Raw genomic sequence first — 112,604 nt, 5'->3', positions numbered from 1 at the left:
ATGGTTCTGAATACAAATATAACTATTATTAACAAAAATGTCGAATGTTCTGTAATGTAGTAACTAGTGTTTAATAGGTTTGTAGCATTTTCTTGTTTTGATAGTGATAAATAAGAGCATTAAAGCTTCTCAGTTAAAAAAATCATGTTACCTCAAACGAATCGCCTAAAAGACCACTAACAATGTCTTAATTGAAGAATGATCATCTGTTCGGTTTGAAATCCAGAAATTGTCGAAATTGTTTGGTGAACTAAAAAAAGACAATATATATTTAACAGATATCAATGGTGAATTTAACTAGAGCTATTTATGATAATTTTCTTGCAGGAAAATGGGTAGCGTTTTAGGTGTCTTCTTTTAATCCAATTGAAGAATTAGCATTTTTCAGTTGCCTATGTACATGTAGAGATTTTCTTCAACAGAAAGTCCCTTTTTGCAGAAAATCTAGTTTAAGCGGAAAGTGTCGTCCCTGATTAGCCTGTTCGGACTGCACAGGCTAATCTGGGACGACAATCTACGCACATGCATTTTGCCCAGTTTTCTCAGAATACGACTCATATACAGAACAACTGTCATGGATGGTTGGTGAGGAAGTCTCTGCGCCATGTAATCAGTGGCCCATCAATACCACAACTGACAAGCGTACATTGTAGTTTCCCGCGTGGGACGGTGTCTAATGCCTTGAGAAATCGACAAGTCTATATGGTTTTCCTCGTCGTAGGATGAAAGGAAATCTTGTATGGTTGTTATTAATTGCGTTTCGCAGAAATAGCCAGGCCTGAATCACTGGTTGATTGAAGTAAGTATTTTTCTGTTCAAACTGGTTAAGCATGTTTTTTCAAATGTAATGTTCATATAATTTACATGGTATAGATGTTAAAAGTACAGATCTATAGTCCTCTGGTAGGTGAATATTTCCTATCTTGAAGACAAGAGGGAAGTTTGCATTCCGCCCGTCGACTGGTAGTTTTCGGTTGTAAAAATTATTTCATGTTTAATGGCTAAGTTCTGCTGCACAATGTTTGGGATACTGTTTGGGCATTGGAAACGTTCAAATCAGAAAGTAGTTTCTTAACGCCTTCCTCGGGTATATAGACTGCGGATATTGATCTTGCTTTTCTACTCAGGTTGGGTAAGGGCGTATCTGTATCTTCATTCATGAAAACAGAACTGTTCTACTAGTATATAAGTCTGGTTCCGCAGATATTCACAAGGTGTAAAGTCCATTCTGGGGGGGGGGGGGTAATGTTTATGCGCTCTATTTCAGCGTTTTGCATTCTTTCTGGTACCGCTTGTACGTGTCCCATTGGTTGGCTATCTTAGCTATCGTGTGAAGCCTCGTTTCATCCTATGCAGGTCTTTCTTGAACCAGGGATTTCCGCTTATTATACATGTTTGAAGGAACACGATGTTGTGGATTCCAGTCTTTAGTGTATTCCGTCCTTTTTTAAGTATTGTAGCTTGGTATTAGGTAGGTAAAATCGCTCTGGAATATTGGTATACTTTCCGATACTGTTGCTTAATCATATGCGGAATAATATTTAGGTCTGTAACTAACAAGGCATGGCCGCTTTTACCTGGTACTGATGTGGATGTCTTAACAAGTGGTTGTATTGGAAACACAATGCCTAAGATGTTGAAATACCGTTCTGGTTGCCCGGGTACCTGTGTGAGACGATGCTCAATGGCGAAGTCAATAAGTGTCTGTTGAACTTTGCAGTTTGGTTCGTCTTTCGTTACCGTCTGTATAAAGCTGCTATGCCTAGATAATGAATAACTGTTAACTTTAATTTGTGTTTTAATTGTGATCAAGATAAATCATTAAGTTCCGGCTCAGTTTGGTGACGTAATGGTTGACGCAGTGGTTGATTCGGCAGCAGAGGTCTGTTTTATCTCAGATTGGATCTATAAGTCCATGAAGCAGCTCCGGTTAGATTAAAGATTGGTAACTGCTAGGAGCAGTTGCATGTAGCTCCGACAGATGTCGATATGCTACTGGATTTTGATGTTTGGTTAAATCCGGGCAGGGCCATAATTTATCATTATTTGTATGTGCATGTTTTGAACCTTGATATGGGAGGCCTACAACATACCGAGGTTGTGCACGATGCACTTCCATTGGGGCTGACAACAGTGCCAGAAGTCGTCCACGGTCCAGGGATAACCATTGACAAGAGCACTGAAGGAGACGATTGGAATTGTTGATGCGTTGATGCATTTCGCGTGCAGTCTGTGGAGGCAGCCAGCCGAGAGGCGACTAGAAAAATCGCGGCTGACTGGGCCGACAAGGTGTCAGCCGAAATAGCCCAAAGAAAAGCGACTCATAAGGTCGCTAGAGAAATGGTCAAAAGAACCGCTGGTGATAATACTACCCCGGCCACCGGAAGGTCAGTTCCGGCCAGACGGGCGGCGGGAGTTACCGCGTGCGACAGCAAGAGGGGCGGTGCATCCGGATACCATGTTGCTGAGGTTGACCGCCGGAAGGGCGTTGCATTCGGATGCCAAGTTACCCCAGGTGACAGCCGGAAGGGTGGAGTTCGAAGATATGTCAAGCGTGCTTCTGAAGGTTGGCGACAATCTAGCTCTCGTCGTTGGGAGCGTTCCCAGCGGTGGAAATTAGGAACCATATTTGGCCAACTCCCAAGTAGGAGTTTTTATATTAGTTATTTGTAGTTACTTGCATATATAGTGTATAATATAGTAAACTGAACATGTACTAACATTAAAGTAAGGCATTATGGTAGATATTGCAGTCCCATGCGATGGGAGTGTGCCTTCTCATGTGGGCTCCTAGGCAGATGTATTTGTCGGCACTTATTTTAATTTTTAAAATTTGTAAAAATATGTTGCAAGGTGGGTGGGTTTCTGTCCATTTATTGTGTGGACAAGAAAAGGGGCATGAGTTACCGGACATTGTTTTGAAAAAGGTAACTTTTGCAGGTATGTATTAACACAGATTATGGTTCATATGAAGCATCAAATTTAAATCTGCAGTGACTATTGTTTGCAATTAATTAGATGATGGCAAAGATTGAGATTTCTTGCTGAGTAATAATCTTGGCAGTAGACAGGTATACTCATACATAACTGGATGTCATTGCTGCTCAATGGTGCCATTATTGTTGATGTAGATTTGTCCCATCGTACAAATAGGGTTATTGGCCCACGGTTTATAAGCCATATTCTGGAGTTAGTTTTGTTGATCACTACGCGAATATGTGGGAGCCAGCGTCAATCAGAAAGGATCTTACTGAGAGCACGAGTTCTTACGTTTTCTTCGTGCACGGGCCGTTAACCTGAGTAATGTATTTGCCTGAGGTGAGTATTACCAGGAGGCTTTTTGACTCTATATGAGCCTGTGAGTGTATATGTTAGCCTGTAATTGTGTGAACACGTGTTTGTCTGGAGATGTATTCTCAGCCTGTGAGCCCGTGGCTGTATATGTTAACCTGTAATTGTGTGAATACGTGTTTGTCTGGAGAGGTTTTCACAGAAAGACCAGTGCCATTCCGTGCCGTGTAGCCGACGAGCGTAGCCGACGAGCGTAGCCGACCAGCCGACGTTGTTCCATCGAGAACGTTGAGGACGCTTTCTGCCATGTTGACGCGGATTCCAGTCGATACCCATGTATGTAACTTATTTAGTGTCTTTGATAGCAGTTGCAATAGTTGTAGACGAAACCCACAAAGAGCTAACCGTGATGAACGTATGACTCAGCTATACTCGTACATACTTGTAAGCTTGATAATAGACTGTGAATTCAACTCTGTATTTACTGGTGTGTAACCATAACAATTTAGTGCGATGTTGGCACGAGCAGTTATCCCCCTTAGTAGTAAATTAGTTAAAGAAGTTGTGTTCTTCATTTATGTTAGTGGTTATTTTTTTGTTCAAGCGCGGGTGACTCCGAAACGGCACAATTGGCCGTTTTCTCGAGCCATGAATTTTAAGGAGTCTTATACAGACACTGCAGGGACTGTTGCGTTGGCATGCAGGGAAGGGAACGTAAAGCTCTTAAGGAAGTTTATTGCCAAAGGTATGAAATTAGTTAGCTAGTCCAAAAATGAGTTCTTCTTGTTAACCCATTTTTTCATGTCAAAAACATATGTCTCACGTATGTCTATAAAATCGAGTTCAATCAACCTACTGGTAGTACATCGTTACAAACACACTTCCTGTTATTACCGGCGTTATCAATTTGGGAGCGAATTGTGGAGAAATACTCAAAACAAAAACTTTATACAAAAACCATTATCAAACCAAAAGCCGAAGTTTTGAATTGCCGATTCGATCTATCTTACGGATGTTCCAGAGATAGTCGGTATATTACAATTGGTAGATCTTTTAGACAAGATCTATCTTGCCCATGATTCCAGAGATAGTCTATAGTGTATTTTCGAATTTGGAATTACTCAGAATACTCAGCTTTGTCCATAGCAAAAACATATACTTTTAAAACAGGGATAATATTTTTTTCGGTTTTGTCGGTCCTAGACCGATTGGGGTCATGAAAGACCGATTGAAAATCCTAAACAGTCGGTCTGATTTTGTTTGCTACAATTTCCACGTCATGAAATCGATAACACAGTGCACATGCTAACACCCCCTAATGACATTCATATCTTATCTCGATTAGGTGTGATAAACCATTCGCTGCAGTCTCTAAACCAGTCAGGACCAGTTTATTGCACGTCAGACCAAGAATAAAAAACTTGTGAACAGCGGATTAAAGACGCGTCCGAAATTACAAGGGTGGTCGAAAATTGTGCACCTTATACACTACTGAAAGCACGTGCTTTAACTAAACAAAACATGCCGATATATTTTCCACCAGCGTAATAATCCGGTAATAAAATTATGAATGAATGTCGCGGATCTGATCGACAGAACAGCAGAAAGTTATTTTTATGGGCGGAACTTCACATAAAATAGTACAAAAAGAAAAATAATATACATTGTATAAATCTTTAGTAAAAACAGCGTTAGAATCGAAATAATTCGTGTACTTTATAGTTTGTTGTTGAATAACCCACGACTGGAAAATTAGATGCGCGGTTTAATATCACTCGTGCTTTGCTCTCGTGATTTAATCCCTACGCATCTAAACTATCGGCCGTTGGTTATTTGACAACAACCTATAACGTACACAAATTATTTCTTAATTATTTTGTTTTGTTATTGTCAGTAGCCAACCCATGTGAGATTGTAGCCAACCTACTCACAGATATTTGTTTGGTTCAGTGCATGTTTGTAAGCTATTATCGAGTTGACAACGATTTAAAACATCGGTATAGACTTACACAGATTAATAATATTGACAACGATGAAAAAAGTCTGATAAAACAACACGAAACAACAATGAAATAGCAAATGATAAAACCAGTTGAGAAAACTCGTATGTCCCGTTAAAAAAAATGACTAAGGGAATTTTACTGGTACATTTATTATACCACCTTCATTAATGGCAAAATCAATGGTATATTATTTTAACGTAATTTGTCATAATTTCGGACATAAATTTTTGGATACTTTTCCCCCATTTATATCCAGACCGATTGATGTTGCGGGAAAATATGAACCCTGATTTAAAAGAACCGTTGATGTGTTTGAAACTTTGGATTAATATCAATATTATGCGAGCATAACATTTCATGTAAGTTGTTTTTATTTGCAAATTATGGATATATTTACGATCTATTTGAATGTGTTTATTTATGCCAGAAAATAGTTTATGTGGCTAATATTTCTGATTAAACTGCAACCCGGATTCTGGGCGGCGAGTTTCTATGGAAAATCGGGTTGTCAGTTGCAACTCCTAGCAACCCTGAGGGTCAATAGCTAGGAGTTGTATTATTGCAACTAGTCCAAATAATAAGACGTAATCTAACAATGTATATTGACTTCATATTTATAAGAGTAGAAATTAGTGAGCCGTCAAGATATTCAAGAAAACTAAGTTAAACACATAAGTGAAGAACCATGTAGTTGTTCTTGAATGCTGTGAACTTTTATGAGTAGTACTGTACATTATTAGTACATACGTACAGCTCATAGTTCTTCTGGATAACCGATTTTTCATGTCAACAATTTCTGACTCGCGCATGTCTATAAAATTGAGTTCAATCTACCTTAATACATGGTAACAAAGGCAATGCCCGTTATCATCAACATCAATTTGCTAGCAGGGTTTTTTCTCCACTTTTTGGGAAGATAGCCCATGGCTTTGGAATTGGGAATTTTATCGACATTTTCATGAAATTGGGAAAATAAATTCATTAGCCTTTTTTTCACACGAAAAGTCCACTGATTAGGGAAATACTAAATTTTATATATAACTCTTTATAATCATTCAAATTAAAAGAACAAAATTATATAATACTTTGTTTGATGTAATTGAATTAAAATTGAGATAAAATACGCATTAGACACTTCTTTCTAAAAAAAAGAAAATGTAATTTTTTTTATTTTTTTGGAAATTGGGAATTTTTTGCCACGCTATAAAATCGGGCCAAAAAAACCCTGGCTAGTCATTTGTGCAGAAATGCTCTAAACAAAAACTGTGTACATAAACCCTTATCAAACTGAAAGCCAAAGTTTTAAATTGACACAACATGTATGTTCTATGTTCCTGAGATAGTCGTTGTATTACTATTGGTTGATTAGACACAAGATCTTTCTTGGGGAGGATTCATGGGATAGTCAATAGCCTATTTTTAGCTCAACTAATACATGTATATATGAAATATATATAGTGGAGCTATCCTACTAACTCCGGCGTAGGCGTGGGCGTATGAATGTTAAAGTTTGCGTACCACCTAAAAATATTTTTTATGTCCCTTGACATACATGCATTGCTTTTATATTTTGCATACTTCTTTACCAACATGAACAATCTATAAACAAGAGCAGACAACAGTATCGAGCATTTTGTAAGAATTATTGCCTTTTTTAGCTCGACTATTATATATGAAATATACATAATGGAGCTATCCTATTCACCCCGGCGTTGGCTTAAGCGTGAGTGTTAGCGTTAGCGTGAGCGTTGGAATGTTAAAGTTTGCGTACCACCTCAAATATGTCCCTTGAAATATTGCTTTTATTATTTTGCATGCTTCTTTACCAACATGACCCAAACCTATAAACAAGAGCAGACAACTGTATCAAGCATTTTGTAAGAATTATAGCCCTTTTTCACTTAGAATATGCATATTATTGATAAAAATCTGTGTGAAAGTTTGCGTACCACCTCAAATATTTTCTATGTCCCTTGACATATTACTTTCATATTTTGCATGCTTCTTTAATCTTTACCATCATGACCTCAATCTAAAAACAAGAGCAGACAACTGTAACAAGCATTTTGTAAGAATCATGGCCCTTTTTCCACTTAGAATATGCATATTAATAATATCTAAAAACAAGAGTAGAAAACTGTAACAAGCATTTTGTAAGAATCATGGCCCTTTTTCCACTTAGAATATGCATATTAATTATTGATAAATGTATGTTAAAGTTTGCGTACCACCTCAAATATTTTTTATGTAACTTGTCATATTGCTTTTGTATTTTGCATACTTAACCAACATTACCCCAATCTATAAACAAGAGCAGATAACTGTATCAAGCATTTTGTAAGAATAGTGTTCCCTTTTTATACTTAAAAAATTGAAAATTTTGTTAAGTTTTGTGTTTATGTCTTTTTTATTCCTAAAGTATCAAAGCTTTTGCTTTTATATGATACTTGCAGCACTAACTAACTATAATAAGGGGACTGTGCATGCAAAGTTATGTAACTCTGACTGGCATTTTGACATAATTATGACCCCTTTTATATTTAGGAAATTGAAAATTTTGTTAAGTTTTGTGTTTTGGTCCACTTTACTCCTAAAGTATCATAGCTATTGCTTTCAGAATTGGAACACTTGCTAACTATCATAAGGGGACTGTACAGGAAAAGTTGCATAACTCTGGTTGGCATTTTTTTGGTTATTATTAGTTTGTTTTATGTCTTTTCAAATGTTCAATAGATTGAGGAAAATATACCTGTATAAATGTACAACTTCTTTAAGACATAAGCGATCAATATGTCTGAATTATGGTCTTCTTCCAGTTAGAATATGACTATATTACCTTGACCTTATTGAATATGAACAATATCCCCATGATGGCTTAGGTTATTCTGTCAAGCAATTTGAATAGTCGAGCGCGCTGTCTTCTTACAGCTCTTGTTTAATTCAGAGTACTTGGCTCTGTCCATTGCAAAAACTTACACAGTTGTTCAAACTTTAGATGAATATCATTATAATGCGTGCACACCATATCACAAAAGTTGTTTTAATTTGCATATTAGTGATATATTGATGATCTTTTTGTGTTTATGTACGCAAGAAAATAGTTTATGTTGCTAATATTACTGATTTAAGTGTCACCGGAATTCAAGGTGGCACCTTCCATGAAAAAAAGCTGTTGCAGTTGCAATTCCCAGCAACCTGGAGGGTCAATAACTGGGAGTTGGATTAATGCAACTAAATAACCAGGCTGACGCAATAAATGTTTTTTTAATCCCAATGCGAGAACTGGAATAGCCCCAGTCTTTCTAGTCAATTCTCCTGTTACTTTTAATGCTGAGTTTGATTTAAAGATTTGAGGAATTGACCTGTTGATCTCAAGTTGAAGTTACAAATATGCTTTGATTTAGATCAAATTACAAGTCATTTCTTTTATTTTCAGGTCAACCTGTGGATGTCAAGGACAATAGGGGATGGTTTGCTATACATGAGGCAGCACATCAAGGCGCTGTAGAATGTCTTGGAGTCCTTTTGAAGCACAAAAGTGTTGATGTCAATATTATGACATTTGAAAGTGAGACACCCCTGTTATTGGCTGCAATGGCAGGGCATGGTATTTGTATTGAAGCTTTGTTAAAGGCAGGAGCAGACCCATACAAAGGGACACATGAATCATACACTCCACTCTGGGCAGCATGTAAATGTTCTCTAGACTGTGTAAAGTTATTAGTGAATGGTGGTGCTGATGTCAATTGTCAAACAGCTATGAAAGAGACTGGTCTGCATGTAGCCGCTCATTATGGGAAAGCTGAGATTGTGGCATACCTAATAGAAAAAGGTGCAAATATTGAAATAACTGATGAAAACGGCCTAACACCACTTTTTGTTGCTGCTAACTTTGGGCAGTCAGACTGCTTGATTTTGTTGCTTGAGAAAGCTAAAAGTAAAGGAGATCTGTTCTTAAAAAAATATATTCACCACACAGCAGATGATGGTTGTCCTCCTCTATATATTGCTGCACAAGAGGGGTCTGTTGATTGTGTCCAAGCTTTGCTAGACCATGGAGCAAATCCTAACATGCCGCTATTGACGGACTTGTGTGGTGATGGCAAGGTTTTACCTGTATATCCATTCCAGGTTGCCATAGTTATGTTTAGAAATGAAGAATGTGCAAGAGTGTTGGGATGTGCATCTGATCTCAGTGTGTATGAATGGGAGAAATATTCCAAAAATATCAACATTCCTAGCCAGTATGAATATAACCCAGTTATGTGGGTGAACAATCCTATCTTCTTTGAATATCACCCAGTAGTGGCAGCACTTTGGACTCACAAAGTGCAGCCAATGCAAATTCTAATTGATTTAAAACATCCAAAAATGTTTCAAGGCATTCCTCCAGAATTGTGGAAGAAAACCGAATTTGAACCCGCTGCTATCATGGCTATCAATGGCATGTCTTCTTGTGTCTTGAGGATGAAATACTTGTCTCAAGCATGTGGAGATACATCTGATAATTTGAAGTTCATTGTGTTACTTTGTAGACTTGTTAAAATGAATTTAGAGAATGGGTGCTTTTATTCTGATGGCAATCCATGGAGGTGGGAATGGAGCATCCCAGATTTTAAACAACAAGATCGACTTGCATCCAAATTGTGTGCACTGACAAAGTATAAACAGCTTTCATTGTTTTATCCTGATCTGTGTGACCTGCAACAGTTGAATTTATGTTCTGAGGAAATTGCTCTCAAAGATAATTTGAAACGCATGAAACATATAACAACATATAAACAACCGATGAATGTCAACAGAATTGCGGGTTTGACTGAAGAATTCTTCAACGAAACCTTTGGCAGCCTACACTGTCCTAATGTTATGACATTGGACCATTATGCAAGAAAGACTGTAATACTGACTATGATAAGATCTGGGAAATACACACCGTCTGGCATTCAGCAGCGTCTGGCATTCAGCAGCTCGATATACCAGAACATATGAAAGTATACATGACTGTGCCAGGTCTGATATCTGCCTTTGAAGCAGTGAGTGTTGCAGAGACAGAAGTTGATAAGTTTCTGGAGTTGGAAGACAAACATGGGATTATTCCAAGGCAGTCTGCAGGACTACACTAAATAGAGGGATATGTTGAAACAAATGTGTTGCTACGAGTTAATTGAGTACAATTGTTTGTTTAGAGCTTGTGGTGTACACATATGATTTTTAGCTCCGCTGTTTTCGGAGAAATCCCGAGGTATTGTCATAGCCAGCTCGTCGTGTCCGTTGTCGTCCGTCGTCTGCTAAAACCTTGACATTTTGTCAAGGTTTTGAACATTGGCTGTAAAATCAAAGTGCTTCCACCTACAACTTTGAAACTTAATATGTATCTGCACCTTGGTTAGTTCTACATGCCACAAACATTTTTGGGTCACTAGGTCAAAGGTAAAGGTCTCTGTGACCTCTAAATGTAATTTTTGTTAATCTGACAAGCTTTCATTTATTCAAAACTGCACCCGCATCCGAGCGTGGCACCTGTTATGTGGTGCTCTTGTTATATACTAGCAGTAGCTTCCTTTACTCTGGCAGTCCTTAATATACGGAGGCTGCATGGTTTAAATTTTCAACATGATTAGTAGTTTGTTTATATCATATGTGTTGCTTATTTGTTAATCATTGTAAGTTGTTGATAAGAATGCATTCACATGCTATTGTTCCTATTGTATGCTCACCTGAGCACAAAGTGCTTATGGTGAGCTTAAGTGATTGCCTTTTGTCCGTCATGGGTCGTCAACATTTTGCCTTGTGAACACTCTAAAGGCCACATTTATTGTCTGCTTTTCATGAAACTTGGTCAGAACATTTGTCCCATTGATACCTCGACTGAGTTCGAAACTTGGGTCATGCTGGGTCAAAAACTAGGTCACTAGGTCAAAAAAAAGAAAAACCTTGTGAACACAGTTACACTGTAGAAGTCACATTTGATGCCCAATCTTCATATAACTTTTTCAAAATGTTTTTCTTAATGATATGTTGGTTGAGTTCAAAAATGGTCATTTTCCTTATATTTATATAGTAAAGCAGCTTGTGAACACAGGTGGTAAGCGTGTGGCTATGATATTAATTAGTGAAAACATCATTTTGAATGATAAATAATCATATTATAACGAAAAATTAACTTTTCTGAAAAAAAATATTTCACTATCAAATATATATATAACAAGGTATGCAACTCAAAATCACCCCAAAACGGGGTGCATCGCTTTGAACAGCCATATCTTCATCAATTGTGCAGCGATTTTCACGATCTTGGTCTTATTCAACGCAGAAATGAATTTCCTTTCTGGAAATGTATATGTCTTGCAATATTTTTACAAATGCTGGGTCAACATTTAAGAAATAACACGATACACAACACGCATGACCCAGTTGACAGTGATCATGCTGTCTTTAAGACTGAAATCTTCACGGAGTAAAGGGCAACTTCCCTACAAAGTTCATGTAGTTCGATACCATAATTCAATAAAACGTATGAAAAAACATTATTACCGTTCTTGTCGTTACATTCTGCATCAAGACTAACTGTCCAGCGCCGTTTGAAACCTTTGTTTACATACATTTCAACTAACTGAAATTTTAAACATACGAGTGATTTCATTGGTCCAATGCGGAGGTGTGTCTTTACAACTGGAGATTTCATTCATAAAGAATACATGATCACTGTCAACTGGGTCATGCGTGTTGTGTATCGTGTTATTTCTTAAAAGTTGACCCAGCATTTGTAAAAATATTGCAAGACATATACATTTCCAGAAAGGAAATTCATTTCTGCGTTGAATAAGACCGAGATCGTGAAAATCGCTGCACAATTGATGAAGATATGGCTGTTCAAAGCGATGCACCCCGTTTTGGGGTGATTTTGAGTTGCATACCTTGTTATATATATATTTGATAGTGAAATATTTTTTTTCAGAAAAGTTAATTTTTCGTTATAATATGATTATTTATCATTCAAAATGATGTTTTCACTAATTAATATCATAGCCACACGCTTACCACCTGTGCTTGTGAACACGCTAGTTTAGATGTCAAGGGAAGTAACTGCAAAATGGCTTTTGAAAAATTATGTTGAATTGACAGAGTTTTCTCCCTTTTTTTCAGCACAAGAAGATTAAGTGGAATTAATTATAAATGATAGTTTTACATTCTGGAAGTTAGCAAACTTTTGAATATGTTTTTTATTGTTTGATGATTCTGTACAATATGGCATAGATAGATAGATAGATAGATAGATTTATTTCGGCAAGGAATGCATACAAGGGCATTTACAACATGTACAAAATATAAAATATAACATACATGAAAATAAATATACCATTACATACATACCAACACCAAGGATAACACAAAAATGGGTAAACCCATATTTCCATTGTGGTCCTTTGAGCTGGTGGTATGACATAGAGTGGCACTTAAATATTAAACAAAATTACATCAATAAAATGACCAACATAATTTAAATAAATATATTAAATACTATGCATGTATATCACAGACCATTTTGATACTTAAGATATCACAGATATCATTATTAATTATGAGATCCTAAAAATACACTATTAAAAAATGTGTAAGAAATAAATTAGATATCACAGATAGCATCATTTATTACACCATCCTAAAATACATAGAATAAAAAATGGAGAATGCATAACATTTTTGAAAGATAGGATCAATTTTGATAAAAATTGCTGACTAAAACTGATTCCTTAAGCCGAAAAAACAAACAATACACATAAAAAATTACAGATTTTCTAATAAATAATTTTTTAAAGATGACTTAAAAACAGGCAATCTGTCAATCTGTGTAATACTGGAGGGTAAATTGTTCCATAATGAGCATCCCGTGTAACAAAAGGACTTTGACCCGAAACCTTTGACCCTGGGGACAGCAAATGCACCTTTTTGAGTTGACCTGGTCCTGTATGAATGAATAGAGGCCTGCGGGATAAAATGTTCTCCCATATAGTCAGGGGCCAAACCATTTTGAATCTTAAAAACATGGCCAAGAACAATCTGGTCTACACGTTTATTGACTGGTAGCCAGTTGAGCAAACGAAAATGTTCTGGCCCAATGTGTGCCCTTGCATCGAGACCTAGAACGAACCGCATTAACTTATTCTGGGTGGTTTGGAGCTTATTTTGTAACATTTTTGTGAGACTATGGTACCATATAGAGCAAGCATAATCAAAATGACATTGGATTAAAGACATGACAAGAAGTTTCTTGGTTTGCTGAGTGAGATATTCTTTTTTTCTATATAGATATTTTAACCTGGAGTTGGCCTTCTGAATGACTGAACGAGCCATGGTATCAAAGGACAAAGTTTGATCCAATGTAGCCCCTAGGTATTTGACTGAAGATGTAGATTCAATAATGGTACCATTACAAGAAATATCAAGAGAAGAGTTTGACCTGATTTTATGCCTAGAACCAAATAGAATAGACTCCGTCTTACCTAAATGCAGAGACAACTTATTGTCAACCAACCACTGACTAACCAGATGCAAATCTTCTTTCAATAACCTTTCAATATCAGATTTAGACTTACCAGACACCAGAATACCTGAGTCATCTGCATATAGGAGGAGCTTATTTTTAACCACAGCAGACATATCATTAACATAGTTAAGGAAGAGCAGGGGACCTAGAATTGACCCTTGTGGAACTCCACATGATATTGGGGCTGTACCGGAATGAGTGCCTGAAACATCAACAAGTTGCTGTCTATCTGAAAGGTATGAATTGAACCACCTTAATATATCATCACCAAGACCTGCTGCACTTAATTTCATGAGAAGTATAGAATGATTTACAGTGTCGAAGGCCTTTTGGAGGTCAAGAAGAATCATCCCTACGAGATTACCTTTATCCATTTCCAACCTGATATAATCAGTCAGATGTATGAGACAGGTGTCCGTTGAAAAACCACTTCTGAAACCAGACTGAAATTTATACAACAATTTGTTAACCTTGGCATTCTTTAGTCAAACGATTAAAGCGAGACTTTACGATTTTTATATGTGTTAAATTGTAATATATTGATAAATACATGTTACAATATCACAAAAAAGGCAAGACATTGAAGACGAATTTCATAAAATGCAGCAAAGACAAATTAGCGCCCCGAGCCGATGGTGACAAAGATATTTCGTACATATTTTCCTACAATAACCGAAGAATTTGTCTTTTTATTAGGATCGGAGTTAGTGTTTGTGTGTTGTATGAATAGACATCGCTGCAGAAATTTAAAAACAACCATTAAACTAAATTAAGATTGACATCGTACATGCATGATATAGATTCTGGCAAATTAAACTTTACAGACATTTTATATTTCAGAATTCAATATCTGGCTTATTTTGCATTTTTCGACACATGTTCTTCTCAACTTTTATTTTAAATTATATTGAAATGTATGACCTTGTTAAGACTCTAGAGGTCACATTTATTTTCCGATCATCAGGAAACTTGGTCTGAAGATTTGTCCCAATGATATCTTGGATGAGTTTGAAAATGGTTTTTGTTGCTTTAAAAACATGGCCACCAGGGGCGTGGCATTTTCCCTTATATGGCTATATATGGCTTTAGTAAAACCTTGTTAACACTCTAGAGGCCACATTTATTGTCCAATCTTCATGAAATTTGGTCAGAAGATTGGTCTCAATAATATCTTGGATGAGTTCGAAAATAATTATGTTTGCTTGAAAAAAATGGCTTCCAAGGGGCGGGGCATTTTTCCTTATATGGCTATAGTAAAATCTTGTTAACACTCTAGAGGTCACATTTAATGTCCGATCTTCATGAAACTTGGTCAGAAGATTCATCTCGATAATATCTTAGATGAGTTCAAAAATGATGCCGGTTGGTTGAAAAACATGGCTGCCAGGGGGCGGGGCATTTTTCCTTATATGGCTTTAGTAAAACCTTGTTAACACTCTAGAGGCCACATTTATTTTCCGATCTTCGTGAAACTTGGTCAGAGGATTTGTCCCAATAATATCTTGTTATCTCAGGTGAGCGACATTGGGCCTTTCAGGCCCTCTTGTTTTTGTAATTAGTATGAAAGCACATGTTATGATATGAAAAACACAAAAGATTTGTCAAACATAATTGAGGATGATTTCTGACCAGTATACTGAGCTATTTTTAATGGGTACGCAATGAGTATGAAAGGTCTGTTTTTAGCTCCACTGGCCAGAGGCCAGCGGGGCTTATGTCATGGTCCTGTGTCCATCGTGCCTGAGTTAACTTTTTCTTAAAACATCTTCTCCTAAACTACTGGTCCAATTCTGATGAAATTTCTCAGGAATGTTCCTGGGGTGAACCTCTTTCAAAATTGTTCAAATTATGCCCCTGGGGTCAAATTTAACCCTGCCCCGGGGGTCACAAAAATGAAAATTTGCTTATATAAGGCCTATTTTGTGAAAACTTTAAAAAACTTCTCATCTATAACCATTGGGCCTAGGGCTATTTAATTTGGTATGTAGTGACATCTAATAGTCCTCTACCAAATTTGTTCAAATTATGCCCCTGGGGTCAAATTTGACTCTGCCCCGGGGGTCACAAAATTGAACATATGCTTATATAAGGCCTATTTTGTGAAATCTTTCAAAATCTTCTCGTCCATTACCATTGGGCCTAGGGCTACCAAATTTGGTATGTAGAGACATCTAATAGTCTTCTACCAAATTTGTTCAAATTATGCCCCTGGGGTCAAATTTGACCCTGCCCTGGGATCACAAAATGGAACATATGCTTATATAAGGCCTATTTTGTGAAAACTTTAAAAATCTTCTCGCACAGCTTCAGATAAGGGCCGTACAGCCGTAAATACGGCTTTTTCATGAAGGATTACACATTTATTTTTATAAACTAGACATACAATTATGACTTTAATATCCCTTTTACGCATTTACGAAAACAATCTGGCAGTACCGATACATCCGCGTCAGCGCGGCGTGATTTGTTGGTCTCTAACCTAACGGCGCTTTTTGTTTATTTAAATTATCGAAAAGTTGAAGACTGGGGTCCGATATTATTGTCTATTATGTTGCGTGTTTTCCAGTAACTTGTAAACCCGTCAAAAACAATATGTATGTGTGCAAGGGAAGGCCGGCTAACTTTCGGTTTCAAAAAAACACTTTGTTGTCATATAATGGCTACATACGGTCATCTAACTATCCTGATATTCAATATGTCAACCCAGAAAAAGACATTGTCGCCCCGATATTAAAAAATTTGATTGCATTGGTGGCTACTTTGCAACTTTGACAGTTAACTGCTAAAGCAACGATTCTTTTGAAATGAGACAGTGACATTAGTGTTCATTTACTTAGCTTACTAGTTGGCTTGTGTTTTCTTGTCAAGAAAAATGAAGAAATAGTATTTAGTCATGCGTTTAAATGTGTAGTTTTATTTGTATAATAATGCAGAATGGAAAACCTAATAAAGTACATGTAACTGTTTAAGAAGCTAAATATATTTAATATAATTGCTGCAAATGTTTCTGTAAAATCAGTTATATACATTTCAATATACAAGAACACGGGTAGTACAGTACTACCTGTATTTTTAGATATGGTAGAACAGGTACTTATTGATTTTCAGCGTTACTCCTTTTCTTTCTGTCAGTGGCAGTACCGTTACTAATTTCACAAATCCTTATCTGGAGCTCTGCTTCTCGTCCATAACCATTGGGCCTAGGGCTATCAAATTTGGTATGTAGAGACATCTAATAGTCCTCTACCACATTTTTTCAAATTATGCCCCTGGGGTCAAATTTGACCCTTCCCGGGGGGTCACAAAATTGAACAAATGCTTATATAAGGCCTATTTTGTGAAAACTTTCAAAATCTGCTCGTCCATAACCATTGGGCCTAGGGCTTATAAATTTGGTATGTAGAGACATCTAACAGTCCTTTACCAAATTTGTTCAAATTATGCCCCTGGGGTCAAATTTGACCCTGCCCCGGGGGTCACAAAATGGAACATAGGCTTATATACGGTCTATTTTGTGAAAACTTTACAAATCTACTTGTCCATAACCATTGGGCCTAGGGCTACCAAATTTGGTATGTAGTGACATCTTATAGTCCTCTACCAAGTTTTTTCAAATTATGCCCCTGGGGTCAAGTTTGACCCTGCCCCGGGGGTCACAAAATTGAACATATGCTTATATATGGCCTATTTTGTGAAAACTTTAATAATCTACTTGTCCATAACTGTATGGCATATGGCTACCAAATTTGGTATGTAGTGACATGTAATAATTCTCTTCTTATTTTGTTCAAATTATGCCCCTGGGGTCAAATTTGAAACTGCACCGGGGGTCACAAAATTGAATATATGCTTATAAAGGTCTTATTTTTTGAAAACTTAAAAAATCTTCTTGTCCATAAACATTAGGCCTAGGACTACCAAATTTGGTATGTAGTGATATCTTATAGTTCTCTACCAAGTTGTTCAAATTATGCCCTTGGGGTCAAATTTGACACTGCCCCGGGGGATCACAAAATTGAACATATGCTTATATAAGGCCTATTTTGTGAAAACTTCAAAAATCTACTTGTCCATAACCATTGGGCCTAGGGCTATCAAATTTGGTATGTAGTGACATCTTATAGTCCTCTACCAAATTTGTTCAAATTTTATCACTGGGGTAAAATTTGAACCTGCCCCAGGGGTCACAAAATTGAACATATGCTTATATAAGGCCTATTTTGTGAAAACTTCAAAAATCTACTTGTCCATAACCATTGGGCCTAGGGCTATCAAATTTGGTATGTAGTGACATCTTATAGTCCTCTACCAAATTTGTTCAAATTTTATCCCTGGGGTATAATTTGAACCTGCCCCAGGGGTCACAAAATTGAACATATGCTTATATAATGCCTATTTTGTGAATACTTAAAAAAATTCTTGTCCATTACCATTAGGCCTAGGGCTACACAATTTGGTATGTAGTGACATTGTATAGTCCTCCACTTAGTTTGTTCAAATTATGTCCCAGGAGTCAAATTTGACCCTGCCCTGGGGGCCACAAAATCGATTATATGCTTATATAGTGCCTCTTTTGTGAAAACTTACAAAATTCTCTTGTCCTTAACCATAAGGCATAGTGCTACCAAATTTGGTTTGTAGTGACATCTTATAGTTAATTACCAAGTTTGTTAAAATTATGCCCCGTGGGTCAAATTTGACCCTGCCCGGGGGGTCACAAAACTGAACATACGCTTATATGGGGCCTATTTTGTGAAAACTTCAAAAATCTCCTGTCCATAACCATTGGTCCTAGGGCTACCAAATTTGGTATGTAGTGATATCTAGTTAACCTCTACCAAATTTGTTCAAATAATGCCTCTGGTGTCAACTTTGACCCTGCCCTGGGGGTCACAAAATTGAATAAACGCTTATAAAGCGCCTATTTGGTGAAATCTTTAAAAAATCTTCTTGTTGAAAACCATTCAGACTATGGCTACCAAATTTAGTATGCAGTAACATCTTCTAGTCCTCTACCAAGTTTGTTCAAATTATGCCCTTTCGGTCAAATTTCACCCTGCCTCGCGGTAACAAAATTGAACATTATATACGCTTATATCTTGCTTATTTTGTGAAAACTTTAAAAAAATATTCTTGTCCTTAACTCTAGGACCTAGGGCTACCATATTTTGTATGTACATGTAGTGAGATATAGTAGTCCTCTACAAAGTTTGCTCAAATTATGCCCCTGGGGTTAAATTTGACCAAGCCCAGGGGTCACAAAAGTGTACATGTGCTTAAATAGGGCCTATATTTAAGTATTTGCGAATGCAGAGAATATTTGTTTCAGACTTTTTTCAGCAGTGGAGCGATACAGGGCCATCATGGCCCTCCTGTTTTCAAGATTGGATCGTACCAAACATAAAAATTGGAAAATCAACAGATTTAAAAACGGTTATGCAACATGAATAACCAAATTTTATGATATAAATAACCACAGTAATTATTTTTAATATAAATTTATATCTGTTCTAATGTTGTTTTTGTGGAATATATGATTTGTTTGAAGTGTATGTGGTGAATTAAACGTGGTCATATGATACATGCCATTGATGTATGTTGTTTAAAATGCGCTCCATGTGATATGCCTGTAGTTATATGGATGTTTTACTACATTATTGTATGATTATTGTGCTTTCATGTTTTTAATAAATGATGTTTTGTACTATGACTATTGTCATGATGAAATATAATATGTGATTAATGTCACTAAATCAAATATAAAAAAATCTATAATTATGCCCCCCTTCTCTAGAAAAGAGGGTATATTGTTTTGCTCATGTCGGTCCGTCGGTATGTCGGTCGGTCCGTCCACCAGATGGTTTCCGGATGATAACTCAAGAAGGCTTAGGCCTAGGATCATGAAACTTCATAGGTACATTGATCATGACAAGTAGATGACCCCTATTGATTTGCAGGTCACTAGGTCATAGTGACTCGAACTAGTAAAATGTTTTCCGGATGATAACTCAAGAATGCTTAGGCCTATGATCATGAAACTTCATGGGTACATTGATCATGATTGGCAGATGACCCCTATTGATTTTCAGGTCACTAGGTCAAAGGTCAAGATCACAGTGACTCAACACAGGAAAATGGTTTCCGGATGATAACTCAAGAATGCTTACGCCTAGGATCATGAAACTTCATAGGAAAATTGATCACGACTCGCAGATGACCCCTATTGATTTTCAGGTCACTAGGTCAAAAGTCACGGTGACTTGACACAGGAAAATGGTTTCCGGATGATAACTCAAGAATGTCGCCTAGAATCATGAAACTTCATCACATTGATCATGACTCGCAGATGACCCCTAGTGATTTCCAGGTAACTAGGTCAAAGGTCAAGGTCACTGTGAAACGACACAGTAAAATGGTTTCCGGATTATAACTCAAGAAAGCTTACGCTTAGGATCATCAAACTTCATAGGTACATTGATCATGACTGGAAGATGACCCCTATTAATTTTCAGGTCACTAGGTCAAAGGTCAAGGTCATAGTGACTTGAAACAGTAAAAAGGTTTCTGGATGATAACTCAAGAATAATTAGGCCTAGGATCATGAAACTTCATAGGTACGTTGATCATGACTTGCAGATGACCCCTATTGATTTTCAGGTCACTAGGTCAAAGGTCACGGTGACTCGACGCAGTTAAATGGTTTCCGGATGATAACTCAAGAATGCTTACGCCTAGGATCATGAAACTTCATAGGTACATTGATCATGACTCGCAGATGACCCCTATTGATTTTCAGGTCACTAGTTCAAAGGTCAAGATCACAGTGACAAAAAACATATTCACACAATGGCTGCCACTACAACTGACAGCCCATATGGGGGGCATGCATGTTTTAAAAACAGCCCTTGTTAATAAAACTTTTTGATGACCAGTTTTCACATGCAGATGAACGAGAACTGGTTGGCTCAAAGAAATTTTCATTCAGCGCGAGCCCTGATACATGTATACTGTACTGTTAAATATTGCTAGTCCAATCGTAATCTAGCAGGTTTCAGAATGTCACAACTAGAGGTGACACTTAAGCGCAATGTCCTCTGAAATTCTCTTTAAGATGTTTCCTATACTAGTATACACTTTTCTAATAAGTAAAGACCAAAACAGTAGCATTAGAATAATTATTCCTGTTCATGTAGTACGATATGACAATCAAGTTTTTATGCCCGCGGTAGGGTGGCATATAGCAGTTGAACTGTCCGTCAGTCAGTATGTCCGTCCGAAAAAAACTTTAACATTGGCCATAACTTTTTCACTATTGAAGATAGCAACTTGATATTTGGCATGCATGTGTATCTCATGGAGCTGAACATTTTGAGTGGTGAAAGGTAAAGGTCATCCTTCAAGGTCAAATGTCAAATATATATGGCCTCTGTCTGTCCAAAAACTTTAACATTGGCCATAACTTTTTAATATTGAAAATAACAACTTGATATTACATCTCATGGAGCTGCACATTTTGAGTGGTGAAAGGAGAAGGTCATACTTCAAGGTCAAATGTCTAATATATGGCGTCTGTCCGTCCGTCAAAACTTTAACATTGGCCATAACTTTTTCACTATTGAAGATAGCAACTTGATATTTGGCATGCATGTGTATCTCATGAAGCTGCACATTTTGAGTGGTGGAAGTTCAAGGTCAAGGTCATCCTTCAAGGTCAAAGGTAAAAAATATATAAAAAATTAAAGCGGCATTCTCATGAAGTGGTGGAAGTTCAAGGTCGAGGTCATCCTTTAAGGTAAAAAAAACAAAAAAATATTATTTTAAAAGCGGCGCAATAGGGGGCATTGTGTTTCTGACGAACACATCTCTTGTTGTTTATATCTTTTCCATTGAATACAAGTGGTTGCTGGTAATTGATAGGTTGAGAGCGAAACACTTTCATTAGCAAAAATGACTCCATACTCACATTTGTCAATTTTGATAAGGTCGTCTGTGGTACACAAGGCAATTTTATTTCAATATGACCAATTATAAGCAGGTATCCAGTGAATACATTTGCTTTAAAACCCTCAGGTCGATGCCAAATAATGGATTTATCTTGAAAAGGGTTTCATTTTACTCGACACAATTTTTTTACTAAGGAACTTTTATTTTGTAGGTATGGCAATGACAAACGAATATGTTTTTATTGTTGGCCCAAGAACCCCATGTAAATATCTTAAAATACAAAACAGTCATTCTAGATCAGAAAATCATATAATCGGTGATCATATGCCTAAACAAGTTTATTATCCCCAGCCATAGGCGGAGGGATATTGTTTGGCGTTGTCCGTCCGTCCGTCTTTTCGTCTGTCCGGAGCCATATCTTGGAAATGCTTTGGCAGATTTCATTGAAGCTTGATATGAGTATATATATATATGGATAAGAGGATGATGTACGCCAAATATCATTGTACAACATCTGTTAATAACGGAGTTATGGCCTTTTGTATCTTGAAAAAAATGCTTTTTAATATATGCTTAGAGCTTTATCTCCATTAACACATGAGCCAGAGCCATGAAACTTGCCATTGTTGTTCTCAATCATCTGGGGGTGCTTCACATTCAACACCTATAATCCTAGGGGATAAGGTCAAGGTCACACATTGAGGTCAAAGGTCACAAATTTGATGAATTATTCATTATTTAGTCATTCCTTTACATTGCCATGAAACTTGCCATAGTTGTTCTAAATCACATTCAACACCCATAATCCTAGGGGCTAAGGTCAAGGTCACACATTGAGGTCAAAGGGCATTGTCCATCCGTCCAGAAAACTTTTGTGTCCATAAGCCTATTGGCGGGAGATATCAATTCAACAAATTTGCTTGTTTAAATTGTAGTTACATCTTACAGCAATATCCTACAACTTATTAATGGAAATCCTCAAACAAAATCATCCGTGGTCATATGCCTGAACAAGTATGTTTTAATTGTAGTAACAACTTTCAGCAATACGCAACAAATACAGGAAATTGTCACACAAAATTATCCGTGGTCAAACACATAAACAAGTGTGAACAAATTGTAAAATTGAAGTTGATTCTTACAGCAATATCCGCCAAATACAGAAAATTACAAATAAATGTATAAAGAAAATGAAATTTTAGTTGCCCTAATTGGAAAGAAAACGTTTGGAAGCATGTGGTCCCTAATTTATATGAAACAATGAAGAAGAGCATAACAAGTCAACAAAGTACAAGGCACAGAGTGCGACACAACATCAGAATACATGGCAAACAGTGCAACACAGCACCTAAGAACAAGGCAAACAGTGCAGGACAGCATCAAAGAAGGAGGCACCCAGTGCGACACAGCATCAAAGTAAAGGCACCCTATGCGACACAACATCAAAGAAAGAGTTACCCAGAATGTGGCAAACAGTGCGGGACAGCATCAAAGAACGAGGCAAACAGTGCGACATAGCATCAAAGTCTGAGGCAAACAGTATGACACATCATCAAAGAAAAAGGCAACCAGTGCGACACAGTACCAAAGTACAAGGCAAACAGCGTGACACATCATGTCAGTACGAGGCACCATGTGCAACTTGGCATCAAATAACGAGGCAAATGGTGCAACACACCATCAAAGACCGAAGCAAACAGTGCGACACAGTTTGACAAAGCATCCAAGTACAAGGCAAACAGTGCTTTTCAGCATGAAAAAACGTGCAACACAGAACAAGGCAAAAGAGTGAAACACAGAATCAAAGAACAAGTCAAACAGTGTGCCACAGCATCAAAGTACAAGGCAAACAATGCTAAGCAGTATTAACAAACGAGGCAAACAGTGCAACACAGTATCAACAAACAAGGTAAACTGTATGACACGGCATCAAAGTACAAGGCCAACAGTGCGCCACAGCATCAAAGTACAAGGCAAGCAATGCGACAAAGCAACTAAAAAAGAAGCACCCGCAGTGACATAGCATCAAAGTACGATTATGACAACACAGCATCTAAGAACGAGGCAAACAGTGCCATACAGCATCAAAAAACGAAGCAAACAGTGCGACACAGCACCATAGAACAAGGTATCCATTTCAATACTGCATCTAAGAACGAGGCAAACAGTGCGATACAGCATCAAAGAACAAAGCAAACAGTGCGACACAGCACCATAGAGCAAGGTATCCATTGCAATACTGCATCAAAGAACGAGGCAAACAGTGCGACTCAGCCACACAGAACGAGGCAAACAGTGCAACGCAGAATCACATTAAGAGACAAACAGTGCGAAACATCGTCAAAGAACAAGGCAAACTGTGCAACACATATTGTTGTTGCAATTGTGGTGTTTTGTATGCGAGTGTTACATGTTGTTTTACTTGTTATGTGTTGTATGTGTACAACAATGCCCAACACTCACAAACAACATATCACAATCTAGACAACACCTAAAACTCACATGCAACTTATCATAATAACAGCAACTGGTAACACTCACATACACCACAATCTCAACAACATGTTACACTAACGTACAAAACCCCACAAGCACAACAAAACGTAAAAACACCACAATTACAAATAACACGTCAAGACTTAGACAGAATATAACTTTGTTGTTTTCTTACAACATACCTACTAGAAAGTACAATTTACCAAAATTCCGTACAACTCCTCGAATTTTCGTAATACAAGAGCTGTCAGAGGACAGCGCTCGACTATTCGAGTGCTTGACAGTATAATGTAAGCCATCATGGAGAGGGGGGGGGGGGGGGGGGTATAATGTGGGTGTGTGGTAATTTAATAGATGATCTTTCAAAAACAAGGAAACAAAATAAAAACTTTTTTTTTGGGGGGGGGGGGGATTCTGGGTGGGGGGGACATGGGGGATGGTTTGGGTGGAGTGCATTGTGGCATGTCAGTTAAGTGTTGTTTTGTCAATGTATGAATCAAATGTGATCATAAATAAAGAATTTATGGCAATTTAAGCAAATTGTTCAATTATCTAAGTATAAAAGGGGCGATAATTCTGTCAAAATGCTTGATACAGTTGTCTGCTCTTGTTTATAGATGGAGGTCATGTTGTTAAAGAAGTATGCAAAATATAAAAGCAGTATGTCAAAGGACATAGGAAAAATTTTGGTGGTACGCAAACTTTAACATAGATTAGTCAATAATATGCATATTCTAAGTATAAAAGGGGCAATAATTCTGTCAAAATGCTTGATACAGTTGTCTGCTCTTGTTTATCACTTGGGGTCATGTTGGTAAACAAGTATGCAAAATATGAACGCATTACGTCAAGGGACATAGGAAATAATTGGGGTAGTACGTAAACTTTAACATTTGCACGCCAACGCCGGGTGAGTAGGATAGCTCCAGTATATATATTTCATATATAATAGTCGAGCTAAAACACGCCCCACTGGCGCACCTCACACCTTACATACTGAACGTCACACTTTAACACGTCACACCTTATATATAACACCCCCCCCCCCACTGTAACACGTCACAGCTTACATGCAACACCCCTCACTTTAACATGTCACACCTTACATACAACACTCCCCACTGTAACACATCACAGCTTACATACAACACCCCCCACTGTTACACCTTACAAAGAGTACGCAACACTGTAACACATCACACCTTATGTATAACATGACCAAAGGTAATGTTCACACCTTACGTACATCACTCTATACTGTAACACGTCACACACAACACGACCAAAGGTAACATGTCAAACCTTACGCACAATACGCCCCACTTTAACACGTAACACCTTACGTACAACATGCCCCACTTAACACATTACACCTAACGTCCCCACTGTAACACATCACATCTTACAGTCAACGCGCCCCACTGTAACATGTCAGGCCTTACATTCAAAGTGCCAGACTGTAACAAGTCACACCTTACATACAACGCACCCCACTGTATTGCCTTATGTACAGAATGTCACACTTACATACTACTTTAATCATCCTGCTGACGTAAGAGTACTGCTGGTTGTGCAGCTGTACGCGGCAGATGTAGAGACCCTCGGCCTGTACCTTAAAGTGGAAGATGTTGGTTGACCCCATGTCCAACATGTATTTGAACGAGTTCTTAGTTGTTAGAAATGGGGATGGTCGTGTCGCTGTGGTAGAGTTGCGCATGCAATTGCAGCTGATCGGAAATGGGATTGCATATGCAGGTAATATGCTGTTTTATATCCGATGAAAAAGAAGTTAATAATAATTATGTTAAAAAGATGGTCCTTTGTTTGGTTGTATACCATATGTTTGTTTGTTGGAAGAGGTTATCAATAAATGCTGGCATTGTTGACATATAGTGGTTTGTAAACAGGTGATGAGATACGGTATGTTGACAGATAATAACGTTATATATCTCTACAGTGTCAAAAGCATCGCCATTTGACCTATGTGTAAAGTTAGTATGTATGTACCTGGCAGCATCAAATATCTTTTTAACAAGAGATGTGTTTGTCAATAACACAATGCCCCCCTTCTGTGCCGCTTTGATTTATTATATTTTTTTTATCATTTGGAAGGTACAGATAATTATCTCCCTTTAAAGCTTATTACTTCCCTTGGATTTGTTTTTTTTGACCTTGAAGGATGAGCTTGACCTTTCACCACTGAAAATGTGTAGCTCCATGAGATACACATGCATGCCGAATATCAAGTTGCTATTTGAAGCGACATAGAAGTTATGAGAATTTTTCAAAACCTAAACGCAAAGTGTGACGGACAGACAGTCCAATTCATATATGCCCTCCTTCGGGGGCATAAAAAGAAAGGCTTGATGTGGGAAAACTTCAATATATAGCCCAGGGATAAGAGCAAAACTATATATAAACAAGATGTGTTTGTGAAACACTAATGTCCCCCCCATATATTTGACCTTGACTTTTCACCACTCAAAATGTGCAGCTACATGAGATACACAAGCATGCCAAATATCAAGTTGCTATTTTCAATATTGCAAAAGTTATGGCCAATGTTAAAGTTTGACGCAAACAAACCAACAAACAGACAGGGAAAAAACAATATGTCCCCCCAGCATAGACTGGGGGACGGGGACATACAAATAAAATAGTTTAATGATGAAATTGATTACATATACCATGGTTTCATAATGGACTAAAACAAGTCCATTATTAACAAAATGTACATAAAATTTGAGTCTAATAAACTTATACTCATCCTGAACTTTGACTATAATAACATGTTTTCCATTCTAGGCGTTTGGTCTACTTTCAGTTTTGAAATATTCATAATCATATCTTATTGTCGGAACTCCCTACAAACCCAGATGTACAAGGTCACAATCTGATAGGTTTGTCTTTAAAGGTTCATAACTCTAGCAAGATATACTTTTATGAGTTAGGTGAAACATAAATATCAGACAGATGTACAAAGACAAACAATTGGGCATACACAAACGACTACATAATACACTTTGATATATTTATTGTATAAAACTATGTTAAATATTATAAACACAGATTAGTGATATAAATACAGGTATACGTTATTGTGTATACTTGGAATGTTCTGTAAGGTGATGTAAATCATTCTTAGTAAGGTATTTTTATTCCGTAACATTGATCATGCCAGGAATAAATGCTAAGCAGATGTATATATTGTAGATGGAATTATTTATTCATCAACATCCACAGCTTCAACAGTGAATATAAAATTTCTGAATGAAATTTACTAATCAGAAATATCAATTCAAAGGAGCTTCCTTTTTTTGTTACTGGTCCTCAGAGCATAGTTAGTTTGAAAATGTAAATAAATGATATAAAAATATGCTGTGAAAATGAGATAGAAACAAGAGCTGTCTTCAAAGGGTGACAAATGCCCCCGAAAAACGCTTTGATAGAAGTTATGAGCATTTTTCGAAACCTAAACGCAGATTCTAAACCTAAACGCAGACCCTAAGTTCAAGGTCAAGGAGTCAAAATGTGTATGGAAAGGCCTTGTCCACGGACAGACAGACAGTGCAATCACTATATGCCCTTCGGGCACAAAGAAAAACATATGAAAATAATGGTTTGTACAATGCTTTGTTACAAGATGCACTAACAACAGTAATTCTACGAACTAACATAAGGAATTCAATGTACATAATGTCATCATGATTCTGTACAAGATATGCGTGACTATACATTTTTACATACATACAAAATGTTCAGTAATCATATTATAACATTTTCAAAAGATATTAAAACATATAAAACACTCATGAAAATTGAGTCATGTTCAAAATGAACATTGCATGATCAGCACTTTACCATTTACTTTGCACAGGTCATGCAAACCTTGTATATCTTAACAATTGATAACTTCTAGTGCAAATAAATATTGATTTTTATATCACTGGCTGATTTTTAAAAATCAATTTTAGTTTTAAATTGTCCTGTGATGGTGTGGTGTTGAACGCATATACTGTGAAACCATTATTATTCGTCCGACATTAATTTTCGCCTTTTTCGTCCTTCGACCGATGGACGAATTCAAGATCCTAACGAACAATCATGTTCCATATTTGAAACAAATAAGACTGAATTACCGTAGGCATGAGGCATTTAAATCCAGCGTAATCCACGCATATACACAAGGCTCGAAATTAACACTCGCACACTCGCAAAATGCGTGAAAAAAAGATTGCAAGGTAAGTTATAAGCAACTAGTATTTTTTGCAAATAAAGAAAAAGTGAAAAAAAACGAGTTAATTGGCTTAATGCGTTCGACGGCGTGAACGCTAAACCGTAGGTCAATTTTTTGAACGTCCGAATACCCATATGCGGAAGCGCGCACCTTGTTTGTTGACTGGTATACTTATCATACAGATACACAGATGGTATTGATACAAAGAACATGAAACGGTCGACTAATTACACTCAAGTTAAATCCGGTTTTGACAAAAAGGGGTGTTCATTATACAGTGTACTGACAACTGACATTTCCTGTTAAATGCGAATGCATTAAGGCTGTATCTAATGCGTCGACTTCGTTTAGGTATAATAGTGTTGATAAGCGCTTATTGTTAACAACTTTATTACCCATTGTGTGTATTGTGTTTTTCAGGAGTGTTGCAGATTATACAGCCTACACGCGGCGAATCCGGATTAAAGACAATACTATTAAACGCAATTAAAATATGACGATGTGTGATCAACACCTGACTGAAATATATTCTGCGCTTTGTTACAAATTAATAAAGAACATTTTGATTTGTGTTTGGTTGTCCGTGATTGTAACGGAAAAAGACTTATTGGCAATTGGCTTCGTTGTTTAAAACACTCGTTAACGGTTATTCAGTCCCACTTATCCGCTAATCATAACAAAGAAAGTGTCAATGACATTAAATAATAAGGGACAGTTACTATCACCTGAAATAACAGACTTGTTAATTGGCATATGCCAAACAAGGCCCACCTCCTGCAAATGACTACCAAGTGTCATCTCTCTTTCCCCAGCAAGATTTTTTCGCAACCGCGTATTACATGTATTACAAACAAATCGGACGTTGTTTTTTTTTTCAAAACCAGAAATGGACGAATTTAAGAGCGGACAAAATAGTCATTTTTATGAAAAGGGCGAAATTTTGTGCCGACGAAAATAAATGGTTTCACAGTAGTATTTCAATTGCATTGCCATAGCAAAAGGGCAAACTTAATTTATCATCACTTGCAAGTTGCAACACTGTAGGGTGTTAAGAAAAAAGTTGAATTATCTTGGAGCATCTTTTTTCTTATAACACTGCTTTATTCATTATTAAATGAATTTACGAAAAAGAAATATATCAAGACTGAAAGAGATTCTTCATTTAGGAATAGTACATTTTCCATCGTAAAATCAATCACACAAATTTACTTAAAATCCGAAAGATTTTATCAAAAGAAATCCAAACAAGCAAAGACTTACAGTTACTAACCATTCTTCTAGATGACAAATCATGCAAATATACAACAAAACACCAGAATGAAGATGTAATTTATGTAATAATCTTCCAAAAACCAAATCAGAATGAAATGAGCGTTCCATGCAAAAATCACAATTAAAACAAGTATTTGCTGTATAGAATGAGGTGGACGGTGCAGGGGGCGTGGCTAACAGAGGTGAAGGAGAGCGGTCCCTAACAGCATGACAAGGGTGGTGATACTGAAGACAATGATAGACCCGCCTGATGACTCCCGGAAAAGTTCTCGATCATCCACGAACTTGTCTGACCCTGCAACAAAAAGGAGATGGTTTCTGTTTATACGATGTGTACACAATAGATTAAAGTTGGTACAGAAATAAAGGTAACAGTAAACAAGAGATGTGTTTGTCAGAAACACAATGCCCCCTATTGCGCCACTTTGAAGCCATAAATTTGACCTTTGACCTTGAAGGATGACCTTGACCTTTCACCACTCAAAATGTGCAGCTCCATGCATGCCAAATATCAAGTTGCTATCTTCAATATTGCAAAAGTTATTGCAAAACTTTAACCAAGGTTAAAGTTTTGGGACACACACATACCATGACTGACACAATGACAGACAGGCCAAAAACAATATACCCCCAATCTTTCGATCCGGGGACATAAAAATAATGTTTTTTCTACTGCAAGAAAATGTCAATGTTTGTTAATTCCATTTTTATCAATTTATTAAGCTGAAACCAATTGTGATTAAGGAATAATTTTATAAAAGCCAATTAAATGCTTTTCCAATTAAATAAATAGACTTCATGAATGTTCATATAAGACAGCACTTACTGCTGAGGGTTACAGTGTTCTCCCCATTCCCCTGAGAGTTTTCAGCGTAACATTTGTAGTCTCCGTAGTCAGCTTCAGTGATATCCCTCACTGTTAGCTTCATCATCACATAGTTAGAGCCGAAATAGGATTCCTTAATGAACCTGTAGAGAATTAAGAGTTTTATTTATCAGAAAGCAAAAAGCAGACTGCATCTCATTGCAACGACCCAACAACTACAACAGCAGGCTGAATTTCCATCGAAATGAAAGAAAAACGGAATACTTGAGGCAAGCATAAACTACACCGACAGATGAATTTACATTCAAGGAATTTAGGAGTAGTTATTATATTGCAAACCAGGATACAACTGCATGTGTACATTAACAATCAAACAAGTCTGAAAAAGTAAGCTCAGTCAACTAAAATAATTATTCACAGTCAATGTATTTCTTACACTCGCATATCTTATGGATTTCCATCCAATTTATGTCAAAGCTGTATATGTTTAATTGATATTCTTTCTTTTTTTTCCTGATCCAATATGTCAAATCTGTCATTTTCACGATTTCAGTAATATCAAGGTGGCAATCCATGCATACTTTTCCTAGAAGTGCTGGTTCAACAGAACTAAATACACACACTTATGCCAGTAACTGGCAACTGCTCTCCATAAATAAGAGCTTCAAATCAGACTATTTACTTATCAAATACATTAACCCTTTACCACTTAGAAACGTATTTTGAGGCATGTGTAGCCCCTTAGAAAGTGAAATTCAATTACAGACCTTTCTTACTAGATTAAAGGTTTAAATGCTACATTTCCGATCCTTAGATACTGATGAGCAGCAAACAGCATAAAACCTGAACTGACTGCGAGTTACTCACAGGCTGTTCTGGTTTTATGCTGTTTGCACAAAGCCATTTTCACTTAGCTTATGAGTGGGAAAAGGTTAAGCAGTTGGCAAACATACTTATTTGAGTCAACGAGTGAGGAGCCCCCTTTGAACCATAGGATCTCTGCCTCGGACGGCACGGGGTGTCCCTTGGCTTCGCAGGTGAGAGTGCGACTGTACCCTGGGGCCTGGAAAACCTGCTTGCGGTACTGGTGAACTGTCACAGAGGGGGCAACTGTAACCATAGGAACATGCAGAGATTGATAGAGAGTAACGATGGTAATTTGCAGAGATTGATAGGGAATATGTGTTTGTTTTCGGTGTGATATCATGTTATATCATCACTACTACTGCACTTACGACATTAGATTGTTGTCTCCTTTAAAGGAACAACGTTATTATCAAAAAGTATATAATAATTAGGGATTCAAAAGGTTACAAAAAACATTAACCGGTTAACCATTTGCCATAACCGGTTTTTAACCAGTTAACCAAAAAACCTTTAGTAGAAAAAAATGTTTAAGTATACCTTAAACATATCATACCACTCGTACATGTACTCTATATTAAAGGGGCCTTTTCACAGATTTTGGCATTTTTTAACTTATTCATTAAATGCTTTATAATGATAAATGTAAACATTGGATCGTAAAAGCTTCAGTAAAAAATCAAGAATAAAATTTAAAAAAGGAAAAGAACATTGCCCGGAGCAGGTTTCGAACCTTCGACCCCTGGAGTCCTGCCAGAGTCCTGAAGTAAAAACGCTTTAGCCTACAGAGCTATTCCGCCGAGTACACATATTTGACGTATTTTATACCTTATATAAGCAATCTTCGTAGTTTCACAAAATTTAACGACAAAAACAGAACTCTCCAAATTATTCTATCGTTTCGCGTTGCAACGCTTTATAATTTTTAGGTTTTAAAATCGTCAAAAGATGCATATAATGGCTATATTAGACCATGGTAAATGTTCAGTATTACTGTTTCCTCACAAATATTATAACTAAAACGAAAATTTGCGAATCTGAAACAACTTTTTTCAATTTTGTCAATTTACCAAAGCGTGAAAAGATCCCTTTAAAGTAATCGCTTGCGTTGATAACATATCATTTTCTTAATAACAATTTATTATACATGTATTTAAATAATTTGGTATATGTATGCTTTATTGTGTTATATTTTTCCTGCGTTAAAGCATATAAGTTAAAAGTATTAAGAACTACACAATGTTCATGTTTAGGTGTCATTAATAGGTTTTTGGTTGGGTCGCTTATATTATGTTCTGTTCTGGTCGTATCGCTCACAATATTGTGCTTTGTTCATTGTGCTTTCATTTCTTATTCTAAAATTAACTTAATATAATTTTTTTTTTCAATAATTGTTAAGCTAAGGCACTACTATCTCACAGTTAAAACAAATCAGCGAACAAACATGTATATGCAGAACATGCACTTAACAACACTGTTTATTTGGTCAAAAAATGACTTTGTCCAGTAGCTTGTGGCTGATTCTGTTGCGAGCATTGGAAACAAGTTTTCGAGCACACTCGCTCCGATGATTTTATTTTTATCCCCACGCTTTTTGAAAAAAAGGTGGGGATATTGTGGTTATCTCCGCCGTCCGTCCGTCTGTCTGTCTGTCTGTCTGTCCGTCCGTCCTGGCCACTAACTCCTCCTACACTAAAAGCACTAGAACCTTGAAACTTACACACATGGTAGCTATGAGCATATGTGCGACCCTGCACTATTTGGAATTTTGATCTGACCCCTGGGTCAAAAGTTATAGCGGTTGGGGTGGGGCCGCGTCAGAAATTATCACTCATTTTTTTAGGTTATTTTACATTTACTTCTTTATTTCTACACCGATTCACTTCAAATTGATACTGGACCTCTCTTATGACAATACCGTCAATCTCAACCATGCATGGCCCCATTCCCAACCCTGGGGCGCCCCGCCCACATAGGCCACACCCACCAAAAATTTCCATATACTATAATTTTTTCATTTCAACACGGATTCACTTCAAATTGATACTGAACTTTTGTTATGACATAAGGGTCAATCTCAACTATGCATGGCCCCAATCCCAACCCTGGGGCGCCCGCCCACATAGGCCACACCCACCAAAAAATTCCATTTACTATAATTTTTTCATTTCTACACGGATTCACTTCAAATTGATACTGAACTTCTCTTATGACATTAGGGTCAATCTCAACTATGCATGGCCCCATAACCAACCCTGGGGCCCCGCCCACATAGACCACACCCACCCAAAATTGCCTTTACTATAATTTCTTCTTTTCTACACCGATTCACTTCAAATTGATACTGAACTTCTCTTATGACATTAGGGTCAATCTCAACTATGCATGGCCCCATAACCAACCCTGGGGCCCCGCCCACATAGACCACACCCACCCAAAATTGCCTTTACTATAATTTCTTCATTTCTACACCGATTCACTTCAAATTGATATTGAACTTCTCTTATGACAATACAGTCAATCTCAACTATGCATGGCCCCATTACCAACCCTGGGGCGCCCCGCCCACATAGACCACACCCACCCAAAATTGCCTTTTACTATAATTTCTTTATTTCTACACCGATTCACTTCAAATTGATACTGAACCTCTCTTATGACAATACGGTCAATCTCAACTATGCATGGCCCCATTACCAACCCTGGGGCCCCGCCCACATAGACCACACCCGCCCAAAATTGCCTTTTACTATAATTTCTTCATTTCTACACCGATTCACTTCAAATTGATACTGAACTTCTCTTATAACAATACAGTCAATCTCAACTATGCATGGCACAATTACCAACCCTGGGGCGCCCTGCCCACATAAGTCACACCCACCCAAAATTGCCTTTTACTATAACTTCTTCATTTCTACACCAATTCACTTCTAATTGATGATGAACTTCTCTTATGACAATACGGTCAATCTCAGCTATGCATGGCCCCATTACCAACCCTGGGGCACACCTAGGTCAAACATTCGGCGTGGGGATACGCGTCGGCCTCTGCCGCGCCATTTCTAGTCTAAAAATAACTTTTCATTGATATTCATAAATTAAATGAGTTTTAACAAGAGTGCCAAACTATCACAAGATACGCCCATTTGAAGGTTGTGGACAACTTGATAACTTTACCATGACCCATATTTGAACTTGACCTACATATCATCTAGTCACAACTTCTGACAAAATTTGGTGTAGATCAGATGAAAACTACTTCAATTAGAGAGCGGACACCATGCTAAATGCTTGAAATGCACTAAGTGACCTCGTGACCTAGTTTTTGACCCGGCATGACCCATATTCGAACTTGACCTAGATATTGTTTAGACACAACTTCTGGCCAAATTTGGTGAAGATCGGATGAAAACTACTCCAAATTTAGAGAGCTGACACCATGCTAAATGCCTTAAATGCACTTAGTAACCCAGTGACCGAGTTTTTGACCCGGCATGACCCATATTCGAACTTGACCTTGATATTGTCCAGATCTTCTGACCAAGTTTGGTGAAGATCGGATGAAAACTACTTCAATTAGAGAGTGGACACCATTCTAAATGCTTGAAATGCACTAAGTGACCCTGTGACCTAGTTTTTGACCTGGCATGACCCATATTCGAACTTGTTCTAGATATTGTCTAGATAAAACTTCTGACCAAGTTTGGTGAAGATTTGATGAAAACTATTTGAATTAGAGAGGGGACACTGCTGTGGATGCTGCCCGCCCGCCCACCCACCGCCAAGGTGAAACTATAATATGTCCCGTTTTTTTTAAACGGGCGTATAAAAATGGCTTTTTCAGATAAAACTGGCCTAAAACGGTAGTAGTTGCATCAGTGATGACGTAAATTACTGATAATAATATTAATTTCTGCTAAAACAAATACGATGTCAACTCGACAAATTTTTAACTATGATTGCATTTCTTGTTAAAATTGTTACTTATAAACATTTTATTTTTTTGAGCAATCGATGTTGGATATTTGTTAACAAAATATCAATATAAGTCATCCAATGTTTCAACTGATTTTTATTGCGAGTTAGATAAACGTGTCAATAACGTCTTCGCTAATTGCCCACACGCCCCACAGTTAGCTAGTTAACTTTTCGCGAGTAAAAACAAATAATAGCGCAAATTATCAAAACATACTCCCTGTTGTACCCACAAAGGTACTGATTTATTGCTTTATTACGTTGTTTGTTGACACGTTATTTATTACCGTCAATGGAGCGGCATGTTGTTTTAACTAGTCGCCAGCGCAAGTGGGCAGTTGGTCACACTCAAAACATAAAATCGTACGAATTATTCAATGAAAATTCATATTCATGTTTTTTCAGGTTAACCTTTTCTCAAAAATGTAACCGGTTAATTGGTCGTTCCGGTAGGTAAACTGGTTAGTCTCTTGCATCCTTAATAATTATTACTAGAAATGCGTTTTGTTGTATTTTACCTTTCCAAAGAATAATTTTGATAACATTACATCACACTGATAAATGTCTATATTGTAATGAACTACTTTAAATGAAAATGAAACAGACACTGAATCAGAATTTTTAATGATGTGTTAGCAATTTAATACACTATTTCGAAGACACTATGTAAATAGAGAACCAGTACTTACACTTGACACTGAGGTATATTCGCCTCACATCCTCGCCTGCTTCATTCTTTGCAATACACTTATAATCACCACGGTGCTCCCTGGTCACTCTGGGAATGATGATGGTAGGCGACTAAAATGAACATTGCCAATATTTCAAAAGAAAGCTTGACAGCTTTGCACTTTCCCACTCTAGAGGCATGGTGAAAATGGCTATACAAACAGCATAAAACTAGAACAGCCTGCAAGTAACTCGCAGTCTGTTCAGGTTTTAATGATGTTTGCTGATCATCAGTATCTAAGGGTTGGAAATGAAGCCTTTAAAATTTGAATCAAGTAAGAAAGGTCTTTAATTAAATAAACCTTTAAGTGACTACAAATGCGTCAAAATACATATCTAAGTTATCTAGGTTAAACTGGCAAGTGGGTGGCCAAGGTTAAAGATAATGGATGTCATCCTTGACACAGGAGTCTCTTAGCAACCAATACAGATGGTCATAGGTTTCTCAAGATAACATGCAAAATAAATTTCATGTTAGAAGCCGTGTGACCTTGACCTCAAAATAAACAAGCAAATTTGTTGAATTGATATCCCCTGCCAATATGCTTCTGGACACAAAGTATTATATTTGACACTCAAAAAAGCATTTTTTCAAGATACAAAGGGTCATTATTAACAGATGGTGTACAATGCTATTTGGCGTGCATCATCCTCTTATTCATATATATACTCATACCAAGTTTCAATGAAATCTTCCAAAGCACTTCCAATATATGGCTCCAGACACCCAAAAAAAGCATTTTTTCATGATAAAAAGGGCCATAACTCCGTTATTAACAGATGGTGTACAATGCCATTTGGCGTGCATCATCCCCTTATCCATATATATACTCATACCAAGTTTAAATGAAATCCGCCAAAGGACTTCGAAGATATGGCTCCGGACGGACGGAAAGATGGACGGACAACGCCAAAACAATATCCCTCCGCCTGTGGCGGGGGATAACAAGCTTCTTCTTATCCACATGAGAAAACAGCATACTTATTATTTCATTTAACATACAAGTAAAACTGTGTACAAGGTATGGACCAACCCACAACCAACAGATGCAAAGAAATAAATTGCTCTATGAAAATGGGGATTAATGTATGTGCATCTAGTGTCATCCCTGATAAGTCTGTGCAGTAAGCAAAGGCCAATCTGGGACGAGACTTTCTGTCTAAACTTGATTTGCTTCAAGAAAAGTCTTCCTTTAAATGAAAAAATACTATAAAAGCAGAAAGTCGCATCCAAGATAAGCCTGTGCATACTGCACTTGCATTAAACCACCATTTGAGGATATTATTATCAACATGTTTCTAACCGTCCACTCCCTGCCTCCAGTAGGCAAGATGCCTCCGCCTGCCATATGCCATGTGATCATGGGGGTAGGGATGCCGCTAGCATTGCAACGCAGCTCCACGCGGTCCCCCTCCTGTTTGGTTGTGTCCGAGCTCGTGAAGATGTCTACAATCTGAGGCTTCTCTGAAATGAGATTAATAGAAAGTTAATGATTATTAAAAATATATTTTATAAGTATAGAATTTATTTTTTGCCTCGAGTAATATTGATAGTAAACATATTAAGGGAGAGAGGGAGAGTGGTGGTTAAATTTACGTATCCAGTTATTGACACATTAGGTTTAATATCTTACGCTTATCTGAAATTCACCATAATAAATTACTCAAGTTTTCCCCAGTTAGTAAAAACATTTATCTTGAAAAGTTCAACAAATCTCATTTCCATGGAAAGCAGTAAAAAATTATGGAAATCTTCCTACAAAATCATGGAAAGGAGAAAAAAAAGATATGTATGAAATAACTTACGAACGACATATATCATTCTGCTGTCATTAGCATTCTGCTGCCCGCCCAGTTGTACACGGCAGATATAGAGCGCCATGTCAGACTCCTGTATGTTCTGAATCTTCAGCCGCCAGTTGTTTGCGGCCGGTTTATCAATCTGATATTTGAAGGCATTCTGGGTGTCCGTGTCTGTGGAGATTGGAATGTTGGTCCCTGTGTTGTAGTTCTGTACAAGCCATTGCACCTGATTGTTGAGAACCACCATGTGTATGTAATGTTAAATTATATTTTAATTTTACAGTAGAAGAAATTTCCAACAATTAGAATTTACAAAACTTACATGTACCATCTTTGTGACCAAGTTTGGTAAAAATTGATTTGCCAACTAAACCTTTGATTAAATTAACTTTATGACAAACAATAAGTTCAGTGAAGTATTAAACTGAACAGCTGAAAAAACAATTAAAATTCATGCGCCTTAATCCCACTACATGTATACATCAAAGATGTGTCGTCATAGGGCATGCCTAAAATGTTATTGTCAAAGGTTAAGCGTAGAAAGTTACAAGTAAACTTTAAACTTTGCATGAACAGACTTTGGAATTTTATACTTGGAACTTAGACATCAAAGTAGATAATTATGTTGATTTTCATACACTATATTTATTTAGGTTATGAGTCATTTGTGGCACGTGGTATGTTGTAAGTAGATGAGGGACATTTGGTTCAACTACATAAGTATCTATGTTAACTACAATGAAAATCTGAGATTATATGATAGAAGACAACCGGACCAAGTTCAGTTGACCAATGAAGCAAGGAATTTATCAAAATGTTGCATGGGTAAAACCTTTATAAAGGTTTTCAAAGGCTTAAATGTTGTAAATGTTCTGCTTCGTTATAAAATATTTCAAAATCCTTCATCTGTGTAAGTACTAAAATCATGATTCTCAATGAGAAGAGATGGACTGGTATCAAAATAATCTCTTAGTGACTCTGGTTACCTGGCTGTCTACAGGTCTGTTGTCTACAACACAGGCCATGTAGGCATCCCCATCTTTTCTCCACCACCAATGTCTTGTAGTTGTCCACTATTGTAGTTGGGGGAAAGGTCTGCCTCAGCACGACTTTTGGGTCAGCACTCCAGGCTGTAGAAGATATAGAACACATGTTCAAGAAAGAACAAGAAGTAAACAAGACTGAAGACAGCCATGGGCCCTAAGGCGCTCACCTGAGACCCAAAGGAACTAAAATATTCTGGGAAGGTGGAGTTCAAAATAATATAAGAACTTCATACAGACGGGCGTACATACTTAACTTGTGCTTTATAGTTCGATTATTTAGTGTCAATTCTTCAAAAGAGGACGAGTGCTGAGCAGACAGGCGGTAGTACAGACTAAGTGTGCTCTATTATTAAAATACGTTTTCACTGTTTTTTGCATTCAAAGTTATTAAGAACAATGATACTCTGATTTTCAAGTAATACTGCATTTCACATATCATACATGACATCTGTATATTAAATTAATTAGAATAATGGTATTTCTGACTTTCACATAATACTGTATTTCACATATCATCCATGTAGGCCTACATGACTTTTGTATGTCAATCTGTATTTATGATTTAAAATAAAATTTCATACTTTTTTATTGGTATTGTGTTTATATTCATTTTATTATAAAAGTTAAAATCATTGTGGACAAAAGAGATTATCCTTCATATAGAGTAAAATTGAGGGTAAGCATTCTTCCAGAATGGCCTTTTTTATTTAAAGACCATTTTATTAAGAGACCACTTTTGATTACTCCCTTGAGTGGTCTCTTAATACAAGATTGTCTGTATATTGTACTGTGATCTATTTCTGGTGGAGACCTATTAGCGGTGACTTTGTTCAAATTCAGAACGCAGGGCTTTTCATCAGGAAATTGGGAAGAGGTCCTAGAGTTTCAAATTGGGAATTTCATGCGCATAAACTGCTCATTTTGGGAAGACCGTGTCAGGGTCTTTTTCATTGTGCAGAAGTATTAAAAGACACATTGTGGTGCATTCTAAATCATATTAGAGCTCACTGCTTTCACTTTGGAAGATGCCCTGGCAATATGTCAAAGAAAAAAATACAATTTGGGAAATCCCCATGCCACATGTTTGACCCAGGGGCGCCCCAGGGTTGGTAATGGGGCCATGCATAGTTTAGATTAACCGTATTGTCATAAGAGAAGTTCAGTATCAATTAGAAGTGAATCAGTGTAGAAATGAAGAAATTGTAGTAAAAGGCAAGTTTGGGTGGGCGTGGCCTATGTGGGCGGGGCGCCCCAGGATTGGTAATGGGGCCATGCATAGCTGAGATTGACCGTATTGTCATAAGAGAGGTCCAGTATCAATTTGAAGTGAATCGGTGTAGAAATGAAGAAATTATAGTAAAGGCAATTTTGGGTGGGCGTGGCCTATGTGGGCGGGGCACCCCAGGGTTGGTAATGGGGCCATGCATAGTTGAGATTGACCGTATTGTCATAAGAGAGGTTTAGTATCAATTTGAAGACAATTGGTGTAGAAATGAAGAAATTATAGTAAAATAACCTAAAAAAATGAGTAAAAATCTCTGACCTGGCCCCTCCCCAACCCCCATAACTTTTGACCCAGGGGTCAGAATCAAAATTCCAAATAGTGCAGGGTCGCTCATATGCTCATAGCTACCATGTGTGTAAGTTTCAAGGTTTTAGTCCTAATAGTGTAGGAGGAGATAGTGGCCAGGACGGACGGACAGACGAACGGCAGAGATAACCACAATATCCCCAAAAAGCGTGGGGATAAAAACAACAAAGATGAGGTAAATAATGTTTTTCTTAATTTCTAAATCTTACTTAATATAAAATAATTCAAATGTACCCACAGTTCATACATTTTAACATTCTATCAGTCCATTTAAAGAAATGTTCATGTAAATTGAACAGTGAAGCAGACAAGCAGTCTAATAAAATTACAAGTTTATTTCCAATACGCAATTGAGTACTCTCCAGTGTTCTCCAGAAGCACAGGCAGTTAACGCTTTCACTGGTAACTAGCAATCTTGGCATTGGCTACTTAAATTTCCCAAAATATCAATTTAAAACACAGCAAACAATGACCGATTTAGTCCTTGAGCTCTAAATCACTGGCTGTTTTGAAAGTATAACTGGCTACTCAAATTTTGTATGGAGAACGCTGACTATCTCTTTTTGTTGTGATGTCACCCAAATTAAGTCAGCCATGAAAACAGCAAATGCTTTTGCAGTGTCTATGGAACTACATGTAGCAGCTTGTGGTTAATCATACTTCATATTTAACATGGAGTTCACTGGAGTTAAATAATTCTATAAAGGTAAATTATTTGTTGTTGCATTGTTTGCATACATGTAAGTTATAAATTCTGGTACTCTTTTTTTTATACAAATGTCACTGGAGGATATGAGTTTAAGCATGACTATATATAAACATGTCATATTTGAAAGTAACACAACAAGCTTAGAAACCAGTGAGGCTGAAGAAGAGGCCAAATGCCAGAAATGTTCATGTCCGAATCGGGACATTCCATTTAAAAATGTCTGGACATTTGACCAAAAAGCAGGACACATAGAACGATCAATCATGCCACCTTTAGGCCATCCTTAAAAATTCTTTTGTTTGGCATAACCCGATCGACCCACTAAAATTGGCCCAACTGTATTTTTTTTGTTACTTTCCCCCCCAATTTTTTTTTTGCTCGTCGAAACTTCTTTCTGCTAAATTTGTACTTTCCGCTTTTTATCCTTTCCGGTTATTTGAGTCATTTAATTAAATGCTCTTTTAAGGATATCTAGAAAAGCAATGAACAAAATGCGTACCGGTATTTATTTGAGTCACCTATTTATTTGACATATGCATATGCGTTTAATTATACTTTAAATATAATTAAACCGCTCTTGTTTTTCTCGTATCCCTTTAATTAAAATACGCTGCTGTCGTTATATATAGTTTGGGAGTAAAAAAAACAAATTAATTAATTATCACCGTTCAATTCAATTCGGCAATCAGCAGAGATGTGTAATATTATCGCCATATAACTATTTAATTATCACTCTTTAATTCAGATCGTAAATATTCAGTAGAAAGATAAAAAGTGGTCAGCTTAGAAATATTAATTGACGGGTATTGTCACGTTTTTGTTTCATTTGCTTATCTCTTTATACGACTTTCCGACCAGTCGCTATTTTTGAGGCAGACGGCAATATTAAATGTGTATTCAAATTATACAACATCTGCGCATGAATGACCCAATATTATCCGATAGCTCCACCCGTTCTCACGTTTCATTCGACAACGTCATGTCATGATGAACTTCATTAACAATAAGGTTAAGCAATGTCTAATTTGGTACAGACCGGGTTTTGTTAACTGCTCGAATTGCAAACACTTTCAATGAAACAAAGAGACAAATATAGAAAATCATTCCGGATTAAAAAGGGCCTATGTTTTCAACAAAATTTTACTAGTTTTCGCATTTTCGCAATTTAGATTTTTCTTGAGCCAAATTTTCAATAGTTTTGCAAATGACTCAAATGGCAAACGACAGCGCGAACATTGCGAACGTGTTATTATTGAAATAAATGCTCACTACTACAGGGCTCGCGCTGTCGTTCGCCATTTGCGAAAGTATAGCGAATTTGGCTATAATTTGCAAATATGCTTAAATCTCGTTAAATTTAATTGAAAACATCCGCCATTTTAATCAGGAGTGTTTTTTTTAAAACTATTTTTCTCTTTGTTTCCATGAACAATTTGAAGCGCATATGGTAGCGGGCAAATCAACATTGAGTTTGCTATCTGGTAATATAAATGGGTCATTCATGCGCAGATAATGGAATACACAGTTGATATTTTCGTCTGCCTACAATATAACGGCCGATGGCAAAAGTCCTATAAATAATAAGTAAATGAAAAGAAGCTCTTTATAGACAAAATAGACTTACGAATACACGTGCGGTGATACGGACGGTGCAGAAAAATCTTTACCAATTTCCTTTCATGAGGCAGAAGACTTGGAGCTTTATTTGAGAATTACCTTTCAGTTTGGTATATGTCGGAGTTCAATGTCAGAAAAAAAAATTACAAAAAAAAAACAAAAAAACCTACCTACCAACCACCCAAATTTACCTGGGTCGGGTTATGCCAAACAAACAATTTTTTAAGGATAGCCTTACTGTAGTCAGTAATCAGTATATTACTTACAAAATCTCATTATTTCTGGCAAAAATTGATGATGAATGTGTTTCAGAATTTCATGAACACAGAGATTCTCCATTTTCAGGAAGTAAACACACATGTGCACTATGTGGATGAATCAATTACGTGAAATTTCGGGGGAATCCATTTGGGACAGACTGAGAGGCATGTGTAATCGTTCAACGCGAGGTGCGCTCATCGAGCAGTGTTTATATTCAACCAATCATTAATTAACTCTAAATTTACATTGATGCAATATCATTATGTACAAATTATTTTCTGAAAATCAGTCGAAAACAAAAGTAAATTTATGCTAAACATCAATGTGTATCGGTCAGTGCTCAAATAGTGTGATGTACCAAATTGGTGTTTTGACAGGTTTTTAAGCCACAGGTGGTATAATACACAGAATACTGCCTTATATATATATATTTGGACTTGATTTGGGTCATGAAATACAAAAGCAGTCTGCTTTTAATTCACTACAATGCATCTATCGCTAGCAATAAGTGACCCCTATCATAAAAACACCATGGTGTGAAAGCGCGATAAAATCAATAATTTGCCTATAGATCGCTGATAAGGTGTCAAAAACAACACTGGATCACTTGACTAGTAGATATGGTTTGTTAATTGGGGGCAATAAAGAGATTAGCGATGGTAATTCAAGCCAGACAGAGCTTGATTAGCGAAATTTATTGTGAACTTATAGAACGTAGGTCGTTTTCTACGAATGTCAGGACAAATTGTGTCTCATCAGGACGCCGAGACAAACATCCCAAAAGCAGGACTGTCCTGCAAAGATCGGGATGTCTGGCATGTATGACCACCAGAGAGGTTCCAAAGACATGATGTGGTAAACCACCTAGCTGCAATAATCCAACTACAAGATATTGACACTCAGGGTCACTGTGATTTGTAACTGATAATAGCTTTTTACATGAAAAATTGCCATTTGGAATCCAGGTGGCACTTTAATGGGTATTACTGAAAGTAAATAAACACAAAAAGATCATAAATATATACGTAGTTATAAATGCAAACATTAAAACCACTTACGTGAAATGCTGTGCTGGTAGAATAATGATTCTAATCAAAGTGCCTGTCTTATCAACCAATGTATGTTTGTATCATGGCCATTGTTGTTTTCTATCTTAAAGAAACTTCTTAGGCAAAATATGTTTCTTATATCAAGTGTTAGTTTGAACAATGTCATGAAATACATGTAGTTGAGCACAATTTATGAAGTATCTATAAAAACTAAGCATTTTATTAGTTTGGCTCCAGTTAAACGTCGATTTCAAATTTACCCATCACATTAAAAGAGAACAAGTACAATTGTACTTTGAAACGCTTATTTTTTTTCAACATTCTCTTTATGTTGAAATGAGAACTCGACGCATCGTATTAGTGTACCCATTTTTGTTGACAATTTCATTTCCGGAAGTCAGTTTTTTTATGCTTATTTGAAGTTTTTATCCTTGATTTTTACATACCTGTGCGAAGAAATGCTGCAAGAACGATTGTCCCGAGCAGCTTCATGAGTTCATCCATGTAGGACTCCAATTATCTATAAATTATCAAACAACTATTTAATTAGTCACACCTGGTACAGGTACAAATTGTTTGGTTGTATGCGTATTTCGAAACTAATTTGAACGAAATTGTTTGTCTCACGGTTATTTCCCTTGAACAGGGGAAGCAACTTAAAAACTCATTTGGTTGAGTTCGATATTGATCGCTGTATTGTTTACTCATGAGTGCTCTGACTAATGCTGTTGGTTAACAATAATAATCTCAACGATTCAAAGAAATTCGTTCAGCAGGTTAGTTTCATTGCCTGAAAATTAAACAAGTGAACTAAACGGTGGACTGGTATTACCCACAGTACACAGATATCTGTTTTGTTGATAAAATAACGGAGAAATCCCGGTCCCCGAGAAATCCCAATTCTTATCGAGTGACTCAATGCTAGCAGTGATGTAAAACTAAGACTTTCATGTCATTGTTCGATATACACAGAGTACAGTTATATCGAAATTGCAATAAATTTGCCTGTTCGAATTTCATATTGGGATATCAATTTTTTACTTTACAGTTAACGTAAATTGTTAAACAGAGACGTTTTATGTTATTCTGTTTAAAGTAAATTCAATTGTTTACCATGTTTTCCAATAATGATACAGGAAGTTATTTACTTACGATACTTACAAAGATCTTGGAGCTGTTGAAAGCTAGTTATCTAGCTTGTTATGCTCCCTAATGTAATCAGTTTTTTGATACCGCTTCGGGGACTAAATAAACTTCTTCCAGAGAGAATCTGTCTGGATACCACAATTTATCGAGTTTTAATGGAGTCATAACAAAATATTCTGGCAATTTGTTCCAGTAATTTATTAACTAGTGTGGGAATGACTTTAAACGGAACTATTTATTGCACTGAACTTAAAAAATCTGATATATATGACCCCCTTAGTGCGTTCAGTTACAGCGAATGTTCGCTAAAGTTCCCAAACGTTCGCTATTGAATGCTAGGTTCGCCACGAACTGGCTCGGGAGGTAGTTTGCTAGCGAAACGAAAGTGTAGTGCGTTTAGTTACAGCAAACATTCGCTATAGTTTGCAAACCCTCTCTGGAGGTAGTTCGCTAGCAAAACCTATCATTCAATAAGACCGAATCGGAAACAAAAGATCATTGGCGAATGTTTGCTGTAACTGAACGCACTACTGGTGATGTTGTCGTTGAAAGTTAAGAGTTTGTCAATGTCCACCTTTTCGTATCCATGTTACGATGATGTACAATTTTAAAGAGCTGAATAATGTCAAAACATTTTCGTCTGTAATATAGGGTTGGCAGGTTTAACAGTTTTAACCTTTCTTCATATGACATGAGTCCTAAGCCTGGAACTATTTATGTGCTATGTCTCTGAACATTTTCTAAGACTTGGCGCATTTTCTTTGATTTTGGGTTTTAACAGTTGTTCCTGTCTTAAAATTGTTATAATCTGTTTGAATTGCAGAAAAAAAAACTAATTGTAAAGGACTACAACTTAAAAGCGCAAATGTTTATTTTGGAATGAGCAGCATAGCCTAGTTGGTTAAATGCTATTATTAATAAATTATTATTGACATCTGTGACCATTTTATACCCAAACAAAGCTGGATAATTTGTATTCTTGTCAGCTCAAATGCCAATTAACTGGCAAGTCAAGTGCAAACTAGCACTTTACCTGAATATGTCTTCAGCAATAAGGGTCAGTATCATCGGAATTCTTGGACCTTAAGCAACTGGTTTTTGTTTGAAGATAACACAAACAAGTTGCTTTTGTCATAAATAAATTGTTTTAAATAAAAAATTTAGTAGTAAGATATGTTAGATTCCATGCCATATGTAATCGTATTACTTTAATTAAACAAAACAGTTAAAAATAGTTTAAAGCAAGTTCTTGTGTGTATGAATACTATCTATTTCGTTTTGAAGTGAAAGATAATCAGTTTTTGTGTGGTTTTGTGCTGATGGGAGTAAGCTAGAGTAACTGGAGGTAACCTCACCTGTCTTGTATGGTATAAACCACAAACCAAGCTCACATGCGGCCAGAACTGAACACTGGTTGCCTATGTGAGAAGCGCACATATTAACCACTCAGTTAACTTAACATACAGAAAACTCTCTGTGTTAAGACTTAAGTCTAAGAATCGGTTGGTGAACACAGTCCCTAATTTTTCATGACAATCATAATAAATATTATGTTTTGCAGTGTTGTTGGATGATGCTGCTGTACTTCTGACGTTGCCATGGAGAGAACCATGTCTGGTCGTGAAAAACCAGTACCAAGACCTCGATACTATAACATGGTTTATCACAGAACTTCCATGTCCAGCGGTAAGAGTTTGCTTTTGCACAATTTGCTGTGTTCTGTAGTATGGCATACAAACAGGATTAGAGTCTTTATCATGTGACCATGCATTCATGGCCTAATATAAAGTTTTTTGCTCGAGTTTATTACTCCAGTTATGAAGCATGGTTTTAATTCATGGTCAATGTAAAGTTTAAGACAAAAGGGTTTAAATTGCCTTTAAGTATTTTTAGCTCACCATGTGCTTTTATGATCACATTTTGTCCTTTGTGCGGTGTCAACATTTGCATTGTTAAGGGCCATGTTTATTGTCCAATCTTCATGAAACTTGTTCAGAAATTTGTCCCAATCATATCTTCGACGAGATTTTTTTAATGGTTCTGGTTGGTTGAAAAACATGACTTCTAGGAGGCAGGGAAGTTTTCTTCATATGGCTATAGTTAATACTCAAGAGGCCACATTTACTGTCCAGGCTTTTTCCGCCCTATGCCACGGGTCCGAAATTCGGCCCCATTCCCAATGCAAATCTGGTTGTTTTTTTCCCAATTGAAAAAAAAAATTCCCAATTCAAAAAAAAAAAAAAAAAAAAAATGTTTTTTTTTTGTTTTTTTTTTTTACCCTTTAAATATATAAGTTGACCTGATCTGGTGTGGAAAATAGAAAGTATTGCATAATTAAATTATCTGTTGCCTTGAATTTGTTTTAAGAACTGTAAAATATGTTAATGATTATTTAAGACTTAACTTTTTTTCCTCAAAATCCGGCGCTTCCCGCGATTTTTTTCACCTCAAAAAGGCCAAGCCTTTTCCCCAAATTCAGATTAAAAAACCTGCACTAATCACACATGTTCATTATATTTTGTAAAATTTTAATAATAAGTTATCAAAATAGTCGTTATTTACCAGTTAACGGCTTCTTTGAAATATAAGAAACACTGTTTTAAATAATTTACATGCGATAATTTTTCCCAATTGAGCCAATTTTGCGATTATTTTTTTTCCCAAAATGGGCGTTTTCACGACGCGAAATTCCCAAAATTCCAGTGTGGCGTTTTCCCAAAATGGAGCGGAAAAAGCCTGCTGTCCGATCTTCATGTAACTTGACCTAATGATATCTTGGACGAGTTTGAAAATGGTTCTGGTTGATTGAAAAACATGGCCACCAGGGGGCGGGGTAATTTTCCTTATATGCTTTAGTTAAACCTTGTTAACACTCTAGAAGACACATTTATGTTCCAATCTTGGAACTTGGTCAGACCATTTGTTTAAATGATATCTTGAAGGAGTTCAAAAATGGTTCCAGTCTATTGATAAACATGGCCATCAGGGGGGTCATTTTTCCTTATATGGATATAATAAAACCTTGTTTACAATTAGGAAGTCACATTTACCAGTATGGTCAAAGCTTCGTAAAATTTGCGCCTTCAAACAAATTAATTCTTTGTGAATGAGCCACAGTCAAGTTGGATAGCATGATGCAATCCAGTACCCAGACCTACAAAGAACCTTTTTTTTAGGCAGGATGCTGGGTCAGACACTTAAATGCCATCATCAAAATACATAGCGCTGTCTACCAAATGTTATGTATTGGCTGAGTTTTAGCTTACCTGAGCACAACACGGTCATGGTGAGCTTTTGTGGTCCATAGTTTGTTGTGCAAGGTCAACATTTGCCTTGTGAACACTCGAGAAGGCGCATTTATTGCCCTATCTTCATAAAACTTGGTTAGAACTTTTTCCCCGATTACATGTATATCCTGATTGACTCAGAAACTGAGGCGCAAGGTATAAAATCTAGGTCAAAATGTCAAATGAAAGAAAAAGCTTGTGAACACTCTTGGAATAATATTTATTGCCAACTGAATATTTGCTCCAATGCTGTTTCTCAAGAGTTCATAGAAAAAAAAACAAGGTTTCAATGTCAAATTGATTGCCCAATGTTTACCAATATTGATCAAATCATCTTTCTCTTTATAGACAGACAGAAACTCTGTTACTATGTTAAATAAAAGAAAAAGCCTGAAAAATACTCTAAAAGCTGCATTTACTTCCACATGTTCACAAAACCTTATCAGAACATTTGCCCCAATGATATCTTGTTTGCGTTAGTATTAAAGTTGATCGCATCGATAACAACATAGAAGTCTATGTCAAATTATAAAAAGCTTGTGAGCACTCTAGAGGCCACATTGTTTTTCCAATTTCCTTGAAACTTAGTTTAAACATTTGCTTTAATTCCTACTCTGCAGGGTGAGATAAGATTTCAGTTCTTTCAGAAAACAAAGCCTCCATCAGGCAGGGCAGTTTTCCTCTTGCTATAGTAAAACCATTTGAACACTCTAGAAATCACATTTGTAACCCAATAATTATGAAACTTGTTACTCGAAACTTTCTAAAATTATATTTAAAAACAATTGTGCTATTTTGATACAGTATCTGGAGCTCAAAAATGATTGTGGTTTATTCAAAAACATGGCTTCCAGGTGTTGGAGTAGTCTTTTTGTAAAACCCAGTGAACACTTCCTTCTAAGTACTATTTCTTTCCTTAGGCTCTTAGGTGAGCACCTTAGATCCTTTGGCGCTCTTGTTATACACAAATATTGTCAGTTAGTTTTAACGAAAGTCTCGTACAAAATATGAATTGCATATATTTAGAAGGAAATTAATTCTTTTATAACAAAGTTTATATTTAACAATTATAATTGGCTAAAAAATACCAATATATATTTGTTTTACTCTTTGCGATGTTAACTTGTAGTAACATGTCTAATTATTATTCATACATGTTATCATGGGCAAGTTAGAACTTGATACATGTAATTATGTTAATGAGGTATAATCTTTTTTGCTGGACTGCGATTACAGTAAGTGTTAAGATATTTTATTGGATAATTAATTATGTTGGGGTTGTGATCATGGTGAGCTTTTGTGATCGCCTTTTGTCTGTCGTCCGTCGTGCGGCGCCAACATTTGACTTGTTAACTCTCTAGAGGCCACATTTATTGTCCAATCTTCATGAAATTTGGTCAGAAGATTGGTCTCAATGATATCTTGGATGAGTTTGAAAATGGTTACGTTTGCTTAAAAAACATGGCTGCCAAAGGGCGGGGCATTTTTCCTTATATGGCTATATATGGCTATAGTAAGATCTTGTTAACACTCTAGAGGCCACATTTATTGTCCGATCCTCATGAAACTTGATCAGAAGATTCATCCCAATGATATCTTGGACAAGCTCGAAAATGATGTCGGTTGGTCGAAAAACATGGCCGCCAGGGGGCGTGTCATTTTTCCTTATATGGCTATAGTAAAACCTTGTTAACACTCTAGAGGTTTATTTTCTGATCTTCATGAAACTTGGTCAGAAGATTTGTCCCAATAATATCTTGTTATCTCAGGTGAGCGACTTTGGGCCTTTCTGACCCTCTTGTTTAAATTTGTACATTATCATTTGTTTTCAGATTCTGCTTCAAACGTAGAATAAAACATGCTATTTCAACAATTTTTTATAAGCAGTTTTGTGATTAGAAATGATCCATGGGTACATGAACAGTTTCAAATGCAGTAACATTTTTTTTTTAAATCACTTGTTAAGAGAATAGCTTGGAAAGTGCGTATTATATAAAAACTTAAGTATAACAAAGTGAACATTATGAAAAGCAAAGTTTTTTCGGAGAAAAGCACCAAAAGAATGTTCATTTTAGTTTCTTTTTCTAGATTGTACAATACTTGTGATAAGTGATGTGAAAACAACTCTCATAATTATGCCTGCACAACAATGTCTTGGCAGCTATTGTGAGAACACATATTACTGGGAAACTTTATACTGTTATCTTCCTCTTATATGTTACATGTATGTCTGGCTGGTTGAGATGTTCTGGCCAGCCAACTGGAATAAATAGGTGCATGTGAGAAACTACATGTTAACCCTATACCACTTATAGGTGCATGTGAGAAACTACATGTTAACCCTATACCACTTACAAACGTGGTTTGAGAAACTACATGTTAACCCTATACCACTAACAAACGTGGTTTGAGAAACTACATGTTAACCCTATACCACTAACAAACGTGGTTTGAGAAACTACATGTTAACCCTATACCACTTACAAACGTGGTTTGACGCATTTTTGTAGTCCCTCAGAAGGTTACATTTTATTAAAGACCTTTCTTACTAGATTAAATTGTAATGGCTTCATTTCCAACCCTTAGATACTGATGAGCAGCAAACAGCATAAAACTTGAACAGACTGCGAGTTACTCGCAGGCAGTTCTGGTTTTATGCTGTTAGTTCAGAGCCATTTTCACTTTGCTTGACTTCTGAGAAGGAAAGGTTTAACTGATGTAGATTGTTATCTTGGTAGGTGATACATCCATCACTGACAGTCAGAAAGGCTAATCAGATTGTCAGTCAGTCCATCATTCAATGTCATTTAACATTTTCGATCTGGAACTGCACCTGTTTGTTTATTTTTTATTACATATTTCCTTGATTGCACAACATAAGCTATTGACTGCTGAATAAATGTATCTCTAGATTACAGCAGACATATGCCAGAATTGGGAAACTATTTTTGTTCAAAAAATTTTTATGCTCCTATTTCTGCAATCAGCTATTATTATGACTGTTAGGGGATATGATCACTTTATTAAGTAAAATAATTATTACTTTTCAATCCAGTTTTGTTGCCAATATCTCATTTATAAATTACCTAATGTTTGTCGAGTCAACATTACCGTGTTACTTACATTACCTGCAGAGTATGGTATCTTTTTAAAACTAAACATGGCTCCAGACCTGTCCATTACCTTATTCTGTTTGCGCATGTAGCATTCCTTTTCTCTGAGAACTGTCAAGGTGTATTCTAGTCTTTGGAACTATTGAAGCCCAAGGTTGAGACTAAACATTCAGACAGGTTTTGAAAACATAAATTATGATATCATTAGAAGCCTAAGGAAGTTTCAGCCCAGAACAGTGGAGAAATCTGAGAGCAATTTATCCTCAAGTATTTGTGACCCATTTTATTGAGAGCTATGCATGCTCAAAAGGATTCTGTTTTATGTTTGTGTGTGTGTGTATGCTCTGCAGCTGAAGTAAGAAAATATATTATGTGTCTTTGATGTTAACATTTATTCTGGTTACTACCCTTTTATACGTAAATCAATAAAACCCTTATAAATTATAATACTCATTTTTCATTGGCTTAGCCAGGTCACATGCTGACCATTTGTTTTTATAAATAAGGTCAGTAGCTTTTTAACCAGGTATTGCGAAGGAAAAAACTGATTATTAGATTGGCGAATGTCGGCAGGCGGGCAGACTGGCGGGCGGGCGGAACAAGCTTGTCCGGGCCATAACTTTGTCATTCATTGTCAGATTTTAAAATCCATCATTAGACAGTGTATCGCACGAAAAAATTACGTCGATATCTCCAAGGTCGAGGTCACACTTTGAGTTCAAAGGTCAAAAATGGCCATAAATGAGCTTGTCAGGGCCATAACTATGTCATTCATTGTGAGATTTTAAAATCATTTGGCACATCTGTTCACCCTCATTGGACGGTGTGTCGCTTGAAAGAATTACGTCAATATCTCCAAGGTCAAGGTCGCCACGACTAAAAATAGATTTATTTTGAAACAAGGAGGGTAACTATGAACAATCAGTTCAGTTTGAGTTGTCTCCCTTTATCAGACTTTTTTTTTTCAAAATTTTTTGTCCCTTGTTAAGTTATTTTATTAACGTTAAATAATGTCACATAAGAAAACATGACAACAGCATAAAGTGCTAGGGAAAGAATGATAAATTGGTTTGGTAAAAGGTCTATGTACTGATACTGATCCCACAAAGAATGATTTTTTGTAGTAAATTTAAATTTGGCTCAAGCAGAACTCTGGCCAATGTTTATACATTTATCACATGGTACTTGGTTAGTCCCTCTGTCATTAACTTTCCAGGGCTATATTTCAGAAACTATGTAAGATATCAACTTAAAACTTCATAGGAGTATAGATATATCAATGAGGAGACATGCCATGCACAAGAACAATAAGCTTACACTTTCTTAAATAAGAGTTATTGCCTTTTATTTTTTGTATGTCATATCTCAGATACGATACAAGATTACAACATGAAACTTCATGGGTGTTTTGCATATCAATAAGGAGAATTGCTATGCACAAGAACCATAGCCCTACACATTCTTAAACAAGAGTATTAAATTTTGTCCTTTGTTGTTTTTTGTTTGATGTTACTTTTCAGGGCTGCATGTATATCTCAGATACACAAGATTTTAACATGGAACATCATAAAACACCCTACACTTAATAATAATCATTTAAGGATTATTCTGTTTTATCAAGGGATTTGCTCCAATCCATAAACAAAATTTATTTAGCGCGGGATATCAATTCAACCATTTTGCTTGTTATGTGAGGATTTTAATAATTTAGAAATTGTCTTTTTATGCTAGAAAATTGTTCATTATTTTTTTTTTAAGGAAAAGACGGTAATAGACACTTTAAATTGTGGCATTCATAAATAATTATTTTGCAAATCACAGAAATTTGTGTAGCGAATATCATAACTATATGTACTTGGTCTGTAAAATGTTTTTTTGTTTCACTTTAGAGAGAGTATTCAGTTTGCTGTAACAGAACGATATTTAGTATCAATAACTTCCTTATGAGTACAATAGCCATGTCATATAAATCTGGCTGATCAACAAGAAGGGGAATTTTTCCACTGAAAGATATTATACTGAACACAAAGGAGAAATATATGATCACGATGTGGTTTAAAAATACACTTTGTGCCTTTTTTCTTACAAATAAAGAAGCAGATAGTTTGAGTTTTGTGTGTTTGGAATGTTCACAACTTTACTAACAAAATAATATCTGCTTTAATTTATTTTTATTTGCTAGACTTGTGTACGACTAAAAATAGCATTTTAACAGAAGGAAGTAAAATATCCTTTTGCAAGGTTAACGAATATTGAAGCGTGTTTGAGTAAATAAAGTTGTTTTCAGTTCTGAATTTAAGAGGACATTAACTTGGTTCATCTTTTAACATGGTGAAAACCATGTTCTTGTGAAATTTAATGTTTATGTGATTAACATGTTATTTTGAATTTATATGTTCATAACAGAGGTAAAGAATATGAACAGTTTAGATTAACAGTATAGTAAATCCGCTCTAACATCATTTGTATTTAAGTATGGATAATATTAGACGTAAGCAGTCTGGTAGATCAGATTCAAAAATGTCATCAGACGTAAACATGTGCTCAAAACCTCTTCAAAAATACAATGACAGCATTCCTATTACGGATGCGCTAAATTTCACCTTGACCTCTTTGACTGAGAGGGTGGAGGATCTGTCAAGGTCAAAGAGTGGTGTGGTTAGTATGGATACTGAGGCTGGTACTGCAATATATGTTCGTTTGCTTCCAGAGTCCGGTGATACCCAGCTGCCTACATGGAAGACATACTGTAAGTACAGACTGAATTTTTACTGGTTTCCATGACGATAATTTGTAAAAGCCAACAATATCATTTTTTTTCTCTTTAGTAAAAGTTGTTTAATATTATTGCTTGCTTGTGAAATCACATTCCTTTGTTATTATGTTTTTGCACTTCATTTTTAAAGATTACAAAAATCAATGAAAAAGTTTGTTGAATGACAATAAAGAAATAAGTGTATTGATCTAATTTATGCCATTAACAGCTGATATGCATTTTTGGCTTTCAATACATGTACATGTAGATGTAAATTATATTGAGATCATCTTGGCTGTGTGGTATTGTGTATGATCAGTTTAGGTTTTAGCCGTAATTTATTGCATGGGACTGTATATCTTGGGTTTAAAATTCTATAAGAACTTACTAATGGTTGTGAGTAATTTCCTGGCATGGTGCTTTATTGTAATAAAAGGGACAAAATATCATTACATGGTAAAAAACATTTTAGTTCTGATCTGTTTTTAACCAATTTTTTATTAGCTCACCTGATATCTTTAGCTGCACAGAACAGGTCAGTTCCTTTGTATCTCAGGTGGCCAACTATTGGCCTTTCAGGCCCTCTTGTTAACTAAAGAATATAGGATGGTAAATTTGTGTTTTTTTATAGAGATTTTGTATTTTCAAATGTGAAAATATTTCAAATAACAATAGATAGTTTTGATTTTTAGACCTTGTACATTTTGACAGAATACTGTCAAAGAAAGGTTTTGTCCATTTGGCAGAAAACTCCAATTAAAGGCAGTAATGAAATCGGTTTGGAGTCTGCATTTTCCAGTCCTGTTGATCTCCGATTGTTTCTGTAATATCCTAGTTTAAGTGTCATTTGATACACCACTATGTTTAGTATAACCAAACTTTCTTGAAGACCATTCATATCTCGACTTAATATATGGTATTTGTTGAATTTTAATGTGTTTACCATAATTTTACAGCATGTGTAAACGTGCGTATGTCCCGAAATCTTATAGAAACTGTCACTACATCAATGATCAATTTTAATTAATAATTGGAGATGGGATGTCGCTCACAAGATCATTGTCTAACTCTCACAGGAAGTTCACACTTGAGGGTCACACATGGACATAATACAGTGTTTGACATGCCTCTGTGTCTTTCTGTAAATGTGTCATATGGGCATCTATGACAGTCACACATCAATTTTTTTATGCCCCTGGATCGAATGATCGAGGTATATTTTTTTTGGCCTGTCTGTCATTGTATGTGTGTGTCTGTCCCAAAACTTTAAGGTTGGTCATAACTTTTGAAATATTGAAGATAGCAACTTGATATTTGGCATGCATGTGTATCTCATGGTGCTGCACATTTTGAGTGGTAAAAACCCATAGTTACATTCATGTAAGTTATATGTTTTATTTGTTTTATAATTCAGTGTATCAGCTACAAAATGAGGCTCCTAAACCCAAAGTGATAGCCTGCAAGCGTGAGGTAAGTCTTATAGTATATTACACTGACTACTGATTACCTGTACCAATATATGCATTCACTACTGCGTGACAGATTATTTGCACTTGCTGTCTACATAATGTTCATTATATTATGTTTCTTGTTACATATAACCAAGGTGTATCCTGCGATTACCTTGTATCGAGCGGTTAAGGAAAAAAGTCAAAGAATCAGAGTAAATGCAAACAATACCGCAATAGATGATTTACCTTTAAAGATTTATTTAATGCCCGTTAAATCATTTCAAAATTGTTTATTTACAGCATGTTAACCACGCAAAGCAAATAGTTCCATACACATCTGCAAATTACATCAACTACGCGCATTGTTTACCTGGTATCTGGACATCACATCCAAAAAGCAATAGGCGTTTTGCCGACAAAAATTCGAAAATTCGATTCACTGAACATATTTATACAAGCTTGAACAGTATTTAAACTTTTTTATAACTTCTATTTACAATTTTCTGTTGTATCAGTCAAAATCTTCTTTTGAGCAACAAGGACACATAAAAGTGCTCAGGAAATGCCAAAACGCACGCTCGCCATTTTTTCAAATAAAATTTATGCATATATGTTATGTACAATTAAAAGATTTTACAAAGTGATCAAAATCAGGAGAGGATCTGTATATGGGAATCTTACAATATAAAACCAAGCTGAGTAATTGAAAGAGATGAATTGTATCAAGATTAAATTGTGCTTAAACAATAATCAATCAAAATTTGTATGTGAAAGTTAACTAAAGTTAAATAATCCATACAAACACGTTACTGTTTTTTTTTTTTAATACTAAACACGTTTCGTCCATAGCCTTCATCGCTGTAAACATAAGAAGTGACTTAAGCGTCATACAGTAACGTTACGTCGTTTGGCGGAAAATAAATATATAACACATATTACTTAACACATAAAATTACAATATACAAAGATACATCAGTCTTGCTACAACAGCATATTATTAATAATATAATTTTAAAAAAAAATAGCTGTTTATATAATATTACAAGAGCTGTGTTCGTAAGACACAATGCCCCCTACTGAGCCGCTTTGAAGCCATATATTTTACCTTTGGCCTTGAAGGATGACCTTGACCTTTCACCACTCAAAATGTGCCGCTCCAAGAGATACGCATGCATTTCAAATATGGAGTTGCTATCTTCAATATTGCAAAATTTGACTTTTGACCTTGAAAGATGACCTTTCACCACTCAAAATGTGCCGCTCCATGAGATACGCATGCATGCCAAATATGGAGTTGCTATCTTCAATATTGCAAAATTTGACCTTGAAGGATGACCTTGTCCTTTCACCACTCAAAATATGCAACTCCATGAGATAAACATGCATGCCAAATATCAAGTTGCGATATTCAATATTGCAAAATTTTGACCCATGACCTTGAAGGATGACCTTGACTTTGACCTTTCACCACTTAAAATGTGCAGCTCCATGTGATATTTATGCAAGCCAAATATCGAGCTGATATCTTTAATATTGCAAAATTTGACCTTTGACCTTGAAGGATGACCTTGACCTTTTACCACTCAAATTGTGCAGCTCCATGAGATACGCATGCATGCCAAATATCGAGTTGCTATTTTAAATAATGCAAAATTTGACCTTGACTTTGAAGGATGGCCTTGACCTTTCACCACTCAAAATGTGCAGCTCCACGAGATATGCATGAATGCCAAATATGAAGTTGCTATCTTCAATATTGCAAAATTTGACCTTTGACCTTAACCTTGAAGGATGACCTTGACCTTTCACCACTCAAAATGTGCAGCTCCATGAGATACACATGAATGCCAAATATCAAGTTACTATCTTCAATATTGCAAAATTTGACCTTGAACGATGACCTTAACCATTCACCACTCAAAATGTCAAAATGTGCAGCTCCATGAGATACACATGCATGCCAAATATAAAGTTGCTATCTTCAATATTGCAAAAGTTATGGGCAATGTTAAAGTTTCAGGCAGACGGACGGACTGACGGACGGATAGACTGACTGACAAACAGACAGACGGACAGTTAAAAAACTATATGCCACCCTTCAGGGGCATAAAAAAGTTGTGGCGAAAGTTAAAGTTTTCGGACGGACAGACAGATGCCATATAATTGACCTTTGACCTTGAATGATGACCTTGACCTTTCACCTTTCAAAATGTGCAGCTCCATGAGATACACATGCATGCCAAATATCAAGTTGCTATCTTCAATATTGAAAAAGTGATGGCCAATGTTAAAGTTTTCGGACGAAAGACAGACACCATATATTTGACCTTGAAGGATGACCTTGACCTTCACCTTTCACTACTCAAAATGTGCAGCTCCATAAGATACACATGCATGCCAAATATCAAGTTGCTATCTTCAATATTGAAAAAGTTATGGCCAATGTTAAAGTTTTTGGACGGATGGACAGACGCCATATATTTGACATTTGACCTTGAAGGATGACCTTGACCTTCACTTTTCACGACTCAAAATGTGCAGCTCCATGAGATGCAGGTAAATGCCAAATATCAAGTTGCTATGTTCAATATTGAAAAAGTTATGGCCATTAAAGTTTTTGGACGGACAGACAGACAGACAGACTGACTGACACTGACAGACAGTTCAACTGCTATATGCCACCCTACTGGGTGCATAAAAAATTACACATATGGATCCCACCTTAATTTTATTTCCAAAGTCACAAAAGCAAGGCTGTCATTGACCTGTGAAAGGTTGTCAGAATTTGTACTGGCTGTTCTCAGATCATTATGCAATGGATATTTTAGTGCGTGTGTTTTTTGATCGCCTTTTGTCCGTTGTGCGTCATCCGTCATGCGCCGTGCGCCGTCAACATTTGCCTTATTAACTCTCTAGAGGCCACATTTATTTCCAATCTTCATGAAATTTGGTCAGAAGATTGGTCTCAATGATATCTTGGATGAGTTCGAAAATGGTTACGTTTGCTTGAAAAACATGGCTGCCAAGGGGCGTGTGGCATTTTTCCATATATGGCCATATATGGCTATAGTAAAATCTTGTTAACACTCTAGAGAACACATTTATTGCCCAATCTTCTTGAAACTTAGTCAGAAGATTTATCCCAATAATATCTTGGACGAGTTTGAAAATGATGCCGGTTGGTTGAAAACATGGCCACCAGGGGGCGTGTCATTTTTCCTTTTATGGCTATAGTAAAACCTTGTTAACACTCTAGAGGCCACAATTATTTTCCGATCTTCATGAAACTTGCTCAGATGATTTGTCCCAATGATATCTTGTATGAGTTTGAAAATGGTTACCTTTGCTTGAAAAACATGGCTGCCAAGGGGCGGGGCATTTTTCCTTATATGGCCTTTAGTTAGTAAAACCTTGTTAACACTCTAGAGGCCACATTTATTTTCCGATCTTCATGAAACTTGCTCAGATGATTTGTCCCAATTATATCTCGGACAAATTTGAAAATAGTAACCTTTGCTTGAAAAACATGACTGCCAAGGGGCGAGGCATTTTTCCTTATATGGCCTTAGTAAAACCTTGTTAACACTCTTGAGGCCACATTTATTTTCCGATCTTCATGAAACTTGCTCAGATGATTTGTCCCAATGGTATCTTGGATGAGTTCAAAAATGGTAACGTTTGCTTGAAAAACATGGCTGCCAAGGGGCGGCGCATTTTTCCTTATATGGCCTTTAGTTAGTAAAACCTTGTTAACACTCTAGAGGCCACATTTATTTTCTGATCTTCATGAAACTTGCTCAGATGATTTGTCCCAATTATATCTTGGACGAATTTGAAAATAGTAACCTTTGCTTGAAAAACATGGCTGCCAAGGGGCGGGGCATTTTTCCTTATATGGCCTTAGTAAAACCTTGTTAACACTCTTGAGGCCACATTTATTTTCCGATCTTCATGAAACTTGCTCAGATGATTTGTCCCAATGGTATCTTGGATGAGTTCAAAAATGGTAACGTTTGCTTAAAAAACATGGCTGCCAAGGGGCGGGGCATTTTTCCTTATATGGCTTTAGTAAAATCTTGTTAGCTCTCTAGAGGCCACATTTATTTTCCGATCTTCATGAAACTTGCTCAGATAATTTTTCCCAATGATATCTTGGATGAGTTTGAAAATGATAACCTTTGCTTGAAAAACATGGCTGCCAAGGGGCGGGGCATTTTTCCTTATATGGCTATATATGGCTATAGTAAAATCTGGTTAACACTCTAGAGGCCACATTTATTGTCTGATCTTCATGAAACTTGGTCAGAACATTCATCCTAATGATATCTTGGACGAGTTCAAAAATGATGCCGGTTGGTTGAAAAACATGGCCGCCAGGGGGCGGGGAATTTTTCCTTATATGGCTATATATGACTATAGTAAAATCTTATTAACACTCTAGAGGCCACATTTACTGTCCAATCTTCATAAAACTTGGTCAAAAGATTCATCCAAATAATATATTGGACGAGTTCAAAAATGATGCCCTTTGTTTGAAAAACATGGCTGCCAGGGGGCGGGGCATTTTTCCTTAAATGGCTATAGTAAAACCTTGTAAACTGCACTCTAGAGGTCACATTTATTTTCCGGTCTTCATGAAACTTGGTCAGAAGATCTGTCCCAATGATATCTTGGATGAGTTCGAAAATGGTTTTGGTTTCTTTAAAAACATGGCCACCAGGGGGCAGGGCATTTTTAGCTCATCTATTTTTTGAAAAAAAAAAAAGAGCTATTGTCATCACCTGTTGGCGTCGGCGTCCGGTTAAGTTTTGCGTTTAGGTCCACTTTTCTCAGAAAGTATCAATGCTATTGCATTCAAACTTGGTACACTTACTTACTATCATGAGGGGACTGGGCAGGCAAAGTAAGATAACTCTGGCATGCATTTTGACAGAATTATGTGCCCTTTTTAATTGAAAATTTTGGTTAAGTTCTGTGTTTAGGTCCATTTTATTCCTTAAGTATCAAAGCTATTGCTTTCATACTTGCAACACTTACTAACTATCATAAGGGGACTGTGCAGGCAAAGTAATGTAACTCTGACTGGCATTTTGACAGAATTATGTGCCCTTTTTATACTTAGAAAATTGAAAATTTTGTTAAGTTTTGTGTTTAGGTCCACTTTATTCCTACAGTATCAAAGCTATTGCTTTAATACTTGCAACACTTATTAACTATCATAAGGGGACTGTGCAGGCAAAGTTATGTAACTCTGACTGGCATTTAGACAGAATTATGGGCCCTTTATACTTAGAAAATTGAAAATTTGGTTAAGTTTTGTGTTTTGGTCCACTTTACCCCTAAATTATCATAGATATTGCTTTGTTTGCATACTTGGAACACTCGCAAACTATCATAAGGGTACAGTTGCATAACTCTGGATGTTATTTTTATGGAATTATGGCCCTTTTTTGACTTAGTAACTTTGAATAATTATATGGTTAAATTTTGTGTTTAGATCCACTTTACTTCTTAAGTATCAAGGATATTGCTTTCAAACTTCAAATACTTTCATGCTATCATGAGGTTACTGTACCTGGCTAGTTGAATTTTACCTTGACCTTTGAATGACCTTGACTCTCAAGGTCAAATTATTAAATTTTGCTAAAATTGCCATAACTTCTTTATTTATTATTAGATTTGATTGATACCCTGACAAAACTACTCTTACCTGACATACCACAATAAACTCCACCCAAACCATCCCCCGTGCCCCCTCCCCTCCCCCCCCCCCCCCCGAATCCCCCCCCCCTTTTTTTTTTTTTTCAAGATCATCTCACAAATTACCACCACACTCTCACACTATACCCCCCCCCGGCACCTCACCCCCCCCCCCTACCTCACCTCCCCCCATGTTTTTTTTTGTTTTTAACCAGGTTTTCCGAAGGAACAAGCTTGTCCGGGCCATGCGGAACAAGCTTGTCTGGGCCATAACTATGTCGTTCATTGTCAGATTTTAAAATCATTTGGCACATTTGTTCACCATCATTGGACGGTGTGTCGCGCGAAATAATTACGTCGATATCTCCAAGGTCAAGGTCACACTTTGAGTTCAAAGGTCAAAAATGGCCATAAATGAGCTTTTCCTGGCCATAACTATGTCATTCATTGTGAGATTTTAAAATCATTTGGCACATTTGTTCACCATCATGGGACTGTGTGTCGCACGAAAGAATCACATCAATATCTCCAATGTCAAGGTCGCGACGACTAAAAATAGATTATTTTTTTAAACAAACTTACAAAGGGGGTTAATTTTGTTTGTTCATTTTAAAAGTTCAGTTTGAGTTTTCTCCCTTTATCAGATTTTTTTTCACAATGAAAACCTGGTTTTGTGACAATTTTGTCCCTTGCTTTTTTTATGATCATCTCACAAATTACCACCACACCCTCACACTATACCCCCCCACCTCACCCCCCCAATTTTTTATTTTTAATAGTAAAACCTTGTTAACACTCTAGAGGCCACATATATTGTCCAATCTTCATGAAATTTGGTCAGAAGATTGGTTTCGATGATATCTTGGATGAGTTCGAAAATGGTAACGTTTGCTTGAAAAACATGGCCGAAGATGGGGGGGGGGCATTTTTCCTTTTATGGCTTTATATGGCTATAGAAAAATCTTGTTAACTCTCTAGAGGCCACATTTATTGTCCGATCTTCATGAAACTTGGTCAGAAGATTCATCCTAAAAATATCTTGGATGATTTCGAAAATGATGCTGGTTGTTTGAAAAACATGGCCGCCAGGGGGCGGTGCATTTTTCCTTAAATGGCTATAGTAAAACCGTGTTAACACTCTAGAGGCCACATTTATTGTCCAATCTTCATGAAATTTGGTTAGAAGATTGATCTCAATGATATTCTTGGATGAGTTCGAAAATGGTAACGTTTGCTTGAAAATCATGGCTGCCAAGGGGCAGGGAATTTATCCTGATATGGCTATATATGGCTATAGTAAAATCTTGTTAACTCTCCAGAGGCCACATTTATTGTCCAATCTTCATGAAACTTGGTCAGAAGATTCATCCCAATAATATCTTGGACAAGTTCGAAAATGATACTGGTTGGTTGAAAAACATGGCCGCCAGGGGAAGGGGCATTTTTCCTTATATGGCTATAGTAAAACCTTGTTAACACGTCTAGAGGCCACATTATATTCCGATCTTCATGAAATTTGCTCAGAAGATTTGTCTCAATGATATCTTAGATAATTTAAAAAATGGTAACCTTTGCTTGAAAAACATGTCTGCCATGGGGCGGGGCATTTTTCCTTATATGGCTATAGTAAAATCTCGTTGGACGAGTTCGAAAATGATGCCAGTTGGTTGAAAAACATGGCTGCCAGGGGGCGGGGCATTTTTCCTTATATGGCTATAGTGAAACCTTGTTAACACCCTAGAGGCCACATTTATTTTCCGATCTTAATGAAACTTGGTAAGAAGATTTGTCCCAATAATAACTTGTTATCTCAGGTGAGCGACTTAGGGCCTTTCAGGCCCTCTTGTTCCTTACAGTACACTCCACGCGTTTTCCCCAATTTCCCTCCATACTCCGCGGGTTTCGACCTGGAGGGAGATTAAGAAAATCCCGCTATACGCGGCATTTGCATGATTTTGGACGCGGCGGTTAACGATCGGCAAAACTGATAAGCCAACGCGGCGGCCCTCGGCGTTGGCAACGCGGGGGAAACTCCGCGTTTTACGAGATAACGATCAATTTAATTTTGTTTGACTTCCTGATTTTCAAATAAAATTACATTTATTACAAGTACATACATGTACATGTAGTATAATATTTACAATAAAAAAAAACAACCAAGATAGATCGATCCCGACGTGGTTGTAGAAGTAGTTGTTGTTGTATAGAAAACTCGTTGATTTACGACACACAAAACTTCGTCTTTTAACTAATACTTACCAATTAATATAAACACAGTTTGCAACATTGTTTTTATTTTGATAATTTAATCCAAAGTTTTCATGTTAGCAGGTGATTTTCTATACTGAACATGTATACAAATGACCAAGGACCCTAAAAATCTCGCAAATCTGTGTGCATTGACAGTTTGACGTAATCAAAGAAAAGCCGCTTCCTGTCTACAGGCATAACTTACTCAAGTAAACACGTTCAACGAATGCATAAGGAATGGTTTTAATTGTCGGAACAAAGTCAATTCTCTGCTCGCTAATGCATTGATTTTCTCTTTGTTTGTAGGTTATTCCATTGATTGCTAAAAGGTGGTAACTATTGAGTTGATAATTGCATTTAATATTCACAGTTGTATTCTTGTTGCGTCGACATTCTAAACAATGTTTACCAGTAATTATGGACCAAATCGGCAGAGTGACATTCACACATGTTAATCCCTTTTGTCATAACACCGCAGACAGCAGTCTACACAATAGGTCAGTAGACAAGCTTTGCGTGTTTTCATAACGTCAAACACTTAAAATCCAGTTCCGCCCAGATGTCTTCTTTAATCAGTTTACTATACAATTAGTGTTAAAATAATTACTCTACTAAAATACCGCTACGATAAAGATTCGGCGTGTTCGATTTGAAATTATTTTAGAGGAAATATCAACTTTTTCGCGATATAATTTCGTTAATAAATACCAAAGAAACTTTTAACCGAAATCAACAAAATTCAATGTTCTCTGCGCTACAAAGTTTGTATAAAAAAATCAATACACGCACGCTTTGCAGGAGTATACATTGTACCTTGACCTTGTACATTGCAGCATAATTTTCGCGCGCTTTTGTCGGGAAATATACATGACTGTATATTGGAAGCATTTGTAAACGTCGTGTTAACAATTAAAAATCGTAGTGTGTTTCGGATTACGAATTATTATTCTCATTTGGAAATTTTACGGAACATTTATTCTTGTGTCATATGTGTTATGATTTAAATATTAATTTGTCAAATGTATTATATTAGACTAATTCATATCGTAGACGTACCTGTGAATTAAAAAACATAATTTTTATACGTATTAATTTTCTATACAATTATCTTTTTTATACATGTACTACAGTATTTAAACAATTTATTATAACAATGTTTTTATTTTTTGGCATGCCCAGTAGCACACTGCTAACGCAGCGTTGCGCGGCGATCACTGATAAGAACGGAAAGTGTCTGCATTTACCGACTAGCCTAAAGTAATACACGCCGCGGGAATTAGCGAACGCGGCGTAACGCCGAGCGTTTTATCGAGTTCACCTCGCTCTTCCAACGCCGCGTGAACACTCGCTAGCAGAAAAAAAACGCGGAGGGAGCGCGTTTTTTGGGGAAAACGCATGGAGTGTACTGTATATGGCTGATGCCGGTTGGTTGAAAAACATGGCCACCACGGGGGCAGGGCATTTTTCCTTATATGGCTTTAGTAAAACCTTGTTAACACTCTAGAGGTCACATTTATTTTCCAATCATCATGAAAATTGGTCAGAAGATTTGTCCCAATGATATCTTGGATGCGTTCGAAAATGGTTTTGGTTGCTTTAAAAACATGGCCACCAGGGGCGGGGCATTTTTCCTTATATGGCTATATATGGCTATAGTAAAACCTTGTTAACAAACTAGAGGCCACATTTATTGTCCAATCTTAATGAAACTTGGTCAGAAGATTTGTCCCAATAATATCTTGTTATCTCAGGTGAGCGACTTTGGGCCTTTCAGGCCCTCTTGTTTGTTTTTTTATCAAATTGAGATCCTCTGATGTTTATTATATTTACTTTTTTCCAGCAGCCTAACAGACCAACATACTACAGTGTTGAGTAAGTTTCTTTCCTTGGACTGTTTTATCATTTAAAAACTAATAAACCTGCTGTGCTTGTCTCTATGATATATAAGTTAGTTAGGAATATGAATGGTCTTGTGGTTTGTAACACAATTTTAGACGCATTAATGAGAAATGTTTGATGTGATAATGTGTTGCACCTTAAAGCAATTTTGATTGGGAATACAAGGAACATCCTAAAAATATGTAAGAAGTAAAAAGAAAATTCAATATTTCAATATGTTTTTTATAAACATGTTTTATATGTTTTAATAAACATCTTTTATGCACATGTAAATGTACATGTTTATAACAGTAAAAATCTATACGAATAAAAACTTGGTAACAAAAGTAAATTGCCGTCCCTGATTAGCCTGTGCTTCCTGCTTGAAACATATGAGTCGTGTTCTGCGAAAACTGGGCAATCTGCACAGGCTTATCAGGGACGATACAGTCTAATCTGGGACGACACTTTACGCAAATGCATTATGCCCAGTTTTTTCAGAACGCAACTCATATGTATTAAGCCCCATTTTCCCAGAGTAAGGCTCATGTTTTTTGTTGTGTCAGGTATCATGGGCTGATCAGCAGAGAGGAGGCTGAGGACTTGTTGACACTGGGTGGAGACGGGAGTTACCTGGTTAGGAAGAGCGACCGGGGACCTCAGGCATTCACACTGGCAATCAGGTGAGCAACTGGGGACCTCAGGCATTCACACTGGCAATCAGGTGGCAAACTTATACTATAAATAGGACGCTAGAAAATACATTGACTTAAATGAGTTTTTATTTTATTGTCCCCTATGGGTGAAACCGGAGGGGACTTATGGTTTGCGCTCTGTGTGTCAGTCAGTCAGTCTGTCTGTCACACTTTTCTGGATCCTGTGATAACTTTAAAAGTTCTTCATATTTTTTCATGAAACTTGAAACATGGATAGATGGCAATATGGAGATTATGCACATCATTTCATTTTGTTCCTACCTCAAAAATTCTGGTTTCTATGGCAACAAATATATACAAAAATAAACAAAATAAAATTAAATCTGAAAATGGCGGAGTTTCACCGGTGTGGACATATATTGCTTGGCAATAGTCTTGTTCCATAATAGCATGACATAAATAAAGTTCACGCTGGCAATCAGGCGGCAAATTTATTCTGTAAATAGGATGATGGGGTGGGTTGGAAAGAAAGACATAATATATGTAGTCTGACATAAGTTTTATTTTATACCATGTAAGATTATAATAAATAAAGTACATTATAGCAATAAGTACAGAAACTTGTACCATATATACCAACTCTCCGGCTAGTCAGTTGGTAAAGGTGAATTACAAATCTGTAGATTACAGGCTCAATCCTCAGGTGGGACTCACAACTTGTGTGGGGATTGGCCATGAAGTCCTTATTTCTGCCATTCTCACCTACCTCTGATTCAAGAAGGGCAGTTGTCAGTTACTGGCATACAAATAGGGCAGTTGTCAGTAACTGGCATACAAATAGGGCAGTTGTCAGTTACTGGCATACAAGTAGGGCAGTTGTCAGTTACTGGCATACAAGTAGGGCAGTTGTCAGTTACTGGCATACAAGTAGGGCAGTTGTCAGTTACTGGCATACAAATAGGGCAGTTGTCAGTTACTGGCATACAAGTAGGGCAGTTGTCAGTTACTGGCGTACAAGTAGGGCAGTTGTCAGTTACTGGCATACAAGAAGGGCAGTTGTCAGCTACTGGCATAATAATGTATACCTTGTACTGTTACACGCTTATCTTGAAAAGTGTGACTTGGAAAATTGAAAGCTGTGATTTGATTGCAATATTGTTTAATACAGTGAAAAAGCCAACAAACCAACAAACTATACCATATATGGTATAGTATATTTAGTAAAGGGGATTGGAGTAAAACCTGTCAATTTGAAAAATCTGATTAACAGTTATATGGTGATATTTTTGTATACCATATTTTAATAAACACATTCAAGATTTATGTTGCATGTGCAGATTAAAATATTTGTGATTTCTGTATTACATGAAAAAATGAGGTTTAACATGTGATAAATAAAATTCAACCTATAACCTCAATGTTCTACATGGAAATAGTTTGAACAGACAAATAAAGATCTTTTAAAAGCGATATTTATGTTAACAAATAATTGAACATGCTGATCATTTAATGTTCCATTTATCAGTATAATATGCTTCTTGTTTCAAACTGTCATCATTTGTTAATTGACACAATCAGTGTGAACAATGGCAAATTAACAACCCTAAATTTCGTTAAGACTAATTCAGTGTATGCCTTACTAAAGTAATTCAGATATACATGTAAGCTTCAGTGTTCTTTCATGTACATGCACTTTTTTTTTCAGATTCGATCATCAGACCAAAAACTATAAGTTATACTATGATGGACTACATTATGTGGGTGAAAAGCGGTTTGAAACCGTGGAACAATTAGTGGCTGATGGACTTATCCACTTTTACATTGAGTCTCGAGCCGCTGACTACATAGCTTCTCTATCAGAGGAGTCCAACTATGCACAGTCACCATACTTAGCATACTCAGTGAAAAAGAAACGGCTTCAAAAGTCTCGAAATCACGCTGCCAATCACCGGATAGATGGAGCGCAACCCTTGTCCAATGAACAGCTGCAGTCCATACCCACTTCTGTAAGTTTCAGCTGAGATTTGTAGGTTCCGGTTTTTAAGAAAACATGGCAGCAAGGGGACATGGCAGATTTTTTAATATGTCAATAGTGGAGCCCTGTTAACACTCTGAAAAGCATAGCTGCCAGAGGGCGGTCAGTTTTTCTTATATGATCAAAGTGAAAAAGAATTAACACTCAAGAAGTTACATTTTTAGACCAACATGGCAGCTATTTGCTGTGGCCTTTTTATATTAAATAGGTATAGAGAAACCTAGTTAAAACTCTTAAAGTTACATTTTTAGTCCAATTATCATGAACCCTTGCTGAGAACATCTGTTTTAATGATATCTGGCCTTAGTTAGAAATGGTTTCGGTCAAACCATGGCTTACAGGGGGCTGGACAGTTTTCCTTATATGGCTTTCGTAAAACCTTGTGAATAATCTTGACCTAATTATTAATAGGTGACCTATTGAACTTTTGCCTATCAGTTTGACAGCTTCTTTTGCTTGGGAGACCACAAACTTGTGAACTCTTATTAACTCTATAGGATTATCATTAATCTTTGCATTTTAGTGTCATTGAGATGATGTGCCAAAGGCATGAGTCACCAACACAACTTCAGGTGAATGTCACCTTTGAAAGTCAAATATTAATTTTTTTTTTGTTAATCCAAAATGAAGCATTTTATAAAACTCCAATATTACTTGATTACTTCCTTCCAAGCTTTGATAAATGCATGGATGATGTCTTTGAACAACACACCCAACATGACCTTACCTCATATTGACCTTGACATTGACATACTTTTTAACCTTTCAGGGCCCTCAATCTGTTAAATCTGCCGCCGAAATTTGGCGGCAGTCCCCCACCTGAAAAGTATATTTTTTCCCCTTTTGGGGGGAAAAATTCCCCCTAAAAAAAAAAAATAATAATTATTATATCTCAATTCTATTTCAATTTTATCTTGCAAACATACTAAATTATGAAAAATGCAATGAATATAGTGCAAACATGTACAAATGTAATAATGAGAGAGTAAGTAAAAAAATCCCCCAAAAAGGGAAACGCCGCGGAAATTCCCCCTCCTAAGGGCTGCGGACCCCTTCCCCCAAAGTAGTGTGAGAGCGCTGCCTTTCTCAGAAGGTTCAAACTACTGGTTAACAAAAAATGACGTATTTTGTCTAACATCAAATCTGCTTGCTATGAAACTTTGAAATTTCAATGGACATTATCTATGAACGCTTTCTCAACACTACCTCACCATGTGACCTCATTTAAAGTTTAGCCTAGACCTACTTTCGGAATAAAACTTATTTAGAAGGTCCAAAGTCTTGACTAACCCTAATTGTTTGCTTAACAACAATACTATTAGCTGAAAAAACTTCCATTGAAAAGTATGCAAACACAGATCTGCTTACCTCATTTTGACCGTAACTGAACCTGATTCTGGACTTAGAATAAATCAAATACAGCAATTTTTTTTCGTTCTTTATAAAGTACCGGAAAACGGCACGTTCCCAATTAGGAAAAATTGCTAATTTCCCAATTGCTGTCAAAAAGTTCCCAATTGAAGGTTTCTAAAAAATTCAAAAAAAATATTTTTTTTTATAAATAAAATGCAATCTTTAGTGAGGCTCCCTCCCAATTTCAGGGTTATTTGTGCACGATTTTTGCAATTGGGCTGGAACCCGTACTTTTCCCAATGGGGCAACAAAAATTGCTGAAATAGGACAATGAATTAATACTTACAAGGCTTTGTTGGGGCGTAAACGCTTATTGAAAGGAACATCTTTATTAGCCCATCTAACTAACCTCCACCATGACTACTTCATTTCAGAAGCCTTTAAAGCAAAAAAAGAGGTCCAGTTCTTCACTGAAAGATATTATTGACAAAGGCTCATTGAATAACAATGAAAAGGTGACATTTGTAGTGGGATAAACACATATATACCGAATACATTTAATGTTTATGAAACAAAATTATAAATAAATCGTTTTGAGACAATATCACAGATAACAATTGAATGGCTGTTCAGGTGTGTATGTGTTATATCCATGGCTGAATGGACGAGTTGTTGCTCTATTGCTTGTCTAAAGGGGCTGTTCTGAGATGCCATGTTATGCCATGTTTATTGCATTTTCAGATTGGATTTTTGTCAAAATGTTACACCCAATATTGTTTAAAATATTAAAACATGATATAATTTGACAATATTTTAGCAACTGAAAATATGTCTGGACAATTATATAAAATTTAAATAAATGATCCCATTTGTCATATCCCATCATATTGCTACAGATGTTCAGGGGCAAGAAAAAAGTATTACAGAGTAATCATTTATTTTGAAATGAATCCAATCTTAAATCTAGTGTGTATGGAGAGTTATATTGCCACTAACAAGTTTCCAGTGCCTTACTGGGTACTTTGCACTAATAGTTTGATATGTTTGGACAACTGATTTGTCTGATAGATCTAATTATACTTGCTTTTTATTAGATCTAATAATACTTGCTGTTAGCACAATTACCTGTTTTGGGTTGCTGTTAGAAGAATGACTGATTTGTGTTGCTGTTAGCTTAGTTACAGATTCGAGCTGCTGATAGTGCAGTTACTGATTTTGGTTTATGTTATTATAATTGGCTGATTTTGGTTGCTTTTATAATCATTAACTGATGTGTGTTGCTGTAATACAATGTGGGTTGTTGTTGGCACAATTATTGATTTGGGTTTTTTCTGTAATAATAATCAACTGATTTGGGTTGCTATTATCATAATTTGGGTTTGCTGCTTTAATCGGTGACTGATATGGTATGCTGTTTTTTTTAAATCATTGACTGATTTGGGTTTCTGTTCTAATTCTCTTGGTTACTGTCGTAATCATTAACTGACTTGGGTTTTTGTAACAATGATGGACCGATTTGGGTTGCTGTTACAATCATTGACTGATTTGACTGATTTTGGTTGCTGTAGTAATTATTAACTGACTTTGGTTGCTGTCGTAATATATTTACACAGTGGATTGCTGTAATAATCATTAACTGACTTTGGTTGCTGTTGTAATCATTGACACAGCGGATTGCTGCCATAATCATTGACTCATGGGGATTGCTGTTATATTTATTGACTCATATGGATTGCTCTTATAATGATTGACACATGTGGATTGCTGTTATAATCATGAACTCATGGGGATTGCTGTTATAATCATGGACTCATGTGTATTGCTGTTATAATCATTGACTCATGGGGATTGCTGTTATATTCATGACTTGTATGGATTGCTCTTATAATAATTGACTCATGTGGATTGCTGTTATAATCATGGACTCATGGGGATTGCTGTTATAATCATGGACTCATGTGTATTGCTGTTATAAGCATTGCCTCATGGGGATTGCTGTTATATTCATTGACTCGTATGGATTGCTCTTATAATGATTGACTCATGTGGATTGCTGTTATAATCATGGACTCATGTGTATTGCTCTTATAATCATGGACTCATGTGGATTGCTGTTATAATCATTGACTCATGGGGATTGCTGTTATATTCATTGACTCATATGGATTGCTCTTATAATGATTGACTCATGTGGATTGCTGTTATAATCATGGACTCATGTGGATTGCTTTTATAATCATTGACTCATGGGGATTGCTGTTATATTCATTGACTCATATGGATTGCTCTTATAATGATTGACTCATGTGGATTGCTGTTATAATCATGGACTCATGTGGATTGCTCTTATAATCATGGACTCATGTGGATTGCTGTTTTAATCATGGACCCATGTGGATTGCTGTTATAATCATTGACCCATGTGGATTGCTCTTATAATCATTTACTCATGTGGATTGCTCTTATAATCATTTACTCATGTGGATTGCTCTTATAATCCTTGACTCATGTGGATTGCTGTTATAATCATTGACTCACATGGATTGCTGTTATAATCATTGACACATGTGGATGGCTGTTATAATCATTGACTCATGTGGATAGCTGTTATAATCATGGACTCGTGTGGATTGCTGTTATAATCATGGACTCATGGGGATTGCTGTTATAATAATGGGCTCATGTGGATTGTTGTTATAATCATGGACTCATGGGGATTGCTGTTATAATCATGGACTCATGTGGATTGCTGTTATAATCATTGACTCATGGGGATTGCTGGTATAATCATTGACTCACGTGGATTGCTGTTATAATCATGGACTCGTGTGGATTGCTGTTATAATCATGGACTCATGGGGATTGCTGTTATAATCATGGACTCATGTGGATTGTTGTTATAATCATGGACTCGTGGGGATTGCTGTTATAATCATGGACTCATGTGGATTGCTGTTATAATCATTGACTCATGGGGATTGCTGTTATAATCATTGACTCATGTGGATTGCTGTTATATTCATTGAACTCATGTGGATTGCTGTTTTAATCATGGACTCATGTGGATTGCTCTTATAATCATGGACTCATGTGGATTGCTGTTATTATCATGGCAGTGCCACAGATAAGCTGCGTATCTGCGTCTTTCACCCCATTTAAATGTTTTAAAACGCAAAGAAATACAATATCATGCGTATTGAAAACGCAACCAATTTGACTTTTACGCAAATTCGTCAAATTTGATTCGTACGATGCAATAGCTTCAATCGAAAATGCTTTGCTCGTTTTCGGAATGTTTTCTTAACTTTGAAATTACTATCATAACACGGCGACGCTTTCATTCAGCAAGCACACGGATAACGGAGCAGTCAAAATTATTAAAACGCTCTGCGGACTAGATTTCACAGTTAAGAAGGCGTTTGACAAAATAATTGACGAAGACATACATGCGTTTTCAATCTGACATAATTCGTCGCACATTGTGCATGTATTTGTAAAGCGTCTGTACTTTCAGTTTCTATTACAGTACACTCCACGCGTTTTCCCCAATTTCCCTCCATACTCCGCGGGTTTCGACCTGGAGGGAGATTAAGAAAATCCCGCTATACGCGGCGTTTGCATGATTTTGGACGCGGCGGTTAACGATCGGCAAAACTGATAAGCCGACGCGGCGGCCCTCGGCGTTGGCAACGCGGGGGGAAACTCCGCGTTTAACGAGATAACGATCAATTTAATTTTGTTTGACTTCCTGATTTTCAAATAAAATTACATTTATTACAAGTTCATACATGTACATGTAGTATAATATTTACAATTAAAATAAACAACCAAGATAGATCGATCCCGACGTGGTTGTAGAAGTAGTTGTTGTTGTATAGAAAACTCGTTGATTTACGACACACAAAACGTCGTCTTTTAACTAATACTTACCAATTAATATAAACACAGTTTGCAACATTGTTTTTATTTTGATAATTTATTCCAAAGTTTTCATGTTAGCAGCTGATTTTCTATACTGAACATGTATACAAATGACCAAGGACCCTACAAATCTCGCAAATCTGTGTGAATTGACAGTTTGACGTAATCAAAGAAAAGCCGCTTCCTGTCTAAAGGCATAACTTACTCAAGTAAACACGTTCAACGAATGCATAAGGAATGGTTTTAATTATCGGAACAAAGTTAATTCTCTGCTCGCTAATGCATTGATTTTCTCTTTGTTTGTAGGTTATTCCATTGATTGCTAAAAGGTGGTAACTATTGAGTTGATAATTGCATTTAATATTCACAGTTGTCTTATTGTTGCGTCGACATTCTAAACAATGTTTACCAGTAATTATGGACCAAATCGGCAGAGTGACATTCACACATGTTAATCCCTTTTGTCAAAACATCGCAGACAGCAGTCTACACAATAGGTCAGTAGACAAGCTTTGCGTGTTTTCATAACGTCAAACACTTAAAATCCAGTTCCGCCCAGATGTCTTCTTTATTCAGTTTACAGTACAATAAGTGTTAAAATAATTACTATACTAAAATACCGTAACGATAAAGATTCGGCGTGTTCGATTTGAAATTATTTTAGAGGAAATATCAACTTATTCGCGATATAATTTCGTTAATAAATACCAAAGAAACTTTTAACCGAAATCAACAAAATTCAATGTTCTCTGCGCTACAAAGTTTGTAAAAAAAAAAAATCAATACATGCACGCTTTGCAGGAGTATACATTGTACCTTGACCTTGTACATTGCAGCATAATTTTCGCGCGCTTTTGTCGGGAAATATACGTGTAACTGTATATTGGAAGCATTTGTAAACGTCGTGTTAACAATTAAAAATCGTAGTGTGTTTCGGATTACTAATTATTATTCTCATTTGGAAATTTTACGGAACATTTATTCTTGTGTCATATGTGTTATGATTTAAATATTAACTTGTCAAATGTATTATATTCATTCATATTGTAGACGTACCTGTGAATTAAAAAACATGATTTTTATACCTATTAATTTTCTATACAATTATCTTTTTTATACATGTACTACAGTATTTAAACAATTTATTATAACAATGTTTTTATTTTTTGGCATGCCCAGTAGCACACTGCTAACGCGGCGTTGCTCGGCGATCACTGATAAGAACGGAAAGTGTCTGCATTTACCGACTAGCCTGAAGTAATACAAGCCGCGGGAATTAGCGAACGCGGCGTAACGCCGAGCGTTTTATCGAGTTCACCTCGCTCTTCCAACGCCGCGTGAACACTCGCTAGCAGAAAAAAACCCGCGGAGGAAGCGCGTTTTGTGGGGAAAACGCGTGGAGTGTACTGTAAGATGCGAAATCAAAATGTTAAAGAAAGGTTAAAGGACGTCCGCGATTGTTCTGCCAAAATATCAGTCGATTGCAAACTTTTTCGAACCAAGAAAGCAAGAGCCAATAAGTGCAGAATAATTCGTGTTGTTATCGATTTTTTTAAGTTTAAAGTTTATATTTAGGACAGTTTCAAGGATTAAAGATGTTATGAAACATATGTTTATTAAAGTTAATTATTTTAGTTTACATTTTTATTGAATCAAAACAAGTGTGCAGCTTCAACAATAGTAAAGCAGCAATGATTTTAAGGTATGCATTTTTATAAATCATTTCACCCTTTTTCAAGAATGAAATCACCCTATTTTTCAAAATCGATGGGTGAAAACCCTATTTCCCAAATAATTATCTGGGGCATTGCATGGACTCAGGTGGATTGCTGTTATAATCATTGACCCATGTGGATTGCTCTTGTAATCCTTGACTCGTGTGGATTGCTGTTATAATCATTGTCCCATGTGGATTGCTCTTATAATCCTTGACTCATGTGGATTGCTGTTACAATCATTGACTCACGTGGATTGCTGTTTTAATCATTGAATCAATGTTGATTGCTGTTAGAATCATTGACTCATGTGGATTGCTGTTATAATCATTGACTCATGGGGATTGCTGTTATAATTATTGACTCATGTGGATTGCTGTTATAATCCTTGACTCATGTGGATTGCTGTTATAATCACTGACTCATGTGGATTGCTGTTATAATCATTGACTCATGTGGATTGCTGTTATAATCATTGACTCATGTGTATTGCTCTTATAATCATGGACTCATGTGGATTGCTCTTATAATCCTTGACTCGTGTGGATTGCTGTTATAATTATTGACTTATGTGGATTGTTGTTATAATCATTGACTCATGTGGATTGCTGTTATAATCATTGACTCATGTGGATTGCTGTTATAATCATTGACTAATGTGGAATGCTGTTATAATCATTGATTCATGTGTATTGCTGTTATAATCATTTACTTATGTGTATTGATGTTATAATCATTGACTCATGTGGATTGCTGTTATAATCATTGACTCATGTGGATTGCTGTTATAATCACTGAGTCATGTGTATTGCTGTTATAATCATTGACTCATGTGGATTGCTGTTATAATCATTGACTGATGTGGATTGCTGTTATAATCATGGACTCATGTGGATTGCTGTTATAATCATTGACTCATAGGTATTGCTGTTATAATCATTGACTCATGTGGATTGTTGCTATAATCATGAACTCATGTGGATTGCTGTTATAATCATGGACTCATGTGGATTGCTGTTATAATCATTGACTCATGGGGATTGCTGTTATAATCATTGACTCATGGGGATTGCTGTTATAATCATTGACTCATGGGGATTGCTGTTATAATCATGAACTCATGTGGATTGCTGTTATAATCATTGACTCATGGGGATTGCTCTTATAATCATTGACTCATGGGGATTGCTGTTATAATCATTGACTCATGGGGATTGCTGTTATAATCATTGACTCATGTGGTTTGCTGTTATAATTATTGACTCACGTGGATTGCTGTTATAATTATTGAATCATGTGTATTGCTGTTATAGTTATTGACTGACATGGGTTGTTGCTATGATTTTTGACTCATCTGGATTGCTGTTATAATCATTGACTGACACGGGTTGCTGCTATGATCATTGACTCATGTGGATTGCTGTTATAATCATTGACCGACTTGGGTTGTTATTATAAACATTGACTTATGTACATTGCTGTTATAATTCTGTTATAATCATTGACTCATTTGAATTGTTGTTATGATCATTGACTGATTTTGATTGCTGTTATTATAATTGACTGACTGAATTGGATTTCTGTAATCATTGACATAAATGTAATTATTTTGATTCCGTGAAAATCATTGAGTAATTTGGATTTGCTGTTATAATTAATCAAAAAAATTATTTTGATTCATTATGATCATGGACTCATTTGTATTAATATTATGATAATTGACATATTTGGGTTGCTGTTATAATTTTTAACTCGTATGGATTGCTGTTTTTATCATTGACTGACTTATGTTTCTTTAACAAATATTGACTGATTTGGATTTCAGATATAATCATTAAATGATTTGGATTCACTGTTTTAAATAATTGACTGACTTTGGTTGCTGTTATAATCATTCAATGATTTTTGTCCCCTACCGGTTTCACTGGAGGGGACTTATGGTTTTCGCTCTGTGTGTCCGTCTGTCCGTCGGTCCGTCAGTCTGTCACACTTTTCTGGATCCTGCGATAACTTTGAAAGTTCTTCATATTTTTTCATGAAACTGAAAACATGGACAGATGGCAATATGGAGATTATGCACGTCATTTCATTTTGTTCCTGCGTCAAGAATTCTGGTTGCTATGGCAACAAATAGACTAGAAATACTGCTGAAAATGGTGGATCCTGCACACTTTTCTGGATCCTGCGATAACTTTTAAAGTTCTAAAAAAAATTCATGAAACTTGCAGCATGGATAGATGGCAATATGGACATTATGCACGTCATTTCATTTTGTTCCTACATCAAAAATTGTGGTTGCTATGGCAACCAAAAAAAATATTTTAAAAAATCTGAAAATGGTGGAATATCTGACAATGGAGGAGCCGGTAGGGGACCATATTGCTGGACAATAGCCTTGTTATTGCTGTTATAATAATTAACTGAATTGATGTGCAGTTACAATCATTGACTTATTTAGATTCTGTTTGCAGAATTGATGTTAGCACATTGTCCCTCAGCTCAGTTTTGGATTGCTGGATTGCTGGAAGCACTGGCAGTTTTTAAATTGTTTTTAGCAAAACTGACACTTTTGGATTTCTGTTAGAAAAAGAATTATTGTCTATACATGATTGCTTTTAAACAATAATTGTCTGTATTGGAATTCTGTAAAAAAAATTGTCTGTTACAAGTGTATTTGATAACTGTAAGCACATGAAAGCAACAGTAAGTTATTAGTTCACCTGAGCATGAAGTGCTTATGGTGAGCTATTTGTGTATTTGTGGGGACAGTGGTCTAGTGGTAAGATACTGGTCTAGGAATCAGAAGGTCCCTGGTTCGAATTCCACTCAGGGCACTAGATTTTTCTGAGCAAAAGATTAATTTCACGCTTGCCTTTCTCCACCCAGGTGTATAACTGGGTACCTGTGAGGGAAATAAGTCAATGTGCTGTGGCTGCCTTGTGCGCCACATGTAAACCGACAACTTTAATCACAGTGATCGGGCGGTTAATGTCGAAGTCGGCTGAAGATGCATATCGAAGCAGACTATAAAGGGCACCTTTAACCTTTAGCTATTTTCGTCATCCCTATGTCTAGTAACTATTATCGTCAGTTGTCAGTCATGTGTTGTCAATTTTTGCTTGTTATCACTCTAGAGGCCACATTTTTCACCCTATCTTAATGAAACTTGGTCAGAATGTTTGAAAATATCTAGGCTGAGAATATCTGGGTTACATGCATTCAAAAACTAGGTCATGTAAAATCTTAGTAAAACCATGTTACCACTCCAGAGGCCACAGTCATGACTCAATCCTTAAGAAACTTGATCAGAATGTTTATATTGACAATATCTTAGCCAAATTTTAATCTGGGTCACATGCACATAAAAACTATAACACAAGGTCAATTCTTGAAAAACAGTTATAACTACACTGGAGTCAACATTTATTACTCAATCCGTATGAAACTTATTCAAAATGTCAGAATGTTTTCCTTGATAATATCTTGGCCTAGTTTAAATCTATATAGCATTCTTCCACGAACTAAGTAAATATTATTTAAAGCACTCTACAAGCCACATTTATGATTCAATCTCAATGAAACTTAATGAGGAAGTTTATGATGACAATATTGCGGACAAGACCCTATGGTAAAAAAAACACTTAGATTGCTTAAGGAAGGTTAAATATACTTAAATGGCTGTATGCACATTTGATATACGTAGATTTCTGTCAGCACATTTGATATACATGGATTTCTTAGGGCACATATGATATACAGTCAAAACTGACCTAGCGGTCAGCTTAAAACAATGGTCAACTACATACAACAGTCAGTCTGTATTCCCGCAGATGAAAATCACTCTATAGTAATTTTTAGAATAATGTTAAACTGTCCATAACAGCCAACAGCCAGTATATTTCACTCCAAAAGTCAAATTTAAACTGAGAACAAAAGTCAGTCATTTTGAGTTGCGAAAAAGTAAAAACACAAACGAACAGGTGCAAATAACATTAACAATGTGTACTAGTAGCAATTACCAGCTGCAATCATTGCGAAAAAGCATGAGTGCATGACAAAGCCAATAGATCTTTATTGCTGATAAGGTTTTAAAAACAACACTGAGCTGCTAGTGTTGTTATAAGAAGGCGGTCAAAGTATAAGTGATTGTCTATTAAGCCAAAACAGGCATTGAATTGCAACTTTTATAACAAACTAAATAAATGTTTACAAGATTTTGCTGTCTTTTTCTTTGAATGAGAACGATAAAGTTATACCGTACTTGCGGTTTATGACAGTGACTTTCGCTTTTTATTTGGTCTTTTCGTAACTAAGAAGTTGTCTCCCATTTGGGTAGGTACAACAAGTATCCTGGGTCAAAAGCGGTCCATCTAAAATGCGTATATGACTCATATACGCGGATATGACCGAAAAGTGCGGATATGGACTAATACAGGCAATATCAACACTTTTTCTGCAATGTTTATTTCAATGTTTAATAAAAAATACACAATATGTATTAAATATGCAAGGTAAAAACATCTTATATTTGATTGTATTATCTGTATTATTTAATGGAAATTATTTATGTTATTATGCTTAGTTATCAGCAATCAGCCTTTGTTTTACATTGAGTGCAAATGACTGGGTGGGGTAACGACGTAGCAAAACTACCAACTGACCAACAATCTAAAAAGTGGTGATCTGAGTACAGAGGTCACCTGTCGACAACGCTCACTTTTGCTATTTCCCTTGACTGACCACTGTTCTCAGTTTTGACTCTATGTGTATGTATTGCTGTAGGCACATTTGATGTACGTGGATTGCTGTAGGCACATTTGATAAACGTGTATTGATGTAGGCTCATTTGATGTATATGGATTGCTGTAGGCACATTTGATGTACGTGGATTGCTGTAGGCACATTTGATATACAGTCCAACCCCTCTTAAGCAGCCAGTCAAGAGGCCAAATTGGCTGCCTTAGCGGGGTGGCCTCTTAACCCTTTCCCTGATAGATGCGTATATTCCCGAGTCTATAAATTCCCCGATACATGCGTTTATTATCGTCTCTATCGATTACCGCATACATGCGATTTTTTCCGTCTCTATCCATTACCCGATAATCAGGTATATTCCCAATGTCCATTTTCAAATGCAAATTCTGATTGATATTGACGACAAAAGTGCTCAAGAAAACTCATAAGCACAAACATCGGATATTTTTCTAAAGTATTAAATGAATTTCGGCATATGTTTCAATTTAAAGATTGAAGAAATAGGTGTCCAATCGGGACAAGGGTATTCAAACACGCGTTGTGGTGTGCGTGTATCGTGTACAGTTAATTTTCTGTTACAAATTGTAGCCAGAAATAAATACATGTATATGCCCATGATATTTTTGTGTCAAGTCTTTGTATGGACAAAAAGGGCGCGAAAATAGGCGTGGGTGTATTTATTTATACACAAAAACTGCGTAGCGCAGACATCGTAAAAGCTTCGTATTTAATTTCCATTTAAGTATCGGGGTATCTTGCAAATGATTTTGACATTCCCCTAAATAAAATAAAAGTCAAAGATGCTGTATCATTATCATCTTTTAGTTCGTTAAATATTGCAACAATTATTGTACTGTATCTGATTGCACACAAAGTGCCGTGTACAGTTCATATTCTTTTACAACGACGTCATCTATATTTAGATTTCATGCAACATGTATAAGTCATTTTCTGGAAATTGGGAGAAAGTAAAAGCGATTTTTCGAAAATAAACCGTTTTTTTTTTAATTTTAATTTGTCATAATTATTTATATTTCGTGTTGTCTGTGTTTGCTTGTTTTGGTTCTCATTTGTTTTTAGGAAATCTTATGGAAAAAAAAATCGTAATTAGAAATGTTTAAAGCAAGTCCCCTTTCCGATATCATATACAAGAATTACTTCGATGTTAATGGACATGTACAATACTTGTTTTGACAGACGACACGTGCTTATCTAAAGTTTGTGTTTATTAATACACAGGATATTGGATTTTTGGTGCTTGATTGAGCAATAAAACAAAGACGCAGTCGGCGGTTTCCAGTAAGCCTTTGGTACTGACCAACATAATAATTAATAGTGCACGTGCTTATCTAACATTTAGGGATACAAAATACGGGTCCTAGACACTGTGTGCTTGTTTGGATTTACGTGGATTGCTGTAGGCACCTTTGATATACATGCATTGCTGTAGGCACATTTGGAATCCATGGATTGCTGTAGGCATATTTGATATACGTGGTTGCTGTAGGCAATGCTGTGGTCAGAATATTTGTTTAAATGATATCGTGGATTTGTTCAAAAATGGTTCTGGTCTGTTGACAAACATGGCCACCAGGAGGCGGGGATTTTATCTTTCTATGGCTGTAGTAAAACCTTTTTTGCACTCTTAAAGTTACATTTATAGTTCACTTTTCATGAAACTTAGTGAGAATATTTATTCTTATGATATCTTGTGTTCCTTTGTATCTCAGGTGAGCGACTCTCAACCTGTCAGGCCCTCTTGTCTAAAATATAGCCTGATTTTTAGCTCGACTATTATATATGAAATATATATATAGTGAGCTATCCAACTCACCCTGGCGTTGGCGTTTCCGTTCCGTTAGTGTGCAAATGATAAAGTTTTCGTACTACCCCAATTATTTTCATTTTCCCTTTACATATTGCTTTCATATTTTGCATACTTGTTTACCAACATAACCCCAACCTATAAACAAGAGCAGACAACTGTATCAAGCATTTTGATATAATTATGGCCCCTTTTCCACTTAGAATATGCAGCAAATGTTAAAGTTTTCGTACTACCCCATTTATTTTTATTGTCCCTTGACATATTGCTTTCATATTTTGCATTCTTGTTTACCAACATCACCCCAACCTATAAACAAGATCAGACAACTCTATCAAGCATTTTGTCATAATTATTGCCCCTTTTATACTTAGAATATGCATATTATTGATAAATCAATGTTAAAGTTTGCGTACTACCCCAAATATTTCCTATATTCATTGAAATATTGCTGTTATATGTTGCATTCTTGTTTACCAACATGACGCCAACCTATAAACAAGAGCAGACCACTGTATCAAGCATTTTGACATAATTATGGCCCCTTTTACACTTAGATAATTGAACATCTTGCTTAATTTGCCATAACTTCTTTATTTATGATCACATTTTATTATTACTTTGACAAAACAACACTTACCTGAATACCACAATGGATTCCACCCAAACAATACCCCACGCCCCTACCCAGAATCCCTTCCCCCAACCTCCTCCCCGCCAAAAAAAATTAAATTATATATTTGTTTTTAAACATCATCTAATAAATTACCACACCCCACATTATAACCCCCTCTCAACCCCACCCCCTTCCCCCCCCCCCCCCCAATTTTTATGTCCCCCACTATAGTAGTGGGTGACATATTGTTTTTGCCCTGTCTGTTGGTCTGTTGGTTGGTCTGTTGGTTGGTTGGTTTGCGCCAACTTTAACATTTGCAATAACTTTTGCAATATTGAAGATAGGAACTTGATATTTGGCATGCATATGTATCTCTTGGAGCTGCACATTTTGAGTGGTGAAAGGTCAAGGTCATCCTTTAAGGTCAAAGGTCAAATATATGGGTCAAAATTGCTCATTTAATGTACACTTTTGCAGTATTTCAATATTCAAGATAGCAACTTGATATTTGGCATGCATGTGTATCTCATGGAGCTGCACAATATGAGCGGTGAAAGGTCAAGGTCAAGGTCATCCTTTAAGGTCAGATGTCAAATATATGTGGCCAAAATCGCTAATTTTATGAGTACTTTTGCAATATTGAAGATAGCAACTTGATATTTGGCATGCATGTGTATCTCATGGAGCTGCACATTTTGAGTAGTGAAAGGTCAAGGTCAAGGTCATCCTTCAAGGTCAGATGTCAAATATATGTGGCCCAAATAGCTAATTTTATGAATACTTTTGCAATATTGAAGATAGCAACTTGATATTTGGCATGCATGTGTATCTCATGGAGCTGCACATTTTGTGGTGAAAGGTCAAGGTCAAGGTCATCCTTCAAGGTCAAATATATGGGTCAAAATTGCTCATGTAATGTCACTTCTGCAATATTGAAGCTAGCAATTTTATATTTGAAATGCATGTGTATCTCATGGAGCTGCACATTTTGAGTGGTGAAGGGACAAGGTCAAACGTCATATAGGGGGACATTGTGTTTCACAAACACATCTTGTTTTTTTTAAACATCATCTAATAAATTACCACACCCCACATTATACCCCACATTATACCCCCCTCTCACCCCCGTACTCCCCCAAAAAATATTTATGCCCCCCTTCGAAGAAGAGGGGGTATATTGCTTTGCTCATGTCGGTCTGTCGGTTGGTCGGTCTGTCGGTCCGTCCACCAGGTGGTTGTCAGATGATAACTCAAGAACGCTTGGGCCTAGGATCATGAAACTTCATAGGTACATTGATCATGACTCGCAGATGACCCCTATTGATTTTGAGGTCACTAGGTCAAAGGTCAAGGTCACGGTGACCCGAAATAGTAAAATGGGTTTTGGATGATAACTCAAGAACGCATACGCCTAGGATCATAAAACTTCATAGGTAGATTGATCATGACTTTCAGATGACCCCTATTGATTTTCAGGTCACTAGGGGAAAGGTCAAGGTCACGGTGACCCTAAATAGTAAAATGGTTTCCGGATGATAACTCAAGAATGCATACGCCTAGGATCATGAAACATCAACTTTAGATAGATCATGACTCGCAGATGACGCCTATTGATTTTGAGGTCACTAGGTCAAAGGTCAAGGTCACGGTGACCCGAAATAGTAAAATGGTTTTTGGATGATAACTCAAGAACGCATACGCCTAGGATCATGAAACTTCATAGGTAGATTGATCATGACGCGCAGATGACCCCTATTGATTTTGAGGTCACAAGGTCAAAGGTCAAGGTCACAGTGACCTGAAATAGTAAAATGATTTTCGGATGATAACTCAAGAACGCAAACGCCTAGGATCATGAAACTTCATAGGTAGATTGATCATGACTCGCAGATGACCCCTATTGATTTTGAGGTCACAAGGTCAAAGGTCAAGGTCACGGTGACCCTAAATAGTAAAATGGTTTCCGGATGATAGCTCAAGAACGCATACGCCTAGGATCATGAAACTTCATCGTTAGATAGATCATGACTCGCAGATGACCCCTATTGATTTTGAGGTCACTAGGTCAAAGGTCAAGGTCACGGTGACCCGAAATAGTAAAATGGTTTTCGGATGATAACTCAAGAACGCATACGCCTAGGATCATGAAACTTCATATATACATTGATCATGACTCGCAGATGACCCCTATTGATTTTCAGGTCACTAGGTCAAAGGTCAAGGTCACAGTGACAAAAAATGTATTCACACAATGGCTGCCACTACAACGGACAGCCCATATGGGGGGAATGCATGTTTTACAAACAGCCCATGTTATTTTTTCCTTTTTTTATTTTTTAAAGATCGTCTAATAAATGACCACACCCCACATTATACCCTCTCTCAACCCCCTCCCCCCCCAAAAAAAAGTTTTCTTTTTTTCCTTTTTTTATTTTTGAAAGATCGTCTAATAACTTATTGAATATGAACAATTTCCTTATGATGGCTTATGTTATACTGTCAAGCACTAAAAAGTCGAGCGCGCTGTCCTATGACAGCTCTTGCTATCCCCCGCCAGAGGCAGAGGGATATCGTTTTGGCGTTGTCTGTCCGTCCGGCTGTCCGTCCGTCCTTCCATCCGTCCGGCACTTTTGTGTCCGGAGCCATATCTTGGAAGTGCTTTGGCGGATTTCATTGAAACTTCGTATGAGTATATATATGCGTAAGAGGATGATGCACGCCAAATGGCATTGTACACCATCTGTTAAAAACAGAATTATGGCCCTTTGTATCTTGAAAAAATGCTTTTTACTATAGGCACTTTTGTGTCCGGAGCCTTATCTTGGAAGTGCTTTGGCGGATTTCATTGAAACTTGGTATGAGTATATATATGCATAAGAGGATGATGCACGCCAAATGGCATTGTACACCATCTGTTAATAACAGAGTTATGGCCCTTTGTATCTTGAAAAAATGCTTTTTACTATAGGCACTTTTGTGTCCGGAGCCATATCTTGGAAGTGCTTTGGGGGATTAAATTGAAACTTGGTATGAGTATATATATGCATACGAGGATGATGCAGGCCGAATGGCATTGTATACAATCTGTTAAAAACTGAGTTATGGCACTTTGTGTCTTGAAAAAATGCTTTTAACTATAGGCACTTTTGTGTCCGGAGCCATATCTTGGAAGTGCTTTGGCGGATTTCATTGAAACTTGGTATGAGTATATATCCCGTGCCAGAGGCGGAGGTATATTGTTTTGGCGTTGTCCGGCTGTCCGTCCGGCTGTTCATCTGTCTGTCACTTTTGTGTCCGGAGCCATATCTTGGAAGTGCTTTGGCATATTTCATTGAAACTTCGTATGAGTATATATATGGATAAGAGGATAATGCACGCCAAATGGCATTGTACACCATCTGTTAATAACGGAGTTATGGCCCTTTGTATCTTGGAAAAATGCTTGTTTGAGTGTCAAATATAATACTCTTGTGTCCAGAAGCATATTGGCGGGGGATATCAATTCAACTAATTTGCTTGTTGTATCTATAACTTTAACAAATTGTAACTTGACTATGAACATTCTACAAAAGATATTTAAGTTTTATTTAAAAGCAGATTAAGACAAACACTACTTCTGTAATTGGAATTTTCATAAGAAAGAAGGAACTGGACCCAATGCATTTCCCCATGCAAAGAATGTATTCCTTTCACAGACTGATTGACAATAAACTATGTTCTTTAATGCGTTTTAGGTGGATAATGATGTAGATAATGTGGATGCAGATGTGGATGTGACAGAGTTTGAGAAGCCACATGTCTTCAAGACCCACAACTTCACTGGCCTCCACTGGTGTGACTTCTGTGCAAACTTCATGTGGGGGTTGATAGCACAGGGCTCCAAATGTCAAGGTCAGTTAGTATATTGACGGGCAGTCCATGTAAAAGTAAATTATGAGTGCATTATGACTGTATAGAATTAGTTTCTTTTCTCAAATAGATCTGAGGGGTATTAATCAATTATTTTTATACCCCTGAAGGGTGGCATATAGTTTTTGAACTGTCCGTCAGTCAGTTTGTCCGTCCGTCCGAACACTTTAACATTTGTCATAACTTTTGCAATATTGAAGATAGCAACTTGATATTTGGCATGCATGTGTATCTCATGGAGCTGCACATTTTGAGTGGTGAACGGTCAAGGTCATCCTTCAAGATCAAAGGTCAAATATAATGCTTCAAAGCGGCGCAAAAGGGGGCATTGTGTTTCTGACAAACACATCTCTTATTATAAATGTTATATTATATGTTGACAAGGTTACCTTAGATTCCAGTGAATCTATTTTTATTTATTTATTAAATGTAAAATAAACCTGTTTTTGACAATAAATAATGTCAAACATTGTTTAAAAATAAATTATATGAATTTAGGGGTGGGAGACTTCATTTGTCATGAAAAAGTAAAATAGTGGCTTTCCATAAAGCTTTTCATATTATGTCCGCTTAATGATAAGGAGGTGGCTGTATGCATTTCCACTCTGGGACCATTCTAAAAATTTCCACCAAAGAAACACAAGTACTGGTACAACCCAGGACGGCAAAATGTGTGTCTCAATAAGCCATTGACTTAGGATGCGGTCCAGCTAAAATTAACATATGTGCCATCCCAGATTAGCTTGTGTGATCTTCACATGCTAATCAAGGACAGCTTTTTCTGCTTTTATAGAATTGTTTGTTTAACCCTTTGCATGCTGGGATATCTTTCGTCTGCTAAAATGTCGTCTGCTGAATTTCTCAAATTAGCATTTTCTTTGATTTTGTTTAAAGAATACTATAAGTACAGCAAACAGTTTGGATCCAGATGAGACGCCACGTTCTGTGGCGTCTCATCTGGATGCAAACTGTTTGCAAAGGCCTTTAAAATTCTGAAAGGGTTAAAGGAAGTCTCTTCTCAACGCTAATCCAGTGTAGTTGGTAAGTGTCTTCCCTTATTAGCCTATGCAGACTGCTGAGGTTAAGCCCAATTTTCCTAGAATGCAGCTCATATCTTCAGACTATTTGCAGATTGTGGTTTCGAGGCACACAAGAAGTGCTCAGAAAAGGTCCCCAATGACTGCATGCCGGACATCAAGTATCTCAAGTCTGTGTTCGGGCAGGACCTGACCACAGTGATCAAGGCACACAAGTCGCCCATACCAATGGTTGTGGAGCGGTGTGTCAAGGAAATTGAATCTCGAGGTGAGACCATTGATCGGGGCCAGTAGCAAATAACCGATTGTTACATTCAAAGGGACAGTTTTATCTCATGCTTTTCAGAGTTTAAGTGGGAGATATTTGTGATTTAAGAATGATAATTCACTCTTTCAATCAGTGAAATGTAAGGCCATCCTTAAAAATTCTTTTGTTTGGCATAACCCGACCGACCCACTAAAATTGGCCCGACTAAATTTTTTTTTTTTTACTTTCCAAAAATTTATTTTTTTTTGCTAGCCGAAAATTCTTTCCGCTCAATTTTTCCTTTCCGCTTTTTATCCTTTTCGTTTATTTGCGTCATTTAATTGAATGCTCTTTCAAGGATATCTAGAATAGCAATGAACAAAACGCGTAACGGTTTTTATTTGAGTCGTCTATATATTTGACAAATGCATGTGCGATTAATTAGACTTTAAATACAATTAAACCGCTCTTGTTTTTCTTGTATCCCTTTAATTAAAATACGCTGCTGTCGTTACGGATAGTTTGGGAGTAAAAAAAAACAAATTAATTAATCATCACCGTTCAATTCAATTCGGCAATCGGCAGAGATGTGTAATATTATCGCCATATAACTAATTATTAAATTATCACTCTTTAATTCAGATCGCTAAATAATTGGTAGAAAGATAAAAAGTGGTCAGCTTAGAAATATTTATTGACAGGTATTGTCACGTTTTTGTTTCATTTTCTTATCTCTTTATACGACTTTCCGACCGGTTGCTATTTTGGAGGCAGACGGAGATATTCAATGTGTATTCAAATTATACAACATCTGCGTATGAATGACCCAATATTATCCGATAGCTCCACCCGTCCTCACGTTTCATTCGAAAACGTCATTCATGTGTAAGCGAGCTCAATGCTGATTGGCCAGCTACCATTTGCACTTCATTAACAATAAGGTCAAGCAATGTCTAATTGGGTACAGACCGGGTTTCGTTAACTGTTCGAATTGCGAACACTTTCATTGAAACAAAGAGACAAATAAAGAAAACCAGTCCGGATTAAAATGGCGGATGTTTTCAACAAAATTTTACAAGATTTTTGCAATTTTTTTTGTGCTAAATTCTCAATATTTTCGCAAATGACTCAAATGGCGAACGACAGCGCGAGAATTGCGAACGTGTTATTATTGGAATAAATGCTCACTATTAAAGGGCTCGCGCTGTCGTTCGCCTTTTGCGAAAGTATAGCGAATTTGGCTCACGCAAAATATAATTTGCGAATATGCTTAAATCTCGTTAAATTTCATTGAACACATCCGCCATTTTAATCCGGAGTGTTTTTTAAAACCATTTTAAACTATTGGGTCATTTATGCGCAGATAGTGGAATACACAGTTGATATTGTCGTCTGCCTACAATATAACGGCCGATGGCAAAAGTCGTATAAAAAATAAACATATGAAAGAAGCGTAACACTCAATAAATTATTTTTAAGCTGATCACTTTACAAATTTCTACCAACTATTGATCTGAATTAAAGGATGATAATTAAATAATTAGTTACATGTCGAAGATGTTGCACCTTTCTGTTCTTGATTGAAATTAAAATGTTATAATTACTTTGTTGTTTTTTTATTCACAAACTATGCTATTGTAAAGTAATATATCAACCAAATAGTATATTTATTATGTATTTGCAAGGTTACTTGTTTTCATTTTCTGTAGTCAAAGGATATGCACATTTTATTTCATGTGCAAAATGCGTACAATTTTTCGGACTGTCGTTTTCAGATAAAGTATTTTTCGTCGATTATTTTATATTTTCGAAGTTCTTTATAGAAAAAATAGACTTAAGAATACACATGCGGTGATACTGATGGTGCAGAAAAATCTTTACCAGAGGCAGAAGACTTGGAGCTTTATTTGATAATTACCTTTCAGTTTGGTATATGTCGGAGTTCAATGTCAGAAAAAAAAATACAAAAAATAAAAATAAAAACCCTACCTACCTACCTACCCACCAAAATTTACCTGGGTTGGGTTATGCCAAACAATTTTTTTTATGATGGCCTAACAGTGAAAATAAGTTAAGATTTTCACTGTTTTACTGTGAAATGACTTTCTTTTTTCGACGTCATGACATCATTATTTCAGTGTTCTGCTGAAATGTAATTCTTTAAAAACTTAAAATAACAGTTGAAAAAGCATTAATTATAAACAAAGAATGTTGGTTGGTTTTTTTTTTTTTTTTTTTTTTTTTTTTTTACTGGACCCTGTGGGTTGTTCTGTTGATTATCAATCTTTTTTCACTCGGAATCATAGAAAATAAACGTTTTCACCTGTCAGTGCGCCACTTAAGAAAATTTTAATTTCTCTGATCACTGGTGAATTAAAATCTTTTATCTACCAGTTCTGAAACCAATATTGATCTACTTTATATTTCACATTATTGGCATCAGTATCTTTACCAACATTTAATCAGTTAGAATATTGTTAATGTAATCAACAAGTTATAGATTCCCTCCTTTAATTTTTTTTTGCTTAATCATAAAACAAATCAACATATACTTTTCTTGTTCGTTTAATGGACATTTTTAGCGAGGCTGTTTTTGGAGAAAACCCGAGGTATTGTCATGCCGGCGTCGTGCTAAAACCTTTACATTGGCTCTAAAATCTATATGCCTCCACCTACAACTTTGAAACATCATATGTAGATGCACCTTGATGAGTTCTACACGCCACACCCATTTTGGGTCACTAGGTCAAAGGTCAAGGTCACTGTGATCTCTAAAAAAAATATTCTGACAAGGTTTCGCAGCCAAGCCTGGTACCAGATATGCGGTGCTCTTGTTGCAATTTTTTAGAGCAGCTGTGTTTTATGCGGTATAATCTGTGTCTGTGTTGCAGGCATGACATGTGAAGGTCTGTACAGAGTGGCAGGGTCACATGACGAGGTAGAGGAGATACGCATGGCATTTGATAAGGGTAAGAAAACCATGTTGTATGCCCTAATTTATTTTAATTCACCTGGCTCTGGGAAAATGGGACTTAATGCTTGTTCGTTAAGTGTTGTCCCGATGAAAATGCGTAGTCTGCACAGGGTAATCAGAGACAACACTTCTTGCTATAATAATATTTTGTCCTTTAAAAGGAGTTTCTTATTTGTAAAAAAACAGTTTAGGTGAAATTTGTTGTCCCTGAATAGCCTTTGCAGATTGCACATACTCATCTGGGACAGCACTTTACACACATACTCATCTGGGACAGCACTTTACACACATACTCATCTGGGACAGCACTTTACATACATACTGATCTGGGACAGCACTTTACACACATACTCATCTGGGACAGCACTTTACACACATACTCATCTGGGACAGCACTTTACACACATACTCATCTGGGACAGCACTTTACACACATACTCATCTGTGACAGCACTTTACACACATACTCATCTGGGACAGCACTTTACACACATACTCATCTGGGACAGCACTTTACATACATACTCATCTGTGACAGCACTTTACTCACATACTCATCTGGGACAGCACTTTACATACATACTCATCTGGGACAGCACTTTACACACATACTCATCTGGGACAGCACTTTACACACATACTCATCTGGGACAGCACTTTACACACAAACTCATCTGGGACAGCACTTTACACACATACTCATCTGGGACAGCACTTTACACACATACTCATCTGGGACAGCACTTTACACACATACTCATCTGGGACAGCACTTTACACACATACTCATCTGGGACAGCACTTTACATACATACTCATCTGGGACAGCACTTTACACACATACTCATCTGGGACAGCACTTTACACACATACTCATCTGGGACAGCACTTTACACACATACTCATCTGGGACAGCACTTTACACACATACTCATCTGGGACAGCACTTTACACACATACTCATCTGGGACAGCACTTTACACACATACTCATCTGTGACAGCACTTTACACACATACTCATCTGGGACAGCACTTTACACACATACTCATCTGTGACAGCACTTTACACACATACTCATCTGGGACAGCACTTTACACACATACTCATCTGGGACAGCACTTTACACACATACTCATCTGGGACAGCACTTTACACACATACTCATCTGTGACAGCACTTTACACACATACCCATCTGGGACAGCACTTTACACACATACTCATCTGGGACAGCACTTTACACACATACTCATCTGGGACAGCACTTTACACACATACTCATCTGGGACAGCACTTTACACACATACTCATCTGGGACAGCACTTCACACACATACTCATCTGGGACAGCACTTTACACACATACTCATCTGGGACAGCACTTTACACACATACTCATCTGGGACAGCACTTTACACACATACTCATCTGGGACAGCACTTTACACACATACTCATCTGGGACAGCACTTTACACACATACTCATCTGGGACAGCACTTTACACACATACTCATCTGGGACAGCACTTTACACACATACTCATCTGTGACAGCACTTTACACACATACTCATCTGTGACAGCACTTTACACACATACTCATCTGGGACAGCACTTTACACACATACTCATCTGTGACAGCACTTTACACACATACTCATCTGGGACAGCACTTTACACACATACTCATCTGGGACAGCACTTTACACACATACTCATCTGGGACAGCACTTTACACACAAACTCATCTGGGACAGCACTTTACACACAAACTCATCTGGGACAGCACTTTACACACATACTCATCTGGGACAGCACTTTACACACATACTCATCTGGGACAGCACTTTACACACATACTCATCTGGGACAGCACTTTACACACATACTCATCTGGGACAGCACTTTACACACATACTCATCTGGGACAGCACTTTACACACATACTCATCTGGGACAGCACTTTACACACATACTCATCTGGGACAGCACTTTACACACAAACTCATCTGGGACAGCACTTTACACACATACTCATCTGGGACAGCACTTTACACACATACTCATCTGGGACAGCACTTTACACACATACTCATCTGGGACAGCACTTTACACACATACTCATCTGGGACAGCACTTTACACACATACTCATCTGGGACAGCACTTTACACACATACTCATCTGGGACAGCACTTTACACACATACTCATCTGTGACAGCACTTAACACACATGCATTAAACCCCATTTTCACAGAGCAAGGCACATAATTAAATTTTGTATTATCTTATATTTGTATTTTGTATTATGGCGAACTTAGAGAAAAATAAAACGGCCAGAAAGGGCTATCAAACTTCTGTGCACACTTTTAAGTCTTGCATATTAAAATAAGAGATGTGTTTGACAGAAACACAATGCCCCCTACTGCGCCAGTTTGAAGCCATATATTTGACCTTTGACCTTGAAGGATGACCTTGACACATGCATGCCAAATATCAAGTTGCTATCTTCAATATTGCAAAAGTTTTGACCAAGGTTAAAGTTTTGGGACAGAATGACAGACACATACAATGACAAACAGGCCAAAAACAATATACCCTCGAGCATTCGATCCGGGGGCATAAAAAAAAAAAAATTGTGTCAGCACTTTTACCATAGAACAATTACAAAAAAGTGTTAACAAGTCACTAGCTATATTTAGTTGTAGTCGATATGTGTTCACAAGTTTAAGAGAAATTTGTACAAATTAAGGTAAATTGCAAGATTACCTCAACAATAAGTTACGGATTTCATAATCCAATATTTAAATTAGTATAACCTGATGACTGTTAATAATTTATGCATGTATTTTGATAACACTCAACTCCATTTTTAATTGCAGATTGTGAGAACACCGTCATCACGTCAGCAAGATATGAGGATGTGAACACTATTACTAGTGTGCTGAAACTTTACTTCCGTCTTCTTCCCTTACCTCTCATTACTTTTGATGCATACCGAAAAATCATGGAGGCCATGAGTAAGCAAACAAATACTTAAACATGGGGAATAAAATACTTTCTATTTTATATTTACTTCGGTTCAACTTATTGAGCTGGAATGCAAAGAAGTGTGCTAATTGCTAAAATGTGTGTGTATGTGTGTGTGTTTTTGTTTGGGGCAAAATTGCACCCCCCCCCCCCCCCCCATGAGTAAGATCTGTTTATTATCCCCCGCCAGAGGCGGAGGGATATTGTTTTGGTGTTGGCTGTCCGTCCGGCCGGCCGGCACTTTTGTGTCCGGAGCCATATCTTGGAAGTGCTTTGGCGGATTTCATTGAAACTTCGTATGAGTATATATATGCATAAGAGGATGATGCACGCAAAATGGCATTGTACACCATCTGTTAAAAACAGAGTTATGGCCCTTTGTATCTTGAAAAAATGCTTTTTACTATAGGCACTTTTGTGTCCGGAGCCATATCTTGGAAGTGCTTTGGCGGATTTCATTGAAACTTGGTATGAGTATATATATATGCATAAGAGGATGATGCACGCCAAATGGCATTGTATACCATCTGTTAAAAACAGAGTTATGGCCCTTTGTATCTTGAAAAAATGTTTTTTACTATAGGCACTTTTGTGTCCGGAGCCATATCTTGGAAGTGCTTTAGCGATTTCATTGAAACTTGGTATGAGTATATATATATGCATAAGAGGATGATGCACGCCAAATGACATTGTACACCATCTGTTCATTACAGAGTTATGGTCCTTTGTATCTTGAAAAAATGCTTTTTTCAGTGTCAAATATAACCCTTTTGTGTCAAGAAGCATATGGGCAGGGGATATCAATTCAACAAATTTGCTTGTTTTTTTAGCAATTTGGGGAATGGGGCAAGCAACCTTTTGATTGGGAAAAATTGTGTTGTTTAAAAAAAAAATTGCAATGGTGTTTTTTAACAAACAAATACTTTATTATTAAAAATAAAAAAACTTTCAATTTTATATTTACCCAGGTTCAACTTATTGAATTGGGAAGGAAAATGCTGAAATGTTTGTGTGTATGTGTTTGTACATGTTTTTTTAACTTTTAATATGGAATTTTAGGCAGTCATTTGGGGAAACTGTTCACTGTTTTACATTAATTATTTCCTAACGACCATGTTTTCACATCAGTATTTCTTTACGCCTGACCACGCATCAGTATTTCCAGACACCTGACCCTATTTCAATACCATTATTTCCTAAAACCTGACCCTGTTTCAACATCAGTATTTCTCTACACCTGCACCTGTTTCAACATCAGTATTTCTCTACACCTGCACCTGTTTCAACATCAGTATTTATTTACACCTGCACCTGTTTCAACATCAGTATTTCTCTACACCTGACCCTGTTTTAACATCAGTATTTCTCTACACCTGCACCTGTTTCAACATCAGTATTTCTCTGCACCTGTTTCAACATCAGTATTTCTCTACACCTGCACCTGTTTCAACATCAGTATTTCTCTACACCTGCACCTGTTTCAACATCAGTATTTCTCTACACCTGCACCTGTTTCAACATCAGTATTTCTCTACACCTGACCCTGTTTCAACATCAGTATTTATCAACATCAGTATTTCTCTGCACCTGTTTCAACATCAGTATTTCTCTACACCTGCACCTGTTTCAACATAAGTATTTCTATACACCTGACCCTGTTAAAAAATCAGTATTTCTCTACACCTTCACCTGTTTCAACATCAGTATTTCTCTACACGTGCACCTGTTTCAACATCAGTATTTCTCTACACCTGCACCTGTTTCAACATCAGTATTTCTCTACACCTGAGCCTGTTTGAATACCATTATTTCCTAAAACCTGACCCTGTTTAAACATCAGTATTTCTCTGCACCTGTCTCAACATCAGTTTTTCTCTACACCTGCACCTGTTTCAACATCAGTATTTCTCTACACCTGCACCTGTTTTAACATCAGTATTTCTCTACACCTGACCCTGTTAGAAAATCAGTATTTCTCTACACCTGACCCTGTTTCAGCATCAATATTTTCTGACACTTGACCCTGTTTCAATATCATTATTTCCTAATACCTGACCATGTCATCCTTCAAGGTCAAAGGTCATATATATATGGGGACATAGTGTTTCACAAACACATCCCTTGTTTACACCTGTCTCTGTTTCAACATCAGTATTTCCAAACGCCTGACCAGGCGTCAGTATTTCCTGACATCTGACCCTATTGCAATAGCATTATTTCCTAAAACCCGACTATTACAATGTCAGTATTTCTTCACACCTGACTCTGTTTCAACATAAGTAGCTAATCAAGCAATGGTGACAGTTTGCAAACGTTTGGTACACTTTAATGAATGTTTGCTAACTAAATAGACCACTGTCAACGTTCGCCATGCATTTTATTGAACACACTTGGAGTGTAGTTCGTTAACCAGTATTTCTTTCACCTGACTGTGTTTCAGATCGTGAAGAGCAAAAAGACAAGTTGCTGTTGATGCGAGAAGGGCTTGCCATCCTGCCACCTGCACATTACCAGACCCTAAAATATCTCATTAATCATTTAATACGGTATGGAACACCATACATCCATTTACCAATAACATATTCATAGAAATTGTAGCGATTTATTTTATAATGTTACATAGAATTTAGTCTGAAATATTAATATACAAATGTTCCAATATAAAAACCATCATCAAAGCACTATTTTTAGACGTATTGTTTCAAAACGTTTGTTGTGTGCATATAACAGTATAGTTTCTTGTCATTGCACATGGGTGTCTAGGGGTTGATTAGGTTACATTAGTAACAAATTGTCGCAAGGATCATCAACAAATTTTTTGTTATGGTTAGTTGATTACAATACCACCAGTTTATGCTCTAGCTCTTGTGCATATACGAGAGTGCCTGATAATGCTTGTTAACCCTATACCACTTAGATATGTATTTAACCCTTTACCACTTAGATATGTATTTTACCCTTTACCACTTAGATATGTATTTAACCCTTTACCACTTAGATATGTATTTAACCCTTTACCACTTAGATATGTATTTAACCCTTTACCACTTAGATATGTATTTAACCCTTTACCACTTAGATATATTTAACCCTTTACCACTTAGATATATTTAACCCTTTACCACTTAGATATGTATTTAACCCTTTACCACTTAGATATATTTACCCCTTTACCACTTAGATATATTTAACCCTTTACCACTTAGATATATTTAACCATTTACCACTTAGATATATTTAACCCTTTACCACTTAGATATATTTAACCCTTTACCACTTAGATATGCATTTAACCCTTTACCACTTAGATATGTATTTAACCCTTTACCACTTAGATATATTTAACCCTTTACCACTTAGATATATTTAACCCTTTACCACTTAGATATATTTAACCCTTTACCACTTAGATATATTTAACCCTTTACCACTTAGATATTTTTAACCCTTTACCACTTAGATATATTTAACCCTTTACCACTTAGATATGTATTTATCCCTTTACCACTTAGATATATTTAACCCTTTGCCACTTAGATATGTATTTAACCCTTTACCACTTAGATATGTATTTAACCCTTTACCACTTAGATATGTATTTATCCCTTTACCACTAAGATTTATTTAACCCTTTACCACTTAGATATGTATTTAACCCTTTACCACTTAGATATGTATTTAACCCTTTACCACTTAGATATATTTTTAACCCTTTACCACTTAGATATGTATTTAACCCTTTACCACTTAGATATATTTAACCCTTTACCACTTAGATATGTATTTTACCCTTTACCACTTAGAGATGTATTTAACACTTTACCACTTAGATATGTATTTTGACCCATTTGTAGTCCCTCAGAAAGCAAAATTTAATGTAAGACCTTTCTTACTAGATTCAAGTTTTTTTCCAACCATTGGGTACTGATGAGCAGCAAACAGCATAAAACTCGAACAGACTGCAAGTTACTCGCAGGTTGTTCAGGTTTTATGCTGGTTGCAAAAGCCATTTTCACTTTGCTTCTCATAGGGAAAAGGGTTAAATACCTAGGAAAAAGCATGGAATGAAATACTAATTCAAAAGAAAGCTCAACTGAGCAGGTCTTTGGTGAAAAATGGGAAAGAAATGTCTTTCCAGATAAACCTTTGCACAGGCTAACAAGGGACACAACTTTCTGCCTGGTCTGGATTTTTTTTAGAAGAGACATTCACAAACGTGAAAAGTCTTGTCCCTAATAAACTGTGTGGACTGCATTGGTTAATCCTTTCACACTTAGAAGAAAAGTGACATTGGCTATGTGCAACCAGCATAAATCCAGAACAGCCTGCGAGTATCTCACAGTCTGTTCAGGTTTTATGCTGTTTGCTTCTCATCAGTATCTAAGTGTTGAAAATGAAGCCTTAAAAGCTTGAATCTAGTAAAAACGGTCTTAAATAAATTAAACTTTATAAGGGACAACAAATGCATTAAAATACACGTATCTAAGTGGTAAAGAGTTTATCTGGGCTGATGCTTAACGCACATGATTTGAGCCAGGTTTTCCTTGAGCCTGTCACAAATACTGGAGATGATGACTTGTGTTGTACAGGGTGACAGAGAAGAAGGCAAAGAACATGATGTCTTCGGAGAACCTGGCTATTGTGTTTGCGCCCACGCTGATGAGAAGTCCTGACACAGATCCCATGTTGAACCTCATGTCTGTCGGTGCAGAGCAGACAGCCACGGGGATTTTGTTATCTTGTAGCAAGGAGCTCTTCTTGAAATGAGCCTATCATTGTTTTGTCTTGGATTACATGTACTTGAATTATAAAATCGCCTCATTCGTGCAAAATGGTACCATGTGACATTGAAATTAGAAGGCACTTGATACATTTTTGCACCAATAAGGCAAAATAATATTTCTGCGCTCAGTGCAAAACTTTGCTTTGATATGTATCCACCAATCAGTGATAGCATTATTTTAGATTGACCCGTCAATGGTGACGCAAGCCTATTTTGCTGTTTAAGAAGAAATATAAATGGATTGTTAATTTTATCCAATAAACAAAGCAAAATATTCTAATTCAGCTTGCAGCTTAGTTTAATAGCTTGTTCATTTCAATTACAAAAATATTTGTCACATCACCTTAGGATGTTTTTAAAATGCAATCATCATTGATTCATAATCCAAGTATTATTTATGTAAGTCATCCGACCCAAAATAATTGTTTATTGTTAGAACTTTATTTGAACATAAGAAGCAGAAGAGTTTTCTTCTTGTATAACTAAGTTAAAGAACATCATTTAACATAGCCTGTTAAATCAGGACAATAAATTAACTTTAGTGGTAATGTTTAAGAAAAATGGGGCTAAACAATCAGTGAAGATTTCAAATGTGTGCCAAAAAGAAGCTATATTTGACACTTGTTGTTGGGATTTCATATTGACATGCCAGTATATAAAGAATACTTAATGGCCAAAAGCTACACTATAACATTCTTCCATGTAAATACACTTTCTTTCTTTAAATATATCCTTGTGTAAATTGTACATGATTGCAATCAAGGAGATCTTTCTGTCTGAAAATACTTGAAACATTTGACAGTTCAAACAAGTATACATGTAGTCTCTTCATTGATTGTTCAAATGGTGCTAAATTGCAGCCATGCAAATGCATACTGAAGTTGCAATCATTATGACTAAGTGTGTCAAACTTTGCAAAATTCTATGTTTCCATATATATTTGGTATAGTTGTAAAATTATAAATGTATTTTTAGATAACCGAAAATAATTTCTTATATAAGATGATTTCTCGATATCAGGAAATATGACCAACTGCAAGATTTTCTGATTTCTAAATAATGATGTCTTGAAATCAAGAAAAACATTTGTTTATATCAACAAATCATCCCTTTATATCAAGGAATGTAATAAAAGACTTAAAAGGCACACTATATTTTGTTGGATTTCAACCAACTGAGATGGACTAGGCGAAAACACATAAACTCGATGTGAGAGCAACATATTTCAATGCAAGATGGAGATAATAATTTTGTGATTCTGCATTTGAATTTTGCATCGTTATGTAATCAAATACTATAGAGTTCACAAGTTTTTGCACATGTAATCCATAGGATGATTGTAAGAATCAATGCCCCCTAAGGAACACTATAACAGAGTGACAAAAAAAACTTGAACTCACTTCAAATGTACTTACCTAGTGGTTAAAACATCTATCACATAAATATGGAATTGCACACAAGTGAAATGTTTAGAAAAAGCAAATAGTTTTTTCTTCATAGACATGGCATTTTCGCCCCCAAAAAAGCCATACGTAAATATAAATTAGTAATATGTTGTTTATAATACAAATACTTGTATGAACTTTTCTAACATAAAAGCTTAATTTTTACCACATTAATATTAAAATTAACAACACAAATATTATTTTTTGATAACAATATATTTACAAATGTACCACACAATCATTGGAATATTGGATTTTGCAAAGTTTGGCACACTATAAGTATGTTACAATTTATGTTTTATATCAATATTATTTACATTGTAAAAGTTGTATGCACCATTAAATAAGTACGTTGCCATGACATTGAATGCTGGTTGCATGTCTGAGCGTGCTACTGTTCTACACAATTTCAAGACTCAGCCACTTCAGAGATTCTACATTTATGTTTTAACAGTTTGCTTTTCTATTTTGATTGCAATGTCACCATGAGTTTTTATATTTAATATTGAAATGTTACTGTAAGCTTTGAATTGTCTTCATGCCTCATAAGTTTTATGCTTTCATTGTGAATTAACAGGATATTGAGTATTGAGATTAACAAAATTGCCATGAATTGCACAAACGAAAATCAAATGCATTGATGCCATTTTCTACAAATTCCCAGTAATTTAGTTTGGTAAAAATATGCTTTAAACATTCAATCATTTGGCACCCATGAAGCATTTGAGTATGAGACAAAAGTTATTGACCAGCCAGCATTATATCCCCTGCAATCAAAATACATTTCTTATTTAAATAGCAAAAAATGGAGCATTCCAATTTATGATTATTCAATGTTCAACTCTCATCAATTAAATTGTTGAGTACTTCTGAATTTTGCTTTTTATGAGGTTTGTTATATGTATGGCATTATTGCATTTTTCCATATGACACCAATTGACTGTATATGTTTATTTAACAATGTTTATTTTTACACCCAAGGACTTCCATAATCAAGCATTTTGGCAAACATGTTTATATTTGTGGCATTATTTTGTATGACCGTCAATTGTTAATTGTTTTTATTGACACATTCAAAGGAATTCTGAAATTGCTGTATGCACCTCATTCTGTCTGACAGGTAGCTGTGTGTTTAATGCATTGTTAAATAACGTTATCCCATGGTTTATTATCCCCCGCAACAGGCGGAGGGATTTTGTTTTGGCGTTGTCCGTCCATCCTTCCGTCTTTCCGTCTGTCCGGAGCCATATCTTGGAAGTTCTTTGGCGGATTTCATTGAAACTTGGTATGTGTATATATATGAATAAAAGGATGATGCACGCCAAATGGCATTGTACACAATCTGTTAATAACGGAGTTATGGCCCTTTGTATCTTGAAAAAATGCTTTTTTGTGTATCTGAGCCATATCTTGGAAGTGCTTTGGCCGATATCATTCAAACTTGGCATGAGTACCGGGGTATATATATGGATAAGAGGATGATGCACCCCAAATGGCATTGCACACCATCTGTTAATGAAGGAGTTATTGCGCTTTGTATCTTGAAATAAAATGCTTTTTTGAGTGTCAAATATATAACACTTTTGTGTCCAGAAGCATATTGGCCAAGTTATAAATTGAACGAATTTGCTTGTTTGGTGTGTTTTTTGATATGCAGTGATTTAAAGCTGAATTTCAGTACATAGTTAAGTGGTACATGTAGTTTACAACATTTTACCATATGTGTTAAAATGAAATAGACACAGTTGACTTGAATTGTTCTTTGAACATTGAGCTGAATTCTAATTTCCCTTTAAATTTGTGTTATATCACTACTAATATTAAGTGTAATAAAAATAAGAATGTATTAAAAGTTATACACCTGTTTTACACTTGTTTGCAAAGTTAAATGTGTTTTAAACAATAACACTCTTTTGATTCAACAGGATTTTCTTCCAAGGTCATATTGGCGTGCAATCTTATATTGAATATTTGTAAAACTCTTTGAGTTGAGAGTATCGTTGTGTCAAGAAAAACCTTTGATTTAAAGATTTATAACCAATATGTTAGTGTTATTCATCATTATGAATTGCTTTCATTCTTGTATCATTTATTGTGTCCCATATACCACGAGATTACTGTCTGTTAGACAATCAGCATGTGGCAATTCCATGTATGTTGGTGTATATGCATCAGCCATATTGCAAGCTAAACGAAGTTAGCATACTCACTTGAAAAAACAAGTGTCAGCATACATATACTTATCACAGAATTTTTTTCTGTGCATGTACTAGTATATTAAATTATTAATCAAGTAATGACAAACCTTTGTTTCTTTCAGTTAACCTGGTAGTGGTTTCTTAAGTAATGTATTTTGGAATCTAGAAACCTTCTACATATTGATTTCCAAAAAACATTCACTAAACCGACATCTTACATACTTGATATTTTTGTTGCTTTACTTATGAGTCTCTTACTGGTGAACATGAACGGGAGAATAAGTCTACCCTCAGTCTGTGCATCCGTGCATCTGTTGCTCTGTCAGGCGGAATCTGAATCCTGCAGTGGCTATTAATTAGTTCAGCTTAGTTAATGAATCCTTCAATAATGCTAGAGAGCCATATGGGTAATATGCACGCTATTTCAGATTTGTCCCCCTAAAAATGTGATTGCTATCATAACAGCAAGAAAAGACAACTCTTTGAAAAAAAATCCTGCAATAACTAGAAATTACTATTACTTAGCTAGGTTTCTAAATCTCGTCGAGGATAAGGTCTATATGGGTAATATGCATGTTTCACTTATTTTTGTAAAACAAAAAATGTTGCTGCAGGTACAGAAATAAGTTAAACTGTCCAATAAAACCTGGATTCTGCCATCACTTAAGAATTACTCAAGCTAAGTTGATGAAATTGAGAGAGCTGTTAATGTTTCTATTGTTTGTTCCTCTTTAATAATAATGCTGAATACTATTTTGTATTTTAATAAAAAAGATTTGGTAAACTTTCATACATGTTTAGCAGTCTCTAACATAATTATACTGTTGTAGAAGCTGTCATTAATACTTTGAAAATATTTAGTCAACATAAATATTGTCAGATATAAAGTCAGTATTATTTGGATACTGGATAGTGAAAAATTTTAATTGATGAAACTTCATTGTTTGTTTAAATCATCAATTTCTGTCAAGTGCAATATTGTGTAGCATACAATTGTAGATTGCATATCTGTTGTGTTGTTTTCACTGATATTATATTAATTTATGATATATGTTTTTTTTATAGTTTGTTTATTGAGGTTTTGAAATATTTCTTTCGTAAGAACATTAATTTAATAAAAAATAAAGTATTTCATTTTTGAATTTGTGTCTATGCATGGTTACAACCTGACAGAACGTCACAACCATATGGAAAGTTTCACATTTTTTACTGGAAAATAAACTATTATCTAACTATAGAGTATTAAAAAAGCATCTTTCGAATCTGTTTGCATGTAATGCTGTTTTTATTGGCAAAAAATAATGCTTTGGATATGATATGACTGTTTGTTATACAAAATTATGTTGCAACATTTAGTATTACAGTTTACCAAGTGCAAATCTTTGAAATCAACGCATCATGGACATGATCTTAATTATGTCAAAAGTTAACTTTGCATAACTTAAAATTATGAATATAAGAGGTATATGAATTAGAAAATGAACTGTTGAAACAGTCCTCAACTGAGCAACTGTTCCATAAATATTGTGACTTTGTTACTTGGTAAAGGGGCGTCCTGTCTTAAAGTCTCTATAACGCTCAAAATCAACGAAAATTTTGTAAAGTATTTCGTAAAATAAAGTTAACACCTAAAATATCAGTGTTCCTTATAGCAATAGCCACAATTTCAACGCTAGATGTGGTATAATTACATAGATTGTTGTAGATACAAAATGCTGGTTTGTATTTATTTGTGACCACAATAAATTCCATGTTAATTTCCTGCGAATATATCTATTGATACGACACACGAACACTAAAATGGTGCCATGTTAAAACCATAAAAAAACGAGCATTTTGTATCCACAAACATCTATTTTACCAGACTACATCTGGCGTTGAAATTTCGACAATGGCCATTTGGAACAATGATTTTTAATTGTTTAGCTTCATTTTACGAAATATTTTACGAATTTTTCGTTGATTTTGAGTTGTAATGTTACTTTAAGAGTTTTAATTTCTTACCTAATAGCTTATTGACAAAATTTTTGTATTGTTTCAGTACTTTTCAAATGTTTTATTTTTGATCCTTTACTTGTAATTGTAAGAAAGCGATATATGTACAGTACTTTTTACAACGAATATCTCTCGTCTTCATAATTTTTTTTAACATAACTGTACATATTTGGCAGAATATGTATGCGTATTGTTAACATATTAAATCAAATAGTTGTCATATACATTTATCATCTATTATGTAACCAGATTTGCCCTGAATTCTAACTGCAGTCTTGTAAGTTGCCATAATTTCAAGGTTATTTTTCTTTGACATTAAGCATGTAAAGATGATCTGCATTTTACCTTGTATCAATAAGTGTTGGGACATGTACTGTCTTTGTATGAAGTTTTAGGCAAATAATAATGTCTTTGTGTATTGGTAGTTTTAAGTTGCTTTAATTATGTTTACTACTGTACTCAATATAAAATACACATGTATGCCACATAATTATAATTATTTTTTTGTTGTGTTTTTCTTTTCTTTTTTATCACTGCATGATATACATATGAACGAAATGTCAAAATCATAGATGTTGTATTAAAACATTGAAATAAAATTGTTTATGATTCTGAACTAGTTTGTTGTTTGGTCTACTGTTGTTTTGGTTAAACGGTTTGAACCTGATTGTGGAATAACTTTTATCATCAAAGAAAGAGTTTGATCTGGAATTGAAAAACAGGAGGGCTTAGAGTTGGCCTATGAGAGCCCTCTTTTTTGGGTGTGGTCTAGGGGCATGATTTGAACAAACTTTGTTTAGCAATCTACCTATACAATGTCATATAGTTATATAGGATACACCTATGGGCCTTGTACTTTGAGACATGAAAACTTTAAATGTTTCACAAATTCTTTTTACCATATGACCCCCATGGCTTTGCTAGTTTTTAAGCTTAAAAAATGAATAGAGGACCACTGTATTTTGCAACCTACCAAATATTACACCCAAGGACGTAGTGGTTACAAAAGAAAATATTATTTTGCGTATACAGTTTATATTAAACATATCGTGCAAGGGAATAGCCAGTTCATAAAGCGATGTTTTTAACCAATAAAGTAAAAGACTACTTAAAAAGGTAATATGCCATAAATTATTAACAGATTCAATAAGGAATGAACTTGACGAGGATATGGAGATATCGCAAATTACCTTCAGCAGATTTTGAACTACAAACAGTGGCATAATTCTCCTATATGGTTGATCAAAGTGGGTCAGTGACCTCAAACAACGACCCCAAACACATGTGTGAAGTTTCAATAAGATAACTGCAGTAGAAACATTGAAAAATGTTTAAAAAATGGGTCATTGGTCATGTAAATTGGTCAGTGACCTCAAACGTTTTAAGTTTAATTTTAATTCCTGGAGCAGAAACAGTGATTCGGACACATTGCATGTTTACCGTAACACAATTTTTAAGTACAAATATGGGGAAGAATTATGACCCTCTTTGTACTTCAAAAATATCTACATTAACTACAGATATTTCAATAATATGTTATAAGTGTTCAGGATCTGTATGAACATTCCCTGAACGAGACCTACATGTATTACTTTTACCAGCATGTGATTAGAGAAAGGTTGTCCAGAGAATTACCTTTGAGTGTATTGGGGGGAGAGTGATTAACCAAGTTTCTAGTAACCAATCTCAAGGTTTCAGTTACAGGTCCAATATAACATATCAACCCTATAATTGTTAGCCTTTGAATTCATTATCATATTACTTTTAATAATGGCCAGTAATTACATGGCTAGTGGTTTGGAATTTCCAAGCTTGGTACGATAAACTTCATTCTGGGAGAAAATGTATGCATTAACTCCCAAATGTATGCATGAACTCCCAAATGTGTGCATGAACTCTCAAATGTGTGCATGAACTCCCAAAATGTATGCATGAACTCCCAAATGTATGCATTAACTCCCAAATGTATGCATGAACTCCCAAATGTGTGCATGAACTCCCAAATGTATGCATGAGCTCCCAAATGTTTGCATGAACTCCCAAATGTGTGCATGAATTCCAAAATGTATGCATGAGCTATCAAATGTATGCATGAATTCCTAAATTTGTGCATGAACTCCCAAATGTATGCATGAACTTTCAAATGTGTGCATGAACTCCCAAATGCATGCATGGACTCTCAAATGTGTGCATGAACTCCCCAATGTATGCATGAACTCCCATATGTATTCAAAAACTCCCAAATGCATGCATGAACTCCAAAATGCATGCATGAACTCCCAAATGGTTGCATAAACTCTCAAATGTATGCATAAACGCTCAAATGTATGCATGAACTCTCAATATATGCATGAACTATCAAATGTATGCATGAACTCCCAAATGTTTGCATGAACTCCTGAATGTTTGCATGAACTCCCAAATGTATTCATGAACTCCCAAATGTATGCATTAACTCTCAAATGTATGCATGAACTATCAAATGTATGCATGAACTCCCAAATGTATGCATGGACTCCCAAATGTATGCATGAACTCCCAAATGTAACCATGAGCTATCAAATGTATGCATGAACTCCCTAATGTATGCATGAACTACCAATTGTATGAATGAACTCCCAAATGTATGCATGAACCCCCAAATGTATGCATGGACTCCCAAATGTATGCATGGACTCACTAATGTATTAATGAACTCTCAAATGTATGCATGAACTCCTGAATGTTTGCATGAACTCCCAAATGTATGCATGAACTCCCAAATGTATGCATGAACTCTCAAATGTATGCATGAACTCCCAAATGTATGCATGAACCCCCAAATGTATGCATGGACTCACAAATGTATGCATGAACTCACTAATGTATTCATGAACTCTCAAATGTATGCATGAACCCCCAAATGTTTGCATGAACTCCCAAATGTTATGCATGAACTCACAAATGTATGCATTAACTCCCAAATGTATGCATTAACTTTCAAATGTATGCGTGAACTACAAGTATCAAATGTGTGCATGAACTCTCAAATGTATGCATGAACTCCCAAATGTATGCATGAACTCTCAAATGTATGCATGAACTCCCAAATGTATGCATGAACTCCCAAATGTATACATGAACTCCCAAATGTGTGCATGAACTCCCAAATGTGTGCATGAACTCCCAAATGTATGCATGAACTCCCAAATGTATGCATGAACTCTCAAATGTATGCATGAACTCTCAAATGTATGCATGAACTCTCAAATGTATGCATGAACTCTCAAATGTATGCATGAACTCTCAAATGTATGCATGAACTCTCAAATGTATGCATGAACTCCCAAATGTATGCATGAACTCCCAAATGTATGCATGAACTCCTAAATGTATACATGAACTCTCAAAATGAATGCATGAACTCCCAAATGTGTGCATGAATTCCCAAATGTGTGCATGAACTCCCAAATGTATGCATGAACTCCCAAATGTGTGCATGAACTCCCAAATGTGTGCATGAACTCCCAAATGTGTGCATGAACTCCCAAATGTGTGCATGAACTCCCAAATGTGTGCATGAACTCCCAAATGTATGCATGAACTCTCAAATGTATGCATGAACTCTCAAATGTATGCATGAACTCTCAAATGTATGCATGAACTCTCAAATGTATGCATGAACTCTCAAATGTATGCATGAACTCTCAAATGTATGCATGAACTCTCAAATGTATGCATAAACTCTCAAATGTATGCTTGAACTCTCAAATGCATGCATGAACTCTCAAATGTATGCATTAACTTTCAAATGTATGTATGAACTCCCAAATGATGCATGAACTCCCAAATGTGTGCATGAATTCCAAAATGTATGCATGAGCTATCAAATGTATGCATGAATTCCTAAATCTGTGCATGAACTCCCAAATGTATGCATGAACTTTCAAATGTGTGCATGAACTCCCAAATGCATGCATGGACTCTCAAATGTGTGCATGAACTCCCCAATGTATGCATGAACTCCCATATGTATTCAAAAACTCCCAAATGCATGCATGAACTCCAAAATGCATGCATGAACTCCCAAATGGTTGCATAAACTCTCAAATGTATGCATAAACGCTCAAATGTATGCATGAACTCTCAATATATGCATGAACTATCAAATGTATGCATGAACTCCCAAATGTTTGCATGAACTCCTGAATGTTTGCATGAACTCCCAAATGTATTCATGAACTCCCAAATGTATGCATTAACTCTCAAATGTATGCATGAACTATCAAATGTATGCATGAACTCCCAAATGTATGCATGGGCTCCCAAATGTATGCATGAACTCCCAAATGTAACCATGAGCTATCAAATGTATGCATGAACTACCTAATGTATGCATGAACTACCAATTGTATGAATGAACTCCCAAATGTATGCATGAACCCCCAAATGTATGCATGGACTCCCAAATGTATGCATGGACTCACTAATGTATTAATGAACTCTCAAATGTATGCATGAACTCCTGAATGTTTGCATGAACTCCCAAATGTATGCATGAACTCCCAAATGTATGCATGAACTCTCAAATGTTTGCATGAACTCCCAAATGTATGCATGAACCCCCAAATGTATGCATGGACTCACAAATGTATGCATGAACTCACTAATGTATTCATAAACTCTCAAATGTATGCATGAACCCCCAAATGTTTGCATGAACTCCCAAATGGTATGCATGAACTCACAAATGTATGCATTAACTCCCAAATGTATGCATTAACTTTCAAATGTATGCGTGAACTACAAGTATCAAATGTGTGCATGAACTCTCAAATGTATGCATGAACTCCCAAATGTATGCATGAACTCTCAAATGTATGCATGAACTCCCAAATGTATGCATGAACTCCCAAATGTATGCATGAACTCCCAAATGTGTGCATGAACTCCCAAATGTGTGCATGAACTCCCAAATGTATGCATGAACTCCCAAATGTATGCATGAACTCTCAAATGTATGCATGAACTCTCAAATGTATGCATGAACTCTCAAATGTATGCATGAACTCTCAAATGTATGCATGAACTCTCAAATGTATGCATGAACTCTCAAATGTATGCATGAACTCTCAAATGTATGCATGAACTCCCAAATGTATGCATGAACTCCCAAATGTATGCATGAACTCCTAAATGTATACATGAACTCTCAAAATGAATGCATGAACTCCCAAATGTGTGCATGAATTCCCAAATGTGTGCATGAACTCCCAAATGTATGCATGAACTCCCAAATGTGTGCATGAACTCCCAAATGTGTGCATGAACTCCCAAATGTGTGCATGAACTCCCAAATGTGTGCATGAACTCCCAAATGTGTGCATGAACTCCCAAATGTGTGCATGAACTCCCAAATGTATGCATGAACTCTCAAATGTATGCATGAACTCCCTAATGTATGCATGAACTCTCAGATGTATGCATGAACTCTCAAATGTATGCATGAACTCTCAAATGTATGCATGAACTCTCAAATGTATGCATGAACTCTCAAATGTATGCATGAACTCTCAAATGTATGCATAAACTCTCAAATGTATGCTTGAACTCTCAAATTCATGCATGAACTCTCAAATGTATGCATTAACTTTCAAATGTATGCATGAACTCCCAAATGTGTGCATGAATTCCAAAATGTATGCATGAGCTATCAAATGTATGCATGAATTCCTAAATCTGTGCATGAACTCCCAAATGTATGCATGAACTTTCAAATGTGTGCATGAACTCCCAAATGCATGCATGGACTCTCAAATGTGTGCATGAACTCCCCAATGTATGCATGAACTCCCATATGTATTCAAAAACTCCCAAATGCATGCATGAACTCCAAAATGCATGCATGAACTCCCAAATGGTTGCATAAACTCTCAAATGTATGCATAAACGCTCAAATGTATGCATGAACTCTCAATATATGCATGAACTATCAAATGTATGCATGAACTCCCAAATGTTTGCATGAACTCCTGAATGTTTGCATGAACTCCCAAATGTATTCATGAACTCCCAAATGTATGCATTAACTCTCAAATGTATGCATGAACTATCAAATGTATGCATGAACTCCCAAATGTATGCATGGACTCCCAAATGTATGCATGAACTCCCAAATGTAACCATGAGCTATCAAATGTATGCATGAACTCCCAAATGTATGCATGAACTACCACTTGTATGAATGAACTCCCAAATGTATGCATGAACCCCCAAATGTATGCATGGACTCCCAAATGTATGCATGGACTCACTAATGTATTAATGAACTCTCAAATGTATGCATGAACTCCTGAATGTTTGCATGAACTCCCAAATGTATGCATGAACTCCCAAATGTATGCATGAACTCTCAAATGTATGCATGAACTCCCAAATGTATGCATGAACCCCCAAATGTATGCATGGACTCACAAATGTATGCATGAACTCACTAATGTATTCATGAACTCTCAAATGTATGCATGAACCCCCAAATGTTTGCATGAACTCCCAAATGGTATGCATGAACTCACAAATGTATGCATTAACTCCCAAATGTATGCATTAACTTTCAAATGTATGCGTGAACTACAAGTATCAAATGTGTGCATGAACTCTCAAATGTATGCATGAACTCCCAAATGTATGCATGAACTCTCAAATGTATGCATTAACTCTCAAATGTATGCATGAACTCCCAAATGTATGCATGAACTCCCAAATGTATGCATGAACTCCCAAATGTGTGCATGAACTCCCAAATGTGTGCATGAACTCCCAAATGTATGCATGAACTCCCAAATGTATGCATGAACTCTCAAATGTATGCATGAACTCTCAAATGTATGCATGAACTCTCAAATGTATGCATGAACTCTCAAATGTATGCATGAACTCTCAAATGTATGCATGAACTCTCAAATGTATGCATGAACTCTCAAATGTATGCATGAACTCCCAAATGTATGCATGAACTCCCAAATGTATGCATGAACTCCTAAATGTATACATGAACTCTCAAAATGAATGCATGAACTCCCAAATGTGTGCATGAATTCCCAAATGTGTGCATGAACTCCCAAATGTATGCATGAACTCCCAAATGTGTGCATGAACTCTCAAATGTGTGCATGAACTCCCAAATGTGTGCATGAACTCCCAAATGTGTGCATGAACTCCCAAATGTGTGCATGAACTCCCAAATGTGTGCATGAACTCCCAAATGTATGCATGAACTCTCAAATGTATGCATGAACTCTCAAATGTATGCATGAACTCTCAAATGTATGCATGAACTCTCAAATGTATGCATGAACTCTCAAATGTATGCATGAACTCTCAAATGTATGCATGAACTCTCAAATGTATGCATAAACTCTCAAATGTATGCTTGAACTCTCAAATGCATGCATGAACTCTCAAATGTATGCATTAACTTTCAAATGTATGCATGAACTCCCAAATGATGCATGAACTCCCAAATGTGTGCATGAACTCCCAAATGTATGCATGAACTCTCAAATGTGTGCATGAACTCCCAAATGTATGCATGAACTCCCAAATGTATGCATGAACTCTCAAATGTATGCATGAACTCTCAAATGTATGCTTTAACTTTCAAATGTATGCATTAACTTTCAAATGTATGCATGAACTCTCAAATGTATGCATGAACTCTCAAATGTATGCATGAACTCTCAAATGTATGCATGAACTCTCAAATGTATGCATGAACTCTCAAATGTATGCATGAACTCTCAAATGTATGCATGAACTCTCAAATGTATGCATGAACTCTCAAATGTATGCATGAACTCTCAAATGTATGCATGAACTCTCAAATGTATGCATGAACTCTCAAATGTATGCATGAACTCTCAAATGTATGCATGAACTCTCAAATGTATGCATAAACTCTCAAATGTATGCATGAACTCTCAAATGTATGCATGAACTCTCAAATGTATGCATGAACTCTCAAATGTATGCATGAACTCCCAAATGTATGCATGAACTCTCAAATGTATGCATGAACTCTCAAATGTATGCATGAACTCTCAAATGTATGCATGAACTCTCAAATGTATGCATGAACTCTCAAATGTATGCATGAACTCTCAAATGTATGCGTGAACTACAAGTATCAAATGTATGCATGAACTCTCAAATGTATGCATGAACTCCCTAATGTATGCATGAACTCTCAAATGTATGCATGAACTCCCAAATGTATGCATTAACTTTCA

The 112,604-nt window shown here is 36.3% G+C and overlaps 3 protein-coding genes across 5 annotated transcripts; 2 read left to right on the top strand and 1 right to left on the bottom strand.

Moving 5' to 3' along the window:
• Nucleotides 1–3,847: 3,847 nt before the first annotated feature.
• On the top strand, nt 3,848–10,283 carry LOC127836685 (ankyrin repeat and SOCS box protein 15-like). The gene is made up of 2 exons (XM_052363664.1): nt 3,848–4,036; nt 8,731–10,283. The coding sequence occupies exons 1-2, from the start codon at nt 3,940–3,942 to the stop codon at nt 10,281–10,283; spliced, it is 1,650 nt and encodes a 549-aa protein (XP_052219624.1). The 5' UTR covers nt 3,848–3,939.
• Nucleotides 10,284–27,299: 17,016 nt separating this feature from the next.
• Nucleotides 27,300–44,887, bottom strand: LOC127873214 (lachesin-like). Its single transcript, XM_052416977.1, has 8 exons — nt 44,711–44,887; nt 38,978–39,121; nt 37,995–38,217; nt 37,493–37,653; nt 36,149–36,260; nt 31,571–31,727; nt 30,618–30,760; nt 27,300–30,086 (listed from the first exon to the last, which is right to left on the bottom strand). The coding sequence occupies exons 2-8, from the start codon at nt 39,014–39,016 to the stop codon at nt 29,965–29,967; spliced, it is 957 nt and encodes a 318-aa protein (XP_052272937.1). The 5' UTR covers nt 39,017–39,121; nt 44,711–44,887; the 3' UTR covers nt 27,300–29,964.
• Nucleotides 44,888–44,914: 27 nt separating this feature from the next.
• On the top strand, nt 44,915–104,949 carry LOC127873182 (N-chimaerin-like). 3 transcript variants are annotated; one of them, XM_052416915.1, is made up of 13 exons: nt 44,915–45,040; nt 46,972–47,096; nt 54,521–54,559; nt 55,980–56,035; nt 65,807–65,838; nt 66,411–66,527; nt 68,206–68,506; nt 86,455–86,611; nt 87,761–87,934; nt 90,805–90,882; nt 93,769–93,906; nt 96,357–96,462; nt 98,506–104,949. In XM_052416915.1, the coding sequence occupies exons 2-13, from the start codon at nt 47,009–47,011 to the stop codon at nt 98,681–98,683; spliced, it is 1,464 nt and encodes a 487-aa protein (XP_052272875.1). In that variant the 5' UTR covers nt 44,915–45,040; nt 46,972–47,008; the 3' UTR covers nt 98,684–104,949. The 3 variants fall into 3 exon arrangements, with proteins under 3 accessions (XP_052272875.1, XP_052272881.1, XP_052272865.1); XM_052416921.1 differs by lacking the exon at nt 44,915–45,040 and adding an exon at nt 46,453–46,467; XM_052416905.1 differs by lacking the exons at nt 44,915–45,040; nt 46,972–47,096 and having other exon boundaries at nt 53,785–54,559.
• The last annotated feature ends 7,655 nt before the right edge of the window (nt 104,950–112,604 follow it).

The sequence above is a fragment of the Dreissena polymorpha genome, chromosome 1, assembly GCF_020536995.1.
Source record: "Dreissena polymorpha isolate Duluth1 chromosome 1, UMN_Dpol_1.0, whole genome shotgun sequence".
NCBI classification, from domain to species: Eukaryota; Metazoa; Mollusca; class Bivalvia; order Myida; family Dreissenidae; genus Dreissena; species Dreissena polymorpha.
The sequence above is the reverse complement of the archived record's forward strand: the minus strand, read 5'-3'. Positions and strand labels throughout refer to the sequence as shown.

Excerpts from the sequence above, each read along its gene's own strand:
- LOC127836685 (XM_052363664.1), top strand. The coding sequence starts at position 3,940 with ATGAATTTTAAGGAGTCTTATACAGACACTGCAGGGACTGTTGCGTTG. Across the intron at positions 4,037-8,730 it reads AAGGAAGTTTATTGCCAAAG|GTCAACCTGTGGATGTCAAG; the intron begins GTATGAAATTAG and ends TTTTATTTTCAG.
- LOC127873182 (XM_052416905.1), top strand. The coding sequence starts at position 54,286 with ATGGATAATATTAGACGTAAGCAGTCTGGTAGATCAGATTCAAAAATG. Across the intron at positions 68,507-86,454 it reads TGCAGTCCATACCCACTTCT|GTGGATAATGATGTAGATAA; the intron begins GTAAGTTTCAGC and ends AATGCGTTTTAG. Across the intron at positions 93,907-96,356 it reads AAAAATCATGGAGGCCATGA|ATCGTGAAGAGCAAAAAGAC; the intron begins GTAAGCAAACAA and ends ACTGTGTTTCAG.
- LOC127873214 (XM_052416977.1), bottom strand. The coding sequence starts at position 39,016 with ATGGCCTGTGTTGTAGACAACAGACCTGTAGACAGCCAG. Across the intron at positions 31,728-36,148 it reads AATATACCTCAGTGTCAAGT|TTGCCCCCTCTGTGACAGTT; the intron begins GTAAGTACTGGT and ends CTATGGTTACAG. Across the intron at positions 30,761-31,570 it reads TCACTCGTTGACTCAAATAA|GTTCATTAAGGAATCCTATT; the intron begins GTATGTTTGCCA and ends AATTCTCTACAG.